Source organism: Anas acuta, chromosome 2, assembly GCF_963932015.1.
Source record: "Anas acuta chromosome 2, bAnaAcu1.1, whole genome shotgun sequence".
Lineage (NCBI taxonomy): Eukaryota > Metazoa > Chordata > Aves > Anseriformes > Anatidae > Anas > Anas acuta.
Genome location: NC_088980.1, coordinates 26,319,459 through 26,463,637, shown reverse-complemented (window position 1 = coordinate 26,463,637; position 144,179 = coordinate 26,319,459). Strand labels below are relative to the sequence as shown.

The 144,179-nt window shown below is 40.6% G+C and overlaps 1 protein-coding gene and 1 long non-coding RNA gene across 7 annotated transcripts; both read left to right on the top strand.

Annotated features, from left to right (window-relative positions):
- Positions 1-43,787: 43,787 nt before the first annotated feature.
- Positions 43,788-142,478, top strand: SLC25A13 (solute carrier family 25 member 13). 6 transcript variants are annotated; one of them, XM_068673992.1, is made up of 20 exons: positions 44,563-44,589; positions 46,370-46,384; positions 50,134-50,148; positions 67,300-67,353; positions 71,190-71,332; positions 78,098-78,213; positions 92,498-92,637; positions 99,253-99,399; positions 101,189-101,327; positions 102,157-102,250; positions 102,426-102,510; positions 104,732-104,816; positions 105,300-105,458; positions 111,885-111,937; positions 112,847-112,927; positions 125,240-125,380; positions 136,555-136,693; positions 140,122-140,280; positions 140,364-140,454; positions 141,261-142,478. In XM_068673992.1, exons 1-20 carry the CDS (start codon positions 44,578-44,580, stop codon positions 141,448-141,450), a joined length of 2,058 nt encoding a protein of 685 aa, XP_068530093.1. In that variant the 5' UTR covers positions 44,563-44,577; the 3' UTR covers positions 141,451-142,478. The 6 variants fall into 6 exon arrangements, with proteins under 6 accessions (XP_068530095.1, XP_068530097.1, XP_068530093.1 ...); XM_068673993.1 differs by lacking the exon at positions 50,134-50,148; XM_068673994.1 differs by lacking the exons at positions 44,563-44,589; positions 46,370-46,384; positions 50,134-50,148 and adding an exon at positions 43,788-43,820.
- On the top strand, positions 50,159-57,769 carry LOC137852352 (uncharacterized). Its single transcript, XR_011093779.1, has 2 exons — positions 50,159-55,528; positions 55,569-57,769. It is a non-coding gene; the product is annotated as an uncharacterized lncRNA (long non-coding RNA).
- Positions 142,479-144,179: the final 1,701 nt, after the last annotated feature.

The window sequence follows — 144,179 nt, the reverse complement described above, 5'->3', positions numbered from 1 at the left end:
GCCAGCCATCTGGGTTCGTTTAGAGCCCCGGCCTGCCTCCGCCTGCGAGCGTGTGTGTGCTCGGGGTGGAAGCGGCGGCGGGGGCACAACGTCTCAGGTTGCAGGCTTCAGTGTGGGCTGCGCTGGGGGCTAAACCCTCCTGCCTGGACCTTCTCAAAGCGGGCAGCATCATCTGCGAGTCCCTCCAGAGGAGCAATTTCAGCAGGACCAGCTGCAGGGGGGATGTTTAGCGTATTCTTTATTCAAAGTGAAAGATGTTAAGCAGGAAATTTCAGAAGCCCTCTTGTTCGGAGAAAGGGAAAGGAGGATCAGGGGAGAAAATAGAAACTGGAAAACATCCATGAAATTAGTCCCAAATCATTGCCTATCCTGATCATTTCCTGACAAGCTGTCTGTCACATATTTGCGGCAGGTTATGCAGAAGTCTCCTTTACCGGTAGCCATCTACATGACTAATGCAAAAACTCAGCTACCAGCAGCTCGGAAATGACATCCGACGATTTGTTTTAGTTGGAATTAATTTTTAAAAAGGAATGTAATATTTTTTGAAGGGAGAACTCACATAGGATATGGCCAGCAGACAGCTCCAAGCAATACATTCCCTCACCTTATTGCCTTGGGAGCTAAGAAATTTTAAAAGGCAAGTGTATGAAGCCGAAGACGCTGCCCTGTCCCCTGCCCTGCAGGCAGCTCTGTTGGGACCGGCAAGCCTTGGCGTGACTGGGAGAGGCCACCGAGAGCTGCCCAATGGGTAGGGATCATACCCTGCTTTCTCTGGGGATGGAAAATAGGCAGAAATTCAGAAATCTGATGTCGATTCTGGAGAAGTGAAGCCAGAAAAGTTCCTGAGGGGGGAAAAAATAAAAATAAGAATAAAATGGATTTGCATCCTGTCAAATGGAATGGTTGCAGGGCTAAAGAAGGAAGAATCCAGTAGATCATAGACAAACATGCAGGACTGAATATATAACAGAAAAATCAATTGTTTCTTTTTTTTTTTTTTTTTAATGTGTTGAATTGTAATGGAAATTAAACAAATGAAAAAATTTTGACTGTGATTTTTTTTAATTAAAGCAAACAAACAAAAAATATTTTTAGAGCTGTTAGGCTATTCTAATGACATTCAGTGGGTTTGCTCAATGTTCTTCACCCAGTTGCACTCTAAGGACCTAAATTCAAAAATAACAATGCCATACAGGCAGCAGGCCATGCTGTGACTCTAGGATTAGCCACAGAGCACGCAGCACAAAGTGGTGACCCAAATTCATACAACTACAGCTCAGCTGGAACTTTTTTTATCGCAATAGACAGAAGCAGGAAGAAGCACCCAGAGAGAAAGGATGGTGCTGCAACTCTTCCCAGAAAAGGAGGGTGTTTCTCAGCTGTAATCTTGATGTCTATCTGGTTGTGCTGATTACATCAATAGGTACCAGATTTTCCAGTTTCAGGTGGGATCTTGATGGTGATGATTTCACTAGCAGGTCTACGCTTCTGGCTGGGTCACCATGGTATCTCCTTCACGTGTTCTGTGGGACAGGTGGATAAGAAAAAACATCGAACTCCTGCCACCCTGTTGCAGTCCAGCTGCTGGCGAAATCCCCATCCAGGAATCCCCCTGTGCGGCCTCTCTGCTGATGGCTTGGGTCTTGGTTGCCATCCCCTGAGTGAGTCTCAGCTCTCCAAATTGCCCACTGCTCACAAGCAGCTGCATCACCCACTAGCTCTTAGCAGAGTATGATCAAAGAAAGTGGAAGCACGTAGGTGAATGTCCTTCTGGGGCTTTACAGTAAGGTTATATTTGTGTGTTCAGGTTTATATGTGTATGTTTCCTGTCAGAGCCTAAAGAAAATATGAATGTAGGTGGATTAAACCAGATGGGACTGTGCCATGCCTGCCAAGAGGTGTCAAACTTTTTAAACTAAGAAAGCAAAACCAGAAAAGAGTCACAAGCGTGGAACCACCTAGCTGTTTCATTTGTGTCCTCACACGCCACGTGGCAACACGTGCAGAGAAGAGCCAGCTACCACAGCGATGGGCTCACGCCACCTCAGGGGCACAATCCCGCCCAGGAGAGCAAGCCGAAATAATCCTGCTGGCCGTTCCTCAGGTTGTCTTGTTTTTCTTCTGATAAAAAGGCACTGTTAGTGCCCTGCTCTCTTTTATATGATCAGTTTTACATGTTTTTAATGAAGCAAAATCCTACTTTCTTGAGCAGTATTGAAAAAAACACAGTAACAAACAATACCTGCTCCCCACGAAGAATGTGGAACAAATAACTACACACCTGAAATAGCTGCTGAGGCAGATGGGAGGAACCAGAAACAACATACAGGTCTTTGCAGTTCCATTTCTGCGTCGTACCAGCTGGTGCATATTGAATAGCACGTGGAAAAAAAAAATAAAAATGATTGGAATGAAGCTGCCTTAAGAGAAAAATTGCAAATTCGTTCCTTAAGTAGCTCCTCTGAAGCTTGTGGAGTTACCCTAGGGATGGATTTGGTCCGGTATATGTCAACTGGCCCTGAGACATAATTTGAACTTCTACTTTTGCCAAATGAGCAAATATACACACACCATTTATTGCCAGTTCTGTTGGTTTAAGAGGTGCTCTGTATTTCAAAGCTAACATTTGTACCACTTGTTGCTGTGGTTGTCTCTTATTAACACAGCAAATAGCTAATGAAAATCTATGGCCTTGGAAAAACCCAGCTCATAAGTTTGGACTTTAAATTAGTCTGCCTGTCATATATACGCAGCACGGTACCCCACCACTTTTTGTCTCATTCAGTCAGCCCATTTATAAGGACACGAAATCACTGGGTACAAAGGTTGCAAGGAAAATTTTTTCCAAGAGGAAACAAGCCTGGCTCAACGGCAAACAACTCATGCTCTATTTAAAGTCAGGCAGCACTCATTTTTCATGCCAAAGAACCCGATTCATCCAGGGTGTAACTCCACAAACACCAGCGGAGTTCCACCAGAGACTAATTTAGTCCAAAGTGCTTAAAAATCATGCTTAATTTATACACATTTCAGTTAGGTCTTAATGCTGGCAGCTTCACACGGCCTTCCCCATGCTTCACCTGTGCTACGGCCGCCATCTCCTGCAGCTTATGGTGCCACGCTGCTGGCTCCCTCCCCTTTGCCCAGCAGGGCTCATCACTGCAGTCTTTCACCAGTGCACTGAGGAGATGGTGGAAAGCCATCTCCTTTCAAACCCATCCTCCTCCACAGCATCACAGAACGGCTGAGGTTGGCAGAGCCCTCTGGAGGCCACCTGGTCCCACCCCTGCTCCGGCAGGGCCACCCAGAGCAGGGTGCCCAGGCCCACGTCCAGGCAGCTTCTGAAGGTCTCCAAGGAGGAGACCCCACAGCCTCTCTGGGCAGCCTGTGCCAGTGCTTGGTCACCCACACAGCACAGACGTGCTTCCTGATGCTCAGGGGAACCTCCTGTGTTTCAGGTTGTGCCCATTGACTCTGTGTCACTAGGCACCGTGAAAAGAGCCTGGCTCCATCTTCTTTGCACCTTCCCTTCAAGTGTTTATTCACATTGGTGTGTTCCCCCTGAGCCTTCTTTTCCAGGCTGAACAGTTCTGTCTCTCTGCTTTTTCTCACAGGAGAGATTCTCCAGCCCCTTCCTCATCTTCATGGCCCTTCATTGGACTCTTCTTAGTGTGTCCATGTCTTTTTTGTACTGGGGAGCCCAGAACTGGACCCAGCACTCCAGGTGTGGCCTCACCAGTGCTGAGTAAAGGGGAATTAAATTTCTTCCTTGAGTGTCCTCTTCTACAAAAGTGTGATGCTAGTCTGCCTATGATAAGCTGACCAGTCCAGCAGGAAAGTGTTTCCAGTTTCAGGTAGGCTTTTTCTGAGATGACACCTCTTTCAGGGATGCCAGGTTTACTTTGAATAACAACGTGATGGTTTGTAAAGCCCACTTAGTGCAGTTTTTCATAGCCCTACTTGCAAGGATGCATTTGTGGAAAGCAATAATAAACTGTGTCAGGTTCATCTGAGCCGTAACTCCCTGGACTGTACTTAACCTGTAACGCTTAAACAACATCAGAAGCTCAGTTTGTCTAAAATGTCTTGTAGTTCCATTTAATCTCAAATATAACACGTCCGTCACTTAACGGGACAACATTCGACTTGTGAATGTGCACTCTCAAGATGCCATTTACACACGTCATTAAGGTATGGCCCACTGGTGAGGGGATTGCATCCCAGCTGTAATCACCAGCCTATCCCTAACATGAGCTTTAGGCAGGTTGTGGGTTTGTAGGAGCTCCTCCCGGGATAATTAAAGCACTGAGCTGTTAGGATTTTTTAAACAAGGTTTCTGGCCCTTTACAAAACATGTGTGCTATATATCTTAAAACATGACATGTTTTCCTCAAGGAGTTCCTTGTCAAGAATCTTTGTATTTAATAGTGGGTGATGATGAGAATATGCCCTAAATGAAATGTAATTGAAAATGAGATTATGTAACTTTACTTCCTCTGTAAGTAGACTTTCCCTTGACATATTGTAGTCAGGTTTTGCATTGAAGTCTTTAATGTTAAACAAGCTGACAAATACAAGATTTCTTTGAGAAATTAAGCAAAAAAAAAAAAAAAAAAACACCACTGAAATCTGATTTACATCTGCTAGTCACCTGCAGCAAAGGGGAGCAGAGATGTGTTCCAAAGTCATATACTTGAATGAAAAAAAATCCAGTGGGTGACAAATTATAAAAAAGTTAGTTTAGAGAGAAAAAATCCTCATGTCACTCAAATAAATCAGACATCAAAACAAACAAGCTTTAATTTACTAATTACCCTATTGGTTGTCAAATAAAATTTTAGTCACTATTAGTGCAGCTGCATATTCTCTTTTGTAACAGCTCTTGAAGAAAATGGACTGAGTTTCTTTAATTGTAGACTGTTAAAGTGTATGATTTTTTTACATCCAGGCTTGAGAAGATGAGGAGGTATTTTGCTTGAAAGTTTTCCTACCATGTCAGCAGGCAAAGCAGAGTCTGGTTAACCATTCTCAGTGAGACGGTAATCTGAGTTTGTCCAGCAATTCACTTTCAGACCGAAAAAAATAAGCTTTAATTTACTAGTTTGAACAACGAAACAGCTTCTACACTTTAGATGTCCATACGACATCAGAACAATAATGGAATTTGTGGGTTACAAAATACCGATTTCCAAAACCACTGGAGAGAAAAAGATTTGGTGCACTGCTCTTTTGCAACGGACCTGGTTAAACTTTGTGATTCTGCAAGTGAGATTATTTCTTGGAAAACTGCATGTGGGGAGGTTCCTTTTTAATTTTCTTTTTTTAGCCCTTTAAGATTTGCTACTTACACTGCTTAGGCAGCAAAAGTATTCTTTTCTCCTTACAAAACCAATGGGAGCTTAATTACAGTCAATAGTTTTATTCACCATTTTCACCATAAGCACGCAGCAGTAGAAGGTACCAAAAATCCTGTGAAGGCTGCTGGCTTCCTGAGTTTCATTGAAACAAACTAGATTTTCCTCACGTGTCTTCTTCCCAGAAATGATGCTGATACTTGCTCCATCTTTCTTTTCTTTACTAGGGGAATAGTCCTTGAGCACAGTCCACGTGTGAATGACATGATCAGCAAAAGTAATTGCAGTATCAACAGGAGCTAAGCTTCTGTCAATACTGCTGTTTCTATCTCAGTTTTCAGTTAAACTGAAACACTTTAAAAAATGTCTGGGGATGAGATTTTGGCATCTAACATTCAGATTAGAAACATTTTTTTGCTGGGGGTGGTCCGCACTGGCCATGTATTTAACATCTGTATATCCAGGTGGAAGGAGATGCAACTTTGGGTAGGGTAATTGCTCCCACTGGGCTGTGGAAGTTACAGTAATGCACTCAGGGGAATTGCAGCAGCTGCATGGCCAAGGAGAGGAAAGAAAGAAAATAACTGCTGATCTCTGAGCAAAACAAATGAACAGCCCTAAAATTATGCTGCTGCAGCATGCTGGCTTGGGTTGTGCACCTGAGACCTGACACGCTGGTCAAGCCTGTGCAAGAGGGGACACGGTCTTGGCCTGAGCACTGTGTTCAACCACCCCACGCTACAGGCAGATGGGAGGCGACCCCGATGGAGGTCCCCTTGTTGCTGCCCTACTCTCCTGCCTGTGGGGCAGGCAAAGGTGGTACAAAAATTGTCTCCGATGCAGCTGCTTTGCACATCGGCACCTATGAACACTGCAAAAGATGATCAGAATGGTCTCTAAGTTCAGGGATGGTTTCTTATCGGTATGTTTGCATCTGCTTAGGCAGGCTTGCTGGTGTTTCATGACTTGGGACAGCCTACTGCCCACCTTTCCTTATGTGAGAACCAAAGAGGACTTCTACCAAATATTCCTTAGCAAACAGGCAATTCTATCTGTCTATACCCTTTTCTTACATTTTCCACATAAAATTGCCATTTTCTTTGTCTGCTGCAGATAAATGTCAATTTTTATTGATTTTTGATTTTATCGATTTTTGATTTCATTGATTGTTGCAGCTGAAAGCAGTCGAGTGCAGCCAGCCATTCAGCAGCCACAGCTCCTTGCCTGTGGAGGTAAAAGCCAAGAGCATCCTACTGGGACCCCCATGTGCAGAATGTGCATTTCAACCATGGGCAGTGTAAATATGAGTGCATGCAAACAGGACTGCAAGTGCTGTGATGCATTAACGTGCCAGGGAGCTGGTACCTGTTTCTAGGGCTGCTTGGGGCCTCTGAATAAATTTAATCTGGAAGCCAGCAACCTTCTTCCACCATCACCCAGCAAGCAAGGTCATTAGCTCAGACATGCCAAGCAGAGAAGCCTGCACTGGTTTTGACTTATTCTATCAGTGTTCCAGGTGGGGCAAGTAGGACACCACCACAATGGCTCACATAGCTCCAAACAGCAGGAGCTGAGGAGTCCCAGAGGTGCAGCTTGGCAGAGAAGGCCTGGGACAACTTCACTGCTCAGGCTTCACATCAGGACTACTTTGGCTTCAGCCTGTCCATAGAGGCAAGGGGCAGTGGCTGGGGACCTCCAGGAAATGTGCCCAGGGCTGTTCTGGCTCAGAGGCCGGCTGGCATGGGAGGGCTGTGTCCATGCTATTAAGCTGTCTGTCCCCCCAGACCATTGAAAAGGACGAATGATTGATTTCTAGTGCCTGGAAACATTCTCCAGTCCCATTTAATTTATTAGCACAGACAGAGTCGATCTGAACCAACTGACAACCAAGTCCAGACAAGGAGCTGCAGTCCAGCTGTGCAGAGGAGCACGGCCAGCCACCCACAGCCAGGAGGCAAGGACAGGGGGATAAGGAGTTTTGCTCCAACTTTGCTGCCTTTCTCTATCTGCTGTCCCCTATCCCAGACAAATTTCTTTCTTCTCCTTTTGGACTCACTGGCTTTAAGTGGAGAATTGTTCTACTTGTGAGCACTCTGCCATTTCATCAGTGTTCTGGGTTCATTACATGGGATGGAGGCTGAGCTTATAACTTATAACATTTAAATTGATACTTACACCCACCCTCCCCTACCTCCAGGCACTAGATTATTGTTGCTTATGTTTTGGAATAAACCCATGTAATATCAGAGCTAGATTTTCCATTTCATTAACTAAATTTGTTGAAAAATGTGGAAAAAACACTTGTCCCCAGCCTGATACTCATTTTACAGCATGCAGTTCTGACTGATGTATGTTTTAACCAACAGAAGGGAGAATTCATGATGATGGGAGTGCAGTTTACCAAGAAACTTTTGATGACAGTGCTGTCAGACCCTATCTTACAGCTTTCTCCATTAGGAAACCATTTTCCAGCAGCCCCAGTGGAGTACTCCAGCCTTTCCAGTGAAGCTAACACCCTAATTTTTCTTTTCTTTGGGCTGGTCTGTTTCTTGTACTGTCTTTGTGCACATATGGCATTTTCTAGCCTGATTCTCCCTTGCGGCACTCAGCTGGAAGCTCTTCCACCCGAGCTACCACCTACAGGCATGGTGAAAGTGGGCCACAAAGCAGCCAGGGTCAGACAAAACATAGGAAGAGTTTGAATAGAAACTGTGAAGAGGAGGGAATAATTATGGCTGAAACTGGAGTGGAAGCTTCCCTCCTTTTTCTCGCAGGGTGTTCCTGTCCGATGTTTGCTCCATTTTTTATCTTATCCTCCGCACTCTTTTGTCCTTGCATCCCCAGGATCCCTTCTTTTCTGTCAGTACCTGAGTGTCCTGGCCTGCTCTGCACGGTGCATTCTTTGCTTTTCTATTTCCCCTGTGCTTTCCTCATGTAGCCTTATAGCTTAGAGAAATGAATGTAAATTTTTTTCTTCCATTACATGTGGCTCATTTTCTTTCCATGCTGCATTTTCTACTTGTTATCTGTATTTGTATGTAAATATCATTTCAAGTTCCCTTTATATAAAAGAGGGGCAACGAGCACAAATGGCCAGCAGAGCTATTGAAAAGCCACCACAGGACATACATCTGTATGAAAGAATACACTGCCTTTTGATACCAGTAGTTGCAAGGTCATTAATGGCAGGGACAGGAGACAAACAGTGTTAATAACAGGCTAGTAGGGAGCTGAAGGGGCTTCACGCTTCTCATGAAAGCTTTTAGGATTTTATTCAAATCCTTCCCTGACAAGAAGGGGATGAGAGAACTGGGAGATTTCTTCCATCCTAGTCATTTCTTCAATACACCATAGCTAAAGCAGAACACTGTAAGAGTCAGTGTTTCCTAACCTGGCCAATTAATACGCTATGCCTTGACCACAGAGGTGGTGGAGCCACCTTTAGCTGCCCTCTTCTAAATGAAGCCCTCTGAACCCTTAGGGGATTTAGATTATAACTTTCAGGGCAATTGCAGAGATTCTGACTAGATGGGGAGAAGAAGGATTATGAAAGAGAAACAGAGAAAGATACGGTCTGTTTCCTCTGATGCTCTCAAATAGTAAGTAGACATACTTTCAAGACTCATCCACCTCGGTGGAGACATACGAGGTGAGGTAGCTCATTCCGATGTGATGGTGAACCAGAATTTGGCTCACCAATGTAATTGCTTTTACAAGTTGGGAACAGCATTTTCTTCAACAATAGTTCAATTAAGAATGTCAAGTAGTTGGGATCTGGCTTTCATTTCTGCTGTTTACTAATTAAATTTAGGCGGGATTAGACCTCTATGAACTTCAAAATGAGCAATTGTGATCAGCTGGTCAATGAACAGCTGATCAAGAAAGGTTTGCTTAATTAGGGAAGAAGAGTAATTAGCTTGTCAACGTTTAAGCTCCAGAAAGACTACATGGAAGGATTCCTATCACCGTATTTATTGACCTTTAAACCCTTCAGCTCTTCTGTCATTGATGTTTAATCGAGTCACTTAGGCTGTCAGGCTAATAACTAAGATAATGAAGTAGTCTAGGACCTTGCTTTACTACTTTGTTATTCTAACGCTAATTTTAGAATGCCAAAAATAGGTTCACTAAAAATAAGACGTTGTGGGTGGGTTTTTCTCCTAAAACAATTGAGCTTCTGTTACTTCCCTCCCAGAACTATTGGGACTTTATTAGTTTTCGAAGAAATTCTTTTGTAGTAAAAGTTAATTGTAATTTTCATAGTGGAGGGCTTCATAAACCAGCTTCACATGGCAATTATATTTGAGGAATAAAGAAGGGTAGGATTTGTTGTTTGTTTTCAAATCCGTATGCCTAAACATGAAGGGAGTATAATGTTTATGACATAGTAAAGGTAGCAGGAAGATGAATCATTTTATTGAAGGTCTATATCTTTAAAAATCAAAGTCATTGAAGCAGGAGCAAACACCAATAAAATGCTTTAATTGTGTGCATGAGGTCTTTGTAGGGTTCTCTGGGTGCCTACCTGAGCATTGTTTTTCAAACCTGAGTTGCCTGAATTTATTTTTAAATGTGATTTTGTTAAGTTGTTTTCTGTGTATGGAGTACTTGGGGCTCAGACAAAGTTGATGTATCTGTGATTTCTTTTTTTACTCTTAAGTTACTGGTATATATTCTTAATCTTATACCCATTTTAATATATCTGTATTTTAGTATAGACTGTGTTATGCATAGATTAAATCAGTGTGTGATTGTTAATTTTTTTCAGAAAAAAAAGCATGCTACTAGAATCAAATTCTGAGGAGAAACAGAAAGCATTTGAGTATGTTTTTAAAAATACTTGTTTGACACACATTTTTAGCAAATAGCTTTCTTAAAAAGTCTTATTTTCTTTTGGTTCTACTTCCAGGCTTTTTTTTTTCTATGCAAAAGCACCATCTCTGCTGATACTCTTCACGCCCAGAATGTTATATCTATTTATGAAATTCCGGTTGTCTTTTAAAATAAAGTACACTTTCTTTCCCAAAACTAGACAATAAAACACACTTAATACCTGTGAAGAATTCTATGAGATTTTAAGTATTAAACAACATTAAGGGAAGTGTTTTTTTAGGAAAATGTATTGGAAAATGTTTTATGTATCAGAAAATTGTTTCAATGGGATTTTGCTTAATGTGAGTGGAAGAAAATAAATTCCTTACATTTTGGACATTTTTTACAAAGTGTTAGCCCATTCTTCTTGTTTTGAAACTGTTCACTATGCCAGCTTGACCTGTCAGCTTTGTAGTAATAATGGTGCCTGGCCAACAGGTCAGCAATTGCTAACTTTACTTTTTCTTCCTGTCAAAGAAAAGTACTTTCCTGAGTTCCCATCTCTTCAGAAAACATTCACCAAAATGAAAGTTATGTGGATAGCCTCAGATGTCCTATAGCCTGACAGATTTCCCAGATTATTATTTTGAATGCCCTAGGTAGAGGGAATAAAGCTACTGCTACTCCCAGATCCTGCAGAAACCCTTATCATGGAATCATAAGCTGGCTTGGGTTGGAAGGGACCTTAAAGATCATCTAATGCCAACCCCCCTGCCATAGACAGGGAGGCCAGCCACTAGATCAGGTTGGCCAAGGCCCCATCCAGCCTGGCCTCAAACACCTCCAGGGATGGGGCATCCACAGCTTCTCTGGGCAGCCTGTGCCAGTGCCTCACCACCATTTGACACTGAAGAATTTCTTACTAATATCTAATCTAAATCTATCCTCTTTTAGTTTAAGACCATTCCCCCTTGTTCTATCATTATCTCCCCCAGTAAAGAGTCCTTCTCCATCCTTTTTATAAGATCCCTTTAATTACTGAAAGGCTGCGATACGTCCTCCCCAGAGCCTTCTCTTCTCCAGGCTGAACATCCCCATCTCTCTCAGCCTTTCTTCATAGGAGAGGTGCTCCACCCCCTGATCATCTTTGTGGCCATTGAGCCAAATCCTTGTCCAGTGGATGGTCCACCCTTCAAATCTATATCTTTCCAATTTAGAGATTAGCATATCGTGTGGGACCATGTCAAAAGCCTTACAGAAGTCCAAGCAGATAACATCGGTCGGTCTTCCCTTGTCGACTGATGCAGTCACTCCGTCACAGAAGGCCACCAGATTGGACAGGCGCAATTTGCTCTTGGTGAAGCCGTGCTGGCTGTCCCGGATCACCTCCTTGTCTTTCATGTGCCTTATCTATCCCAGCCCCACACTGACTTCTGATTTAATGCTGTGTGCTATGTCTAAAAAAAAATATAATAATAATAATAATTAAAAAAAAACACCTTTGGGCTGAAGCCATATCTGTTTTATTTGTCTGGTAGCCACTGTGCACGCATTAAGACACAATACAAATGACAGCAAGGTCTTTGAGACTGGTTCTGTTGTTTACTGCACTTTCATACAGGGCTTAAACCTGGTGGCAGCTTCAGCGTTAAATAAACCATAACACTACTATGATCTTGCACTGTAGTGACTTATGCAGTCTTCTGGGTCACATCCTTCTTCTTGTGGATCCCTGGTTTTGAATGAGATGAATTTTCCGCTTTAGGGAAAAATCTTTTCTGGAATTTCTTCACCATTACTCCAAGCCATGCAGGCTGTCAAAGGCTACGTTCAGCAACAGACTTTTATCTGACCACACTAATAGGGGCTGACCTCTCCCCAGCCTCCCGAAGATACAGCTTCCCTCAACCCTGTCACCTTCTGATGTGTTGATCCCTATACTTCCTTCTGGTATCGTCAGCTGCTGAAGCTGGAAGGCAGCATGAGCATCAACCCTGTGCATATTTTTTCTGTCTTCAGTCTACAGCAATGTTTTTGCCAACAGTCCCTGAGTTTCTCAGGTTGCAGTTTTAGGGAACAAGGTGGGTTTGGGTTAGAGATTGGTTGCTGTTGGACATAACCACATTTTGCAGGTGTACTGACCCATCCCACACTTGCCAGGATTGCTTCCTGAGCTTCGTGCCGTGAAGTGCAATGGGACTCAGGGCTGCATTTTGCAGCTGCTGATAGAAAGCAACGGGAACGTGCACGTCTTGGGGCGTGGTTCCTGCATGTCAATAGACTGAAGTCAGTGGCCATCACAGGGAGGCATAACCCTGGTAGAATATATAACAGGGCGTTATTCCCAGTATTTCCCATATGGAAAACAGGTCTTTTGCATGATCAAGTGTACATGCACAGATCACATACAGACAGTGGACTTGGGGTGGGGGGGCTATTTCAGAATAAAATATGCTCCTATAGAAATGCATATCCATTACTATGCCAAGAGAATAATTGTATTCTCATAATTGTAAAGGTGTTCTGGTATTCTACAAGTGGTGAATTTCATTTTATTTTATTTTATTTTTAATTTTGCTTCTACTGGAATGTTACGTGAAGCCCATAATTCATCTGCATCTCCAAGTTATTTCTCTGATGAACACTTTCTCTACTCTCTAATTACATTTCTGAATGTGTCTTTGACAAACACCTGCTAACATCTCTGTGCTCATTACTTTTGGAATGGCTGCTGCAGTTTGCTTTAGGTTTTAGTTTGTTCGCATCTTCTCTTAGCAGTTGTTGTCAGGGGATTCACCAGTTCCACCCAAACTTGCAGGCTTTCCCAGCTGCCATAGGCTACCCAGTACCTCATTATGCTGGGCTGACATGGAGCCCAGCCTGATGGCCGTGCAGCTGAGAGCTGCTTGCACCACAGATTACCAGGGAAGGAGGCTTGTGTCCATAGCTATGCTGCTTTGATGCCCTGGAGCAGAGTTAAGGCCATGTGCCCTGGCTACGCATCACCTCCACCTTACCAGAGCTCACAAAAACAGCCCCACACAGACAGAGGTACAGGACACAGACATTTTCCATACTTAGCACTGCTCCTTTGCGTCCTTGCCTGCATGCCAGGCAGCCTGCAGCACCTCCAGGTTCTCCCTGATCCTACAGCTGCAAGTATCCCTGCCTGGAGCCACCTCCACCCACCACCACACACCTCCTGCCACAACACATCTAAGCCCATGCTTCTGTGCACTTGGAGAGTCTTTGCTCATCTGGACTGGCCATGCAGATGTCCCACCAGCTCTGCCTTGGCCAGGAAGATGGATTTCTGGGACCATAGGGGCATTGATGCCACACTAGACTACCAGTGCACTGACTTTTTTATCCAAAAAAAAAAAAAGGGTTTAATTTTGGCTCTTACCAAGATTAAATTTGCCTCATCCCTGAAGAAGCCCAGCCCTCCAAAAATCCCAGAAAAGTCCTCCTTTCCCTTCCCTAAAGGCTGATGACATAATTCTAAAGCAACACTGGATTCTGATCTGGCCAAGCTGCTTGGATCCACCAGAGAGAAGCAATGAAGACCTTGGTCTGTGGGTCTCAGAGCAGATGGGGGACACCAGGGGATGCACCAGCATGCACTGGCTGCAGTGCTCTGCAGAGCGGGAGAGGAGATGCCTTGGTCCATGAAAGCATTGGGTGGGATGAGCTAGAGAGTAGTAGTGCAAAGTATAGGAACAAACTAGCAAAAAGCTAACCTCAAAGTCAGGCTCCTGTTTCCTCTTTCACAGCAAGGTGCTGGTGAATGATGTTGCTGGTCAGGCAGAGTGCCTTGCAAGGAGGAAAGCTTTAGTCTGAGATCAAGAGCTAGAAAAGCTTTATCAGATGTGCAGAAGATGTAGGACAGGAACAATGCTCAGAGATGCACGAGACACAGCGTGACAGCATGAGGGCAGCAAGGTGGGACAGACATGTCTGTGTGAACAGTGATGTGTCCTGAGTGGCACTGCATTCAGCAGCAGCAGGACAAAACTCAATAGACGTGGGCTCCCGTTTTCAGGCTACTATGAAGGATGAAGTGACTGGTAGGAAACTGCTGCAGATTTGCTGCTTGATTTTCCCAGTCCTACACAGATGTCCTGAGTACCTTAAAGCATCTCCCTGGCACTAGGTTTAGGCACCTGAATCCTGCCCTAGATGGCAGTAGTAGGACAATGAGAGGCACAGACCATTCTTCAGTGGGTGCCCTACCTTGGAAGTGACACAGCTGCGTGGATTAATTCTGTATTTCACACAAGTGCACATGAAAATGAAAACTCCAGGTTGCACTGCCAGCTGCAGCTTGTATGCACACCGAGATGAAAAGAATCAGTATTTTTACTCATAGTCAGCCAGCATCCATTTCTCAATGAAATTAGGATTTTTCTTGTCTGTTATCTTCTATAGAACATAACTATATGAGCTACTCCTTAAAGGATAGACTTCAATGTCCGATACTGCCCCACTCTGGGCTTCCTGGAGCCCAGGGTGCCAGCTACAAAGCTGCCTGACACTCGGTCACATTTACAAATAGCCCACGCCGGTAGGCTTGCGACTTCGGTTAGTGCTGGTTCAGCATCGCCCTGAGTAACACTGCAGCCACTCATTCACCCTCCTCTATTTGCATTCCTGGACATTTCAGGAATGCATTTGAGTTAGATTCTTCACCGCAGCTGTATTGACTCTGAAAGAGAAATGCTGGCCTTAAAAAAAAACACCTCTAGCTCTGTGAAGGGGTTTCCAATTGTGAACTGAACTTCTTTAATAGCAGAAATATTAAAATTCTCTTCTGCTATTCAAAATATGTAGGATTTGTGGTCTTACGAGCTTTGCAAATCTATTCTTTTTGTAAAGAAAACACATTAATTAGACTCTATCTGCCTGAAAAATATTATGGCATGAAAAAAAAAAAAAAAAAAAGTGACTAAGAAGAATTTAAAAGAAGCTAGAATCCTTGTTACAGATGCCTTTAATCTAAAAAAAAAAAAAAAAAAAAAGCTTTGCTTTTATTTATGCATTTATGTTGGAGGGTGTACGTGTGTGCATACATAATTAAGATATTTACTTTAAAAGGGTTTTAAATGTATTCACCAGTTTTACTTCAATATGGATTCTTTTCTTACAGTTGGACTCACCGTACTTTAAAAGTTAATAAATAAAATAGTACCCAAAATTACAATGCGTATTTTTAAATCTCACATATTTTGAAAGTAACTGCTTTTTTCCTTTGTGGGAATGCAGTGGCATTCTGCCACTGGTCATGCGCAGAACTGCCTGGCTGTGGGATTTGCTAAATAGGCTTAACTGACACACATTCTCAATGACTATACTATTTAATGAATTTGACTCACATAAGTGATAATACAAAGATGGTGTATATGCAACTGGCGTGTCTTAGGGGATAAAGGTTTTGCTAGCTCCTGAAGTTGCATCACTGTGTTTTCCTGACAACGGCATTGTGACTGCGTTTTTGGATATTTGAGTAAAGAAAGGGTTTGCATTTTCAGAGAGAGATTGGTTTTCCCTGGAATAGCAAAAAGTCCTCTAGGTGCTGAGCTCAGCTTACATAAGATTTTTCTCAGAAGGCAAGCTGGGAGCTGGCTTTATGTGCGCAAGTTAGTATTTGTTCCCTTTGCCAAATCCTTCCTACTTTTGTGTACCAAAGTGATCACTGCTTTGTTATTTTGAAAACAATAATTTCAGTCCATATTTCAGCCATCAGTTTCTGTTTTCTTCATTTTTTTATTTTTATTTTTTTTTCCCTTCTCTTGCTTTAATTTGCACTGTTTGCCTCTGTGCAGTGACTTACTGCACACATATACCCCTGGCCATAGCCCAAACTGGTTAATTATACTCTTCCTACCTCAGATGATTCACCCTCTGCTTCCAAAATGTGAAGCCGTTCCTTTTTCCTCTCTTAAGCAGTCTCATATAGTGCTGCCGAAGCAGTATCTGCTATATTTAAGTGGTATGTGTAGCTATATTTCGCTGATGTTTGAACAAGCCTTGTCAGGATTGTTCCAGATGAAAGTGCGTTAATTCCTGTTATTATCAGGCACAAATGCAACAGAAAAACTTTACTTCAAAGTGGATGCATACTTTGCTCCCTGAGCAAGTTGCTGGATGTGACAGCCAAAGGATTTTGGTGCCGCTTGTCTTCTTCAGTATGTTACTGGAATACAATGCCTGGCTGCAGCATCCCAGAAGAGATTAACTTCTGAACAGCCTTGACTTTCCAGCAGGCTCCTCTCAAACCAGGGCCATGGCACTGCCTGGTGGAGAAGGTGTCTTTGAGAAAGGACTTTGAGAAGTCCTCTTCTCACTTCCTAGTTCCCAGCAACTGAACATGAAAATAGAAGACAATGAGATCTTCCAAAGTAAGTAGGATTCTTCTAAAGTGATGTCTGAGGGTCACAAGATATTTTCAGAATAAAAATTCTGGTCAGTAGATATTGTGTCAGCAAAGGTTTTTAAAATCTGCTAATCTCAACACTAGGCTCTTGTGAATAGGCACTTCATTAAGCAAAACCATGGTGCCACAACTCCCAGCTGTGATTTAGCTACAAATGCTTCAGAAGTGTCTGTCACTGTAGTATCTAAACACTGTGCAGGGATTATAAAAACGCATAGAGAGCCACCCAGAAGGACAGCAGATCAATTCAGTGATGAGAAGTCATACAGTATTTCAGCAGATACAATTCTATTCATTTATTGTTGTACCCCACTGCCAGCCATTGTAGGAAACAATGACTGTGGTATTCAAAAGTTGCAAGGCTCCTCCTAAATATTAACGAATAGCACTGGATCAAACACCACTCTAAACTCCTGTCTCCCAAAGGACCCTCAAAAGACGACGGCCCCACACGTGCAAGCATAGAGGTTATGTACCCACACGGGACCTTCATGGGGGAAATGGTGCTCAGCTTGGGAAAACACAGCACAAAACATCTGAGGAAGGAGAAGTAAAATACTCCAGCGCTGGAGCTGCATGTCTGCACTTGTTACAGGAACATTCCTGTAACAATATTCCTTCTCCGGCCACCCTGAGCACAGGCCTTGCTCAAGGCCTGTGGTGCCCACCACAACACAGGACCTTTCCTGCTCTCTTTCTTTCATCTGTTCTTTACAGCTCTGTGTTGTGCAGTATTGTGGTTTTGTCTCTTCCCTGATGCTCCTTGTTTGGACCTTCCTCAGGCATCAAGCCATTGTGGTGCTAGCAGAGGGGTACTGCTAGCACGTGAAATTAGGATTTCGTCTGACCTACATCACCTAATGATTGTCTGCAGGTATTGAATGAAAACAAAGATAAATCAGCCTGTGTGGCTTTATGCAATCTTTTCGTGCTGCTACTACTGGCAGAAAATCTTATTGATCAATGAGCTACAAATTTAAACGATATTGAATGAAAACCATGTGCTTGTAGTATGCTTTAAAGTTCTGGGGCACTTGGGGGCTGGTGGAAGAGCAATGGGAGAAACACAGGGCTTGGACGTCTCCCTGGGAAATGTGCCATCTCACCTTCAAAGTGGACATATCAGAGGACTGTCAACAAAAAGCACTCACACAAGTCTCACTCATTGCACTGCAGCACTCAATGTCTCATCAGAAACGTCTCATCAGAACTCACTGCCAGTCCTCAGAAAATGTGGCAAGTGAAGCAAGGACAGGGGACTGCTGGATCATGACAATGAAATGCATTTGCTAAATGCCTCTTCTCTCAAGTCCCAACAAGGTATCCCAGCATATATGTAGAATGCCTATAAAGACTGAAAGTCATTTAGCTCAAGCTTGGTGGAACCTATTACAACAAGAAGGGCTGTAAAAGATAATGAGTTTAAACTTGTAAACTTGTAAAATTGGACATTAGGAAAACAAAATGCCTATCTTTTATGTAGTAGCTTATATATTCAGTATGTTAGCACAGAAGTCTTCACATTAAAAGAGGGCTAAATATGTTGCTAATTCTTTCAGTTTGATCATGGATTTTAAAAAGCATCAGACTCTGGAGTCAAATGATAACAAAAGACTTTGATTTTTTTAGAGAAGATTCTGAACCTCAAGCAAATAAAAAGCTTACACTCTTTGAGCACTTTTACTCAAAATCCTTGGGCATTCACTCCTGGTGGTAGTGGGTTAAAACAGGGTATGGCAGGCCTGTGCCTCCCTGGGAGAAATATCTACTTGTATTGTAAAAGAAATTGTGTGTCACTGTGGAGGTCAAACATTGCCTTCCATTCTGGAAATGAATCAAGATGTAAAGAGTTTTAGATTCTATATATCACATTGTTTTTTATTATTTAATGGTACAATAGAAATCATTTTGTTTGCTCTATCCTTAGCCTCCTTTCTTGAATGCAAAGAATGCTATCTCCTTCATCCACCAACACAAATTTGGGTAGTCTTCCCATAGAAACCAGACAGATGAGTGGGGAACAATGATCAGGCAGTTTCAGTAGAGGTGTTTGTTACTCTTCAGTGCTCAGTAACAATCTAAAGGGCATGGAACAATAGCACCTGAGATTTGCACATGTATTCACTCCTGATTTAGCAGTTCTCCCACAGAAGGAAAGGTGAGTCCTTCTTGTTGCAATGGCAAATCTCATTGCCATCAAAGGGAAAAGGATTAGCAAAAACTGAGTGCTTTTGAAAACCATAAGTACTATTTTCAACCTAGAGAAGAGTATTGGAAGGAGATGATTTGCTTTTTGTGTTGATAAAAGACATTTGTGGTGCAAGGCGGAGAGCTCTGCGCTGTTCCTTCCCTCTGCAAAAGCACCATTTACCGTTTTGCCCTGCTTTTTCCTGTTTCCTCTTCACACCATTACCAAGGCAAAGTTTGTGGTGTTTTTGTCATCGTTTGACAGAAATGCACCTAAATGACCCCTTGGAGCCTGCTGCCAAGGCCACGGTGCGGCTGGCTGGCAGGGCCGCTGAGGGAGGCCGGCAGCCAGGGCCTTCTCCCCGCCACCATGCACCTTGTCCCACAGCAGGCCTGTGTGCTCCTGGGCCAAGGCCTCCCACCCGGGCAGCCACTTCTGGCCTCCAGCAAAACAGGACAGTGGTGAAGAAGCCCGCTGGTTGATTGACCCCATCCGCAGACAGCTGCTGGATCCATCGAGGCATCAGCACCCACCGGAGGCTGTTTATTTTTTTCACGTCTTTTACTGGCTCTGTGGCAAAAGCTCTAAATACTGCCTTTTATCCCTCTTAAAGCTCAGAAGAAATGTGAATGTTGTCTCAGTGCATTCGAGACTGAACTCCTCTGAGAGAAAAACAAAACACATTTCGCATCCAGATATTAAGAGTTTTCTCCAGCATGTGTGAAGGGCTCTTTATTTTACAGAAATATGAAGTGGAAAAGGTCCATGACCCATAGCCCCACTGATGTGGGGTACTCGTACCCTCTGTTTGGCCGAGAGCGGCAGTAGGGATGTTTGTTAACCTCCCAGAGAGCGGAAATTTCTGCATCTACAGTATATTTAAATCACTTCCAGCAGGATGACTGAACATCCAGATACAGGGCTTGGGTTCAGCTACTGACAGCAGGAGAGACCAGGAGAAAATAGAGCAGAGGGTTATACCCACTGAGGGACCAGAGGGGTTGGGAGGAGAACTTGGTGACGCCCAGGTGTGAGGCCAGGACTGCAAAGCTCAGCCAGATGCTCAGTTCAAGCAGACAGTTATGGAAAAATAACAGAAAATAAGTGGGAGCTTAGGGAACACGGCAATTGTCCTTTGGGAATTTCTCCACTTTATGAGATAACCAGGGCATGGTTTGCATTAAAAGGCTATGAGTGCGTACATGTAGAGTATTTGCTTTCTCACACTGAATGTGTGCAGCAATGGCTTAGCAATGTGCATGCTGGAATTAAGAGAATATGTTTGTTCATTTACTCAAATGCAGGCTACTAACACCATCTCATAACACTACATCCTTCCAGTCTTGTGGCAGAAGAAGATCAGAAAATAGGAAGGGCACTAAAACATGCATCAGTCTTTTATTTTTCTGTTTTATCCACCACCACCCTTTATTACAGCTTTTCTTGCACTACACTGATTTCCGCTCCTCCTTCTTGTCTCCAAAACGTCACCTCCCAGCAGAACCACCTCTTCACAGCAACCATCAGGGTGCATCATGAAGAAGAGGTGGAGCTGGCAGGGATGCTGCTGAGAGCCCCCCACACACTGCACACACCACCAGTGCCCCTTCCTCTCCCACACCTTCCCTGCCCAAGCCACAGCTGCTCCTCCTCATTTTGGAGATGTCCCTTTTCTCCAAATGCTGGGATTCCTATCGTTTAACATGAGGTGAATGGAAACATTGATTTTGTGTTGACTTAGCCCCAGCTGCTCACCTCTGGGAGCCAGAGAGTGGCTCAGTGAGTACACACTGGGCTAAGGAAAATCTGTTTTGATATAGCAATTGTAAAAACTGACATGTAAATATGAATGATCGTACATGCTTGCAGTTACTAATTTGTGCTAGTAGGTAAACAGAAATGTCAGCGGTCAGGGAATAAACAGGTTTACACATCCTGTGTGGAAACATGGGGCTGTGAGCTTCTTCCATTGTTTGCTATTTACATTATGGAAATCAAATTGACAGTCAAGATGCCAGAGGTTAAAAATATTCTGTAAACTTAGCTGAAAAAAAAAAAAACTGTCAAGAGTTCAGGTAGCTTCTATTTTATTTTATGTGCTGTCAGTAATACATTCGCACTTCAAGAGCCTCTCATATAAATATTTGCTTGCAAATGCCAGCGGAATGGAAAACTACATAGTGACTCCTGATGCTTTGAATCAGGGTCCAAGGCTAAATTGACCAACTGTTTTAAATGGACTGCCTTGGTAAATCTTCTGTCTCTTTTTCAAACAATCTCATTTACTCTTTATCGGCCAAATATTTGTGTAAAAAGTGTTTATTTCTGATTTTGAATAAGTCTCTATATTTCCAAGTATCTGCAGTGGTGCATGGTGATCTATCCTAGGGCTGTATTTTCAAGCATCATAAATCAGAATTACTACACTAAACTTAAAGGAGAGACCTTTGTACAAATGAGTTGAAGCTCTGGCCAGCCTAATCTATGTGAAGGATTAAATATTTTATTTTTAAACTGTTTTGTAAATTCAGTTAAACTGTGATGTAGTGGTAGTACTGCAACTGGTAATTGGCTTCTAAGCTTTACCAGATTCTTATCGTAATAACTGTTAGGAGGCAAATCAGTGGCATTCAGTGATGACTTACAAATATGATCTATAATATCTTCTTCCTTTTGCTGTGGGTTTTTCCGAGGTTTGGGGTCTGAAAAATTAACTTTGTCTTCCCTGTGGACTTCTGACTGAAACCTCAACTGTCTAGAGATCAAAGAAGATCCCTTGTCTGTGTTGTCATTTTGAGTGACAGATCAGCAATGTGTAATTCAGTAGATCAACCCCTACTATGAAAATAATAATACCTCTTCCTTAGTTAGATCGGTAGAATCAAAGTGTTGGTCTAACACAACTTAATTTCATCCTTCAGAAAGAAGTCTTTCTTGAGCTCACTATAACTTCAGAGATCTTTCTTTGTAGCTGTTTCCTAATTAACCATTTCACTGCTCAACCCTGTGCTTTGATTGTCTTTTATCACCATACTGCATTTTATTTTTAATTTGCTTCCCTTTTCCCCTGTATTTTGATAGTTGTGATTTATTTTTGTTTTTAATGAAACAGTTCAGAGGGAAATCATCGTATGGAGGCCACCAGGAAGCAGTGAGTGTTTGTGGCAGCAGGGTCAGGAAACCCAAATTTATGCAAAATCTGCCAAAAATGTCAGTCAGGTCTCCCTGAACATCTGTGTGTGTCACAGACTTTTTCCTGGCATCACAAGAAGACATTTCTACATGCTGTGAGAGAAACATGCTTTGTTAAAACTCAAAACTTGTGAGGGCATAAAGTGCTGCTGAGACTTTGGGCTGTAAACGGAGGTGAGTTGTCTGTGCATTGGAGGGGGGAACCATATTTCCATTTTCAAGGAGAAAAAGAGGTAGACAGCCTCTCTCTTAAAAGTGTGGCCACAACCTTTCTTGCCAGGCTTGCCCTTAGATTTTTGCCAGACTCTCACCTGTAGACATACTCAGTTCTGAGCACACTGGAGGTGTGAACATCTGCATACACACATGGAACAATTCCAGCAGTTCGGAACATGCAGTGTAACATTTGCTGTCAGAAACAAACAAACAAACAAAAACGTGGTAGCTCAGCTTTGTAGCTGGAAATTGCAGAATGGCCATATGGGATCAGCTGGTCTGATCCGCATTAGTGACCAGTGCCAGCTGCCTCAAAGGGAGATGCACAAATCCTTACAATTAGCATTTACAGGATAGTTTGTCCCTGTGGCAGTTCACCTCTCCTTTTTGCTTGTTAAGGATGTCTCATGCAATGGCACATAAAGGGTCCGCACTTCTGAAGTTCTCACTCAGTTAAAAGATATTTTCATGCAACTAAAATTTTACATAGATCTGCTATTCATGTAAATGTCCAATCTTTGCTTTCTTTTTTGTTTTGTTTTGTTTTGTATTTGTTTAATCTTGTTAAATCTCTGGCATCAGGGTAACTTTAGCAAGAGCTTCATAGTTTCAGTAGCACTTGCAGGAAAAGGAGAAGTTCTGCCTTGTTGTCTGCTAGAAATGCAAATTCTCTTTCCAACTCTTGCTTTTCAGAAAGATCTGAAAATTGCTCAGGTTTAAGTCAACTATTCAGAAGAGATGGCTAGGCCTAACCACACCAGTCCCAGCACCTGGTTCATTGTTTCACAAGCACACTTGTAAGCTCATGGGGGACAAGAAAGCAGCAGCCAGTGTTGGAAGGAAGGGGGCTTTATGTTTGCAGAGTCCTTTGCATCACCTTGCAGGAACAACGGAGAGGCCCAAAGAAATATTAATAGTACATCAGCCAATGGGAACTAATTATTTCCATGTTTTTTCTTTTTTCTTTTTTTTTTTTTCTTAACTTCCATACTTTGGCCAACTTTTCAGTTGTTCTCAACAATGGCTTGTACTGTCCCTGACCCACAGTGTGAAAGGATTATCTCTATTGAGGTCACAGAGTAGATTCCATTTCTCTGATTGCTTGTATAGTTACTCTTGTCCAAGAAGGACCCAACATGTGACTCATTTGATGTTTACTTTGTTATTACTACATATTTGTGTTAATTGTAGTCCTAGTTAGAAACCTGGCTTGGTCCTAAAGTTAAGACTGTCTGGTGTTAAGCCCAGTACAAAGACAGTTCTTTTTTGCACTAACGCACTATATAGCAAGTACTTGTTTAAGGCCATCTAACATTGCCAGAGTGCAAGCTGTCCACATGAACCCCTTCTTTCATCAGTCTTCAAGCTTTCAGCTGTCTGTGCCTGCAGTTACTGAGAGGAGTGGAGGAGTGGCTGACACCGAGCTGTGGCACTTCCTCGGTCTCTTGGGGAAGTCTCTCCACATTTGCCTAATCAAGCCACGTACACGTTATGTCATGGTGACATGTCATGTCAGCCGGATAATAAGGTGCCACCACTGGATTTGAGGCAATGCAATGAGATATTCCCCATCATTCCTAAATGCCCTGGCTGGCTTTGCAGGTAGAAGCATGCACAATTTGGGATAAAGGATCTATGCATAGTCTATGAACTGCTGTATATCTGAAGACAAGGTGAAAATAAAACTGAGTGTATTAAGAAATCAGTCTACTGAATTTCTTTATTGGTGATATTTCCTCCTAATACCTTTCCACGTGCTTGAACTGCTCTGACATTTTCAAGCTCCTGCACCTAAAATGCTGGGATATTCATTTCCATCTGATGAGAACAAGAGATTGTTTCATGTCACAACATTGGATTTGCTCAATTTGCCCAACCAAATTAATATCAGGATTTTGTTTATGATAAAAGTTCAGGATGCTTATTAACTTCTGGGAGAAAACACAAAAGCTCTATTATATACTGTATTAAAACAAAAAATCTTTGATGTATTCAGCATGTAACTTTTTGAAGTTTCAAATGCAATACCAGGTGAACCGTGGCACGGAGAGCCTTTACTTTGGTCTCTGCATCTATTGACCTGTGATCTCATGCAATAAGCAACTAATAAAAACATAATTTAGATACTGGAACAGATTTCCTTATAAAATTAGACTTTTTTCCTCCTGTAGTATCACAAGTCAAAGTATGTTTGTAATTGTTTTAGCAGTCTCAGAGTCTCAGCAGACTCTGCATGCTTACAGAAGTTAAACTACTTTCAAAGGGAATGGCAAGCTGTACAGTCACAGAGAGAGAGTTTAAAACCCCTCACATTCATTAAAATGCATTTGAAGAATGATAAATCTTCCCTACATGTCAGACAGCCATCTTTTCTGTTTTATTTTAAAAGCTACTTTTCAGAGATCTGAGAGTAAACAGCAGGCAAAGGCTTCCTTAACTGCACCTTTTTTTACTTTTTTCCCTCTCTCTAATAAAAGAGTGTTTATGGCTTCATACACAGGACTCGAAAGAAAAGGATGTGAGTAAGAAAGATTAAAGGTATAAAATCCACAGGCTATATTTAAAAGTAACTTTAAGTAGCTTTATTCAATAAAGAGCATGAAAAACAATTCATTCTCCTTTTAGTTTAAATCAAACTATTGCAACTTCCTTTTTTTTTCTTGTTTATATAATGTTATTAGTTGGCATCAGCTTTTATCTGAACCTAATGAAAGTTTGGGAAAACCTAAATACAGTAATGGAATTTTCTGCATTAATTGAACACACAACATCTAATTACAAGTTTTAGAAACAATTTACCATTTGCCTAGAAGAATAACCAACTTTATGCAGACACAGCATTGTGATGAATTGATTCTAATTTCTTGGTTTCAGGCGGGGTAGCTAACTGTTTCTACTGTCAAATTCACGATGCTGAGATGTTTGTTTTCGTAAACACAGATTATTCAGAAAGAGAATGAAAGTCTTCAAGCATTGTAATTGTCACCATTCATTGACCTCGCTAAGCTAGGAAAAATTCATGCCAGCTCAGGGTTTTCTTTCCAACTTGCTTACCCATAAAATTATAAAGTGCCGTCTCTATATTGTCCTCAATGAAGAACCACATCATTTATATATTCTTACCACACAGTGCTGAGAATGCTACACTAATTTAGTTGAAAGCAGAGATAAAACACATCTAATATGTTTTGTAATTATGGCAAGTGACTTTGCTCATTCTCTGTGTTCAGCCATCCTTCATATTCAGGACAAGGGGAACAATGTTGCTCTATACTCCCTTTGCTATGTGCACCATGGAAGTCACTGCCCTTTTTAATATCGCCATCCAGCTCCAGATAGTCTTCTCACCTCCCTTTTCATTCACGGTCACAGCTAGGCTCTGTGAAAGTCACAGTGACTCTCTCATGCTGAACCACTCTAAATCCACTACTCCTGATGCCATCTGACCTTCTAACAGTGATTTCCATGAGAGGGAGATGTGCCCTAAGTGATCTGGAACTGGGCATTTTCCTGCTGTCTTTCTGCCTTTCCTACTTTCCTACACACAAACAAAAAGCCTTTGGGTGTAAATATGTACCCCTTTTTAGAAGGCATCTTGAGTCTGCTCTGAAAATAGGGAGCTTCCTAACAATTTAAACCCACCATTAGCTTCTTACAACACCAAGCAACTTCTATGGAGGATAGCCAGAGAGGCAGAGCATTACCTGAGGACATTACCTAATTTCAATTCTTTCTCTCATAAGTTTTCTGCATGACCTCAGGACATTCTCTTAGGATAAAATTTCCAAGAGGGATTTGGACATTAAGCCTAGATCTATAAAAGGGCTTATGTGATTAAAATGGAACTTAGGGAGGTTTTAAGTACCTATGACCAAGACTGCAATCTTGCCAATTCCTGCTCAACTACAGATTAACCTCAGAGGCACCTAAAGAACACACAGGTCTGAATTTTTATCTTTTCTTAAAATGCTTTAGAGGCAAAAGGTACTGCTCCGGGCATGCAAAAGACATAAGGACACCCATTCTGAAGCACACAAACTTCCTAAAGCAGCATTCATGGAAAATAAATGCCTAAGGAAAGGCCCAGTGGTTTGGCTACAGGAACTGGGCACCTCTGTTTTCTTCTTATTATGGGTTTGTAAGTGATAGGGACTTTCAATTAACAAGGAATTAGCAAGGTTATGATACTTAAATATTTCTAAGCCTAATATTTTTAAGTGTAGAACAGCCTCAGGAAATGATAGTGTTTTAAGTGCTACACTGTGATAAGAGCTGGAATTGCCACGAAACAACCACCTTAATATGCTGTTTCTTCTCTGAATTTCCAAGGAATTTGGAAATGAGTATTTCCTTTTTTCTTAAGCTATTAAATCAAATTTGTCAGAAAAAGTAGAGCAAACAAGTGTCAATGTCGAAAAAGAGTGAGTCTTCAAGAATCTTTTGTCATCTGAGTGGTATGTGTGTTGTGCTAATGTGACAGTTATTTGCTCAGTTATACGTTGGTCACAACAAATGATACATATCGTAGTTTTTAGGAAATTATTACATTTTGCAAAATGTTTCATTGGTACGCTGGTCTGCAGGCCATTCACCCAGGACAGAAATCTCAATGTTGCAAATATCCTACAGATGTAAAGTGTTATTGACCTCTGTCACCATAAATAAATAGATAAATAAAAAATCTTAAAATTGGAACATTTCTTTTCAAGCTCACATATTCAAAGATGGTGGGTTTTTTGTTTGTTTGTTTGTTTTGTTTTGTTTTTGTTTTCTAGGTAGCTGTTTTACTAGGAAAGAAACTATATTCATTATTTTATGGATTATTTCCTCCCTGTTTATAATTGTTTTGTCCAAAGGAGTTTATGTAACTCTTAACAAAGGATCTTTAGGAATAATTTTTCTTTGGGAGCTGTTTCACGGTCTCACAGACATTTCTGCTTGGAACTCACTCTTGTCATTCTCAAAAACATCATTTGTTTAAATAATCACATTAATTTTTAATCCTTGCAACCATTCCCTTCAGAGGCTTTTCAAGGTAACAGGCAATGCTTAATCCACTGCTTAATCCTCCTCTGTTAGGCCTCTTCTGCAGCCGCTCACACATGCTAGCTATCTTATTCTTTTGCTCCCCTGGCTTTCTAGTCCTAGGTGATCAATATGAGAATACCATGAGAGGATCCTAGTGCTGAGCTTCAGGCCAGGCAGCTCAAGAAGCTGGTAAACTTACCTGTTGGTGTGATTTGCTGGTACTATAAGCAAGAGGAGCAGTTTTCCTTGGGGGGACACCTCCACCTGAGACTTCTTGCTGTTCTTACACCAACTTCTTTGCAGGCTCCCTGCAGGATTTCTCCTCCAAGAACTCTGAGGAAAAAGAAGCAGCAGCTTGGTAACGTGCAACATTTTGCACTGCAAGTAATTCAGACTAAATCATTGCTAAGCCCTGTTTTATCTTAAATATCTTTGCCTACTTTTTGCTAGCTCAAGTAGCTCCTGCCTGCATGCCTTCCTGTTTAGCCACTCTCAGCTGGCTGCCTTGGCTCTGTCGGGGAGACTTTTCGGCTCTCTGTGTGTACTGAGTTGGTTGTTTGGTTTGCAGGGTTTTCCATATCTGAGCTCAGCTGTGTGGTTTGTTTAGCTCTTGGAGACTGGGGTTGGCCATTTGAATTCCTAGGTCTTGTGTGTCTGAAGTGAACCGGTTTGGTTTTGCAAAAATATTCTAGAGTATGACAGCCTCTTGAATAGTAAATCAGTGTTCAGCAGTGATGACAGACAGTATCCACAGGAATTGGGTAATCAATGGAGCCTCAAGTAATTGGCATGTTAATGGTAAAAAAATTAACTCATTCCAGGAACATGAATGACATGGATTCTTGAATGGTACTTTTTTTAATTTTTTTTTTTCAAAAAGGTTGTGATATCAGTATCAATAATCAGCCCATAGAATATTAGCATAATGGAAATACGAGCAATGGATGGGTCCCTCGGGGAAGAAAACAATCCATCACATGGAAACATAATGGCAAACTGGTTACAGGATAATAAAAACAACATATACTTAAAGACTAAAGGTTTATTTGTATGTTACAATTACTACTAAACCTCTTAATGTATAATTACTAATCACTTAATCAAGTGTTTGGATTTCCAGCCCTCTTGATGACAGCAAATTAAGACCTTTTAAAACTGGAAGCTCTTTGGGGCAGGTGCCTATTTTTGAGATTGGGCATGGACACTGTGCTGCACTAACACCCAGTTCTGTGCTTAGGCTGGCTCAGTAATGTGAATAGTCAGTAAACCCAGACTTCTGAAGCACTCAAGATGAAGAAGGACTTGCCTTCTAAAGGGTCTCATGGTATGTAACAGTTGGGTTATGTACCATGGTAAGCCATGTATAACACTCAGATACATTGCAAAGTGTGACATTTATACCTGTGTATCATTTTTCACTGACCAATCATAGCATTATTTTTCCCTTAAAAAAAGAAAAGTTATTTATCATAATATATATACATTTTTTAAGTGTCTGAAATGACCTACTTCTGAAACGACATGACTTTACACACCTTGCCAACAAGAAAGTATTGATAGAAACTAACAGTTAAATTCGGTTTTGTTGTTTTCCATAAACTAGGCTGACAAGAAAAGGCTAACTTCTCTTTCTAGCTTTCCATGGAAGAGGAGATGCTGGTTTAGTCAGGAGCTGCGCTTCCTTTACTGTAAGAGTCCTCTGTTACACATAAATTAGTCTGTATAAATATGAACTACACTTGAGAAAGTTACTCCAAAAATATTGGGCTGCTGATATCTGACAGTGGGAGGAAAGATGTATAGCACTGTCGTTTTTCACAGAGGGAACAAAGGGACATGCTAAGTTACCACGGCTCTTCTTTGTTGATGTTGGACACTTATTCTGGACAAAGTGATCCAGAGGAAGATAAATAAAAAGACTTTGATTTTTCAAAATAGTGACTTTGAAATGGCCGGAAAAGAAAAATAAAGAAAGCCAGTACCATGTTACCACATGCCAGGAGACAGTGGTAAGTTTTTATTTTTATAGCACATTCTGGAAAACATCAGGGAAGGAAAAATAATCATAGAATCACATAATTATAATCCTCTATATTAAGAAATAAAATACATTTTTATATCACTTCTCTTATGTCATATTTTAGACCCTTTTGTATATTTTTGATAATTAACAATACTAAAAATTAAAGAGATTAGGGAAAAAATAAATGTAAAATACATCTGCATTTTGATGGAAGGAAACTATAATAGTAAATCTGTCTCAGTTCCTGAGCTTATACCTTCCAAAGTGATCTGTGTTGTTTCTGTTGGCTGTAGTGGGCCTCTGGAAACACGGGAAGCTCTCGCCACGTGTTTGAGTGCAGGATTGAGACTTCATGTGGTAGGTCTTTGAATGTTCATCACTTTACACAGAAAAGGCTCTGGTCTACTGGTTACCACACTGTAACCAATGCAAGACTAAAAAAAGGGAAAATGGAATAACTGCATCATTTTCATCCTCACGTCCAAAATAGTAAGCCCACTAAAATGGCAGATATATTATATAGTTTCTCTTAGTTTACAGTGAAAGTTGCTTTTGGACTTTTGTGGAAACCTTAAGTCTTTATCCTGTGGTTTATAAAAAGCTCTACTAGCGATGCAATCCTGAATGACCTCTGGAGACCTCAGTGGACTACCTATTCAGGTTCTTCTGACCATGCTGGAGACCATTTTGTCATTGCCTTCAGGATCTTATATGAGAAAGGCTAACTGTCCCGTGCTGTAAAACCAGTCTGGTATTTCATGATGCTGAACACCTTTGAAAACTGAGTGCATCTTGTAAATAGAAAAAAGCAATAGCCAAGGTTTCTCAAGGCTGCGGAAAAAAACAAACCAAACTGGGGCTGCACAAGACTCATGGCAACAAAATGTCTCATCTGATGTGAAGACGTGACAGAAGGGCTAATGTGTGCCGATAGCAGATGTATCACACCAGTTCTTCATTACCGAACACAGATCATGATAATTACCTACTGACAATTCCACTGAAAGATATCACTTTTATATTAATGCAAAGGTTATTCTTACATAGCACAATGTACTGCAGGTTGAGAGATGCCTGCATGCTCTCATCAAGCTAACTTGGATGTCAAAAGCAATAGGATATTTTTCAGCATTGATGCTAGCATTACGACATCCCTGCCCCCTCAGAATGGCTCAAGCCCAACCAGGAAGGAACAAAAACTGTGACCAAAGGGACAAACGCTCCACAGAAGAGATTCTCAGAGCGATTTTTCAAAGACAAAGACAATGACAAGTAGATCTTGAACATTAATGTAAGTTTGCCATTTTGCCTTACACATAAATAAATAAACAAATAAATAAAGGTATTTGAAAAATCTTGCTAATTATATCACACCTATATAATGGATGTGATATAGGGCTCAGTCTCTACTGAGGGCCCAGTCTCTACTGGAGCCACTGCTATTAATATAGGATGAATGAACAATAAGACCAATAACTAAGAACAGCTGAAGTCCTAGACTGGTATATTCAAATATTAATAACCCATGGGCTTTAGGAAGAAGAAGAACCAGAGAGGTCATAAAGTTAAGGGCACTTTCAAAGTAATGCAGAAGTTTGAAATTGAATCCAAATCTAAACGAGGAGATAAACAAAGCATCCAAAAGAGGGAAAAATGGTGAAGTAATACAAAAAGAGAAGTTTTTATTTCAGAATGTATGCATAGCAGTACAGTCTTTCCATCTAAGGCAGTATGGCATTCTTATTACTCAAAAGTAGTCATTGTTTCAAATCATAATAAAAATACCCACACCACAGTTCTAATGAAAAAAAAAAAAAAATCAGACCAGAAAGGAAAAATCACTGAACAGAAGTTATCTTCTCTTGGCTCCAGCAGCATTTTCTAAAATTCAGGCACAAATTGTGGGCTCAACACAGTTTTATTCCAGTAAATGTAACAGGATCAGATCCTTAGTATTCATGACAAAAAAAAAAAAAAAAAAAAAATTCTTTTGGATTTTTACTGACTACCTTAATGCAGCAGCATTTTGTAGTAGTGTGTTCTAAAACGTAATTATGTGCAGTGGAAAAGGCCATCTCTTTTTGTAGTTTTACATTTATTGCCTTTCAATTTCTTTGAAAAGCAGTCTGTTCTTGCATTTTTGAGACTACCAAACTCATTTTTTGCTAGAACAATCCTTTTCTTACAACATAACTGGCATCTTCTTAGTGAAGGAAACACCTTCAGTTGTTTTCTGTGCCCCCTGAGACTCTTCTCCACCCTCTAACAACTGTTGACCTTCTCTTTTGTTTGGTTTCACTTGATCAGTGCTTTGAGATTAACGTGATGGAAATCGAATCTGATATCTACAGGCAGATACCCATGAATGCAACTGTATCAGAAATGTCACAATTGTTTACTGCTATCATTCCAATTATATTATAAGACCTATTATCTGCTTTCATTCTTAATAACCTACCCTGCTGTTTGCTTTTGCTTTGTTTTCTCCCTGATGGACTTTGATGTTTATAATAGGATGCTGAAAGCAGTCTAAGGAATCTAGGTGAGATGGAAAGGGGTAAAAGGAGCTCGTACCCTTTTGCAACAATTTTCTGCTTTTCCCTTAATCTCACAAAGTGTTGTACACCAGCCTGTATGGAGAGAGAGGAAGTAGACAGGCCAGTGCTTAAAATACATCCTTCCTACTCACCATCATTCCTTTTGTTTTGTTTTGTTTTGTTTTCATTTTTTCCTGTAGACCCAAAGGACTTAAGTTCACAAACTTTTGAAGGGATTTCCTCACTATTCCTTCCATGCATATTTCTTCCTTCCCCTTACCTCTAAAAGGAGTCCCTATAGATGCCAGGTTTCAGCTAGCCATAGCTGGAAACAGACAAAATAAATTCGCACATAAGCAAAAGAAAATTCAGGTGTAATATTATGAATATTCTCCTAATACAATAATTTCTTATTGGTTCCAAGAAAAATGCTGAAATCTGTATAACCTGCATCCATTCCAGCAAGACTGGACAAACCAGTAAGAAACACACTGAATGGTCTTGTCCACAGGATGAAAACGGCTTAAATACTCTGCTATCTTCAGTTTCTATGGTTTACAAAAGACAGTTTTTTGACAAGCAGACATAATCCTATATATGAATATGGATCTGTCACAAAGCTCATAGCAACTGCTCAGAGTTAGAGCTCACAGTTATCCAGCTGAAGAGACATTTCTGTAAGTTGCTCCCTGAATCAGATATGACTATGGGAACACCCGAGTGAAAAAGGAGAGTGATGATACCCCTGTGATTGCATTTTCATAGCCACTGGTTGACCACCATCAATGCCAGAACATAAAGTGTGGGTAAATTATCCACTTTACTAAGTGCTGTAGACTGTATACAGGGTTTGGATCAATGGCTTATTTCTCTTCAGAGTCTTCTCCACTCCAGCAAATGATCCGGTTGACTTCAGAAGGATTCTAACTCACATGAATCAAGGCCACCAGATCTGCTCCTGGAGAGCATGATTGGTTTCCTTAATGAAATCTTACCCCGAGCATCATTAATTTTAATTTGAATTCTAAGCAATTGCTTATGCTGTCACACATCTTTTGGCTGCTTGGGACCTTAAGGAAAATACATGTCACAAAACCATCCCATCGAGTAAACATGTTTGTGACCTGAATCTACTTTTGCTTTCTAAAGGCTAGTTTGAGAGAGACACAAAACCTCAGACTCCTCCTGGTTCATTCATTGCAATTGTTGTTCGTAGTTGTGGTTGTTTTCCTTTGGACACTCATTCTCCTTTTCCTGCTCTGTGGCCTGTTTTGCACAGTTCACTCACTCAGGCCACGGAAATAGCTTCCCTCAGAAAACAACACTGGAGATCTGCAGCTTAAAAATGTCACAGTGGTACAGAAAAGATTGCAGAAAAACATTCAGGGAAAGATGAATTTTCAGAAATGCTCTTCAGCTTAAAAAGTGGTCCTTTACAAAATGGAATACATTGAAGATTAACTGAATTTCTCAGAGCTACGTATACTGCCATGTAATGAATGTATTTTTTGTGTTTATTTGCTTTGCATTAATGAGTACTAGAATTTACAGTTGATGGCAAAGACTTCAGGTTAAAATTAGAGCACTGTATTGTTTTGTTCCTGGAAGAGTAGTGAATATTATACAACCAATAATTATTTATAATTAAATTTATTTATAATTTATTTATAATTAACCAATTAAATCTTTCTGTTCAGCCTTTGGCTAATTCTTGATTAAATGTGTTCTTCAACAGCAGTAACCTTAAACATTTTTTTTCTGTGTATCTATTCACAATCTTTTCCCTCAGCTTCCAGCTAATCCAGCATGACTGCCACAAACTGAACCAAGAATTTACCCCAGGGCATCAGAAGAAAGCAGTCACATATATGTGACTTTCACTCTTGAGAACTATAAGAATACACTGCAGAACATGAAAATTTCAGTTCCCACTTAAAATCAGTGGTGCATATTGCCATGCAATCTATTTTCTTGTGTTAGTAATAGGACGGTGCAAACCTAAAGGTGGGATCTGTGATCCTCATTAATACTGACTTCCAAATTCAGGAGCAGCATCATTAATGCCAATTAAATTATTTATCCTTTAGGGTAGTGCTCATCATGAATGGCACAGGTCGAATTCCCTGAAAAAAAAAAATAATAAAAAAATAATAATAATAAACAGTGTACCTCTACAGACCAATGCTATTTCAACCACGAATGTTGAAATAAGACCTGTAGTCTATTAGGCTTTGTTGTTCAATCTGGGACTGGAACTTCTGCATCAAAAGTTGTATTCAAAGTTTTTAATTTTCCCAGCAGTGTAGAATTCATATTTCTTTTGCATTTGCATATATAAGTTTGCAGCCCATTTGCACCCTACATCTACAATTAGTTCTAAATTAAAGAGTAGTTACAACAATAATACAGGATGCCCTCTGAAGCAAAAGGCAACGAAGAAATCAGTGATGTACTGTACAAATCCCATTTCTAGTCAGAATGCTTTTTAATGTTATACAATGACTTCCACAACTGTGTCAAAAACAATTTTGCTTCAGAGACTTTGGTTCTACCTTGCCAAAGTAAATATTTCGATCTGTTCTAATTTCTGTCATTCTCTACGGCCCAGTATACCTGTGTGAGGCTTTACAGTGTTTAATCAATGATTGTTTCAAGCAATGTCAAGGCTGTCTATACAGTCCATTCTGTGCAGTCTTTTACCTTTCTAGAAGAGTAAGCATATGAAGCATTTTAATTTGGAAAAAAATACTCTTTTTTCTCTGAGCTATTTTTTGTAACTTCTCTATTTCTTCCAAGCAGGTGGGATCTTCCATCTAGCATGTAGATACAACAAGCAATTATTTATTTTTTACACAAATAACTTAATTATCATAAAATTCAAGATAAAGTTTTATTTTTCTGACATTTTCAATTATAAAATCTTATTTTCAATTGCTTATATATTAACCCATCAATCTGGTCAAGGATCTTGCATGCTATCTGGCTAACTGATGGTGAAATTTTTAAGAAAGTTTTAGCAAAAATTACCCAATCATTTGGGAGAACAAGAAAATAAGAATGTTGTTTTCAATGCTAGAAAGTTTTCAGAAATTTAGCTGTGGCATCCACCATACTTTGGAGCAGATGAATGAAGACTAATAGACCGCTAATGCTTGTATCAGTTAGGCATGTGCTTTTCTGTGCTTTTCATTATCTCATGCCACTGAAATAAACTGCACAATATTAAAACTTTGGAAAATGTGAAATCTGCAAATTCTTAGCAATGTTTTGCTCAGGGTTGATACCTAAATTCTTCAGATACTTGCTCTAAATGGAGCCAGCAGCTGAGGGCTGCAGGCTCTCTGCACTCCCATGGAATGACTATTCTTTGCTACTGTTGGCTTACATAGAACTTAAGATCCAAACTAAAATTATGGAGTTTCTGTTATGCTTCCAGTGGACAAAAGAGGACAAAATGACTGTATTAGGGCTAAGGAGAAACAAGTAAGAACTGTTTTGTGAAACTAGCAGAGTATGCAGTAAGAAAACTGAGACTGAGGTATAGGAGCCATTGAAAAAATGTAAAGGAATTGTCCAATGAGTTCAAAAACTGGCATAAGAAGAAAACTAGAACTGAAGAGGGATGAGGTTGCAAACACGAGGATTAGAAATTAGTCAGAGCAAGGACTCTTTTCAATGAATGAGCACATTCACTGGTTGAGAGAATGCAGTGAGGACCAAGAAGAGAAAGGCAATCAGCCTGAGAAGGGGTTTCATGAGTAGCTGAGGCCATAGAACATCTGTTGGGGAAATACCAAGCCATGAAAAGGAGGAAGACTGGATGATGAGGTAGCAGATGAAAGGCCAGTGTGGATTTGTGTATGACTGGGGAAAAAAAAAAAAAAAAAAAAAAAGACCTAAAAATACATGCATTGGACTAGTGTACCTACAAGAACTGGAATACTTTAATGTGTCCAATGATCCCAAATTTTATTTTCTGCACCACAACAAAATGTGACAGAAATAATTACAAACAGTAGACACCAAATTAACTGGAGAGCACCATCATTCCCTTCCGCAGGTGTTTCTGAAAATTCCACTGGCTGTCCTATACCCTGCTGAAAACCACACTGAGAATCTGTTCAGTGTCTTATGTACCTCTCGGATCAAGGCCTTTGAGGCAAAGGAATGCCAATTTATGTCCTTAAAACCATGGCTGAGCTATGAAATAAGCTCCTCAGCTCTTACAGGAACAGGTCAGATGAGGACATAAGCTGTGACATTGCTCTGGGTGCCTGTATAGGAAGGCTTGTGCCACTATAATCTATTTAAGAAAATAAATTTTAAAATAAATAAATAAATAAATAAAAACACCACAGTTCTGCAGTCACATTCCCTACCATTTCACCATCCTTTCATGCATCTGATCCAGAGAATTTAGGACCTCTCTTTAGGCAGCACTAGAGGGGCTATGAAAAAGACCTGACTAGGCATTTTGGACACTTGAACAGAAGTTAGGTGCAGGTCGGTTATGTAAAGACAGCCGGAGGCACTGGGCTAGGCAGAGCTGGCAAGAGAGCTTGGGATCACCTTCTGATACATAGCAAGTAGCTGACAAGTAATGATTAACAGACTCCAAATATCAACTTTAGACCATGTAGCTGTGGTCAGAATAAATGGTTCGTGTTAATGATTTACATAAGCATTTCAATGTCGGTGGCACTGAGGTAAGTATCTTTCATTTTAGTAAGGAGACTGAACAGCCTGAAGGGAAACTGAAAGTTCAGCTGATGTGATACTTGACCTAAGTACCTAACATTTCTCCCTGAAGGATAGAGTGGTGTCTCAGTGGTATCTGTTATCTTAGAGTAGTATCTTAGAGTGGTATCTCCATGAAATATAGAGTGGTCCAGGCTTAGCTGCTTCTACATAACCACGCATGGATTATGTTTTATTTTCCACTGGAGAGAAGGCTCTGACTTGGACTAATAAGACTTCCATAAGATTTGATTAGTTAAGCTATTAAAATTCATCTATAATGCCTACAGCTTAACTTAAAATGCACCAATGCAAAATGAGATAGACAATCCCACAAAAATTGATCTGATCTCATTCTCTTGGTTCTTGTCCAAAAAGCACCAGGCAATGGGCTCTGCAACAGGCCCTGCAGATTCAGGCCCTGCAGAGAAAAGAGGAGAGCATGCCCTGGAAATTAAGGCTATTTCTGTCCACATCCAACTTTGGCAGCTTATAAGTCTTCTACTTCATATCCAGTACAACAAAGGAATAGAGAAAAGGCTGTCAATTTGCTTAGCTTTAAGGGCAAGTAAACAAAGGCCTTAATCCCCACTATATAACTAGGAACTCCTTCAGGAGATAAGTGTTGCATAAGAAGTGTCATTTTGCAACTTCCCAAAGCTAAGGAGTCTCAAAGATGTAACTATGAGACTTCCAGCTGCTATGTACTATACTATATGAGTTTCTGAACAATATAGCAATAATAGCATGCTCCTCCAGGAGTTCCTTAAAGCTAGCATTCCTGCCACAGGCCATCCTATTTAGCAGGCAGCGATATTTTCTTGAGTTCCAATGTTCCTCAGGTTCAGCTTCTGCAGAGATCTCATCAAATCCAATCTCAAAGTCAAAAATGGAAGTGAGTGGGTGCATGGCCAATGAAAATGCCAGCCCCTTATGGAAGAACAACCAGCTTGTAGCTCTTTGCTTGTGCACCTTAACTTCTGAGTTGTGGCCTAGCAATCAAGAAAGGTACTGCTTTCAAACAAAAGTTGCGCATTTTCCCTCAATCAATATACTCCACCTATTTGCATTAACTGGCTGAATCTAGGAATGACCCTCGTGGTGATTTCATGTACTCTGCACTGACAGGGAAATACCAGCAGAGTTAAGTACACAGGACGCAGGTGTGTTTTATGATTACATCTCCAATGCCCCTACAGAAGCCCAAGTTAATGGATTCCCTCACCATGGACACCTCGCAATGTACACTTTAAGTCACTGTATTAATATAAACAAGCAAAGCAGTACATGAAGAAGTTTTTCTCTCCACTGCAGCAGAGACAAGTTTATTTATGTTCTCCTTTTGCAGGTTTCTCTCTCTGTCCCCGGAAAAGGACTCTTTGCTGACTTCAGTCTGACTAGCCCTGTCACTGTAGTAGATGCTGTGGAGGAGATGAACTAGATTTCTTTCTGCTTCATACATCACTATTTGCCCACAAAATCCAATACTAGACAAATCATATTCTCAGATGGGAATTTACCCATTGATTTCAGTAAGCATAGCAATGGATTCTCTGTATTTATTGTTTAAATCTTGTTTCCGGCAGAAATAGTGGCTAAACACAAACAAGACATCTCTTGCAGTCCAACTGTCAGGAATTCAACTGAAGGTCCCTAAAATCTCCCTTCCATATGTAGAGAGTGAACATTCAGCTGGAAAAGCTCTGGGACATGGAACACAAAAGTTGCATGACACATTTTTCACCACTGATCACACAATTCATCCTGAAACATCATGCCTGCTCCTGAAGAATGAAACCATAGATCCAGATGGTTTCTTCCCACCTCCCCAAGGCTTATTCCAGCCACACCGAAAACAACAACAAACAAAGCTAAAAAAGAGGAAAGAAACAAGCAAAACAAACAGGCAGAGCCACTGAGAAAGTCTGGTTTCCTGTGGATGCTTCTGAAGTTTAAGAGATCACTAACTGGACTGACGTATTCCCCTGTGGTTAGACTTTTGTAGTCTGTTCTTGGATATGGATTCTTTGGAGTCTATTAAGGGATGAACTTACAATGTAGTCTATTCTTTGGTGGAAGCAATAAGACGCCTTTATTCTTTATCAGGCTGCTGCTTTTTACAAAATCTGGAGGAATTCAATACCTCTGAGACTGCTACTTTTCTCTCAATCCTGGTTGAAACTGGCTAAAAGCTGACTTTTGACCAGATACATAAAAAGCAATGTGATCATATTAACTGCTTTTCTTTGGTAATCAAACAAAAAACAAGAGCTCAAAATAATTAGAAGTTATCATCATCTCTAGGTAAACACACTTGCTATCAATGCTTCCAGTTCTGTACGTAATTAAGAACCTTTTGAACTTTTGTCTTTATCCAGCTCATTTTAACAAAACTAATACCAAAGCTGGGATACACTGATAATGGAGAGCTGTAAATACCTAAGTGGGGGATATTCCTGGAGTCTACGTAAACCATTGAAACTAATGGATAAGCTCCCACCCGCTTCAATGGACTTTGAGCTAGACCACCTTTCTCGAGCTGCGGAAAAAGACTAACTCATACTGGGTCCTCTGGAAATGTGTATTTATAATTAATAAATATTGCATCTCCATGGAAAATATTTTTTAAATTATTTTGGCTGGAAAACCAAAGAAAATTCTCAATTTCAAGATGATCAAATGTTTATATTTTCAGACACGTAAGTTAAAGCTAAAAGAAACTCAGTGCCTTGTACAAAACTTTGCAGAAGTTCCACTGCTTTCTGAAGAGTCTTGGCTAACAAAAAGCCAGCAGTCCTCCTGCACACAATGTATGTACAGTGTGTACATACAGTGCAGACATCAACACATATATTTCACAGCCATACACATGTATAAAGTGATGCCTAGTTTCATCTGTGAGGAAAGTCTGGTTAAAAGTAGAGTGGCTATTCCAATACAATCAAAATTTTGGTGAACTGACTTGTTAATGGATTTCAACTTATCTTTTTAGGAATAAAATAACAATGCTAGACGTTTTGTTGATTAGGTTAAATAGCAAATTAATCTATTGCATTGAAAATCTGATCTACTTTTGCTCACTATTTTTCAGTGATTGACAGATTTATTATAATTTTCTTCTCTTCATAAATGCTTCAGAATGGAGAAAATCTAATATATATATATATATATATATATATATATTTAACTTGGTGTTGCAACTTTCCTTACTTAATAATTAAAATTACAAATAAAAGAAGCTAGTTTACCCTTTGACAAACCTCACTCTTATTAACTTCCTTCTGTGAATAATGGCCAGTGAGCATGCACAGTGGCTGGTACAGATTGGATTTGGTGTAAAATGAAACAATTCTGCTGGCATTGTTAGAAGCTGGCATTTGCACTTATGCAAATTTTTTTTTTACTGGTTCAGAATAACAATGATTTAATGCAGCAGCACGGTTCAGCACTTGACATGCTGTTATTGTGTTTTAATCTGTTTTTAAAAAAATATTCCTTATGGAAAAAAAAAGACAGGAAAAACATAGGTAACTCCTGTATCTATAAGATAATTTACATTCTGTACTTCACTTTAAAAATGGGGTAGTATTAGTACACAGTATGATAAATATTCCAGGCATATACAACTTGTGCTAGGTGATAAAATATTCTGAGCATGTCCTAAAATGATTCTCTCATCAGAGATGGCTTGTTACCTCCACCATCAGCAGATACTGATAATTAATCAACTGAAATGAATCTTTACAGAATAAACAAATCTGTTATACATGAAGGATGATTATGTTCTTTTGGCTGTGAAGATTTTTCATAACTTATTCATGCCAATGGTGTGCCTGAGTTATGAAGTATTTCTCACTTATGAAATAAATATAGCATCCTTTGTTTGTCATATTATCTCCTCTATTTTCTGGGCTTTACCCATGTAAATCAGCACAAATCTATCAGCTATGCTGATTTACACCAACAAAATTAACCCCCTATTTGTAATATCGATGGTTCCATCTCCTGCGTTGTTTCAGATGCATTTCTAAAACATAGCATTGGCGAAGCATTTTCAAATGTTCCATTTTAACAATAATCTATGTGTAAATGCCATCATCAGCCTAAGTCAGAATCATAGCCATCTCTCCCCAGCTTTCTGAATTCCACCGTCTCCTGGTAGACACAAGGCACTCAGTGGGGGACAGCGTCATAGTTTGAGATGGGAAAGACATGAAAATATACTACCATTTGTATGGATTTTTAAATGAATCCATGCTTATGTGTGCTGCTTTTATACTCACTTTTCCTCGAACTATTTAAATGACCAGTTTGGTTTTTCACTCACAGGAACACTGATAAGACAATGAATTTTAAATAGGAACGTGAAAGTATTTGAAAATCTTATGTTCTAAGGGACGGGAAACAATATGTTTGGCTGGCCTACTCGGCAATCACAGATAAACAGCAGGGTTTAAATCACAAATACTTGCGTGTTAAAAAAAAAGAAAAAAAAAAAAACCATTGACAATCTTCAGACAGCGTTATAAAATAACCTGAAGAACAGCAAATATATGTGAAGAAATCATGATCCACTGTGAATATTCTGCAAAGAGAGAAAGGACTGTGAATGATTCATTCAGACTGAGTCATACTGGATTTTATTAGAAAATTCTCAGGGTTAGGCCTACTGTGTGAGCACAAATTCTTGGCTAAGATTCACTAGACCGAAGTGCTAACTCACACCAGCCAGACGTCCTTCATTCAAAACAAAACAAAACAAAACACAAAGAAACTAAAAACAGGGGGGAAGAGAACCCACAACCAAACAACTACAACAACAAAATCAAACCCTTAACCTAAGGAAGGAGATATGCTTCATGTCTTTCCTAGAGGCTTCACTGAAGGAAAGGAATCAATAAAGGATTTTTAGGAACTATTCAAGCAAAATCTGCTCAGGAAAACCTTGAATCAATTGTGCTCATTTCTTTTGGAAGTTTAGGTCTTTGCCACAAGGAATGAGGCCATTTGTTTATTTCTAGCAGAAGCTGTACTTACAGGAAGACATACTTGGTGCAAGTTTTGTGGTAAGTTAATATGCGCCATACTATTTGTGCTACTGTATGTATAATGTAACACAAAAGAAGCCATCTGGAAGAAAATTGCTATGTTGTGGGGCAGGCAGAAGGTATACTGAGGGAAACAGCTCAGTAATAGTCTTGAGGGTCTTGGGTCAGCCTTTGCTTTACCTTGGTCTTTCACTGAGGTATTTGGTGCACTCAGATTTTTCCAGATCAGATTTTCCCACATCCAGTTATTTCCAGATCTTTACAGAACCAATAAGAGACTTTCTTGCCTTCAGGCTACATACTGCAATGCCTCCATCAAGTTGCCATTGCAAAATCCAGAACGTTGCAAGAGACTTCATGGAAAGAATAATGAATGTCAGAGTAAGCTGCAAAACAGCTAGAAGTCTGAGCTCTGCTTTATAATCAATAAAAAAATGCTGATCGTATGGCATATACTTATATCAGTCCTTAATGAAGACTAAAAAAGCCTATGAGTACCAGGCTGTCAGCCTCCCCAGGGTGATTTTAATACACTCAGAAAAATCCTGTGTGTGAGATACAGTTGCCCTGTTACATAATAACCTACTACACACCAAGAAGTGAATCAGCTCTCATTCTCTTCTACAAATAAACAACCAAAGCCTCATTTTTCAGTTCAGGGACAGAGGCCAGATACTAGGTTGTGACTTACTTTGGAAACAAGCTACAGATCTTCCTGCAGAACCTGTGCCCATATGTATAAACAAACTCAAGATACCCTATATCAGAAGAGGGAACAAGCAGGACCATAACTCTAGGTTGTGTCCTGTTGAAGAGAAGAGCCTGGGTGTGACTGTGTACTGTGTCTTATGACTATTACAAGAACAGAAAAAGCCATTTATTCAGGAGACATGACCTCCTAACTTCTTCAAGAAATACTTATATATTTTGTGATGAAAACTGAGTCAGAATTCACATCTGCTCACATCACATCTTACCATACAGCATAATCATGCTTCTCTCTGATCCAGCTGATCTTGGATTCCCTTCCATACAATGATACAGCTTCGCTAAGAAGAATGATGAATGTCCCTCCCCTATTCCCCAGAGCAGTCCATGGTTTTGTGGTTAAAACATACTGAAAGGAATATGAAACATGGGCCTGAATCTAACCTAAGTCAACGGAGGACTTTGAAAACAAGTTGCTTGTGCAGCCAAAGAGAATGCTGTAATCTACCACAGCCATATCACATGCCATTTCAAAAGTGAACATTAGCCTTCACTGCCTTTTATAGGAAGATAAAGAACTTGGGCCTGTGCATGTGCACTAGACGTGGACAGATACCTGCTGAAACCTTTATGCTGATTGCACTCAGGTTTTCATACAAGGCAGGGAATGACCTTCCAGCCTTGTCACGACTGAGACACTCCTGAAGGCTTGCTCAGGACTTCAGGAACTTGGAGCTCTGAAAGGCTGGGAAATGAAGTGCTAGAAAAGCTTGGGTGCTGTCACATTTAGGGAACAGTTGAAAGAGGCTTTCCAGAGTCACTGCTTTTTATTTGCTTGACTATTACCGCCAGTCTACTTGAAACATATGCAGGTTGTTTGTTTGTGTTTTTCCTTGATAATGGGCTCAAGACCATGTGGCAGTATAACGTGAGAACTGTAGGAATTTTCTTAGCTGTCTCAGCTTTGAAAAAAACATCACATTGAGGCTTGTTTTCACAAAAATAAAGCTCAATAGGACAGACTTTCAGCCTTGCATCTAAATATCCTGGCTTCTGTATATTCACAAAATGTTATATTTGTATTCTAAGACGATTGTTATGCTATTTTCTCTCTGTAATTTTTCCTTCCTTAGTGGCATTATTAAAATAATCTGAGATTGTTTTTGTTGTTTATAAATGGACTGCTATTATCTATTCATTTGTGACAAGGTGACAGTATTTATTCATCCAGTTGTTTGCAGATAGAAACTACATAATTTTTATTTTGTGTTCACTTGAAAAGGTGTGGCTGGAGGAAGGCTCCAAGTCTGTTGTGCCCTAACTGCTGTTTTCTAGGTCAGAGAGAACTGGGAAGAAGGGAAAGGCTGGGCTTTCTCGGAGAGAGCTGTGCACACGCAGCAGGAACAAGGATGCAGGGCAGGCAGAAGAGGGAGAGAATCCAGCAAGTGGGAGGGTTTGACAACAAGCAGACACTGGAAGACTGTTGAGAAGTAAAGGAGGTACGCTGTCAGGTCTCACAGGTGATGGAAGGAACTTCTCAGGTACACAGAAGAATGTAGCATTTGCTGTAAACCAAAAAGTCATTATGAAGTAAAAGAGCCATCCTCCAAAGATATATAGAGGGGAAGTGCAGATGAGTTTATGAATCCCTTTCATTTCTCTGTTGTCTCACTATAAGACAATTGACGACAATCAATTGACGGGTTAATCGCTCTGGTTCATATTTTGTTAGTTTCATGCATGTTTCAAGCTCCTTGGCTACAGGACCAGCCTAAAACTTCCCCAGGAGCCGGAGGCCACGAAGCCAGTGCGAAGGGGCATCAGAAGGGCCAGCGATCACCCTCGTGGTGTGCAGGGCTGGCGTGCCAAGCGGTGTGCTGCCAAATGGCGTGCTGCTAGGCGCTGTGCTGCCAAACCTGCCTCGCCAGGCAGGCGGCAGGCAGCGTGCAGACCGCCTTCGAGGCCTGAGCATGGTGTGCTTGTGGTGGCTCTGGGCACGGCCACTGGTTCTCACTGGGGTGCTTGCACGCCACGTTCCGGCATCACCGAAATTCGGTCAACAAAATGCTGGCTCTCAGGGCATCTCTGAGTAAAGGCAGCCCCGGGCCGGGCCGGGCCGTGCCGGGCCGAGGCGTGCAGCCAATGGGCCGGGCCGAGCCGTGCCTGGCAGAGCGCTGAGGGCCGGCGCTGGCGGGCTGGTGCGCAGGCGGGGAAGCCGCCTGCCGCGGTCGGAAGGGAAGGAGGGAGGGGAGGGAAGGAAGGGAAGGGAAGGAAGGGGGTGGCTGCGCCGGGCACAGCATGGCTGCCAAGGTAAGGCACCGCGGGCGGGCGGGGACGGGGCTGCGCAGCGAGCCCGGCGCTGCTCGGCACCGAGATGCGAGGGCAGCGGGGAAGGGGAGCGGGGAGCCGGGGAGCGGGGGGAGGCCGCCGGGCGCCCGGCTGCGGCTCCGGGCCGGATGGCGGCGGGGGCGGCCCCGAGCGGCTCCGCAGCGCCCGGGGAGCGGCGGCGGGGCCCGGCCCGGGGCTGCCCAGGGGCTTCCCGGCCGCTCGCCTCCGGTGCCCTTCAGCTGCTCCCCGCGGCTCTGCCCCCGGTCCCGCCGCTCCCTCCCGCAGCAGGCGGCCGGGTGGCTCCGGGTTAGGCTCCCGCGCTGCTGCAGGAGGGGAAATTGGTGACATATTTTTTCATCGGGGCTTTAAGCACACGCCTCCACCACCCCAAAAAAAATAAAAAAGGCAGTGAGCTAGCAGCAGGGTGACGGCCACGCTGGGAGCCGGCAGGTTTAGCTGTGGCTGCAGCGCTAGGCCTGACTTACATAAAGTGCCGTGTGGCCAACACATCTGGTTTCGCATACAGAGGCGTGTTAAAACCCAGCAGCTCGCGTCCTGCCCCGGTTGAAGCCAGTGATGACACTTAAATTGCAGAAACATCAAAAAGTGAGGCTGTGAGCAGCAAAGCCAAGCACACACAGGCCTGCTCAGGCACTGGCCGGAGACCCACGTGCCCGGCCCCGCTCAGTAAGGCCATGACAGAGCTGCTCCAGGTGACATCCAACTCTCTAGGAACTTGGCTTGTCCGAAATACAGCCAGTTTGAGTGGTTGGACAGCACACGATTCCTCTTTGCCATGGTATATGAAATACTCACCCCCCCAACCTTACGTTTGTTATTAGTATTAAGCTTTTTATTATTATTATTAGTTGCCCGCTGGTCCATACGCACAGCGTATCACTTACGAAACTCTAGCTGTACAAACACTTGAGTCTTCACTTCACTCAATTTATGAAACATCTTTTTTTTTTTTCCTGCATCATCTTTCCCTCTCCCTCTTAATCTGCGATCCAACTGAACCTATATTACTCAAATATATTTTTAAAATGTTGTATGCATAGCTAGTGTTTGTCTAATCAGGTACCCCATGCCACACATTTGCATGGTGGCCTTTCACTTTGGTTTATCGTAGAGGTCAGATCACCAAAATCTTTCCAACAGCGTGTTGGAAAGGCTAAACGCTCAGGGAGAAACTGGGCTGAATGCGGTATGTTTCAGATTACGTCCAGCTTGGCAAAGAGGCACCTAATAAAACAAATACTCAGTTGTTACTAGCGTCATAAAGTTCCTTGGTGCATTGCAAGACAGAGATACAGCACTTCGTACTGCAGGTTTTACAGCCCTCAGGTAGCTTCGCAGGAAAGCTTCTACGTGTGGTCTTGAATGACCTATGTTAAAAAAAAAAAAAAAAAAGGCAGCAGCACATGGTAGAACTGGGAGCAGCTAGAATGGATTAATTATTAAGTTACCTTGGGAGACTTGAAGGGTTTTTATCTTTTTGAGGTGAAATGGTTGCTGTTAAACTGTTAAACACAGATGACTTTCTATTTTTATTGTAGTCAGCGACAAAATGTAAGTAGCGTTTTGCGCTCTAACGGTAACGTCTGAGCTCAGGTTCTGCAAGCACACACATGAATAACTTTGCCACACAAACAGCTTCTGGGCCTGAAGTTATTCACATGTGCTTGCAGGCACGGGCCTTGATTTGTGTTCTAACTTCCTCACTGATGCATCTCAGTAATGTTTGCCTTTTTCACCTCAGCCAAACAATGGACTGGTGAGTTGAATGATTTTTCTAAAATTCCTTCGGTACCTTTTCCTTGCCAGTATCCTGCATGACCGCTTCCTTTAATTTTTTAATTACACCATCTTAAGTGTACGAGGCTTTGAAACTGAATGTAATTGTTCTTCACTTGCAAAATTCCACTGTTGACGTTTTAAGTGGACTCCAGAAATTCGGTCTGTCAGGAGGAAAACCCAAGTGGGATACTGTTAAGCTGCATAGTTAAGCACTCAGGTATCAAGAAATGGGCAGAGCTTTTTGTGTGTAATCTTTAATGTGGATCACAGGGCCATGTAATTTTCACCACTGCTACTTAGTGTCATACAACTTATACAATGTTTATACAATGTATAAGTTTTTATACCTATTACACATAAATGGCTTTTGGGAGTCTTTGGAAGTATTTTCTGAAAGTGTTTTGCAAAAACTTTATTATAAATTTTATTGGCACAAATTTCTAGTGAAAACTATAGTTGAGATGTTTCAGTAGATTTTTACCCCATTGATAACTAAATTATCAAACTAAGTACTGGCTTCATTCCCTGAACTGCACAGAACATAGGCTATGTGGAAAGCCTTTATGGTAGCACATGTATAGAGCAGCAAGGAATGTGTACACAGTGTCTCGTGCTTTATTTCTTCATTTTTGAGTGTTTAACAATGCAGGCGCAATGTTTTGTCTGCCCTTTAGTCACATCTAAAGAGACAGGTTACATAATCTAGCTAATGCCACTTGCTATTCTCCCGGTGTGTGTCCTACAGCCAAGTTGGCCGTGCCTGCTGAGTGAATGTAAGCTGCCCGGGCTCGCACGCTGGTGCAGGGTGCTGGCCCTGGCAGCTGTATCAGGCATGTGCAAAGTGCGACCTGGTATCTTTTTAAAAGCCCTACTGCTTGTTAAAATATAAACGTATTTTCAGGGAGAGGTTCTGAGATAGTTCTTAATGAAACCTGTTCCCACACCTGATTTTCCCTTTGCTCCTTTGCAACTTTATCTGTTCAGCTTCAGGCCAGGGAGTGATATTTACAATGGGAGAAAGTATGCATGTATATATGCGTATATATATAAACTTTATATTTCATAACCAACAAGCTACATTAAAAAGCTAAAAATTGTATTAAAACAAACTCTGAACTTGATTAATTTCTGTAGACTCATTAAAGCTTAGAAACAGTAAAACACCATGGGCTTTGCATGAAAGCACTTGCTCACCATTAAACTTCACCTCTGCCATGGACAGCATGTGAATAAATTTCGGCATTTGTATTGAACCGCATAGTACTCATCTAGGATAAGATCTTTAAATACTGTGGTATCTCTCTCATTTTATAATGTAATTCATTTTTGTGCATGCGTGAACTTTTATCCATTGGGCGCAAGCCGGTTGCCTCAGTTGTCTAGGATGTATAAGTTGCTTGTTTAAAGATTACTGTCTTACCAACAAAGTGCAACGCAAATGTCACGTGCTAAAAAAAACTAGTTGTAAAATGACTGTTCGAGTACAGGCATGAACCTTACATCAGTATCGGGTGGGACTCCTTGCATGCCTAATTCTAAGTGCATGCATGAATCTGTTGAAGAGCTGAGTGCCTGACTGTCAAAAATACATCACTAAGGAGGTAACACAAAGAGATTTGTTGCTGACCTTACCGACATGACGATATTGGGGATGTCTCTAATGCTGGGGAAAGAAGCTTTGTTATGCAGTTTGGGTATATTTAACAACTTATTCTCTTTCTGCTTGTGTTGGTTTTCTTTTTGTTTGTTTGTTCTGAACTGTTCGCTATGGAAGCTGTGTCAGTGGAGTTACATGTTGTTTCTGGTTACTGTCATGTTTATTATGAAAGATCTTAAACCTTGTCATGTCAAAAGTAGTTAGTGCCCATTGCAAGCTCCCCGTGTGTCGTGGTGTTCACGTAGTCAGACGTTTATTTCCCCTGAGGACCCCAGTCACACGAGGTATGTCACCTTGACTGAGCTCACTGGAGCTCTGGGAAGGAGCGAAGCCACTGGCCCTGGCTCCTTAGGCCTTGGGGTCTGGATGAGCAGTGGCTGAAATACGAACACCATGGCAGTAAGATTCGAAAAGATTGCGATTCAAGACAACGCCAAAACTATTTGATGCTGTTGCAACCATGTCATAAGGGTTGTTTTGCTCTCATGGGTACCCAGATGTTCCTTTTGTGCATCATCCAGCTGCATCGTGCCTCTTCATTCAGCTCCTTCTCCCGTGCTCCTTTCCTCGTGCTAGCAGCAGGGTGGGATGTGTCTGGGAACGGGACGAATTCACTTTTCTTGCCCTAGATGATGCCATTCTTCCTCCAGCAAAATGGTAGCGAAGAAGGGCATTGTATTGCACGTGGATTCGGTGGGCCCTCAGAAGGGAATAGGGGAGGGATCCGAGCAGCATGATGGGTGCTGTGTCCATGAGGGGAGTGCAGCCCCTTACAGACAGATGCCAGCCACCCAGCACGGTCAACGAAATTGTGGGGGAAAGTGGCTGGTGAGTAAGGAGAGAAGCAGCTCTGTTTCCTGGAAGCATCACCGAGTCTGTGTACCGTAGGTTTAGTAGTGTCATGACACTTAATTGCATCGTGATCACTTTTTTGGGCATATTAGTGTAGTGTGAGGGCTAAGTGGAAGTTCCCACTGCTGGTCTGTACGGGCCCAGCAGTGCTTGCTGTGTAGGTTAACCTTTTGGAGCTGTACATAAGCGTGTACATTCTTAAATTCTGTACGTAGCATGCATGATTCTCCCCCCCCCTCAGAAAAAAAAAGTGTATTATTATGCTGCTTATGACTTTTTGCTGTGCCTTGACTTCTTAAGGCACCAGAATTGGCCTGGTAAAGGGACACTGAATTTATGTGGGAGTCCTGGTAACTTCATGCCTCTTCTGAGTGCGGAGTAGCACACGTGATGACTGTGACAGAAAGGAAGAAGGAAGCAGGCGGCTTACTCTCCTTCCCCCTCCTCTCCACCATTCTTACGCATTCGGTTTCATTCAGTTTCGTTTCGTTCACACAGTTCTTTGCTCATGCCATTTACCCTCCTGGGGACAGCTTGATCCCACAAGGTGAGTTATGAGACCCACTGGCAAGAATAATCCCAAGGAGGCAGCCACCCAGGGAGTGACTCTTCTGGAAAAAGTGCAGAGAGCTCCCTTCTGGGAGAGCAGTTACCCTGAAAAGGAGCTTTATTTATTTGTTCCTTTTTTTTGTCTTAGATGTTTGTCTGTTTTATGTACTCCTGTTTTTCCCCCTTTCCTTTACCAGAGCAAGGTGGGGGCCAGTTTGTGGATTTGTGTCTTTCATAAGTGAAATGGGAGCACATGTTGCACCTGCTGGGGGTTTTAACACGTTCTTGAAACCTGCTTTTTTCCTTTCTGGTGTCTCTCTAAGAGCAATTGCAGCGTAACCTCACTTCCAGGATAGCTCTGGGAAAGAGCTGCTGGACCCAGCAGTTACGCATACACCCTCACGTGCATCTCTTCCCTTGTGATAGCCACTGGAAAATATTTTAAGTTACCTGGATCCTGTCACACCAGGAAATGAACTCCTCTTTCTATGCAGCTTTGTGTCCCAGCAAGTTAGAGACGCTTTGCAAGGTGTGCTTCAAATGACACGTTAAAGGCATTCTCCCTGACCTTGTAATCTAGACACGCTTACGTCCCTGAATGATAACAATGTGTCTTCTGACCAGCTTGTTTAGGCCAATATCTATTTTATTTATCTATGTTGTCCAAGGACTATGACAAGGAGGTATGTGATACTGTGTTTCCTGGAAGATGGCATGAATGTGCTGCTTAATTTTAGCTTCAGTGTTGCTTTTGATCTGTGCAATTGCTGCTGCTTTGGCTGTAGAACGGCTCGACAGCGCTGAACAGACCCTGAATGTTTGTGTGGCACCAAACCTGAGCTTGTGTAAGGCTGCCGGGCACTTCTGTGATAACGCTGTTTTGCTTTGAGCTGCTGCACAGCCTTCAGAAACGTAGCAGCCGATGTTTTGTGGTGCTAGATAACTGTAGCTAGTAAGATGTAAGGTTGCATAATTTCTGGTGCATTCCCCTTCTGGAAAGTATCTGTATCTCAGGCATTTGTAGGGAGATAAAGAGGTCCTTATAAAAATACTCTATCTTCGATTGCTTTGGAATAAAGCAATTTCAACCGAAGCTTTGTTAAAACACTTAAAGGAACACTGCAAATGCATTTTTCATAACATTTTAAAATAATTTCATGCTATTTACCATACCTTAGAAACGTGCAATTGCAATTATATTCTTTACCAAAAATGTTACTCGGCCTGCACAAAACCCAGTGTGTTAAAGGATGAAATTGCTCATAGGGAGTGGGTTGTTGGCATTTTTCTTTCTCTTTAGAGAGAGGGGGAGAAAAAAAAGAAACATTTGAGAGAATGGAGGTGTGCACACATGTACAGCAAACTACATACATTTAGAGAAGAAAGAGGAGAAATAGAGCTTGTCACAAGGCTGACAACGACAAACTCCTCTTGCTGGATACTTGTGAGGTGCCTCAGCTCAGCTGCTGGAGCCGTGGTTTTGGTGTCCTGCAGCCTGAGGCGCCCCGTGAGGACTGCTCCCTTGCTGGCTCACTCTTGGGGTCTTCCTGCAGCTCTTTCTTGCTCACGGGCTCACCTCTAGGGCCTGTGAAAACCAGAGCCTGGAATTGAGGCACAGAATGCCTTTTGGCCTTCTCTAGATGAAGACCTCCACACCTCACTGTTAGCCATTTGGCTTTGGCAGGAGAATTAGGAAACCTATCGGAGGCGTGCAGGACCAGGTATCAGCAGCAGGCAGCGTGCTGAGCAGTGGGCATCTCAGCTAGTGGGGGGGAATAACAAGATAAGGACCTCGGAGGAAGATCTTCAAGCAGCAAGCCTTACATCTCCGTCTGAGGCAGGGCTGCTGCCTGGTTAGCCACACGAGGGCTGGGGGAGCGGGCCAGGACCCGCTCAGCTGCTGGTGGTGGGGGCACCCGGCTGGGAGGGGAGGTTTGGTTCTCCGGTGCCACCAAGCTTCTGCATTTTGCATGCCTGGTGCCTGGGCCTGCCACGCTTTCGGGGGGCTGCTGTGCGTGGTGCTTGGCTCGGTTTTGGCAGCGCCGGCGGGACGTGCCCCACACGCGGCTCCTGGCTGGCTCCTGACATGGCCGCCCCTGCGCTGTGGTGCTGCCGGCTCTGCACGCTCCTGGGGCTTTGGCAATCCTGAAGATCTTAAAACCGCATTTTGGCTCGTGGATGGACCGTGTTTTGCATCATGCTCTGACTGGTAGCGGAGTGTGCTAATGGGCCTGGCCCTCGGGGGCTGAGCACCGTGGATTTTGCAAATAGTCAACAAGCGTTTGATCTGGGGAGAGGGCACTGAGGTGGGCAGGCTTCTCTGGCCAGACAGCCAAACCTCTCAAAAACATTTTAAAAATCGTCTTAGTGTCATCACTGCCACACAGTTTAGGAGGTTGTCAGTTTGTTTTTGGAGACCTCAGCTAAGCTGGCCCAGGGCTCGGGGCCCAGTTCGTTGCCTGGCAGTGCCTCCACGCTGATGCCAGCACTGAACTTGCGGTGGCCCTTCTGCCGGTGGGGAGGTGCCCCTCGGCTCACTGAGGCACCTCTGTGCTTCCTGAGCCTCCAGGCCACGGTGTTTTATGAGCCAGCCTAACCCTGAAGCTGCTGTTCAACTAGGATGTTATTACTAAGCGCTTAGTAGCACAACGTGGGTAATGTCATGGTGCCGGGGTGAATAGCTGCCTTGGCACAAAGCAGGTACCTGTTTGGTTGGTGGTGGTTTTTGTTCAGCTTGCTTTAGGTCAGATCTGCTCCCTAATACAGCTTACAGTAAAGCAGCACATAAATGAGAAGGATTTATTTTTTATTTTTTATTTTTTTTAAACCAAAATTAGGTCTGTCCTGTTTTCTGTGGATCAGGCAATTCATTTGTTGACAGCCCTGATGAGGCAACTGTACAGGTGCCAGGGCTTTTTTCCCTTAACGTGCGATGCACAGGGCAAGAACGTAGCCCCGAGGATGTAATGGTAAGTTCTGCATGGACAAAGCTGAGGTTGTCACAGAACTAGTTGCTCAGCTCGTGTCCCTAACATTTAGCTGAATGCCTGTGGGCAACAATCAGACTAAATCTTTAGAAGAGCAAAAGTAAAAAAAATGGAACTGAAACACCAAGAAACTTTCCATTTAAACATTTATATTAGCTTCTTTGGAAGTCTTTTGTCCGTTTTTCTCTCTGTAGCCCAGTAACTGCACTCACAGGAACATGTTGAATAGGAAAATTTTGACGTGAATTTTCCACAGAAGCAAAAATAAAAAACAAGACTGCCCTTGTTGCGTTTTTTTGTTTTGTTTTTAAGGATGTCTCTCTGGTTGGCTTATTTATATATTCGAATGTGAAGTGACTTTGCTGTGTAAGGAATAACTACTGCCTTTTAGGCAAGTTTACAGCTGCATTTCCCTTGATTAGCCTAGCGGGTTCCTACACATTTTTCTGACAGTGCTGATCAGCTCTAGCTCAACACCAAGGGAAATACCACACAGAAGACGACTGCAGTCATAGCCAGTAGGTATGAGGAGTGGTGAAATCCTAGCTCTCTTTTTTTCTCCCTTTAGAAATGTGGGAGAATAAAGGGAAGGTAGCCCAGCAGTGAGGATGATGAAACAGTGAACGTGATAAAATAAACCTTTTTTTTTTTTTTTCCTTTAGCTTGGTAGTTGTTGAAGTACTGATACACCTTCAAATTGGTAGGCACTGTGACCTCTTCTGAATTATCCATAATAAAACGTATAAAGGTAAAAATTAAAAATCTAGTTACAATGAGACTGGGTTTTAGGTTACTGCTGCCTTTATGACAGTGCACTCCACATACCCTTGGTCCCACTCCCTGCCACCCCCGTGTTAGCATAACTATTTGCTTTGTTCATCCCTTCCACAGGAGCCCCAATCTCAAAAACTTTGGACCAGGGCTGAAGGGAGAGGAGGTGTGTGTCCCTCTGGGAGTTCGTGCTGGGAGTTGTTATGGGATGGGAGGCACAGCCCTGTCCATGGTGTTCAGGGCCCTGAATCATCAGGCTGGCAATATAAACCTTTTTGCTTGTACCAGCTGATATTTACATAGGCATTATTGCTAGCTGTCTCTTGGATTCTCTTTAGGTACTTCTATTTGCTTTCTGGTTTTGGTTGGTTTTATATCTCCAGGTTTTGTTATTGTAGCTTTTTTTTTATCATATCGTAGTTAGAAAGCTTCTGTCCCTGCAGCAGCCTTTCTAGTACCTCACAGCCTGCTCTCCTCGTCAAGCAGTTGAGTTTACTGAACTTAGATGTGTGTTTTTTTTTTTTTGTTGTTTGTTTGTTTTTTGGGGAGGGGGGGGCGGGATCTGTGACTTCTGATTGCTTTTGCACCAAAATGTTAGCTGTGGAAGCCGAGAAGGTGAGACAATTTTGGTTCTCACCCAAGCTCTCGACCAAGCAGTGCCGAAATAGCCTCTCGTTTTCAGTAGCTGTAGATTTTTGTATGAGCCTATCTCGTCTCCTAGGCCTTTCCAAATTTTCGACATTCTTGCTGCTAATGGTCCAGGTGGCTCTGGTGGCAATGAACAGGACAGATAACCACCCTTGAAAATGTTACTTCTTGCTCCACAAGCTGTCCTTATGACAGGCTTGAAGACTTCTCAGCCATTTGAGTACTGTTTGAATTACTACTCTGGTTAACACTAGGAGAAAATAGAAGAAAAAAAAAAAAAGCTGTTAACGCTGCATCTTACTGCATAGTTTAGTTAATTCTGCTGTATTGTGGAGGGAAGCACACAGAGGTATGCCTGTCTTCATTCAGGCATGTAGGATCATTGCTTTTTGAAGTGCAGTGCTTCACTGAGCGCAGATAAAGGCTGCGCTGCTCCAGCACCTCTGCTCTAAATGTTGGCTCTCTGAGAAGTACCAGCAAAGCCGGTATCAGGTAAGCAGGGAGGCAAGCAGTACAGTGTAAATTGAAGATGAGTCGCTGAAAAAGTGACCTTTTTGAAGCACATTAAATGCTTTTTAACCAGTGTATCTCATTGTCTCATTGGTGCCAGAGCACAGGTAAACCAACCTGCTGTGGGGTAGGTTTGGGTAAACCAGCAGCAATAATCCTAGAACCATAGTTACCTCTAGAACTATTGGTTGGTCTTCCATTCAAAACAAAAATATTAAGAAGATACCTCTTAATAAGAAATTTATTTAAATATATTTTTTCAATCTTTAGGTCCGACTGTAAATCAGTCCATGTGAAAATATTATACCCTCAAACTCTTAACATCTAGTTTAAATATATATATATCAATATAAAAACTTCAAGGTTTTTGAAGGCTATTTTTGCAGTTATGGGGACATACCAGAACAGTAATATATGCGCTTTGTACAACCATGATTTTGATGTCCTTTACGATTAGGGCAATCGAAGAATTGTAAGGAACAGCCATCAGTCCAAAGCTAGAGCACAGAAGAAGGTGCTGTGTGGCTGGATGACCATCGTTGTTTGCCAGCCTTATAAGTAGCTAGCTGATGTTTTTTCTTCCTCCTCCTTCGGAAGCATCTATATTAGTGTCCTGGTGTATTAAAGCATTGGCTGTTGAGATATACAGCCACTGAGGAAATGTAAAGCATGATATTGCAGAGCAGTTGTGAAGCTGTAGAGGGAGGGAATGGGGTATCAAAGGCCGAATTTTTCTGATACAGCTGAATGGATTTATCTTAAATTGAAAAGTCTAGAAGGATGAGAATAGCGATATGTTATATTTGAATTCAATTTATTTCCCCAATACAAATTATTCTTCCCCCCCATTTCTGACACTGTAATGATGTTGACACTTCATAAGTTAAAATCCATAAGAAACTGATTAGGTGGAGTTCAGATTTGTTGTGTAAAATTCTGTTGAACACTGATTTTTCCAGCTTTGTGCTCAATTTTATATTTATCTTTTCACATAATTCAGTTTCTGCAGCTGACTGTTACCTGATCTTTATTCACTGAAGATTTTAAAATGTTCTTTCCTGGAACCGAGCTTCATTTCCATCTGAGAGAATAAGTTTAAACTCCTCACAAAATAGAAGGTTCAAAGAAGGCTCCTTGGCAGGTTGGAGTCTTTTTTTAGTGCCGGCTTTGCAAGGAGACGAGGAGAGAACAACATCTAGCACGCTCTGTTCTTTTGTTTTTCTTTCTGGCATTGCACACTGGGAAAAAATATCTATAGATCTGAGAATATGGAGTCATGGAAGGGCACACATTTTTCTACCTTCTTCCTGATAGTGTTTGCATACTGCCTGAAAGTGCACTTAGTCAACAGCGGAGGATGCTTTCACGAGGATGATCCTGAGCCAAATGCCAATCATCCCGCCAGTAGGAGGAAGAAATTGTAATTGTCTTCGTATTTAAGTTGCTGGGTTTTATCCCAACTTCTCTGAACTCTCTCAGCCAATAGAACCGTCAGGGTTTTTTTTTTTTTCTTTTTTCTTTTTTTTTTTCCAGTCAATGGATATTTAATTCTGGGAAGTTAGCAAATGTGCCCATTTAATCTAAGTAAAGCAGTAAAGTAGAATAATTCTTGTAAGGAATAAATTAGAGCAAATTATTCAGTGTTGGAGTAGCTTGAGCTGCATCTGACTGCATCTTTCATCAAAGACTGAGAGCTTTGCAGTTAATCAAAATGCAGGTAACATCTCCAAAACAGCAAAAGCCATCAGCAGGATCACGACACACAAATTCCGTGTCTGTGCAAGCCACCCTGGCTGGGAGGCCTGCATTCAGACGTGTGCATGGTGCAACGTAGGCCTCCAAATCCGAGTGTGCATATAAATATGTACAATGTGCGTGTATGTGCATAGCGCAGCCCCCTCAGGCCTCCTGCACTGAAAAATGAGAATATGAGGTCTTCTGCCTTATTATTTCTTTCCATTTCTGTGTAGTTGTGCTGTGGCAGCTTCTTAGCTGAGTCTCTGGACGGGTGTGTGATGTTACAGAGCAGGAGTGAGGCTGGGATTTGCCTGCTCTCAGCAGCAGGGCAGGAGGCTCCCTCCCGAAGGAGCTGATTGAGAGGCAGGTTGTGCAGCAGCAGCTGAGCATTATCATCTGTCCCTTGCTCCGTGACTTTCCTGTCGCATCCATCCATCGCACGACCTGTTACCTAGGTCTAATTTGGGGACGGAAGAAAATAGGTCTGAAAATTAACATCACTGAGCAAACAGCGGGCCATTTGTTGGTGTAGTCATCTTTCTGTGCCTTGCAAACATGACCCGGGTCTACTCTTCCCCGAATCCCTGGCTACTAAAACCTCTTGGTCACGTGCTCTGTGCTTATAAGGCTTTATCATGTTTGACAACTCCTGCTTGGTGGAACATCACTGATTTAACAGATCTTTGGCAGAAGAAACCTTTAAGCAAGGCACCGAGTCTGAAAAGCCATTAGGAAAAAAAGCGGTATGTAAAAATACCGTGTCTGGCTGATTCCTGCTCCCAGCCCATTGTGCAGGCTGAATCTGACTAGAGAAATCTTCACGTGTTTAGGGGAAGAAATTTTTGAATAATTTCGCATTTCCATTAAAATAGTTTTTGTCACTGACATCAAGTCAGCCTTCCTCCTCCCTGTCACTTCACCTGTCTAACGCTGCTTGCCATTGTGTGTCAGTCTAACTGGAAGCTACTTTGTGAAGATCATGAATTAGTCCCATGTTGATGCTGTACAAAAGGAAGAAAAACATGGCAACAACAAACTTTCTGCAGTTGCTTTTAACTCCATTCACACACCTGAATCTCTTGATCTGCATCTTTTCTCTCAAGATTGACTGGTGGGAAGCAGTGGGTGCGGTCCTTCCTGCTTTCAGATGCTGTACTGCAGAAGTTTGGGACTTTTCCTTTCCTCTCACAGTAAAGAAAAAGAGAGTAACCCTAACCTCTTTTGATGCTCCTGTAGATTCAGTATTTTGGTGATGAGTAACCCAAACCAGAAGACATGATTCTGAAGTGTGTAACCATTCAACTCAAATACTGCATAATTAATGTAGCAATTAACGCTTCCTTATTTTATATGCCATTGACAAGGATGGTAAACCAGCTTTTTCCCTATTTTTTGTGGATGTGTGGGGAGGGAAGGAGGAGAAGAGGGAACTGAACTTCTGAAAAATGATGGAAACAGCATAGTATGGAGAACAAGACTTTCAAATGCATTATTTTCTGTTTTAGACAGTTTTATACACAATTGCTGTCTGCAGTTCTTGTATGGCTTAGAAAGAAAGGGGGTGCTTTGTGCTGTGTGTGACCCAGAGTTTGATTAAATAAAGTCATATCCTGACAAACAAATGAATCTACAATAAAAACTAGTGTAAGGTCTCCTGGCTATTCTGTTCACTGTTTGAAGGCTTCTTGGGCTGGCACAGTTTGTGAAAGCCATGAGGAGTAACCACGGTTTGATCATCCACTATTTTCATGAGGCAGAGCATCAGTTTTTGCTTTTCTAAGGCCTGGATCAACTGGCCAGAAAGGTTATTTGGGAGTTTTACCACGTTCACGTCAGTCAGTGGTAGAAGAGAACCGCATCATTGCATTCCCTTCCATGTTTCATCTTGTATTTTTAGATTTTAGTTTAACTGCAGTGTTAAAGAAAAAGGAAATCCTTTTCTCGACAAATCAAAATGATTTGATTTATTTTTTCTCTCTGCTAAAGATGCCTGTGTGAAAGTAATTTTAGGATTTTTTGTTTTGTTTTTATTTTGTTTCCTGTCTTTAAATCAGAGTACTCGGTTTGACATCATCATGATTTCCACAGCAACCAAATGATCTCATAAAAATACTGTGATGTGACTATGCAGCACAAGTAAATGTAATGTTTTAATGGAACAGCTGTTGCTTTATGCAAATATATGTAATAACAGAGACTCGCTGAGGAGAAGCCAAATCATGCAAGCTAAAATCAGAATTGATTCTAATTAAAATGGATTAAAATGCTGGAAATGTTTCCCCAGTTCCTTAAGGAGAAATGAGAAGTTGTGAGTTGTTGTCAGGTACCTTACAAGTATTACAGATTTCGTAAAGTTATTGTGAACTCTTTGATAATTTTGGCCAAGTTGCTGCAAGCCACCAGTGGATCAACCTTTGGTAATACAATATCTGCCTTACGTGACTGATTTAGATCATCTGATATTCACACGTGAACCTGAAAATTATTTCCAAGTACGCTTTTTGTTGGCTGGAGCCTCTGTGCAGGCCCGTATCAAGAAGGAAGGTCACATTCCCGCTGTTGCCTGTAGCAGCCGTGTAATCTGCCAATATTTAAGCAGCAACAGTTTGGTTATGGTTAATACTGAAGATTCTTGTTTTCTTTTTCCTTCTCATATTTCAGTAGCACGGTGTTATTATTTGCCCAAGTACCTGTTGGAAGGCTGCTGCTATTTTTCTTAGCTATGAGGAAAGGTTCCTGACTACAGGACTGAAGGTTTTCTTTGACTCCCATCCTTTATAGCCTTCCATAAGTTTGCTTTGTGCGTGTGATGCTGTCTGTTTCCATTACGCAGTTGTCTTTTGTTCTTTTACAGAGTGTAGAACTGGATCCATGCATACACAGGGATTCATGCCCACTCCCACACCCTTCCCAGCTCTCCGAGCTACTGAGGTGTAGCGTTTTGAATAGAGTTGAATAGATGGATGTGGTTATAAATAGGAGCTTGGAAAGTGAACTTCTGTGTTCAAAGAAGAAAACACAACACTGAAACAAAATACATTTACCTGTCAGTTATTCCTGCATAATTCCTGTCACACAATTATTAGTCAAGGCATGAAATGTATAGGAACTGTTCTCCAGCTCATCGCCTCTTGCAGGTACTCATGAGTGTGAAGTCACAAATAACAGCAGCTACTCTCACAATACCTTCAGCTTGGCCTCTCCAAAAGTTTATAGCCACATCCATATAATGCTTTCTTATTTCTTTATGATCACAGAATTACAAGATACCTAAAAGCAGAGCATTTTGTGTTGACACCCCTCTATGGCGCTGCTGTCCCTGTGGGTTTGTTTTCTTCAGAGAGCAGCAGGTTCTCGTTTGGTGCTGTAAAACAGTTCTGGCACCTCGCAGAGACCTGGTGTCACGGCATAACCTCCGCAACACTGACAGTTGGGAGAGAAAAGCCAGGAGAAACCTCTCGAAACACTGTTTGGGGTGTCTGTGGGTGCCCTTGTTCTCTGGCAAAACATAGAGGGCCGAGGGCTGGGTAAAATTCATGTTGCCATAATAGTCTGCCACTTCTCCTTGTTGATTATTGAGTGGTATTGGTGTCTGTTTTTCTGCTGCTTCCAAGAACTTGTTTTTGGTCTTGCTGTTACACTGGAGAATTTTGCTACCCTTTTTGTCTTTGGGTTAAATGCCTCTTTACCTGATCAACACAAGCCCATAAGCATGAGCTTTGCCTCTAGGAAATGGGATAGCTGCTGCTGGAAGCTGAAGGTGAGGGTGGTGTCGTCCTGAGCTTATGGTCAGTGCACTGGTTGTGCAATATCACTGTTGTAAGTCAACAAGCCCTGGGAGAACCAAAAGGTAAAGTCTATAAACTGGACTGAGGGAGCTGCCAAAGACGTGTTAGCAGGCTGATATTTGTGATGCTTGGATGTGCCTCCAGTTAGGAAGCGAAAGGGAAGCAGAGTCACGGTATTAGCATCCATCGTATATCATTCACATGTGGTGAGCAGGAGAGGGGGATTTTTGAAAAATGAACAGGAGTTGATGAAAAGGTCACTTGACCACTATCATTTGGAAACAAACGGATTGTTTTTGTTGAAGAACCTGCAATATATCTCATGTGCAATTACTGCATTTGTTCAAGTGAGCGGTGATCTCTAGTTTAAGAGTCAGTGAGATACGTTAATAGTACGTAATGCCATAAGAAAACAGCTTGCTTGTGGATCTTTGGATTGCAATACTGAAGATATCCCAGTAAAAACGTGTTGTAGAAGAGGTATGAGACAATTCGGGATACTGCTTTGAGGAAGAAGATGGACTGATGAGCACTTTATGGTAGGTGGCGAAAGTGATGGAAGAGCTGACCTTTCCCTCCTAGCAACATGAAAAGTTGAAGAGAGATTTCATTTATTCACAGAGTTGCTTTCAGCTTCAGTTTCTCGCCGTAGCATAGTGCTTCACCTTGTATCACCGGAATTACAGCGATTGCTTCTTTGTCCTAGTCCGAAGGCTGCCTACCAGCTTATAGTCCGGTTTGTTCCTAAGTGTGTCTTCTAGTATGTGCTTAAATTTTGAAGCGGATAGTACAGGTTGCAGTGTGATGCTTGTCCCTTTTGCTAAACGTTTTTGCTGAGCAGTGACTGTGCCTAGCTATTTTTACCTTAATATTGGGCCAGCTGTATGGTCCATCTGTTTTTCAGGCCTTTAATTAAGAAAGCTGTAGAAGTACACAGTCTAGATGCCTTTTAACAAAGAAATAATTACCTATTCTTTGAAATTCTTGTACTAATTTTCTGAAAGGTATTTACTACTCCCACCTTTGTTTCTGGGCCTATTTGGAAGCATTTGAGGAACTGGATGAGTTCTGTATTTGCAAGGTGACGAGCACTTTCCTGGGTGTATGTAATTGTATCTTGGTCCCCTGATCGGTTTGTATATAAAAACACTATCGTTTATTGGGAATGTCCTTGTGCAAGAACCAGCTTACAAACAAGCCAGCTGCAGTAGCTTTGGGACTTTGAAGGTAGGATCAAAGGTAGCAGGTAATTGCCCAATAAAGTAGATCTGCTAGCTTTGATGCACTTGGGGAAGTGAGGCTTCCACTTACCATGGTGCAGAAGCTGGACTGGGAATTGTCCAGAGATTCGTAATTGTGACAGGCTGAAGATGGATGAGAATAGTTTGAGCTTGAGATTTGCTGTCTCTATCAGCTAGCAAATTTCTTTTCTCCTTTAGCACGGTGGGAGGTAGGCTCAGCACAACTCTCTGGTTTCAGGAGCTTTATTCAGTAGCTCTGCATACCAGATCAGCCTGTAGAATCCAAGAAGACTTTGTTGATTAGTGTTAACAATTATTTTTCTTGGCTTCATGGTCCACCTTAGGTGTCACTAGACAAAGGAATACAGTAACTGCTACTTGCATTGGTAAGCCTATGCTTCTGCAGAATATTACTGTTAGCCCAGTATGTTCAACTCCGAGGACAAAAGCTGTTTTTAGAAAATATTTTTTTTGTCTCAAGGCTGACCATGTTCTCACCAATCAGGCTGAATGCAATAGGACTACCTGCTTAGTACTTATCAGCTTCTCTGACTTTCCTTCTTACCCTAACCCTTGAGTAGGTATGCCAAATGCTGATTGTATTTTCCTAGGAGAGAGATGCAGCGTGCTATGAAGGAGGTCTGGCAAGAGGGTCGCTTTGATCCGGCGTGCTGTGCCAGCTCTCTTTGCAGTTGTCTGGTTCCCTGCTCAGTGAGTTGGTCCACATCTTGCCTGCAGACTTCCCAGTCCTGCTGAGTTCTGCACAGATGGCTTTCCATTTCAGATCACAGACAAGTCCTTTTCCTTGGAGTCTGTGCAGAAAGAATGACAGTGCTTTTATTGAGGTGAGAATAGGCAGAAGCGTGTTGGGCTAATGGAAAAGGATGACTGGGGAAGCTGAAATAGGAAACAGTGCCCTGACAGATGTTGGTGCAGAACACTGCTTGTGATGCTCTGCGTGATGAGGGAGAGCGACCAAAGAGAGTTGCTAGGTTAGAAGAGTTTTTGTGTGTGTTTGCGTTAACATTAATGGAAATGTGGAAGCAGAATGTTTCTCATCTATGTAAGCAAGTCAGACGTGTCAAAATTAAAACTTGGGTGTTGTTTCAGCGTAATACTTACACAGTATTAATAGACTTCTAGTGTGAATTCAGACTTGGTGAGTAGCTGCATTTTACCTGGTTTCTGATATTCCAGTCACTCATTTAAACAAGAATGTAAGGTCAAACCCTGGCTTGATCTCCTCTGGAGCTGCACATTTTGAGTGTATATGTGCACTTTTAGCCAGAAGGAAAGGTTATGATGAGCTAATCTGACCTCTTACATCAACTGGGCCACATGTGTTTAAGTCTTACAGGTGGACTCAATAACTTGTGAGGAAACTGAAGAATATCTCGAGAAGACATGAGGTTTCAATCTTGGCTTGAGGACTTTTAGTGGTGCAGAGTACATCGTGTTCTGCAGTCGTGTTTAAGAATGGAAATACTTTAAAAAAAAATACCTCTAATTTCAACATGATGCTACCAGAGTCTGCGATCATTTCTTAGGCCTTTCAGCAAACATCTAACCAGTACGTGCTTGTAGATAGCGTGCTCCAGAATTAATTAGGCTGAGCGTGGCAGTGAGGCAGCCCTGCCACAACTCCAGTTCTGTGCTTGAAGAAGAGCTGCTCGCCAGCCTCCTATCTGCTTGGAGTCAGGAGCTTTTAAAGACAACGAGGTAGAGAGGAGCATCTTCACCTTCATCAACTTCCTCCTCACCCAAGCTGTACTGATGTTAAACTGTGAGGGAGAAAGCTGTTTCTCTCTTTATCTTTGACTGGGACTTGTTGTTGGGACTTGCTGTATTACTTTCTGTAATATTGTAGCAAATCCCAATTCTTGGATCCTTATCACTCACCTACACTTCTCTACATCCAAATGGTGTCTGCTAAAGTGATCTTTTTACTATGATGATGATAAATTCAGATGTTTTCATACTTACCGTTGGGATAATGCTATATTGGCATTATTAATTCTAATTTTGTGACCTTTTTTCTTGTTGCCCATGTTCTTCTTTGAGTGAAGCACAGTCCTTTTGTACTTTCGATACCACATACCATTTGACATCTTGTTCCTTAACTTGTTCCTTCTGTCTTATGTATGGCAAATATATATATCTATAGAGTCGACCGGAAACTTAATATAGTTTTAATTGATTTTGGATTCCGTTTCCTTGCATTGTTTTACGCTTACATATTCATGGAAAGAATCTGTGTTCATTTGTTGAGGGTGGAAGGGAGCCTGAAAAAGTATGTCAGTGTAAATTGGACATAAGTCAACAAGGAGAAAAAATCTCCACTGGAGATGATGACACCAGGCTGTGTGGTGTGGTCGACATGCTGGAGGGAAGGGATGCCATCCAGAGGGACCTGGACAGGCTGGAGAGGTGGGCCTGTGAGAACCTCATGAGGTTCAACAAGGCCAAGTGCAAGGTCCTGCACCTGAGCTAGAGTAATCCCAAGCACAAATACAGGCTGGGTGGACAATGGGTTGAGGGCAAATCTGAGAAGGACCTGGGGGTGTTGGTTGATAAGAAGCTCAATATGAGCCATCAACAGGTGCTTGCAGCCCTGAACGCCAACCGTATCCTGGGCTTCATCAAAAGCAGCGTGGCCAGCAGGGCGAGGGAGGGGATTCTGCCCCTCTGCTCTGCTCTCCTGAGACCCCACCTGGAGTGCTGCTTCAGCTCTGGGGCACCCAGCACTGGAAGAACGTGGGCCTGTTGGAGCAGGTTGAGAGGAGGACCACGAGGATGATCAGAGGCTGGAGCACCTCTTCTGTGAAGACAGGCTGAGGGAGCTGGGGTTGTTCAGCCTGGAGAAGAGAAGGCTCCAGGGAGACCTTACAGTGGCCTGCCAGTGCCTAAAGGGGACCTACAGGGGTGATCTTTAAGGTCCCTTCCAACCCAAACCACTCTATGGTTCTCTGAAAATGGGCTGAAATTAAGATCAGTGTGCAATGAGTCCAAGAATATGAACAGCTCCAGCATGTAAATCAACCTGGGCGTTGCTGTCCCTCACTTAAAGAGCTTTCCCTTTCTCTGTGCTCCCTCTGTCTCCCTTTGCTGAACAGTATTGCAAATGGAAGAGCTTAGGCATTTTCATTTCTGTTCTTACATTGTGTGTGGTGTACAGTGCTGGCTGGTTCTTCTTACCTTTCATGTATCCTTAGGAATGAAAATCCCTGTTGATGTTTTCTGTACATCAGCCCAGTCCCTTCTGTAGCATGTCCTGACTTTGCTATAATTCCTGTATGCTGTATTGTCTTTCTCTTTTTTTTTTTTTTTTTTAAATAAATGTCAGTTGTTGGAGAGCTTTCTTCACTAAACCTTACTTAATAAAAGGTAATTTTTTTTTCAAGTGTTAATGTCTGTTACAAAACATCTTTTTGTGAAGAGCAACAGCAAACCTTATTTCCCTCAGGCCTGTTCTGTCAAATGCCTCCTCACACAATTAAAGAGATGTCACGTCTATCAGCTCATAGCTGGATTTGGCTTTATGGTGAGAAAACAGAGTAAGATAGATACCTTGTTCCAGTAACAAAACATGTCATGTAAGACCAGCTGTGTGGATGTTGAAACATCACCTGAAGGAGCAGCAGCTTGTGCCTGCGGGGCAGTTCTGCTCAGCTGCTCGCAGAACCAGGAGCAGTTTTCAGAGTGGTCCTGAAAGCAGTGCTTTGACCTTGTCCAGAAGGGAAATCTGCTAGCAACGTGTGGCATCAGGATCAGTTCTTATGTCTGTGTGTGCAGCCTGAGCGTAGCCCACAGCAGATGTGGATGGAAAGCTGAATTCAGTATTTCTCTTAGCACCGGTAGAGCTGCATTTGCACCAGCCTTTCTGGGCTGGGACATCATGGAGGATCTTTTTCTTTTCACATAGACCTTTCAAAGCAGCAGCTGGTGGGTGATGCACTAACAACCCCGTTACGGAGAGGTAGCCATCCCTTTCCTCTCCTGTTTCCCTGGAAATAGGAAAATGTGGAAATGGGCTGCGGGAAGTGCAGGGAAGCCATGGTCTGCAGCCACTGCTTGGGCCTCTGTGCATTCACTGACCTGACCACCTTCAGCCTCTCTTTCAGTACATGCTTTCAAATAAACTTGCTGTTAGCAATATATATATATATATATATTTATATAACGAAAAGGGGGCTGAAGAATGGCAGATGGACCACAAGCATGTTTTTGTCTCGAGTTTCCCAAGGTTGTTGATTAAAGTGAAATCAAAACAAAAATGAGTGGAAGTATAAGTATCAGCATGTGCCCTTTTCCTTTGGTCTTCTCATCCTTGCTTTCTTTACGCTTAGATTTCTGGGACAGTGTAAAACTTTAAGGTGGATGAAAAGTGATCCTGATAGTATTTTTAATAGATACAGATGTTTCAGGTGTCTTCTGTTTACCCATGTAGAGGTAAGATTCAGTGCTGCAGCAGTATAGAAATGTTGTTGTTTCTTTTTTCCCTCCACAAAGCTCCCAATTGCTTTAGAGTGTTGGATTTTTGCAAATGGGGTTAAAGTAAATGTCTGCTTATTACACACTGAGTATATTTAGAACAGCTTGTACTGTAGCAAATACACATTTTTAGTTTCCCAGCTTCACAATTATACTTTGATTTTTTGCAACTGCCTCCACACAGATTTCTGTGCAAACGCAGAATCAGAACTCCAGCTACGGATTTTGTCAGTCAAGTCCTAGCATAACTTCAGGTGCAATTTTTTTTTCTTTCTTCCTTTTTTTTTTTTTAAAGTATATGTAAGAATCCCTTTTCATACAGTTTTCTTAAAATATTCCGTGTTATTTTGGTATATTTTCTGGCTTTTGTTTTTTAGTTTTTCAATGACCCATTTAGGCAGAGGAAAACCATAGTAAAGATCCCTCAATAAATCTATGGTTGAGGATATAATCCTGCTGTACAGACTTCTATTTTCCCCTTCTGTCGTTTGCATCAGTAGCCTAGTATGGAAGTGCACTTGCAGTCTAGCTTGTACATTCACATGTACAGTTTACTATTGCTTTGGAAAGCCAAGAAAATAGGTAGACGTGTTTTATTCATGTTTTATTGATAAATCTTTTGATGTTTAATTGTTAGGTGAGGATGAGATTTTGTGCCTTGCCCTTTGGCTCTTTGTTCACTGCTAAAGATGTTTTCATAAGTTTTTTGAAAATACAGGTATGCTTACACAGTAATTTTTTTGGCTTAGAAATAGATTGATGTGCTGAGTTGACTGTCAGATGATGGTTTTTATGTTGGCAAGCAAGGTTTTATCAAGTTATCTTGAAGAAAGAATGGGAAACTCTATAGCAGGCACAGACTGAAAGGATGAATCTACTTACTGCCAAAACCAGCAAATGGATGGCGTGGTATGTACACGAAGAAAATAAGCCTGGTAGGCTTACTCCATAGTGCATATACAATATTCTTTAATTGATTGTTTTGGGAAGACAAAAACAAAACACACACACGCCAGCAAAACCTTTCTAATTATTTTGTGTTTTAGTTGTAAATGACTGCTTGTCTGATCTGCAGAAAATCTAGACGCGGTGCTTTCTGACTTTACCGTGTCAAAAATGTCTACACTGTAAGTTTAAATACTTTAAAAGGTTGGAAGTAGGAGGTGGGTGTACTAATAAAACAAATAATTATGTTGGAATTCAGTCTTCTAGGGAGCTGCTTTCCTGGACAGGTTAGTAAGTCTGAGTATTTTATTGTTGCCATCTGTCAGCTGGGGGCTGCATGTGGTACTCTGAAGTTCTTAGATGAAGGACGCTGGAAGCATAAGAAGCTATATGGTAAAGATGGTGTAATGCTGAATTTCAGCAGAGAGAGATGTTGAAAAGATTTGATGCTTGGATTATCTATATGACTTATTAACATGTGTTTGTTTAAGAATTGCAGGGCTGCAGAAGGGAAGCAGCTACAACAAAAATTTTGAATAATTTAGCATAACTGAAATGAGTAAAATAAATATGACCAGCTAAAGCAGTGCCTAATTTATCTAAGGTGAACATTTATTTTCATCACTCATTCTGTTGTTTGAATTCTTTCTTTTAAATGACACTTTGACATCTTTTCTATAAATTATGGATATTAATATAATTGTATTTACTTGTAGGTGGCTCTAACCAAGAGAGCTGATCCAGCTGAGTTGAAAACAATATTTTTGAAGGTATGTATAAAGTAAATATTTTACTCTTTCTGCTTAAATTTTTCATATCTTTTGCTCCTTTATTGCCGCATACAACTCTTGATAGTTTTTCCAACCATTAATCATTCACTGTATTATTACCATGTTAGACTTAAATACCATTATCAGAATTGAACAATGCTCACCAAGAAGTCAGATACATTCCTGAGTGATTATTGTATTGACTCAGAAGAAGTATTACTATCTTAGAGAAAAAAAATGCATTGTTCAGAGAATGGGGTGGGAGTTTCAGTATTGTTCCTACACGTGGTAAAATGTTAGTGTAGACACCTTGCTGTTAGACCATTTGGTAAATGTTCTTCTCCCATCCCTGCTGTCTTCCCTCAGTCAGGGTTATTCCTGCTTCTGTAGTCTGTAGAAGTGTTGGGAATATCACCTTTTGAAGTGGTGGCCCTATTTATTTTTTAATTAAAATCCCTTCTGTGTTGACCTGCTATAGATGTATGCAAGTGATTAAATGTCATGTGCTCACTTTGTCTACTTGGAGAAGTGTGCTACAAGGTTTTGCTGGTATATGGCTTTCTTTGACCCATTTCCTAAATTTAAAGAAATATTCCTAACCCTATGAAGATTTATAAGTACAGTGCCTAGAATAGTTCGGTACTCTGATATGAAGAAAAATGCAGAAGTTGGGGTAAGAATACGTACGTGAGGTAAGTGCCGCAGTGCTGCAGGGAGCTCTTAAATCTGATTTTATTTTTTATTTTTTATGAAAGGGTTAAGTGCCTAAGAGAGCTGATACCTTTCTGAGTTCTACCCTCCTCCTTCCATCTCTCCAATGTCATATTTCAGTCTCCCTGTACTTCTTGGCTTGTTTTCCATTGGCCCTTGTGATCTATTATTAACAGTATGTGTAGGTGTCACTATGTATATTGTCAGTATTTATAGATTTATCATATACTATCCGTATTTATAGCTCTGAAATTAGATTTGCAGTTGGGAAAGCCAAGATTTAACTTATTAAGCCCTGGAACTGCTATCTGTCAGACTGAAAAGACTCTTGAAAAAGAATGGGATTTTCCTAGGTCAGTACTGGAAAAGCAAGACCAAGGCAACATAAAAGGCAGACAGGAGGTAGACTGCTGACTCAAGAAGATGGCAGCATTGAGGAAGGGGATAAACGTCTTTCTAGTTTTCTCTGAAAAGTAGGGGTCTCAGTGAGCACAGTAATAAAGTATACATTTTGTTCAGTGCAGTACAGAAATTGTCATGCCATTCACCAAGAAGGAAGGATGAATGAGTGAGGTATGTTGGATTGTGCTTTACGGGCAAGCTATGTCCAGAGCATTAATTAAACTGCTTCAGATGAATGGTGAAGCCAATACAGTTGCTTCTGCAGAGTGTGGGATCTTCACTTGTAAAATAACTTGACAGCCATTTTTCTACTTCAATTACGAGTTAGAAAGTAAGATTCCCTGATAGGAACGGTGCCCACTGTGTAGAAATAAAGATGAGGCTAGCAGTTTCAATGCAGTTGATTACAATAAGCTTCCAGTATTTTAAATATATCAAAATCCCAATAAAATGTTTGCAAATCTTACTTAAAATGGGGTTGAACTGGTTAATACTTGAGTATCTAAAATGTATGGAAATAAGTTACCAAAAAGCCATTAAGTACTATTGTATAATATCAAATTCTCTGTGGGTATAATTGCCAAAGTGAGGAAAAATACAATTGTAAAGAACCATTTTTTTTAATGTCTCTCCTCCAAAACCAATAGAATTGATGTTTTTTCTCTTTTTGTTATGATAATTTCCAAGAGTAAGCTTAGTTTTTCAAAGTCTTCTACCATAACCCCTAAGAGATTAGATTTTAGTGAAAGTGATCAAGCTGACATTTTCCAAGGTCATTTTCTATATGTAGTATAGAGAACGTGATTGGATTTCAAATACACTTGAGTAAATCACAATGACAAGAAACAGGGGGACACTGAAACCTTGTGCTGTTTTCTGTTATTGAGTGCCCTAGCAGGGGGTTAGCCTGGAAGAAAAAAATGAAATATAGAAGCAAAGACTGTCTGACTTATTTGATTTGTTTCTCAATAGCAGCTGTGTTAAAAGTTTTTGAAGCTGGGTTTCTGAAAGATTCTGTCTTCCTGCAGATGATTACATTGAAATCAATTGATCTGCTAGTTCTTGTAAAAGTATACAATTGAAAATTCCTTACAGTGTATCACCTAGAAAGCTTGTCTTATGAACAGCGCCTATTGAAACGTGTGTCCCTAAATGCTAACCAATATATAGATGCCAAAGCAAGTTACGTGTTGTTTGGGCTTGCTTCTCTGAAGCCTTGATCCTTGAAGATATTGCCGTACCTGAAGACTGTATTTATGTAGCACTGGAAGAAAATAATCTACTTACTGTTACACTTTGGCATCCCTCTGAGAGTTGTATGCCTACTGCAGGTCTCACGGCACTCGGCAGGCACCAGCGTGGCTCTGCGAAATGAAAACTGGCAGTTTCCTTCCCTTAGCAGAGGCACAGCAATGTAAAACAAAACACGTCTTTGAAGCACGCTACAAAATATCAATAGGCAACTAATTTATTTATTACTTCGGTGCGGATAATGCTCTGTGGGGAGCTTCAAAAATGGTTATTATCCTACCTTAAAAATGCTAGAGGAATTAACAAGTTACTTTCCTGTTTTCAGTGCTTGTTTGTTATCCTGGGATAGACCTTTCCCTTGAAGCTAACAAACAGTTCTGCTAACGTTTTTAGATTACCTTACCCTTCTTCTTTTGTTTTAGTTGTTGTCCTTATTTTTTTTCTCTTCTTTAAAAAATATTTAGGGTTGATTTCAAGTTTGCCCTTCTGCAGAAGGTGAGAGCTTTAAAGTTTGAGGGAAGGCTGAGGAATCAGGCTAAGAGTGGTACAAAAGGCAATTTTATTTATGCATTATCTTCAAAATATTTTAGTATCAAGGAAAATGAATATGTAACTTGTTACTGGAAGCCTCCCTTAGGAGCAAATACTCTTGGATATATTGAACACTGTATCTGGAGCAGTCTGCCAGTACCTGGCGTTGGATACTGTGTGCCAGCAGTGTTTGGTGAGGTCTCAGATCCCTCTGCTTATTTGTGCATTGTGCTAAACTGCCATTTCTTGCTGTATGTTTTTCTGCAAATCGCTGTTCTCTGACCTCCTTTCTTTCAGCAGCTCAACCAAGGAGGAGTAGCTGTAGGTTTTCCTTTACTTAGGGACTAGCTGCGGCTGAATTTGGTGTGCTGGAGTTGCTCCAAAACAGCACCCCCAGGTGGACGCTCTTGTGGGATCGTTTACTCCACTAGCATGGCAAAGTCATTTTGTCAGGTGTAACCTGACATTTTGGCGTCTTTTCATGCCAAAATGGAATGGCTGCACAAAGGAGTTGTTTCAGATGACTAAAATACAGTGGAATATCCCATAGTTGTTACAGTTTCAGTGGACCTAAAGTGCCATAGGCATGTCTGCAAATGCATGTGTGTTTCTTGTTCTACTTCAAAAAACCCACCACTAACAAGAAAACCAATCCATACTGGAGTGTGAACTGTTTCTAGACTAAACACGGTGAAATTGTTGAGACGATAAATAAATAATCACATAGCTGACACTCACCTGGCAGGGAAGCAGAGCCTTTGGCTGTTTTTTACAATGCCCCGCTTAGTCTGTCCTGCTTTGGTGCAGATTTTAGGTTCTTCGTAGCAGAACGGTCTTTATCTGCTGTAAGCCTGGGGCTGGTTGGGTGCTATGGATAGTGGCAATAAAAGTGCCTGGAGAAAGATGCATTTGAGTCACCAGATGTTGTATTCATTTAACAGTATGCAAGCGTGGAGAAGAATGGAGAATTCTTCATGTCTCCTAATGACTTTGTCACTCGGTACCTGAAGATAATTGGAGATGGTGTGCCTAATACAAACACGGTACAGCTCCTGGCGGGAGTGGTGGATCAGACAAAAGATGGGTAAGGTTTCTGTCTGTTTGTTTGTTTTCTTTCTCTTTGTCGTTCATTTATAAAATGTAAAACCATTCCTTCCAGAACAAGGCTGGTGGGTCTTGTTTTTGTTTGTTTTGTTTTGTTTATTTTGTTTTGATGTTTGTTTGCCTACAAATACATAAAGGGATACAGCATCTTTAAAGTGGAAGAAGTAGAAATAATGTTTTGGGCTGCCTGTAGCCTTTTGCTGAACAAACCATTTTCTGTCCACTGTGTATTTTTCATTCATTGAACCTTTCATGTTTGTTGGCTGGTTCCCATAACTTCTGCTTTCCTTTCTGTCCATGAGTCTTTCTGTCTCTGTTTATTTCATGTATTTGTCACAAACACTTTCAAATAGCAATCCAAAACAAGTTTAGATGATGCAGGAAGAGATCATAGGAAAAAAAAATGCTTCCACTTTGGTTTGACATAGCATTGTTAAAGGGTTTTGCCATTGCTTTTCCTCAAGAGGGAGGAGGAACAACAGCAATATTTAGTGAGCCACCTTGCAAACATGGGAAGACAGCAGTGAAGTTGGTTGCACGTGGCTTGCATTTGAAAGGCTGACTTCGCCAATAGGCAAGATTAGCTACCCCTCCATCTTCCTCCCCCCTTCTTTAATGAAACCCTAGCCTTTGCTTCTGGTACCTGCCCAGGCAAGCTGTCTCTTCGCTCATATGAATGCATTTTTTGAACCCTGTCTTTAAAGTATCTTTAGAGAAACTTTAGAATAATTAGCTATGGACTTAAAGTCTGTAGTTGTGGCGTTTTTAGAAACCAGAAAACTTCAGGCATGACTCATATCAGTGGTTGCAGAGAGTAAAATGGGAGATAAATAAAGCATGACTAGAGAATGCAGGCTTCCTAGGGAACAGATGCACGCGTAACTGAGAACTTTTAAAATAGTTCCTCTGTTCTCTTTTCTGCTCAGGCAGCCTCAGGTATTTGGCAGCTGCACACCTTAAACCTCGTAGAGAAGTCAATGTAATTATTGTTATCCATGGCAAAAGAATTCTGTAAAAGGTCATGTTGGTGATGTTGGCATAATGGCAGCAAGAAAGTGGTGGCTTCAGATAGTGTTTGACAGAAAATGTTAAGCCTTTTTTCAGATTTCTTCCTTTGGTTTGATGTCTGTAAAAACTGCATTTTCTGGATTGCACAGATTCAAAATCATCTTGTAGTAAGATGATTGTGAGTATGATACATGCCTTGTAATTTGGACCTCCACAAGCAGAAGATGGTGTCAGAATGAGCAAAATAGAAAGCTGTAACCTATGCGAACTTGTTGACACGTTGGGATTTTGTAATTTGGTGTGATCCTGCAAGAGTTTTGCATTTTTGTAGTGTAGTATTGAAGCTTCTAATTGCCACTTTCTGCCATGGGTAAGGGTTGTTTCTGCAGTCCAGCCTGCAGTGACAGGGGACTGCATGTTCCGACCACCATTTCGGAAGAGTCTCTTCTGGTATTCAGGCCATCTTCTTACTTAGCTGCTGCACTATTATGTAAAAGAATGGAGCAAGTTCAGAAAGTGATTAGCGTTCATCTTTCTAATCTGGCACTGTAGCATTATTTTTTTTTTTGCCATGTGGCCAGACGTTTGTACCTTGTGGTGATGGGGCATAAAGTACTTCTTAGAGTGATCATTGGAAGCTGGGACAACTTGCTTTCTGGTTGCTAGAATGAAATCCCCTAAGAATGTCAACAGGACCTATTGGTCTTCTCTTGAATTCTTTCCAACTTGGCAGTCCAGAGATCCTGGTTTCAAAGTGAAGTACAAAACTGCTTTTGTGAGGCTGGTCAGTGCTAAGGTCATTAGAGTCTGCTCAATACTTTGGCTTTATTTCTAGTAGAAAAAAGAAGTGGCTTGCAGTAGCAATGACAAGTTAATTTTGTTCTAGTGTTAATGGCTCAAAGTAGTGCAGTACTGAAAATACTGCTACAGTATTTCTGTAAATGTATTTGCACTGTAGGGGATCTCTGGTTTTGTTCTGAAGGAGCAGAGTCTGAGCCCAGAACCACCAGGGTTGTTCCTGGCTTTGTTAATATGGTTTTAATTCCTTTGGATTTTGCTGAGAAGTTGTGTATAGATACCAAGTGTAGTCAGTGAGAAATACTGAAGGCTGTAACTCAGGTGGGTGAAGGGCAGACAGACATCATGAGACCTACAGACTCATTAGGAGAGCGCACAGATTGGTGGAGGGTGGCTTACTCCAGAGCTGAAGAAGTCCTCAGGGTGAACGGTGGACATGGAAATGAACTTTATGCTTCATTTCATCTCTCATCCAGATAGGATTACTTAGCAAATGATCAGCATTTAACAGATTCTGTAAATTCTGTGTGGTGTAAGAGCGGTGTAGAGCAGACGAGGCAGATGAAATGGACACAATATTGGGAATTTGCTTCTTGCATATTTTTCTTCAGAGACCTGAACGAGAAAGAGAAAATCACAAGCAGAGAACGGTATCTTTTACACGTGATCTCTCCGTGGTTGCCATGGACAAAATCTCTTGTGTAGCTGTAGCACAGTTCCTGCACTGCCAGGAGTTAAGGATCTGACAGTGCCTACAGGATTTGCTGTCGGCGTGACAAAGACACGAGACCTCTCAAAGGCAGGCTCGGGTTCTGTGAGTATCTGTTGCCATGGGAGCAAGGCTTGTCTCCATCTCAAGTCAGGGCACAGGAATATTTGGAGGTGGGTTTATCTTCTTGCCTCTTACTGGGGCATCTTTTTAAGGTTTCCTTTAAGAAAAGGGAATACCTTTCTTGCTGATGTCCAGAGAAGCATTTCAAAGTAGTGGGACTGTAATCACACAGGTTCTGAAAGTCTTGTCACGTGGCTGTAGCTTGCATGAAGCAGATTTGAGAGCCTTGCTTAGTTCCAGATCTTAAGCTTCTCATTCCTAATTTTACTTTGTGTAAAAATTCGGATTTTTTAGGAAAATTTACTTTTAATGTAATGCTTCACTTGGCTTCAGCTGGACTAGAAACTTACCTGAAATGCTGTGGCTTTCTCAAGGCCTATCAGGAACAGGCCAGGCATTTTCCATCTCGCCTGCTGTAACATATTGCTTTTCAGCCTTTTGCTGTACTTTTAAATATCTGTCTAACAGAATAAGTATTTACTCCGCATCTCTGTTTGGACTGTAGTAACTAACACTTTACTGAGAAACATTATACGTTTTATTTTTAGAAAGGACAAACTGTTCAAGAATAACACTTGGAAGTGCCAGCATTTTCCATTATTATTGGATATAAATTTATTCTCTAATGTACCAATTTACACTATACTTAGTTTACCTAGGTTGCAGCATAAAATAATAGATGTAGCTTCAATTTGTGTCCTATTATGTTATCATGTTCAAATTGCTGATACAGTAGAAACATATGCATTGATTTCTGAAGAAACCTCTTCATCATTGCATTTGTATGTATTATTGCAGTGGGTAATGGCTTTTTTTTCTTTATATGGCTACGTGCAGACTTCCTCTGGTGGAAAAGGATTACACCTGCCTGGTGCCCAGGTACTGTGGGCACAAGTGCCAGTGAAGTTTGGAAGAAAGGAGAGAGTAATAAATAGCAGTTGTGTTGCCCCATACACAGTTGTTGTTTTTGGCTTGTAACTCCTGTGTGTGGATGTTTTTAAAATATCAGTCTTTCAGTCTTCCTGAATAAATTGTGCAATGTTGGCACTGTTAATGAGGTCATGAAGGTGAAGAAAGACTTAACCAGTTGGGTAGGATGTCTTTAACACCAAAGTAAATTTTTTGTAAACATTTCAGCTTCCTCTCTTTGCGCTGTTACAATCGCTAGGCTTTTCTCTGCTTTTGTAACATAAATGAGCACTTGTTTAGGTAGATAAAATAACTCTTAAGTAGTATATTGAAGTCCGTGTTAATATGTGCTGTTTAATGACACCTAATGATATTCAGCAAAGGGTTATGCTAAACCCAAAAGGGTGATGCTAAACCACAGAGAAAATGTGTTACCCAGGCAACTACCCTTGTGCAGTATAGAGAAGTGAGCATATGGCTATGTAGTACACATTATTTCAGCATCTTTAAGCATTAAGAATCACACGTGTAATTGACTGTGAAAAATTACTGCTCAGTTACTGTATTGTATGGTCATAATAGAAGTAAATGAATACGTCATTGTTGTTAGAATAGATCTGTTGGGAATCACTAGCAGGCTAGTCTACTTAGGGAGCAAAAATACAATAAGAAGAAAATAGCTGGTTTAATTAACATGTAAAAATTGGGTTAATTTGAATTCAGCTGGCACAGCAGATATTAATGTCTCTTCTTTAATAGTCTGGCAAGAACCACACAATTTGTACACTTTTAATCTTCCTAGGGCTATGAATAATTGTTTTTAAAAATGGATACGGGGTTATTTTCATCATCTCTCTCTGACTTATTAGGGGGGTTTATTACTTGCCAGGACTGACAAAGAATGCTTCTGCCAGTATCAAATATTGCAGCAGTGCTGGAGTCCTCATCGAATCCCGGCGTAGTGGCACAGGATGTGCTCGTAGCGTGGCGTTGGGATTCTGCTGGGAAGGGCGCTGTGTCACCACTGCTGCACGTGTTGGGATCCCTTGATAAGGACATAGGTTGGTTGTTGTTGCATACAAACAGCAGCTGTATCAAGTCGGTGTTGGCAGGTAGTTTCAATTGTAAACAATCCTATTCAAGAGTCTCGTTGCCTGCTATTTTGTTCCTTCTGTCTGGGCTTTATAATATTTGGGACAGAAGCATTCAGTGCTTTGTAGCTGTTTGCTGTTGTGGAAGTTGTCAGGTACGTAACAAATAATAATGGATCATAATGAGCTTTTATAACCTCAAAGTCACACAGTAACAACAAATACGTGTAAATGCAAAACTAAGCAGGTTGTGATGTGTAGGTTTAAAGTTAAATTGAGTATTGCCTTTTTTTTTTTTTTTTTTAAGACTTTTGGTTTGGGAGAGATGGAAATTTTCTGCCTTTTAAAGACTGAGTATCTGCAGCACGTTCTGGGTTTCACACTTGGTGGTACCGAGAGCTCCTCAGGAACTTGAAACAAATGACTTCGCAGCCTGCCCGTGTGATAACGTGCACTCATGTTGCAGGTCACTGGCTTCTTTGCCAGTAAAACTTAAGGCCTGCTCATATGTTTATTGGCATCATCAGTTGTGAGTTTAATATTAAGAGTACCTGAGGAGGTTTCTTTTTATTTATTTTTCTTGCTACATAATTACTTACGGTGGCAAGTTTCCAAAGCTAATTATTTGTTAGAGTATTTCTGACTCTACATACACTTTTATTTTCACTTTTATTTAGTGTGTGTGTATTAAGGGAGGTAAAGTAGAACAGCTTTTTTTCTATATCATGCTTTTTTTTTTTAATAGTACTCTTCTGTTCATCCTCTTATTTTCATGTTCTTCATGGAAATCAGCTCATGGTACTCTGTGGCTGTTTAGTTGCTGACAGCAAGCACGCTTCTCTGTGACTTAAAAAATAATTCCCTTGAGACAGGGTGACTGGGAATGGGTGTACAGTCCTGGGTCATCGTAACATGATGGGATGAAAAAAATGCCTTTTTTCTTCAAACACATCATTTTTTGCTGTTACTGCGTACCGAGTGGAAGTTTTTGTGGAACCAGCTGCAGTACCATTTTGGGTGAAAGTCCTGAGGATATTGCTAGTTTTTAAAGTATAATAATAATAATTTGTTTATTAACATTTGTTGCAATGAATTCTGTGCATCTTGGAAAGAAATCTTCATTCCCCAGGTATTTGCTGCCTTGTGGAGCTGCTAATGCCGTGTGCTTGCTGCCCTGGCACACAGCAGCCCAGAGAGAGCCAGTCCTAAAGCTCCCCGGCTGGCAGCAGGCCCTGCAGCCACACATTTGAAGATGATTTTGAGCTGTACAACCCAGTCATTAAAGAAGCAGCAAGCAGAAGAATGGTTAGCCTTTGTCCCTGTAAGAAAAGGAGTTTGATCTCCATTTAAACTCCTGGGCGTGACCCGGAGAAATTAAAACTGCTCAAGGCCTTTGCTGCAGCAAACCTACTGCTGGAAACGACGCCAAGTTGCCTCATTATGTATTTCTGCTTATTAGCTATCCTAAAGAAAGGCACCTCCGCTTTTATCTGTGCTCTGCTAATACACGGGTGTCTTGGGAAGCTGGCTACAATGATGAATTTGACTGAAGTGCTCTTTGGCGGAGGCAGGCTGTGCAGACTGCTGCTTGAAACCCGTGACTCCACACGCAGCACTCGAGGGCTGCCACGGGTGACTAACATGTGCTAGCAAACAGGTAGCACTCCCCAATCCTTTCCTTCAGGAGTGAGTGGTAGCATGTAGGTTTTGAATGGATTTGCTTCCCAGAAGCCCTAAATCCCGAGTCCCAGGGGAAGTTATTCATATCCTGGCTGCCTGGCTTGGCGCTGGAGGGAGGCAGGCTCCCCCAGAGGGCAGTTCAGGTAGGCATTAAAGCCGAGGTGAGTAGCCACACTGAGCGCCTGGCTGATTTTATGGCCTGTTGTGACTTGCTAAGCAGAACAGCTCCTCATTCAACTGAGTCATTTCCATCTAGCAGTGTAAAGGGCTGCTAACACTGATTGGGTGTTTTAGGATAAGGTTTAATCCCTGTCGATAACAACTTGTATACATTTTTGTCTTCTTTTGCATAATCTGTGTTATATTGTGTTTTTCTTTTCTGCAGGCAGGTGGTTTCATAGCTTTTGCTTTTTCCTTCCTCCTTCAGGTTGATATCCTTCCAAGAGTTTGTGGCATTTGAATCAGTCCTGTGCGCTCCAGATGCATTGTTCATAGTAGCCTTTCAGCTGTTTGACAAGACCGGCAAAGGAGAAGTTACTTTTGGTAAGAATGGTCTCCAATGCACGCTCTTAATTTAACTATCCCTACTTGTAGCAACCTATTTTACCTTTTGTTACCATAGCAAACATAGTGATTGGTAATAGAACTATACAAGTGCCACTTTCTGGATGATTTTTTTTAATCACTTCCACGTGTATATTATGAAGTCAAGGACACAGTTATCTTCGTAGCTTTCTCTGGAAAACTGGTCACTTCTTCTTCTCCCCAGCATGTTTGTGCAGGTCTTCAGAACAGCAGTGAAAGGTGGCAATAGGAAACGATTGTAAAACCACAAAAAAGTTGCCAGAGGACTTGGGCAAACGTTGAGTCTGAAATTACCCTGAATTATTTTTTGTTTATATTGGCTATGTTGCAAGCTGGCTTCCTTTTAAGGCTTAATACTTTTTTTCTGTGAGATTTTTCAGTCATAAATATATTGTAACCCCACAGAAAATCCAGCTGTGCATTGGAGGTGTGGTGTTTGCACAGACAGCGTGGCATACTTAGGAAAGTTTAAAACATGGTTGTGGGGACTATTTATTTCTAGACAGCACAGAGACAGTTTTTGGTATCTGCAGGACTATCTGCCATCTGCCTAGTGACAAAGACCATTACGTCTGGAAGAATCAGAAATTAGGAGGCTTCAAGAACTTCAGACATTGAACTGCACATGAAAAAGTGTGGGGCATTTTTTCACCCTAAGCACATGCATTGGATAAAAATGTTATTTCTAATCTGTTATATTTGAAGAGGTTTATCCATGTGTCTCAAGTTTCATTAATGGGTTATTAAACATCTTTAATAAAAGGAAATCTGGATGACAGTGGCCCTTTCTCTTTCCCACCTTCCCCTATATGGTTCATGTGTCCTTTGTCTTTTGCTAGTATTGCCTGCATATACTACATGCTTAGTTAAAAAAGCTCTTTTCCAGCCCATTTAAACTGACAAGATCTCCTGTTACGGTTGCTTGAAGCATCATTATCTTCCTTCTTCCATCTCCAAAAATCTGTATTTGAAGTTGCGGCTGGTGAGAAGACTTACTGTCTCTTCTTGTGTCTGTTTTGTTTTTTCATTATTTTGGTTGTCTGTTGAGTTTGTGAAAGACATGTCTTGTGTACAATACTACTTGTTAGAACAGCTTTAAAAAAATTACTATGGATTCTAAAGGATTTGAAAGAATTTCAGGATAAATTTCTGCTGATCCTAACCTTGCTGAAGGAAGTATTTTGTGCCTGACAGTCTTGTGCATGTTTATGGACAGAGAGACAACGAGAGGCGGCATGCTTTTAAATCAGGAAGGCTCAGATATTTTGCAATGGTTTTGTTCCAGCATAGGCAAACCAGGCTTCCTGGAATGCCTGTGATGTGCAGGTTCTTGTCTGCGTCAGAGCCCCCAGTTGCTTGGAGCACTTGTTAATAATCTAGGAAGAACTGTAGTTGTTTGATCTGAATGCTGAATCAGTCCAACTTAGCTTTTTAACTTTTGGCGTTCTCGTTCATATTTTTCCTGCTGGCAAATGCTTCCCTTGGGGTTCGACACAGTGAGTCAAGGGATTCGTTTGGCATTTGAAGCCCATTGAAGTCCTTTCAGCAATAAGAGAAACTCTTATGCCAGGCTGTATTTAAGGTATTTGAAAGAAGACGCATGCCAACATTGGCAGAACCTCAGATATCTTTTTTTTTTTTTTTTTTTTTAATTCTTCCTCCCCTACTCTAAAATCATAAAAGCATTTGTAACTTCTGCATAGTACCTTGTAGCTACTGCCCCAGAAAATGCCTGGAGTAGGAAGGATGTGAGAGGTGTCTCAGTGTTGTGAGTTCTCAGCAAAACCAAATGAACTTTAGATAAAGCTAGTGTACATTTTCTGTCATAAGGGAGAAGCTTTTTTTATTTTTTCCCTATTGTAAAAAATAACAAATATTTTCACAAATTAGTTACTACAGTGCTCTCCTGTAACTTTGCCACTCAGTGCCTCAGACATGCATCTGCGAGGTTAATTATGAGATCTTTTTCCATTGACTTGAATGAAAGTGGGATCAAGTCCTTATCAAGGTTAGGAGAGTTAAATAGGGGTTTTATGTACTGGGGAATTACAGTGTGAAAGAAAAAGGAGAAAAGGGAAAGGATCATTTTTCACTATGCTGCTGCTAAGTGTACTATCTCAAGGATCCCTTTATAAATGTGTATCTCATTTTACTGTTGTAAAGCATGGCTTATCTTTGCAGTCATTGTTTTTCTGTATAATGAGATAATGGTGTAAATATTTTAGCTTATACTGAATGAAGTATAGGGCTTCCTGGCTGTGAACTTCCCGTTTTCTACTAAGCAAGTCATCCAATTCATATTTTTCCACGTGTGCTTAGCTTGGCACCTTTGTAAAACAGATTAATAATGGGTTTTACATCAACGAGCTTTTACACTGAATGCCACATCCAGGCTGTGGATGTTCAGGGAAATGTTGTAGGTAAAAAGTTTTGGTATTCAATATTTTATTGCAAAACACTGCATCTTTAGCTTCTGGGTTGGCAAGTCCTTTGCATTTTAGCCAAACCTGGACATCTCTACAATTTTAAATGTTTCTATTCTTTCAAGTTACAAGTTAACCGTATGTAGTTCTTTTGGCAGAGGTGGCATCTATTTAAAAGAACCGATTTGCAAGCGGTGTGTGTGTGGAGGTGGGGGGGGGAATATTTCTAGTTTATTGCTTTTGGGAGATGAATGAAACGGGCAGCAGTAAATTAGTGGCCAGTGGCTGACTGAGACTACACCTGGCCGTTGCATCACCTTGTAGATTTATCTGCTGCTGAAGTGTCAAAGCTTTGACAGTTTGCAAGGAGTTAAAGCTCTCAGCAGGAAAGTGGGAGGAAGTTTAGCTGGCTTTTAAATTCGAGGCAAAGAGCAAACCATTGCTTCTTACTGTTGAGTGTTGACAGGCACATAAAAGCTGATAATGTAAGTCCAGGGGTTTAAGAGACTTAGTAGAGTTGCTTTTTTGTCGTATGACTGTATTTTAATGCCTCATTAAAGAAGCAGAGCCCTTTGAAATTCTTTACTAGATGGCATTAAAAAAAAAGGTGAGATGCTTGGGTAAAAATGTCAGTGTTTAAAAACTAAGTTGTCTTAACCTCTATCTTTAATTTTGGATGGATAAATGAAATGATGAGAGTTAACAATTCCGAGCTGTGAATAACACAGCAGTGATACCTGTGAACTGGAACTTTATTTCTCATATACAGGTTCTCACAGCCCTAATGAAGGGCAAAATGAACATTGTGGATGTAATTTTTTCTCATTAATAAAGGAAAGGCAGAAAAAGAAAAATGAATGCCCAAGTCTGTGCTGACGACCAGCATTGAACCTGGCTTTGAAGATTTTCATTGATTTCTTTTGAACTAGATTTACCCTACAAACAGAAGTTCTAACTCATAGTTATTGAAATGTAGCTGTGGTATAGTTTGTAGTTTTCTATTTATTTATTTATTTCTTCTAAAGTCTTCTAATTCGACCTGAAGCTGTTTCAAAATGGATGCTATGCTGTGCTGCCCTGAGAAATATGAATACGCCGGAAAACACGTTAGGCCTTTCATTAAAAAACGAAAAGAAAACAAAAACAAAAAATACCCTCCACTCCCTAGACAGCAAAAAAAAACAAAGGGAATGGGGAACCCAAACACTAAATTGTTGCTTGTTTGGCATAACAACTGCAGAGTCAAGCAATGCATCTGTTTTTGTCTCAAAACAGAACTCTATTTACATGCAGACAGCAGCTATTGTGGCTCTGTGCTCCTGTTATTAATTATAGCAGTACACATTTCTTAGAGGAACACATGAATTAATGATGCATCTTACTAAGCACTCCTGCTCGCTTATCTGATACTTGAATTGCCTGAACGCTTGTTTGTAAATTCATAAAAACATGTAGCTCTTCACTGAGGTTTGAATGTGTATATACAGCTACTGTGATGAGCTTCGGGGTTCTTGCTCTGTGATAACGCTCTGACTCTTTGTCAATGTGCTAAGAATTATTACAGGAGTACAACACTTGCTTTCCTAACCGAAGGGTTAGGTTCAGACTTTGTGAGCTAGCTTGTTTTTGTTGCAGAGGATTATTTTATGCTTTGCCCTATTTTATGCTTTGCTTGGTGTGACCTGGCTCTTCTTTTGGGATTTTTATTTTTGTACAACACTTAGCTTAGTGATGCCCAGCCTGGTACGCTCAAAACCATGGAAAGCAAGGAAAAGCTAAATCTGAACTACCAACCTTAAATTGCTGAGGCTGTGAGCTTTGATCATTTGCTAAATTGCAATATTCAGTAATTCTTAGCAAGTTTTCTGTTGCAGGTTGAAATTGGTTAGAAACCATTTGTAGCTAGTGATGTGTTAGCTTACACCTACACAGCGAGGCATTTGTTGGTTTATAACTGACAGTTGCCTAGATATGATGATCCCAACAGCAGCATTACAAGTGCAAAATGTGTTTAGTCTCTGATATTTTTTGTTGTTTCTACTGGATTTTGCACAAGTTACAGCTAGTTTTAATTAAAAGAGGATGTAAGGAAGACTTGTAAGTATATTTATTTTTCTTCAAAACAACTTTTGAAGTATACTTGATATTATTTTCATATAATTTCCTTTCTAAACTTACGTCAAACTGGCAAGCTTCTCTTATTTTTTCTTTTGCCTGAAATGTTACATAACTAGGCAGACTTTCATGAAGGCATCTGAAGTGCAACAAAGCGTGTTTAGTCACAAAGCCAATTTGTCCTTTTAAGTGTTAGGAGAGGTTCCATCCGTTCATGCAGATGTGTTTCATTGGGTCTAGAAAATACAACTGAGTTTCCTAAGTCATCCAGAACTGAAATTTGGTGTTTGATCTTTGTTGTTTTAGTTTTCTTCCTTTTTTTTTTTTTTTTTTAATTTGTTTTTTAAATTAAAGTCAGACCAAAGACTGAGCATCTCTCTTCTCTTCAGCAAAAAAACAAGGAATGATCACAGCATCACTGTACAGTTGAGGTTGGATGGGATGGTGGCAGCCAACTTCAGGGCCAGCAGGCCAGGCTGCTCTGAGGACTGCGCCCAGTGGAGGTTTTAAATATCTCTGAGGATGGAGACTCTGTAGCTTCTGTGAGCAAGTGACTTACAGAGCTTGCCTATCATGATGGCGAAAAAGAAGTTACTGATTCCTGGTTGGGATTGTCCGCTCTCTGGCTTGCATCCACTGCTTCTTTTGCTTCCTGTGTGCCTCTCCATCTTCACTACAACCTCCTGCTGGGTGGCTGTGGACAGCCACAAGGTTCTCCTTTAGCCCACCCCTCAGCAGGCTGAGAAAACCCCGTTCCCTCAGCCTGTTCTCACGTCACGTGCATCAACACCCAACTGTCTTTGTGACTGTGATGTATAGAGATGATAAAGTTATATTTTATTTTAGGTAGCATATTATGTTTGTCTTGGTAGAAGTGCGAAGTGCTCTGTTTTTTTTTTGTTTTTTTTTTTTTGTTTTTTTTTTTTAACTATTATTATTCTTCAGGGCAAAAGGGGCAAATTTAATTTTTATGCCCTCCTGGGGCCTAGTGCTTTCCAAACCTGTGGTCTTTGGGCTCTGGCAGTTTGTCACTCACTTCTAAGGATGCCAGGAAAGGTAACAAAGAAATGTAAGGTTGTTGCCAATAAGCTGAAATTATGTATATATTTCTCCAGCAGAAATATTTTAAAGGATTTACATCTTGAAAAAATGTTGAAAACCTTTTCTGTAAGCCAAATATGTAATGCTTTGTGTATAAATTTCATGTTATTTCCCCTGACATCCAAGGAGGGCAGAAGAAGCAGAGAAGTTTGGATGCAGGATCTTAAATGCTGAGAGCTATAGTACTCTAGAAAAATAAAACTCTTTTGGGGGGTATTTTCAATATTTAGCAGAGGTAATAGATGTGCTCATCTCAGTCAGAAATCACAGACAAGATGAATTGGACGACGTAAGGGTTTGTCACGAGGAAGCACTTTCGTAGTTTTTGAAGTGACCAGAGTACAAACAACCAGAGCAGGGGAAGGTGAAGAGGATGACAAAGTGAGCACATTTTCAGCAGAGGGGTGAAACGTGAAGATTATCATGGATCTTTTGTGATTGATGAAAAATCACAGAGACAGAAGCCTGTTCTCTGTGATGTTTTCATTGAAGTAAGATTAATCTGTAGTACTGCTCTGCCCTTGTTGAGAAGTTTGGATAGTGCAACAAACTTCTAACCACTGGATTTTGTTCAGTAGATAGCATGTTTCATCTAAAAGAGAAGGCACACTGAACTTTTTATTAGGATTTGTACCAGACTTCCTGGTTTTTCTTTGGGGGGATTTTTTGGTGATTGTCATTCTCATGACAGTCTTCTTAATAGATCTGAATGACGTTTGGTTCGTGATAGTTTTCTTAATCTCACCCTTGTGTAGAGTATGTGCTATAAAGCCTTTGTTGCTTCTTCAAACCACAAAATGGATATATTTCACGTCCTAGTGAAAGCAGACACTCTTAGCAAAGGAAGACTCCATCCTCCTGCTTCTCTTCCCTGCTATGAATGCCTGTAAGGGAGCTGACGCTCCAGTTGGTGCTGTTGCAGTACTGCCTGGAGATGTGCTGAGTCAACCCGTTCATTTTATGCAGGCGTCTCCGGATCCATTGTAAACTTTTGCTTTCCCCTGATTTGCTCCAGATGTTAATAGGTTACCTGGAGGTAATAAAAGGTGATAAACCATTGTGAAGGCAGCCACTTTTTGATAAAAGTGGAGCTTTATTGCACTTCTTTAAATGATCAGTTTGCATTCCAAAAAAAAATCCCAAAGCCAACACCATGATTTTTTGGGAACTTTTAACCTTTTTTAATCACTCATGAGCAATGTCTTCTGAACAACTGACTGCAGGTGCACACCAATATCGGACTGACGTGCGTGGATTGTGTGGTATCTTCTCAGAGACGGAAGAACGACTCAGAAAGCTATTCCAGTTCAGTGGGTCAAAAATCCACTTTTTATGAAAGGCTAACTGTAGATTTGCACGATTGACTATAATGGCTTCAATTTTAAAAGATAGAGGTAACAGAGAGCACTTCCAGTTGGTGGGATAATTCAAGAATACTACATGCTCAAATGGCTAAAATATTGTGCTTTCTGCTGCTACTTCGTGCTACTTAAAAAGAAAAAAATAGGTGTGGAAAAGGTGGGAAAAAGCCAATCTGAGAGTAAATCTCAACTATATGAGGTCACTCTTTGGTTAACAGTAAGCCCAGGGTTAGCCATCTTTCATGCAGCTGTATATGCTGTTGGGGAAAAAAATACAACATGATTACTTGGCAGCATTTGGAGAGGAACCAGAAGCTTCCACACCAGAATATATTTAAACTGTAGCAGCAGAAGTATACTATTTTAAGCTTGATTTTATTTATTTATTTTCCATCCCCTTTTCAAATTGTCCTAGAATTACGAACTAGAAGGCAAAAAAAACTTCAGCAGGCCCTGAAAGCTAGCAAGGTATTTTGTTATTACAAATTTTAATATGAAATTTCAGATGGCAAAATACACATACTTTCAGAGTGTGTGTACTTCAGTTTTCTAAATTGGAAAATCTGCTGTTACCTAGCAGTTAATAACTATTTTTTCCAACATTTGGAATGCAGGACCTGATTTGATAAGCTGATAAAAGAAAACAAAACTGAGAACATGTTGGAAATGCTCAAAGTGAAAATTACAGTTTAGGTAGGTTTGGGGGTAGATAGTTAGACATTTTAATTGAACTAAAATAGTTTTATACTAATACAGTACTGTTGTGGGAGTACATTTTGTGGTGCATTTGAAATTGAAGTATTTAAGTGGGGGAAAATGTATGTTAATGCTTTGCAAGAAAGTGATTTTTTTTTTAATACCATCTATCTAAGCAAAATAGCTGTTAAAGAAATAGAGCTCTCAAGTCTGTATTTGGAGAGTAAAGTGTAATAACTTTTATGCTCTTTTAGAATAATTTCTCTGAGCCAAGAGTTTGCTTTTATCACTTTGGTTGGTGTATTAAACTGCTGTAGGAAACAATCAGGTGAACTCTGAAGGAAATTTGTTTTCCTGGACAGCTACAGCAAAGTCAACCCCTGCCAGTGTCAAGAAAGCTGTTGAGTCAGTCTGGATTCTGAAAGTCCTGGGATTTTAACATCTCCATGATAGGGATAACAGAAGTGAGTCCAGATGATGATTTCACTTACCATGTGGAAATTGGGACATTGAATTTGATACAACAGCTTTGCTTACACATGAACAGCACTGGCTTATGTTAGGCAGCAAAACCTCTGCTTGTCCACTACAATTCAGCACTAGTCCACAGCTGGACTAGCTCAACACGGCTAAATTAGTTTAAAATTACCATTTTTATTATTTGTGTTTAATTGCATCTTTGGGGACTTTCTCTGAATTTGGAGTAACTAGTCCTATTAAAAAACCCATAAGCTACCACTTACACGTATATGCATGCACAAAAATTTAACAAAAGCAAAATCAGGCTTTGTTTTTTTTTATTAAGGTGTTTATACCAAAATGTCTACGTACAGCCACACGTTTTAGGTGCAGGTGAAACTGATCTTAGTCTAAATATACAGGGTGCACTAATGGAAGGTTTTGCACTCCTTTGAATGAATGTTTTAAAACAGAAGCATACCGCATGATGGAGTGCAGATGAATTGCACTGACCTGAGCTGCTACCTTTTTTCAGATCAACCCCCCCCTTCTCGAGTCGTGAAATACAATCCCATTATCTTCAAATTACGTACTCGGTTTCTACTGTGCCAGCTTCAGCGTGAGAGTTCTAACAGATATCTTCCTAATAGTATTTTTCAGAAGGAAAGAACCTAACGTAATTTTTTTTTTTTGATTCCGAATTGTGGAATTGCTTGTAGCCCATGTTTTGCAAGGAATTAAGAGGTAGAAAAATACAGCATTAGTGTACTGTGTCAGGACTTCTCACCCATGGAAAGAGGTGGCTGTGACAGCTATTCCTGCTCTTCTTTGCTAAGGGATGTTGGAGGGATGAGTACTTTTCCTTTGCAATCCATAGTAATCAAGGTGTTCCGAGATATTATTAATTCACAGCATGCCAGGTATAAAACTATTTTAACCCACTTCCTTTACAAAGCATCAGGGAGATCAAGAAGGTGATTGTAATGCTAGTACTTCCAGAGTGCTCTAGCTTTTCTGGGTAAATGTGGATGACTGGACAACCCAGTCAAGTACTTGGACTACCCATAAGGAAAACATCCGTTCACATCTTAGCTGAGCAGATGTGATGTGAGCATATGTTTTCCAAAATAAAAAGGCATAATTATAGAACAGTCTTAGTGCCAGACCGTGGAAGGATGGAAATAAACTCTGTGCTGCATATTTGAAGTTCACAACAGTAAATAGGAAAGGGAAACGGAGGAGAAAAAAAAAAGACAAAAAAGGGACAAAGAACCCTTGGATAAAACCAAACAATTTCAGTAAAAGAAGATAATACAAAATATTATTGCTTGAGTGTTTTTGACATACATATGTACTTGTCTCTAGACATACACGTTTTTGCACAGGTCCGTCATACTTTATTTTTGCTGCCAGCAGCAGCGAGGGCGGCAGCTCCACAGGGCGGGTGAGCCTGCAGCCAGCAGAGGTGACAAGAGGACAGGCAGGCACAGGCAGAGACCTCACCAAGGAGGGGCACAGCCCCATGCTGCCTAAACAAGGAGACCAAAGCAGGTCTAGTGACAGTGACCAAGGTCAGCCAAGAGTCCAGCAATTGCCAGACAAGCCAGTGGTGATGAGGCAGGTTCAAGGACAGGCCTCAGTCAGAGTCAGCAGGTTTGGGATCACTGAGGCAAAAGTGTCCATATGGACTAGTTCAGGCAAAAACCAAGGACCTGAGATACGCGGCTTCTCATAGCTCTTTGCCCAGACCCTGATCTAAGTGCTCATAGATGGGGCAGGGGGAAGAGGTTGCAGAATCTGGTGGTGCTCACAGGGTCAGGAGCCTCATGGAAGAACGTAGTTCCATGTGGTCAACGAGGACTTGGTAGAAAGCCTGTAGAAGTCATTCTGCTCTCATCTCCACTGGCCTTTAGGTCAAGTCTTACTTACTGGTTGGCAAGGTGGTAGGGTTTCCAGTCATGATGGTGAAACAGCTACTCACAAATAGGTTAATTTGACCCACTGGACTTGCCTCTTGAATTTTTTCTTTAATATAAGATTTTATCTAAATGACTTTGTAATTGAAAACATTGAACTTTTTTTCAACCATTTAAAGGAAGCTTTTTCCAAATGCTAGATCACAGTAGTGCAACATTAACAAAACACATTTTATAAAGATTGTCTGAGCAGAATGATGGGGGGTTGCATATTCTGTTTTTTAAAAATCCATATCTCTGTATAAAAAGGATCTGTCTGACACTCTTTGTATTCATTTTACTTTGTTGGAGCGAAGCTGTAGCTGTAATGCTCATATGTTCCTCTTCAGGCCCTTGAGTATGATGAATATAGAAGCAGCTACTGCTATAAGGGTTTGAAAAGTTTATTGGTACATGTGGAACTCTTGTTAGTTTATGATAGCTCATGTATTTTCAAATTTGTCTTTTGCTTTCCTCTTTGCAGAAGGTAGCCTGTATTCTTTGCAGGAGCTGCTACTACCAATATCATCAGGATAATCTAATTTTTCTCAAGGCTCAACTTCTTAGCACAGGTTTTCTATACCAAGCAAAGTAATAATAATAATTGCATAAAGATGTAACAACTGTACAAAGCAAATCCCATTTTGACAGCCTATTTGCAAAAATTTTGCGGCTATTTTCTAAGTGGGATTTTTGTAGATCGTGATTTTTTTTTGTAGCTATCAATCATGTAGGTACTTGTGCATATATATAGTTTGAAAGCATCTCCATCCCTAGAGATAATCAGCCCTCAGCTGGACACGGTCCTGAGCAACCTGACCTGACTGGATTGTTTTTGACAGGAGGCTGGACCAAATGAGGTCCAGGTGTCCTTTCCATCACAAACTATTCAGCTGTGACTCTGAAAAAAGTTCCTTAAAACAAAACAAAAAAACACCTGGCTACTGAGAAACTTTTCTGCTACTCTATGTTTTAAAGTGTATAGTTCAGCTAGTTGGTGGAACTTCACAGCTCCAGGTTTGAGGTCCAAACTACATTTTTAAATTGTACATTTTTTATTTTAATTCTGTACTTAGATGATTAGTAGATTATATTTAGAAGTGAGTAATAATTTGGAGTGAGTTCCAGTACACAATTGGATGTCTTCTGATGGTTAGCAGGCTTGATCAGGTTTTATGTTCCTTTGCTTAAGGTTCCTTTTCCTATTTGTAGTGCAAATATTAAGAGGTGAGTTTTTTTGTTTGTTTGTTTTTGTCCTTTTGTCAGAAGTTAGCTTTTTTTTCACTTTTTGTTTTTTGATTTTCTTGAGTGGTAATTTTTCTTGTATGCCACAACCAAGGAGTGTTTACAAGGCAGCTCGGGGGAGCAAGACACATTGTACTTGCAACATATCTCATGTGTGATAACTAATCAAAATAAAATCACAGTGGCATAATCACAGGACACTGTAATTTTCATATGTAAACATAAGTAAAGATTGTGAGGAGCCTGCTGTCATCAAAAGAGGTTTGAGACTGCTTTTATATTAACTACGGTTTTCCTATCTCTTATTTCACATCAAGTAAGAAAGCACTTTTTTTTGTCTTTGACAATGACAAGTCTGGAGTCCAACCAAACCTAGTTGTTGTAAATGTCAATGTTTCTAAACTCATCCAAACAGAATCAGCGTCTTGTTCTGTGTAAATCTGGGAGATGGGTTGAGAGGGACAAAGAAAACTGATGAGCATCTGAATGCTGTGTGGGAGACAGGCATCTAAATAGGTACTGTAGCTGTCCTGGGAATATCTTCACTCCTCTGGAAAAGCGGAGTGGTTGCTAGCAGGAGGAGACAGCTTTACAGTCCTTTTGTTGGTGGACAAAACTGTCTGCCTTCTTCTTGCAGGTTACTTTCTTTGAGGTCTAGGGGAGGAAGTCTGGCAGAAATCAGGAAGATAATCTCCAACATGTGACTTCTGCCCTAAGCTGCGTCGGTAGGAAGCATCCTAAATAACAGGCATTCGGTGGTGGGACAGTCAGTCTGAACCGATTGACTTTTCCTCCCAGTTGCCTTGAGAGCAGAATTTTGCCGCTGGAGAATGCTGGCTGACGAGACCCAAGCCAGTTGTGATGGAGCTTGAAGACACGAATGAACAATGCTGCCCTGGGGGCAGTGTCTCAAGTTGCTTGGAGAAAATTCTCATAGGACGTTAGGGCCTGAAGATCTGAATTTTAAGAATTTGAGGTTAACTAGGGTCAGTTTTTCTGTTTGTAAGTTAAAACCAACTTGTTCTTTCACAACTGATCCCAGGGATCGGTGGGTGGTGCATTTTTAAAGATGAAACTACTGACTTTGTTGAGATGTGAAGAGGTCTTCGATATCATCTCTACTGTCTCCACAAATCCCAGACTATGACCTCCCCCCTTGCTTTAGAACAAGCTGTCCTTCTCCTGCAGGTAGTACCAGCTGCAGTGAGTTTGGGTCTGTGTGAAGCAGGACACTTGCCTCTTTCACCACCTCACAACCATTTTATGTATGTCGTAGTCCTTCATTAACTTAGGTGCTTCCTGACAGCTTCCAGGCTCTCAGCTGTTCCATCCTGGCTCTCACCCATTTCCTGCTTCTTTGTCTGACTGTGAATTTCATCCTGGCTGGGTTTCCCCAGGTCAGCAGAGCCGCTGTGCCTATCTGGCTCGGACTGAACCAGAAAACAGAGCTCAACCTGTGCAGGAGATGAGGCCTCATGGCCCCAAAGCGGCGTCTCCCACTTCACTTGTGGCGCTGGGGTGAGCAGGAAATGGCTCCCAGGCCTTGCCTGTAGGTAGAGGCTGGCTCCAAGGAGGTGGCTTCCAGCTTCTTCTGCAGGCAGGGAGACAGACAGCTGTGCTGCTTTCCTTCCCCCCAGCCTCTGGTCACACTTGGGAACTGGCTTCCAGCTCTGTGGCTCACAGAGACAGACAGGAGCTGAGAGGTTGGGTTCCTGCGCTTCTGCGAAGTGTGAAGGGAGCAGGAAGCCTCCTCCTGGCCCTACCTGTGGGTAGGGAGCGTCTCCTGGGAACAGCTCTCCGTGCCCACAGGTGATAGCAGGAGACAAGAACTGGCTCCTGGCTGGCATTGCTGGAGGCTTGTGCAGACGTGAGGGAGGAATACAGCAGCTGGGAACCTCTGGCTGTGAGCTTGTCTTTGGAAGATGTGCTTGCCATTTATTTTTGGCTGAGACAACAACTGCTCTTGCCCTGAAGTGGGCTTCATCATATGAGAGACCTGTCTGAAAGACAAGTACTTCCTCAGGTCTTCTTATGTTTCTGTGAGTTAAAATACATATAGTCCAATTCCAGGAACATACTGCCCTTATTACTGATGATACAGGTTGGTGTGTTTCAAACAGTATTCATTTGCCAAAAATGTCATGTACTATCAAAACATCTGCCAAGCCCATAATAAACTGAGGGCCAGTTAGGACAACTAAACTAATCTGAACTAAACTATCAGCCTTGCATTTAGGTGTGATTAACAAAACTTGCTCGCCCTGCATCCCATAGCAAAAATGAGACTGTAAAGTCTGCTTTATGTTGGAGGTGGTGATAAGTTTGTATTCTGTCTGCCATGTCCCTCCACCCCCTGCCTCACATATACTGTTCCTGTAAGGTAACTACAGAAAAGTGGATCTTGAAATACTGGTATTTTTATAGTTGATTTGTTTGAATGTGGAGAACTCTTGGAATAATACAAAAGCCTGAATTATAGTGACACAAAACTTTCATTGTTAGCAGTTTGAAAAGATTATGCTGAAAATTGGTTAGCTTTAGTCATCTTTTCATAAATTGTCTTTTAATTTTTTATCCTTTCTCGCTTGATTTTGAAACTTGAAATATCTAGTTGAGTCTCTTCCAATCAAATGCTGCGAATGTAGAACTTCACAAATAAGATTATTCAAGAGATTGTATTAGTGAGGGTGTGCAAAACTTTTCATTTATTATGATTATGTTTAACAAAAAGGCTAGGTTAGCTTTACAATATGTTACTGCTTTATATGAACAATATTGCTTTCCTGTTAGAATATGCTGTATTTGTTTTGCTTATATAAATATATGCTCGTCTCTATTGTTATTTTATTTTATTATTAGACTAACATTTTTCTTTTTTTTTTTCCAGAGGATGCTAAGCAAGTTTTTGGCCAGACCACAATTCATCAGCACATTCCATTTAACTGGAATTCAGAGTTCGTACAGCTGCATTTTGGAAAGGATAGAAAAAGACACCTAACATATGCAGAGTTCACCCAGTTTTTACTGGTGGGTATAGTACAGGTTATCAAGATTAATAAGATTCAAAGTACTTGCAAAATACCGTGCTAGTAGGAAAGTTGTGAGAAAGACTGCGTGGGCTTTTACAGTTAGACAGCTGAACTTTGATAGTGGTGATAAATAGGATAAGCTAGTGGTAAAGTTGCTGATTCTGGGTAGCTCTTTTTTTCTTCTTTTTTTCTTTTGTTTTTGGCACCTGTGTGCAGAAAGTCAGGTAGTTTTTGAAAGTTTCCTATATTGCATGAGTCAAAGAATATTAAATAACAGTATTGAGCAGTATTAAGAAATAATTTTGTCCATAAATAGAATGTTTACCAAATTGGTATTTAATTCTGTGCTGATATCCAGTAAGATGATATTTTGCATGATAATTGCTGTAGGCCATTTCCACACAATTCTTTCCTTTTCCTCATTTTTTGTGTTTACAATAAGGAAATACTACTTAGTTTTGCTTTTAGTATACGAAGAATAAAATACTGTATTTCTTTTACAAGGAATTCTTGCCTATATACACTTTGGGGTACTTTGTTACAGAAAGCAAAATATTGTGCTAATAAAAAAATAAACAGATTATCTGCATTTCAGCACTACTATTAAAAATACTCTGTAGTAGGAAAAGTGATCCTTGAAGTGGTGAACATGTGAGATTCTTATTTGTATTCTGTCTGAATACTTAATGCCTGTATTAGTATTTACACTAGAGAGTTTTAAAATGGGAAACTGCTTGAAGACTGCAAGGTTTCTTTTTTTCTTGTTTACACAAGTATGTTAGTTCACAGTAGGGGGTGGTATCATTTTGATGAGGAATAATTAAGATAATGCTATTGAGACAAATGTTTCAAATTGACTTTGTAGAACAGAGCCTAATTAACTTTGTATGAAGAGGACGTCAGGTATCACATGATTAAATTGTATTCCCTTAGGTTTTGTATTGACTGTTGCAACTCCTAAGTAGCTTGGATATGCACCGATTTTGTGAAACAATGCTGAGCTAGAACCTCTTCTGGATAAAAGAACCAAAATTTTACTTTATCTGAAAAAAGGCCTGTGGCCACATGTGTTCCTTGGTTGTTCCAGTACCTCCTTCCATACAGAATAAGCCCTGGATGTGTATCCTGATTTTGTTGGATTACAATCACAGGCTTAACAGACTACCAGTCCTGTTTGCCTCATGTATCTGTCTGTTCAGAGATCAGAGGAAAGCCTGAAGAAAAACACAGAATGAAAGGAAGACATGTAGAATCCTAGAATTGGATTTGAGTTGGAAGGGATCCTAAAGATCATCAAATCCCAACCTCTCTGCCACAGGCAGAGACACCTTCCACAAGGTGTCCACTTGCATGCACATACGCGCATACGAAAGAGTTTCAGAGCCACCAGCCTAAAATACCATATAACCTCATGGCTGGGTATTTGGAAGATTTAATTTTTTTTTATTTTTTTTTTTTTCATTTTTGGGTTCTTTCATGTTCTTTCTTTGAATTAGGACAAGCAGGAGCTGAGGCATGACTCGTCTAGCTTTGGATTTAAGTCCTAACTACTAGGCTTTTTCATCCTAGCAAAGGGGTGATCCTCTTTTGTTGACTAAAAGGACTTCCTTCTATGTGATAATTTTCTGGGGAGAATTGTGTTTGGTTTTGGTGTGTCTTTTTTGTTGTTTTGTGGTGTTTGTTTTTTTTTTTAACATTTTTATACTGCAAAAGCATGTCTTAGCTATGTAGCGGTGCAGAGTAAAAGGTTGTATTGGAACACATCAGTGATCCTCTCATGAACCAGACGGTCCTTTCAGTCATGATCTTCATATGACAGAAAGAGGGAGGATGAGTGTAAACATGGAGAATAAGATCAACAATTTTAAGTGTCCTTTAGAGGGGTGAGATGCATTCAGGAAAAGTTGTAAGGCTGCAAATAAAGTTGCTCTCAGCATTGGCACAGACAGCAGAAACTTTTAAGCAAATTAATTGTTTTAAGACTGCTGAAACAGTTGTCTGCTATCAGTACAGTTCGTTAGGATGCTCAGTCAGTCACAGTAATTAGGTACACCTATTTACTTATTTTCTGTAGCTGTAAATCCTGGGAACATGAGTTTCCTTACTGACTTGCTTTGCGGCTTTATATTATAGATAGTGAATTTGGGGCACAGGCATAGAAATCTTCCTTTAAGTTCTGTAACCTTTGGTACTCAGCCTTTCCTTCTGACATTCTGCCTTCGCATGAGTCAGTCTCCTTGTTCTGATGTCTAGACCTTGGACCTTAGACAGCAGGAGACCACAGTGGATACCAGATTACCTCTCTGCATTCCAGATGTGTGAATGCTCTTTATATTGCACTTAACATGGACCAGATGGTTCTGTAAGGCGCTTCAGGTACTGCTTTGTAAGTACAATGTAATTTGCCACTTCTAATGGAATAATCCAGCTAGAGTCAAATTCATTCATATTGGCTCCTATTATACCACATAAAGTTGTTACATATTCATTATCTGTTGCAGCATTTGGGCTAATCATCACTTCTGGCAAAGCTGAAGCTAGGCGGAAAATAACATTAGTATATTTTATCCATGCACAAGACAGATCTCTTCTAGCTTTAAATAAGAAGAGTTTTTTTGGTATTCTGAATATTTATATCCAGCCACCCCCTTTTTTGTCTACAGTAACAGAGAAGTCCAAAAGTATAGCCTCCAAACTACTTAGCTCAAGTATGCTTAACAGTCTATCTGCATGAATGCAGCGCTCAAGGTGTGTTGTTTTACCCCACTTCTCATTTTTGCTAGCTTAAAATTAGCTCAGATGTCTCTGCTACGTATCAGTCACATCTATATCTGTTTGGATATAGCCCTGTTCTATTATCACTTAAACGACAAGTCTGCTTCATGAAGCGCGATGCTGGCCCCTTTCCCAGCATGTGAAATCTATTCTGCAGAATGGATTTTAATATATGCTTATATGTGGACTTGCTAAATCCATTTCCGCGTTATCTGGGGATTTATTCATGCCCAGCATATTAGTTGATGAAGTAGTACTCTTTATAATTGACACCCCAGGTTTTGCTCTGGTAGAAAGGATTGTGCTGCATATGATGGCTTGTAGATCCATTGGGATGGAACCCAAGCATAAGTTTCTATCTACCTGGAAAGTAATGAAGTTCGTAATGAGCTGTAAGTGAAAGCTGAGGTAAAATCTGTAGATGGGAAATAATTTCATGAACATTTTGGTGCCAGCATGCCTGCCATGATGTGCAAATTAATTTTTCACAACGTCTTATACTAGCTGGGGGAATTTTGGACTTGCAGCATCAAGGGAGAAGCTTATTTTCTAAAGTATATCCATGTTTACAAAAAGTCTAGTCAGAGAAGGTTCTTTAACATGTGTAATTTGTATTGCAAAGCAATGAGGATTGTATTCCTTTTAAACATAATCTGTCTCAGTAAGCAATACTGGACAGAAATAGGTAAAACAAATGTTTCTGCAGATCAGATAGCGTCTGTAAATGCTACTACAGCTTTGCTTTTTTCAGTTTATTTTAAAGTCGTATTTTTTATATTACTGCATGTACACGGCATAGGACATGTTATGAATGTCTCATCAGATTTCCCTGATAAATTGCTCATAGCTGCTGAGCCTCGTTTTGAAACACAGTCAAGCTGTGAGGTGCCTTAACGTTGAGACTCACCAGGGACTGCTGGAATCGGTAGCTTTTCTTTGGAGCTAAGGAGTTTAAGGCGTTTATTGCATTGTTGTGCAATGTACAGTGATTAGAGAAGTGACATCTGTCTGTTTTGTGATGGATTTTATATCAGAAATTTGGTTTTGAGGCTAAATCTCCTTTGCATATAATGTCTGAATGTTCTCATATGCCCTATCACTGTCTTGTTCGCATTTTGGGACTGCCCTGTGACAGAAGGTCCATGTGCTTCCTTCTGTTTGATGCAACCAGAACAAAGCAGTGCTGATCACAGCTCAGAACAGCTGCAGCCTGGAAAGACCCAACCTTGCTGAGAAAGTGGGATGTCTTCACTAACTATTTGCAGTCTGCTTAAACTCTTTCATTTCTGATCTAAGGGTGTGAATAGGGAGCTCCAGAAGATGGAGATCACCCTATTCAGAGCTTTGACTTGCTGTCTTTTTACAGCTAAGCAGTTATTTACTAGCTGACGAGAGTATGGGCAAGTGGCAGCGCTGAGGCCTTGACCACGTGTTTAACCAAGTGGGATAATTAATTCTCTCTAGTTAATTCCATGGGTACCAAGAAAGGAATCATGTAAGCAAGGAGAAGATGGGGTGGTTTGGCTTGTACTTGATTGTGGTACTAAAGCCATTTTGTAATTAGCCAAGTGATGACAAGAAACATGCCCTTAACATATGTCTCTGGATCATGAGCGCTGCTTTGCTTCCGTGGCTGTGACACTGCTCTCAGCCAAGGGCCCACCAACACCTGCTGTGCAGAGGTGGTAGCAAACTGGACTTATGTTCTGCAAGTGGTCCTCCAGGTTGTGTTTTGTTTTTTTTTAACTGCATTTAAATGCTGGTTTCTGCCACCACAGGACTGTCAGCAGTTTTGGTGGTTAAAACAAATGGAATGAGAGAGAGAAGAAAGCAACATTCACTGTTTCCCATGTTATTCTTCTGCTAAATATAGGCGTTTTTTTAATGATGCTGCCACTTAATGACAATTGTTTTTGTTGATGTGTTCATATTTTTGTTCATTTGCTCCTGTGTTCCCATCTGCCAGGAGGTGAGCATTTAGGGAGACAGGGGTTGTTACACCTAACTCCTCTTCAGAGCTGCGTGCCTCCTGAGTAGCTGCCTGCCTCAAGCTGACAAGTTTTTTTTGTGTGTTCCTGTGCTCCTCCCACTGTAAACCTCCCAGTGTTGCCTGCTTCCAAATTCTGTTGAAATTATAGGCACAACCGGAATGAAGCAGAAGCTTGCATGGCCGCATCCAGCCGGATTGCTCAATTGTAACACCTCCACACAGGGGGCTGTAATGTAAAGGAAACGTGACAGAACTGAAATTGTAACGCTGCAAATTATACCTCACAAGCATTTCTCATTAAAAGCAGAAATTTCTGAATAATTCTGGGAGTGAAGTGCCCTGTTGAAACACCAATCGGGCCTTTCCTCTCCACCCGCCTTTACCTTCTTCTGCCTAATATATGGGCTGCTTTTCATCATACCTTTCAGTTCAGGGTATAGCGTTTTAATTAGGACTTAAGAATAAAATTAGAAAGGCTGGGAGACTGAAGTGAAAAGGCAAAAATAGTTTGAATGGCAGCGTGCACCGGTGGGTGAGTGGAAGGATGGATGGTGGCTGCAGGCCTTCTGTGGACCTGGTCCTGCACCCGTTGAGTTTGCCTTTCACCATTCACTCTCTGCCCCTTTGAATATTGCTGAGAGATAAACAGCGACTTACAGAGGATCGTGTTCACCGAGAGTACATCATGCTTGTGATTCCTGACTAGCGTGAGTCTTGGATTAATGTGACTTTTAAGGCATATTTGCAACTGGAATTAAAGTAATAGGATAATGTCGTTGTCCACTGCAAGACTTGGTGTAGTGTAACTGACATACTTTTGCTGTGATTCCATTTTCTGAGTAATTGATTATGAATTTGTATTCAGACGAGGCACTGTATTTCCAGTGAAGTATTTTTAAGCCTTGAAATTGGAAGGAAGGAGATGGTAATGATTTGTTTTCTTCCAGTCAGTAGAGGAACACTGATTGGTAAGTCAAACTATGTCACCAAAATGTAATTCTGCTTTAAGGAAATCTGTAGAACTAGATAAAACTTCGATACATATTGTCAAGTTACCATCTGTGCAGGATTGTTCTTTTTAATTAAAAAATAAGAAAGTATTCTAACAGTAATTTATGAAGAAATGGAGAAGGTCATGGTAGAAAAAGACAAATTTTTGAGTGGTCTAATGCTTTTTTTATCTTCTCTCAGTGAATCACAAACTGAGTTTATCAGGTGGTTGTGTCAGATAGTACTTGTGATAGGTTTCTGCCTGTTACTGCAGCTGACATATCAAGAGGTGATCTTTAACCAGTCACGATACAATGAGTTTTAAATTAAACTGCTGCTGTCCTTTATAGATAAATATATTTTAAAAGAGGATGCTTTTTGAGGGAATGCTTTCAGTACTAGTGGATGTCTGTGTGGAAATCTCTGATCATTGCATTGTCTTCGTTCAAGTGGTAGCAAAGAATTTCATGGAATATTTTTTGACCTGCAGCAACACGTGCAATAAACTGGATAACGCACATCATGGAACACTTTAATGTTCGTGCATGGGAGGTTGCCTCCACTTGTGGCATATCAACATGCCCTTCATTTCTCAGTTAAATTAATTGCATGACCTAATGCCCCCAGGGCAGAAAAATCATAGCTGTTGTTTTAGGTGCTCAGATCAGTGACAGAGGCCATATATGCAACAGTTGGAAAAGGCTGAAAATTATACATACAGTATCAATTAAAATCGGGTTATATGTAACTGTGTTTTGTTAAGTATGAGACATTCTATGGGATTCCATTAAATAAATCTGACTGTTAAGGTAACAATTCTGAACCTTTTGCTTTGTTTTGTTTTTCATATATTTTCAGGAGATACAGTTAGAACATGCAAAACAAGCTTTTGTGCAACGGGACAATGCTCAGGCTGGAAGAGTCACAGCTATGGACTTCAGGGACATTATGGTCACCATCCGACCACATATGCTGACGCCATTTGTTGAAGAATGTCTAGTAGCTGTGAGTAGCTCTGGTAGCACCATTGGGAAAGACATGGGAGACAAGGCTGAGGTTCCTTTTTTATGTAACTTGACTGCTCTGTGTGGCACATAGTCCACATTACAAATGAATGTTTGTAAGCTTAGCAGTCATTCTACACATAGGAAAGTTAACCCTCATTACATTATGTGTTCTCAATGTTCCTGGTCTCCTGAGACAAAAGACAAAGCGAGTAGGTGGATCTTAGTAATGACCTACAAATGTGGAGTTCTGTGGCTATTTCTGGTCATTCCTTTGTTTTTTTTTTTCCTCAAAGTAAAAATGGACAACACTATTGCATCCTATTTAGGAAGTCATCCTCAAAGGACTTGCTTTGTAATGTCAGTTCTGGTCTTTGAAGGGTAATTTCCAGACACCTGAGAGAGTGTATGAACTGCAACACCACCCAAGTGCATTCACTGATAGTAGTTACACATCAGTGTACACATTTTTTGGCTTGAAATGCATTTTATTATTTAGTGGACGTTTTCCTGATTTCTAGACCCTATTGTTATATTTCTGTTATCCATTAAGCAGAATCTATAATTTTAATTTTTAGTAATGTATTAATTTTCTGCTGTATCTCATGAGGAAAGTCTCTAGTTTTCCAGGAAGAATGGCCTTTCAGAACATATGAGATTCGTCTTTTGTGAACTGTGTTTCTCACAAAGCAGAACTTCTATTACAGCATGATAGGCCAAATTAAATATTATTCATATTTAGATAAATATGAAGAGGGAAAAAAAAAGGTACATTTGGTTTTGACCACAGTTTCTAATCTTGGAAATTTGTAGCAGCTCTTTCCAAATAATATGAATTTTGGCTATATCCAGGTTTAAAGAAATTTGTTCTTCTTTGATTTGTAATGGAGAATTCCAGGGAGATGTATGAAGTGATGAGAACTGCAAACTGGGTGCAGAATATTGGAAGCATAGAGTGAAAAGCATAGCCAGAAGACTCATGGACAATGATTTCTGATACCTTCTTCCTCTGTTCTCTCCCCAGTCTTGTTAGCAGCTTTCCTGGGTCATATACTCTCTCAGAAAATATCAGATGAGATTTTTGATTCTCCCTCAAGGTCAATTAAATTTTGGCAAGCTTACACATTGTTTTCAGAAATTTTGTAGATCACCAGTCTTATACTTTAAATTAGTGAATTGGCCCAATATTTTTTTTCTGTGTGCAGACCCAACACCACTTCACAATAAAGGCTTGGGTTCAGTACTCATTTGAGAACGAATAACTGTTTGAACCTCATTGTTCCCATTTGGTTTGACTGCCTGATATAAGCCTGAGAGCTTACTGCTGGTTTTCCACAACTTGAAATGCCTGTGAATTTAAATGTTTGAATTGACCTTTTTCAGAATATGTTTTGATTTTGTTGAAATTTTCTGTATAGTAATATACTTTACATGTAGAAGTAGATTTCCTCATTACTAGAAATAAGCCAACTTATAAAACATTTCCAACTGAAACAGTACTGAAACTTGAACTTTGTAAATTACTACTGGTTATGTTGTTATAATCCTGCATATGTATTTGTTTAGGTTTGTAGGGTGGGGAGAGTTTTACATTCTGGTCATGATTAGTTTCAGTAACATAAGAATCTTTCATAGTTTTCTTTATTTTGCATTATTTTTTTTTTTAAAAAAGCAACTCTGTGCTACTGTCACTCTTACAAAGATTTTGAAACATTAATTTTATGTCAAGATTTTTCTAAATCTTTTAACACTCTCCCTTCTCTTTTCTTCTTTTACTGTCTCTACTCTAGGCTGCTGGAGGTACCACTTCCCATCAGGTCAGCTTTTCCTATTTTAATGGATTTAATTCTCTCCTTAACAACATGGAGCTCATTAGAAAGATCTACAGTACTCTGGCTGGAAATAGAAAAGATGTGGAAGTCACTAAGGGTTGGTATAAATGTTTGCAGTCTGGAAGTTTCCTTGGGCATTTGGCTGGGGCAGGGTGGAGGGGAAGGCCTCATCTGTATGCTTTTAAATCCATGGGAGGGGGAGACAGCCTGCTTTGTTCCCGTTTCTTGGTACATCCGTAGTTTTGTACATTCCTGCTGGAGTCCACCTTCCAGGTTTTTCATTTTGTTTCCATCAGAAAAAGGTCCTGGTAAAACTGGCAGTGGGGGCAGGGTGAGGAAAGTATGTATAGATATTTAAAAGTTTAAAAAACTTCCTAGGACTCCTGCCAAATTGGCAGCCTATTAAAGTGACCTTCAAGGGTAGTTGAAGAATTCCATAAACTTGTATTGGCGGCACAGTAAGCTGATCTACAAGCTTGGAACAAGATGTTATCTGCTATATCTAACCACTTTTATAGAGAATTCCCTGTGCAACGCCAAAGTTTCATTAATGTGGCCTACCCTGACTATGCATGAAAAGTTCCACATCTCTTGACTCCTGATTTTTTTTGCCTTTTTTTTTTCCCCCTGACCCGCAACTGATTGATACCGTATGTCAAATATCCTAAATCCTGCTGATAGCACTAAGCTTTAAGACCAGAGAGTAGTGCTCGTTTGCATGATGGATATACCATTTCAAACATACATTTATGTAGCGGCAGGAACGCTTTAGTGGTGGGTCACTTTTATTTCTCTCTCTCCCTTCCTCTCCACACCAGCATCTTCTCCTTAATACTAAAATATAAAGTAACTCCAAAGTGCTTTGGATTACATGTATCTGGTTTGATTAGTTTTTCTTTCTCTTCTGTATTTCTGTTCTGTTGCAGAGGAGTTTGTTCTGGCAGCTCAGAAATTTGGTCAGGTTACACCCATGGAAGTTGACATCTTGTTTCAGTTAGCAGATTTATATGAGCCGCGGGGGTAAGTGAAGAATTATCTATCCTTCCCTTTTTTCTTTCCTCCTCTCTCATACTCTGAAAGAGAGGGAGGTGGCGGTGGGAAGCAGAAGGGTGTAATGTAGTGGTCAAGTGTGGGCAACTCCTTGTGATCCAAAACCTATCTGTAAGCAATCACTAAGCTGAATTAATTTCCTCAGGCGAATGACATTAGCTGATATAGAAAGAATTGCTCCTCTGGAGGAAGGGACGTTGCCCTACAACCTGGCTGAGGCCCAGAGGCAGGTAAGAACAGGAGCCAGCAAGATGCTGTTATGTATTGTGTTCTGTACTCAGTGTTAGATAAATAGATATCCTACCTCTCTATGTAGTCATAAAGCTGAGTTGCTTTTCTCTTGTGTTTTGTAATATCTGTGAGGAATATCTTCTTGTTAGAATTTATTTTTAACCTGCATCATGTCATTTCAATCTCTTCTCTGTGCCCCTTTCTCTTGGGTTGCATTTTGACAGGTTAAATGTAATTTACTTTGGAAAGATAAAACAAGATGTATGAGTGTTATCCAGCCATTTAGTAAATATTAGGTGTATACCTAATTAAGTTGTTTATGTTTCATGATTCTGTTGCTCTCTGTTCTTTTTAATGAGGAAAGACTTCCTGCTCTAAGTATGGATGGTAAATTCAGCATCTAGTCTATTAAATGACAGCCCTTGTTCTGAAAATGCACGCATGTTCAAGGCTTCAGAGTATTCTCTGCTTTGCTTTATACTCTGCTGAATATCAAAATAGGAGAAATAATGTTTGGTCTACCATCACAATTTCCCTATAAGCAATAATATTTAGTCTGTGTATGTACAAAAACTAAAGGTCTTCTCTTGATGGTATAACAGAAGATGAACTTCTGTTGTGTTAGAGGAAAAAAGAAGTCAAACTTACTGATTTAAATGTCAAATTTACTGTTTTTTTAGTTTTTATATTTTTGTAGCATATGTTAGATTTTTCATGATACAAGTTACTAAACAGATAGATTTAAAACTAAGTCTCTGTTTCTGTTTTTCTCTTTCTCTCTGTCTATTTTAAGGCAGTCTTAACTTTGTGTCTTGTGAGACTAACTTTTTTTTGTTTTGTTTTGTTTTCCTACTCTGGGTCTGTGCAGAGACGCCAGTTTGACCACAATGATTTGATGCAGGCTACATTTTTAGGGCTACCAGGCCATAAGCCAAGCCTGTGTGTGTATGTGTACACACATGCGTCTCTTTCACTTCTCTTTCTTTTTCTCCTCCCTCCCCTACACTTGAACACCACCACCACAACTCCAAGACAGTATCTAGGATGGTGGTTTTCTGTTTGTTTGAGCAGTGACTAAATGTTGACTCTGCTGGGGTGAATTCAAATGAGTAGGCTCCCAAAAGCTGGCTGTCTATTCCTAGAAGACTCCTAAAGGAGTTAAAAGCTTGGACCTAAGATCAAGTAACATAAGTTACAATAGGTGGCAGTAAAATGTAGCCAAAAATGCAGAGTTATGAAAGGAGCAACATCTTCAATTTTTGCTTTGGGGCCACTGTCTTTGCCAATATAATTTATGCCATTTTAAGAGGCTAGGACATATGAACCTGCTTAAAATCTCACCATTTCTCCGTATCTGCCTCTACCTTTTGGTTTTCCCATCCAGTTCCTTTTTAATGTCATCTGCTTGATGCTCAAACTGAAATGATTTTCAGCTACATTGATGCCTTCATCTTGTTTTTTGGCCAATTCCAGATAGATTGGAGTATTAGCTGAAACCTAAACTTATTTTCAGAGAAAAATAAAAAAGTATATAAAATCTATATATATTTCAGAAAAAAATCTATATGTATAATCTATTTTTCAAAAAAATATATATAAGAAGAACTAAGGACCCTGCATAATTTTTGTTATACAGATATATTTTCTGATATATTTTTACTGATATATATATATATGTTCTCTCATTGGATAGCAATTTTTAATCTGGAGCAGTTCTGAAATTTATTTTTCATTCAGGTGAATCTAATGCTCATGGCATGTAAGAAAACTAAAATTGTAGGGGTATTTTATGAAACCCTATTGTCCTTGAGCAAATGTATATGAATAATGCTCACGTACATGCTTTGACAGCCTGAGAGGTAATAGGCACACCTATTTTTGGCCAAACTGGAGTTGCTTTTAGCTGTAGAAAATTAATAACCTAAGGTGTAATATGTGTGCCCTTTTACATGCATATTTGGATCGTTGATTTTAGAGTTGTATAATTTCTTGTAGCATCAGTCTTTCTTGTATTTTCTGTCCCAAACTGAAGAGGCTGTACTATATGATGCTTAGAAATGTATTGAAAAGAAATAATAATTAAAAACAAAATCTCCAATGTATTCTGGGATTTTCTCCAGGTATCTGTATACTGTCTAATCATGAAATGTTCCCTTGTGAAATACAATTGTCTGATTATTTTTCTTGTTCTTTCTTTTATTTTAAATCCTGTCTCAACAGAAAGCTCCGGGTGATGTGTCTCGACCTGTTCTCATCCAGATTGCAGAATCAGCGTACAGGTTTGCCCTTGGTTCAGTAGCTGGAGGTTAGTCATGGCTGAGCAAAATAGAATTCATCTTCACTGGTTTTTGCTTGTATTTTTTTTTTCTTCTGCACTTCTTCCCCTTCTCCACTTCTGCCTTTCAATTGAGTGTGGAAGGCTTCCCCATCTTTCCCTTGAATCCACATGTGAGGACTGGGATGACTATAAGATAGAAGAGGAAGAGGTGGTCTGGTCTACAAGAATTTATGGAATTTATGGAAAATTGTTGGAGCTTGGGGGTGGTATTTCTACTTAATTTTGTCACCAAACCAGTTTCAGAAGAATCAGATTAATAATGAAGTAGGGTCAAGAAACGCTTTTGGTTAAAATTGTGGGTGGTAGTTTTATATATCCAGAACATAATAAGGAGAAAAACAAAAAAAAAAGATAAAACCAAGTGCAGAGAGAGAGAGAAATGTGGAAGATGACAGTTGCAGTCAAACACCACAAATCATTATTTTCTTACAGCTTGATTTTTATTTGCAGCTGTTGGAGCCACGGCAGTCTACCCAATTGATTTGGTAAAAACTCGTATGCAAAACCAGCGCTCTACAGGCTCTTTTGTGGGAGAACTTATGTATAAAAACAGCTTTGATTGCTTCAAGAAAGTGCTACGTTATGAAGGTTTCTTTGGGCTTTATAGAGGTAAGTTTGAAAGGTGGCATATACTAATAAGATACAATGAAGAGTTCAGGGGAACAAAGGGTTTTTAAGACCATTTTGTAAAGACTTCAATTTTGTCTGGCTTGTACTTTTGCTTCATTTAAAATCTCATATTGATTTGCATTCCTATTCTAGCTGAACTGTCTGTGAACTTATTGATAATTAAAACATTGTAATGAGAATGTCTTTGTGGGACCTTTCTGTCCTTGCCTTCCTCATCTGCAATAGGGTAGCAGCAGCAATTTCCTGTAGCAAAACTATACTATTAGTCAAGTTTTCATTCCCTTAGCAGTCCTCAGTACCAAGAATGTTTTGTCCTGTTTAGTAAGAAGTTAGACAAATCATCCTTTCTGGTTTTGTTTTGTTCTGTTCTGTTGTTTTTTTCAGTGTTCTTTCTCATCTGTTTTCTTACTATTAAAAGCATACAACTGTATTGAAAATATGGCACCTTGTTATTAACCAGATCTCCTTTTGTGATATCTCTTGTGACAAATCAAATCTCTTTGAACCAGTTCCATGTGCTTCACTGATCACTGGGAATTGTCATCTTTATCAAGTTTTATGTATACCTCTTCTGAGCTTGTCAGTGTTGAGTCAGCCAGAGAGATTAGCTGGGATCAACCCACTTAGCTTAATATATGTAACCATTATTCCCAAGTTATGAAATTAGTTGTTCCAAGCTCCCTTTATAGTCAATGGAGAAAGCTCCAAAAGCTCATCTACTTGGTCCAGGAACTAAATCATCCTCACTTTGGACATCTTAGGTAATTGCCCACAGTCAAGTGATGGATTTTTTATTTTGTCCTTGTCACCATTACAGTGTCAGTGATGTAAGTTCAGGTAAGTCAGAAGTAGCTATAAAGAAACATAAACTACTGAATTCTGTGCATTTGTCTGTAGTTCTTTTCTGTCGAAGAGATAAAGCAAATTATATAATAATAGTCTACAACTTCCTCGTAAGGGGGTGTCGAGAGGCAGGAGACCTTTTCTCCATTAACACCAGCGACAGGACCCGCGGGAACGGGGTTAAGATGAGGCAGGGGAAGTTTAGGCTTGACATCAGGAGAGGGTTCTTCACAGAGAGAGTGGTTGCACACTGGAACAGGCTCCCCAGGGAAGTGGTCACTGCACTGAACCTGTCTGAATTTAAGAAGAGATTGGACTGTGCACTTAGTCACATGGTCTGAACTTGGGTAGACCTGTGCGGTGTCAAGAGTTGGACTTGATGATCCTTAAGGGTCCCTTCCAACTCAGGATATTCTATGATTCTATATTTCCAGTATCTGCATTACTGAGATATCTTTCCCCTATCTGCCATGTTTATTGGGGTGGATTTGAAATTTGCATTATTTATTTTTAGTGATCTTGCTTAGGAACTTTTTTAATTTTTGAAAATGAGAATATTGTAATGACTGAACTGAATTTCTAAAAACAGTTGAGTCAGGAAAGAGGAATAAATTCAGTAGAACAAGTTATGGTGTGGCAAAGCTGTATGCACCTGAAAGGGGAAAACAAACAAACAAAATGGAAAAACAAAACACACTAACAGTTGCATAAGACAAAGTGTGAAACAACTCTAAAAGTGTTGTGATACATGGGCACTCTGTAATATATGATCTGAGTTGCTGGAAGTTGGCTAAAGAGCTTCTCCACAAAATACAGACTTTGTCATTCTTTCAGCACAATTGGAGAAGGGAAGACTCTTGTTATCGATTGTGACTGAGACCATTTTTTGAGTAGGCCTAGTAATTTAATAAAGGGTATTGACATGGTTTCCATTTTATAAGGGTTTATAGCAATCGGGATCATAAAAAGTCTCAGTTATTGGCTAAAGAACAAAATATATTCCCTGCAAATGTATGCTTGCTTTTTCCATGATCCTGAAAGAATAAATATGCAGAACTCCACAACCATCCATCCACTCCTGTCTTATGTAAGTTCTGAACTATGGTGATTTTTCACCCAGAAAAAAAAAACACTCAGAAATGTAAAAAATGTGGATTCTTAATTCAATTTGTTTGTTGTGGTTTTGGAGTGATCTTTCATTGCCAAATTCAGGAAAATATTGAAGCCTCCATCAGTATAGCTTGGTTTTCCATTCTGCATCCCCTTTGCTACTTTTCAGTCTTCCTAGGCATACAGAATAGTAAAATCCCAGACAGTTTGGTGGTGCTGGTCTTCTAAACCCAAGACAATAATCTCATTTCTGGATTATATAGGAGAAATTGTGCAATGGCAAAGAACACCATCATTCAGAGGCAAATTGAGACCTGCACTTGTACAGATTCTCTACTTAAAAGGCAGCCTGATTTAACTTCTCTCATTAAGAAGAGTCAAATGCTGAAAGCTTCCTAAGAATTTGGAGCTTCCTCTGCACATTTCCATAAATTCAGACTCGTGCCTAATTTCTAAGTAGATCATGTCGGAGAAAGCTGAGCAACCACGTGCAGAATAAAGGTTTCCAGTTAAGCTTGAGAGAGGATGGGAAAATTTGCAAGGAGCATTTTAAACATTAGTATGTTTACACAATGTAGCGCAGTAAAGTTATAGCATGAATCATGTAATTCTAATTTTAGTTACCAGGCTAGCTAAGACAAACTGAAGTACATCACCTTTTGCTCCTTGTCAGTAACTGCTGTTCTTTCTTATACTGTGTGGCATTCAGAGTTAAGCACGTTTTTTTTCTTCTACTGGAGAAGGGAGCAGTAATTGGTAGTTTTCTCCTACTTAGCTGAATAGTGATGCAAAACCTTTAAGGAAAAAAAAAAAAAAAGAACAACAAAAAAAACTTGTAGAAACATTTGGAGCAGTGGTCTGTTTGTCATACCACACTGCAAGATAGCCAGCAGGAATTACAAACCCTACTCTGAACCCAGCCATTTCAGAGGATATTTTTAATACAAGGCACATAGTTACATCCAGTGAAGTGAACTGATTTTTTTTTCTTCATCATTATTTTATTCCAAACTGGAAAAGGGCAAAACCACCATGTTGTAAACCACCATCTCAGATAAGGATAAATTACACCATCTTGTGGATGTACAGAGAGCGCTAAATTCTGTTTAATGCAAATTTGGTTCTAAGGATAATCAGCATTTCTACTGAGAAGATGCTTTGATTTTTTTAAAAAACCAAATGTGATATCGACTGCTTTAGAATCGTTAACTTTATGATATCCATTATTTGAATGCTGCATTGTTACATTAATTTTTGTTAAGACTGTGCATCTGAGATAGAATTTTCATCTCTCTTTCTCTGCATGGCTTAAAAGAAAATTCATCTGAGGTACCTATAATTTACTGTTGTGGCTACATTTATACCTGAAATATGTATTTAGAAACTTGCAGGTATTTATATATATGCAAATACAAGGAAATTTTGGAAGCTGTAATCTGTCAACATCTCTTCCAACTGATGAGGTCACCTATATTTCTTAATATTATTTTAATTTTGTGTCTACCTAATGAGTCACAGAATGCTTCACAGTCTTAAGCAGTGAGATTTAGAGATTATTTCATCTATACCTGATAGAATTTTTATGGAAAATAAAAATACCAGAGATAAAATGCAGCTCATTAAAATGTTCAGTAGCGATTTTCATTTTGGTTAATACCACTTCACCAAGAGGATGAGAAAGACAGGAAATGCTGTGGAAGACTGTTACCTGTGATCATTAACTGTTAAGGAACCTGTTAGTTTTATTTCTTAAGATGGCGCTTCTAACACTGCAGTGACCCCTGATGCCTTCTGATCTTAGATCTTAACATCCATTCATTCATTCATGATCCAACTTCATTATTCTCGATGGACTCCCATGCAAATGATACAAGACCATGGCAGAAGCTTTCCTCTAGCTTTCCTTCATCTTCATGAAATAAATACCCTGTTTGCAGTCTGATCGAGCCGTGCTTAAATGGCAGCTGGAAATTAATTGCCCAATTTCTCATATGAATCCTGTAATAGAAAAATGTTGCAGTATTCTGTTCCCACCTTAACATCATATGTCCAAATGGTTTCAACTATTTAACCTACACTGAGCAACAGCTCCTCCACTCTGTAGGTTTTTCTAATACCACGGGAAGATGATGTTCATTACACGATGTGAAGCTGAAGTTTCACTGTTAAGTCTGAAAAATTCTTTGACCAAATAAGACTTGCTCAATACCATCACCACAACTGAGCTGGATGAGCTCTTGCATGTATATTGTTCGGTTATATTTAGGCTGCTTTCAGTAAGTAACTCTGAATGTAGCTTTCAGTAATCTTTCTCACGTAAAGAACTATGAAAGAGCACTGGATATATAAAAATGGGTTGTATAATGTGTTTGCTATATTCTATACTAGCAGGCTGCCGTTGTGCAAAATGTTATTCTGGAATGTTACAAGAGCATACAGTTTTTTAAGACAATTCTGAGCCTGTCCTACATCTGTGCATGTGACACATTGCTGATCTGCTAATGCACAGTGATATTGAAAAATGCTCAGCATGTCAGGATAACCCCAACAGAAAAATAGCATTTTCTTACGTGTCCCTAGATGTGCTATCTTTCTTCTCAAGCCTAGCATCTCTATTCTGCTCAGAACTCTTTCAACAGTGTTTCAGGGCTTCCATCAAAAGGATAAATAATAAAGAGAATTGAGTTGTGATAATCATAATGTATAGAATGCACAGGTACCACTTGGAAATAGCTTTATTACATAGGTATGAGAGCAAATGAAGAGTTCTTCTACCTCTCTTAGCTGGAGACAGTGTCTTTTTAATCACCGCAGATACAAATTCAATAGCAAAAATGTCTGTACAAAGCCACATCTGTCCCATAGATGTAAATTTAGGTTAATATTGTAACAGATACAAAGAGAATTTGGTCTTTATAAGATTAAAGCTGTAAAAATTATATTCAGTGTATATCCTTGCTTTTATTCTTAGTGTGACAGATGTACAATATTCAGTCATACAGTTGTGATGGTTTTAATGTTTTTTCACTGAGGTTTGAATTCAAGTCAACTATGCAACTAAAATTGATTCCGAAACTCAAATTTTGAAATTATACTTAGCAAAATCTCTTCTTCTGAGCAACCGTATGTGAACTTAGTATTACTGCACTCTTTTGTTTGAATATTCAGCCATGTGATCATATTTCAACGTGGTTTTCTCAGATAACTGTTAGGTGTGTATGTGTATCAGCTGTATGTGCAATTAATTACTCTTTTTGACGCTTTAAAAACAAAAATACTAATACAGGGGCAAAATTTTAAAGGCGATAGTTTATAAATATGGCTGACTTTTTGGCTCCCGCAAGCCAAATGGTGCTATTCTCTGCCATCTTTTCCTTGTTAAGGAAACTAACCAGTAACTGGTAGTAACCAGTAAATTGATAGATGGTAGCAGAATGGAAGAATAGGCTAGTCCAGTGCATGTTCATTTTTCTTTGTTATTCTGATGTTTAGCTTTTTGGGAAAATGCTTTTCAGCAAGTGAGCTCTTAGAGGTGGAACCTTAATTGTTGTCTCTTTTTCTCCAAAAAGAAAACCATGGAGACCTGCAAATATCAGACTTAGTAGAAAGTACCCAGAGGTGCTGCCTGAGCTGCTAAAACAAAGGGGTCTGCACCAGCAGCCTATTCTAGCCTGTGTCATTTGAATGGTGCCTTAATTTCATTATCCTTGTGAACGCTTACAACACCATTCTAGCCCCAGGCTTACTTGGTAAGCTCTGCATGTTTTTAGGTTGTGTTGCCCAAACGAGATACAGTCTATTCACTTCAGGCAAGTGAAACCAGTAGTCAGATTCCCACTTCCAGTTTATACTGCATCACTTCTAACAAAATAAAACAGGAAATTCCATACCCGGGAAGAAAGTAGCATAATTTAAGAACTGGTGAGTTAACTGGGCAAAGTGCTCAAGAATGCAGTCATACATGCTTGAATGTTTTGCATTATTTTGATTCTTTTCCCCTTGGATCCTACCATCTAGTGCTACTGTTTTTGCCAGAAAAAGGTAATGCACACATGACTTTTAATATAAATACATCTTATATCGTAAGAATTCATTAGAAGGTCTTCAAACATTTTTCTGTGAAGATGCAAAAAATAAATGTTAGTGTAGCACAAAGTACTGAAACATAGTTGGCAAAATCTGTATTGGTGTTTAAGTGTAAAGCAAGCTAATATCACAGATTTAAAAAAGCTAAAGTAGCTATGGTGTATGTAGGAAGTTAATCTGACTTGAAGTGGTAGCACAAAGTTTGTTCTCAAAATGGAATGTTTAAGTACTCTCATTAAATCTAATAACACAAAATCGCTGCAAAAATTGCTCGTTTCTAGGTGGTGATCTCTACATACATTTGTTGATTTGTTTAGTTAATACCAAGTTACTTGATGCATTGAATTCTCCTTTTCCACGTTGCAGGTCTGTTACCACAGCTATTAGGAGTAGCACCAGAGAAGGCCATAAAACTTACCGTAAGTTTGCAAATGGATTATTTTCACATTTCTCCACATTTTAAAATCTGTCTAATTACAATTAGCGTGTTAAAGATTTTTTTTTAATGTGTCAGCTACATGGTACACTGCATTCCATCATTTTTGCTTGATAGAAACTTAATTACAAACGCACAAACCAACTATTTATATCTCACTTGCAAACGTTACAGGTGGCACACAAGTCACATACTTACATGTATATTTTAAGAATTTTACTGAAAACTTATTGTTTGGATTTGCTCCAAAATATAACAAGCTTACTTAATTTCTTCATCTTATCATCCTATTTGTAAATAGCTCAGGCCTGAGCAAAAATTTAGTAACTATTTATTGGGTTTTGTGGGCTTTAGTTGTTGTTTCTCCATGTAGTTTAATGTTTGATTTTTGCACTACTGGAAATTATTTGAACATGTAGTGAAGTGTTGGTAAAAATTGCATTATATCCCAATTTCAATGACTGGTTATTCATAAAAACTAGTAGAATGCATTTTAAAAACAGAAAGGTACTTATTGTTGTTAATGGAATTACTATTGCATTAAAAATTATTAAACATTCTGATACTAATTTGGATTTATGCTTAAATTTCCAAATGTAGTGAATATTTAAAAAATCTTAAGTGAGTTTATCATTAATTTTTAGACAGCAATTATATTATTTCATTACTGACTTCCCATTTTTTCCCAGTCATTCATTACTGAATGCTGAAAATCTTTGTTGGAAAGAAAATCATAGCTAACTTTGCAATATGTCATTTGGTTTATCTAACATCTGTTAGCTTGGTAGCTTCATGGTTGTATTTGCATTTTCAGTTGCACAAAATTTGCAGCTCATGAGTGTTTTCTCCAACCTTTTAATTTATCAACTTTCATAAATGTTTGTTTTTTAAGGTTAATGATTTTGTGAGAGATAAGTTTATGAGTAAAGATGGCTCTGTCCCGCTGGCTGCAGAAATTCTTGCTGGTGGCTGTGTAAGTATCTTTAATTTCCTTCCTATGAGATACATGAAAGAACAGTGTGTAAGGCTAACTATGTGGACTAAGGCTTCTGTTTAACCACAGATCCGGTTCAAGAGCAGACTCTGCTAGAGCATCTCAGTTCTTTCCTAGATAGGCCAGCCGCTCTTGATGAAAGGGTAAATGTTTCTGTGCATCGTGTCTTTTAACTGCGCTGTATAATTCTCACAGCTTAGAGTTTGTTTCCTTAATAAAGAATGTGTCTTTATGAATGCTGGCTGTAGCTTATGGCCTAAAGAGGATTCATGCTAACCTTTCCAGAAGTTAATAATTAGTTACTACTTCGTGGCACCCACTCTGCCACGTCACTTCTTTCCTGATGTGTTATTGTGCCCACTAATTTTCACTTTTTGCAGTGATACTGGCTTTTTGAAATGGCAAAAACTACTCATGCTTCTTTTGAGTTCGTAGCAGACGTAGGCTGTGTAATGTTAACTCAGTGCATAATGCATTCCTGAATGTAGGCTGTACTTAAAACCCACTACGTTTTTAAGATTGTTTTCCTTGCACGGAGTAGTATCTTAATGAACAACTGGTATATTACTGGGTAAATGATAATACTTCACATTTTGGTCTAGTTCTGTCTGTTCACATTACAGCTTACTTTATCTGGCATATTGATTTTGTTCTAGCAAATGCAAATACTTGAAGTAACATGAATAGTTGTTCAAAGACCAGTGCACTTTACAGATAAAGAACACTGTTTATTTAAACTGGCTTTGATCACTGGGGCAGAGCGATGTTGGTATATTTTCAATCTATCTTTGTTTCTGTTGTCATAAGACAGATGAGGTCACATTTTCAAGCAGCTTCTACCTGTGTTGAAAATGTAGACTGAGCAGCAACTTAAAAACAACTGCTTGTGTCTTAGCCTCAGTAGGTGCAGACATCTGTTGTGTGTGTGCTTGCGGAGAGCATGCTGCGATTATCTAAGCCTCAGGGTGCAGTGGCTTGATTACGTTGCAGGCTGAGAAGCCCCGGCTTTCTGTAATTCTCAGGAGATGGGGCAGGATTTGGCTGCTGTCTCACTGCTCCCTCTGTTTGATCACTGACCTGTTGTAGACTGCCAGGTAGGATCCCTTGTTCTGTAACTTTAGGAGCATTCAGGGGAGAAGAAGGGGGGCGGGGGGAGTGAAGAAGAATGTGGGTCTCTAAAGCCCTAAATAAAACGCATGCTGTAAATGAAGGAAAAATGCAATAAAGTACTTGCAGAGGAAAAAGTATTTGCCCCTTACACTAATAAAACATCTTATGAACATAGCAGCCATAGAAACTCAGCAAAATTTTCATTTAAAATGCCATTTGATCTAGAGTTTTTATTTTTACAGACTGCTGTGAATTTTTTTAATGCGGTAGAAAAAGCACTCTTTACAGAGACCTGTCATTCACGAGTACTGCAGCAAGCTTTTTGCCAGTAGTTCCCTGCAAACTGGGGATCTGCTTGAAGAGATAGGTGGCTCGAGATGTGTCTTAAACATTCTGTAAGCGTTGGCTTGTCATATTTGGTATTTGAAATACACGTTAGGCATGGGATGCTGCATAAGGTTCTGGCAGTAGACGTGCGGTGGCAGAGTGCCCCGGGTTTCCTTTTAACCCAAGTGCTCTGCTTAAGGGCATAGGCTGGTGCCAGGCCAGGTAGGCTGCGACTCGTCTCTTCTGCAGGTGGTCTTTGTGGGTTTATTTTATTTATTTATTTGTTTGTAATTTTAAACTGAATTCAGACTGGCAACAGAGGCTGTCATTACAAGTGGTGCCTGGTGTTTTGGGGAAAGGAGATGAATTTTTCTCTCGTGGTGTAAATATATGCATAAAATGTGAGATGCCAAAGGCAGGCGTTCTCCTCAAGCTTTCAGTGAAGGACTGGCCTAACTTTTTGTCCCAGTTTAAGTTAGTGTGAAGCTTGTGATTCCGATGGAAACAGTAAGGACACTGTTGAATGCTTTTGAAAATTTTCAGCCTTGGATTTTACCTCATTCCAAAATGTAGTAATCGTGTATGTGGGAGGCAAGAAGACAGAAGAGAGCATGATGTGTTAGTCTAAGAAGGGGCAGCCAAGTAGGATGAATTTTTTTAAAAGAAACCTGCCCTATCAACTTTCCAGGCTCCACATCCAGTTCTCAGCTGTGATTGTGTTACAAACACAGATGTTAAATTTTCCTTTTTCTCTGCTTATATTTCCCCAGAGTGCACTCATCGCTTAAGCAAGGATTTTGTGGGGGGATTCGTGCTAGGTTTTAAGGGTTTAAATTCCAGTCCTGTAAGTGCATTACAGCATTGTTACTTAAGAAAAGGAGCACCAGGCAGATACTTGGATGGTTTTGGCTGTTTAGTAACATAAAGGGCTTTGAAGGGGTCAGTATCACCTGAGCAGCTCCACTCTGCTGGTCGCCCAACCATTGCCAGTCGTTGACTTTTAAGTCCCTAAGGAGCGCTCTTTGCATCATAATTACTGAGAATTAGTACACATGGCTGACTTTTGCACTTGCAACTAAAGCTGATTGTTTCACTGAACAAGTCTTTTTCTGTTTTGTAAACTGTTTTCTCTCCTGAAAAAAAAAAAAAGAAGAAAAGAAGAAAATAGAAAGATCCTTTACTCCCTGACCTCGTGGCACTTAGTTCAGTTAACAGCCTGTTTCATAGCTTTTTATTATGTGAAGATGAAAGTGATAGGTTGAGGCTTTTTTTTTTTTTTTTTTTTTTTTTTTTTTTTTTGAGACCCTCAAGAATACAATTAAAAGTACGGCTTGGATATTTTTATACAGAATCTTAAGGAGGGTTGTTATGTTAATCGCTGACTCAAAATTTCCATCTCCTCTGTAAGATTTTTTCCTAGTGCCTATAGGACTTGTTACCTATGTAAATATATAGGAAAAGATTTGTACGATGACTGACACCCACCAAGAACACTGGTCTCTCCTGTGTATTTAGGACTCTTATCACTCATGCGAATCCTATATAGCCCTTACCATTATTAGACCAGTAAAAAGCTCTGGTTCCAAGATGTAGTGTAATGATACTGTAGGGCTATGATCTGCTAAGCCTCTAAATGACAAATCTGACTTAACCTCCTCGAATGAAAAAGTGCAAAAAATGTTAGGCTTGATTTCTGCTGATGCTGTAACTTACCTTCAGGGATTTTTAGATAAAAGGATGAATTTGGGTAAGCTCTAAGTGCAGCCTAAAGTCTCTTTATTTACAGTGGCAATAATCTTGTACTCTTTTTTTAATGGTCTTTAATTTATATTAAAAAAAAAAAAAAAAAAACAACAACAAACAACAACTACTCCAACTGATTTTATTGCTTTAGTTGCTCTCTTCAACCTAATTACTGAAAAGCTTCATTTAAAAATAATCTGATATTTTTTGATACAGCACTGGTTATTATTCCTATTGTCAGGTTATATTAAACAACTAAAACTATCTGTAAAAGTGTCATAAAGGTTATTTTGGGGGTTTTGAAATGCTAGCTACTTAGTTACCACTACGGTTTTAGATGAGACAATCATTTTGCTTATTTCCTTAAATATATGAAGCAGTTTCACGTTTAATTGAAAAATACACACCGTGTTTCTGGAATTAACAGTGGAAGAAATGCAAAGATTGAAAATAAAGAGCGATCAGAAAATACACACATTAAGAAAAACAGGAGAAGTATTATAGCATGGCTGAAAAGAAACAGCTATATAATATACATGGACTTGTCTGCTTATAGCAATACAATTATATAGGTAAATTGGAGGCCTAATGTTGTGCAAGAAAAGGGAGAAACATTTTGCTTTGTAACCTTTCCTTCTGCTCTCCCTCCTCTTTCCAAGTGCACGCAGTCTTTTCCTTCCCAGCTGCTCAGTGTGTGCTCACTATTAGCTAGTTTAAATCATGTAGCACAGTACAATTACAGACCCCGTACAGATCTGCTTTTATTTAAGCTGTCAAGACAATTTTAGGCATATTTCTAGAGACTTTATAGTAATCATCATAAAGTTGAAACATATTGGACCTGCTTGGACAACCTCAACTCTGCCATGGAACATAAAAATTAGATATGGTTAAGACGGAGTTCATCTAGAAAGTGCAAAATCCTGTCCAGAATTAATTTTTATGAGGGAATACGATGTGAAATTCCAGGTGAATTGTGCCAAATAACCAGTCCAGTGCAAATAGTTTTATTAAGCTACTTACAACGTTTATTTTATGTTTGAGAGAGCAGTAAAGATAAGTCCACATCTGAGCTGCATTTTCTCTTTTGCATTGTATTTGAGGTAGAGAGATGGACTACAACTGCTACACTTCCTAGATCTCTAACTTAGAAAAATTCAGACATTTCTAAGTTGGAGGCTAAACGATATTGAAGGTGTTATTCTTGTTTTCATTTTTCAGAAACCTAAATCTGATAAAATTCGGATTTATTTGGTAAGGAATTGTGAGCTATGGATAAAAATGAAACTGAGCACTAAGAAGGCAGGGACGGAATCCCTGAGTGTATATCTGAAAAAAAAATCTGAGCAACTCTTACCACAGTAAAGTCTTGGTACGGTTTATTGAGATACTTAAGTAATAATGGTCTTCTTTACAATTACTCACAGTACCTTTGAAAGCAAATGGCATACATTTCTTTTCTTGTACTCTTAACCGATTTGTTGTAAGATGTCTATTCTCCCTGTAGCCAGGGACTGTAACTTCCATTGCTTTAAAGAGCAGTTCTACATACACGTATAAAAGCCCAGCAGTCACATTTCTTGTTTAAAAAAAGGTTCAAAAGGCTCCTAATGCTTTTTTTTCTTGATGAAAATAAAAGTATTTACTGCAAATAATTGATTTTGTTAAATAAATCAGATTTAAAGTATATGTAATATAATTAATATAATGTAACAGAGCATACTGTAATTAATTAGATATTTTAAAGTATAGTTTTCTTCTCTGAACCACTAATTGTAGTTATTTTCAGCATGCTGGTTCTAAGTAATTTTAAACTGATACAAAAAAGAGCAGCTCGATATGGACTTAAATTTAACTTCACGTTTGCAAACCCATTGTGTTTCAGTGCTGCTTTGTTTTAATTGTCTGGGATAAATTTTCAACTAATCTTATTTTAAAGCCTTACAGTAAAGTTTGGGAAGGCAACATAGGGTAACATGATAGCCCTTCCCAGAGGTTGTACCAAAGGGTGGGGAAGTTCCTGGTGTAGGGTTCCTGCTTTTCTTTGACCTCACCCCACATTTCCTTGCAGGTTTGGATGTTTTAAAAAATAGTTCGCTGCATCTTTCACCCGGTCATACCTGTTTAAACTGGACTTTCCTGAATAAATTCAGAAGTTATGCAGAACATGATATCGCTCTATTTTGAATTTTCCTTTTAGATGAGTTCATTCAGTTTTAAATTTTTCTAAATGTATTTTCCCATAACAACTAACATTTACTTTCCCCCTTTCCTTCCCCTCTCTTATTCCTTTTCACATCTCTTCTTCCTAAGGGAAAAGAAAAAAAGTGAGACACAGATTAGGGGTGGAATTTTTACAAACTGTAAAACAAAAAAGGGTGCACAGATGTAGGCTGATATATTTCTTATTATTGAGCAGTTCAGAACTATTAAAAAGCGCATTTTTGCCAGCAAACATACCTCATATTCTTTCCATTATTTTTTTTACTATTTTATTAGAAATATTGACTGAAAAAGTTTATATGAAGATGCATTATAGCTTAAAACATAATTGTTTTGACAATTATATTTTATTACCCATCTCTTTCTCCTGTTACTACTTCTTTTACAGGCAGTAAAATATTGTAGTGTTTACCAGTGCAAGTTCAAAAATAGTAATAAAATTTAAAAAAAAGGAAAACAAAACCTCAAGTTCAAATCAGGAATTAAAATCTAGCTTTCTAAGAGAAAAAGGAAGATATTTATTGATGTCACAGTAATTTATGATGTGACCAAGAAATAATGGGTCGCAGTTTTAATACAGCTACCATGCCTTAAGACTTGAAAGGTCTGTAAATCATTAAACGATTCCACAACTAGTCAAAATAGACAAGTAGAGCAGACAGAGCCAAATGTTAACATATTTGACAGGTCTGTAGCTTAATTGCTTTTATAATGCCAATCAAGAAGGCTCCACTTTGATTTTTTTTGGCTGGGCTTCTGAGAACTGAATTACCTATAACACAGAAAATATCAAATCCACAATTTTAAATTATTTTCCCATCGCGGAGCTGGTCAGTGCTTATAAACAAACCTTACTCCTGTTTGTTTCTGTTTAGCCCGGTTATTAATAAACTACTGTAGGGAAGTTGTCACAACTTGTATCTGAGTCTTGCAAATCTGTACGAAGCAGTAGCAGGAATGTTCTTCTTTTCAGGCTAATTACAATTCTATTTATGAGCACATTTACGGGAACGTTTGAAGAGGCTTGCTTTACGTTTTATGTACATGTGGACATTAACAAGAGTGCATGATTATAGCAGCGTTCGCTGTTTGTGCTGCTCCAGACTAAAACCTCTGCCAGACCAAGAGAAGTCTGTCCTCGGAAGACAAGAAAGATTAGCTGGGGAAAAACACAGTTCTGCCTGAGCAGCATGAAAGCTGTTTCTGTGCTAGCCTGGTCGGGGTAGTGAAAAGCAGATGATTGAGGGCTCAGGAAATCTCCTCGTGGTCTGAAGAAAAGGTATTTACTATATGAACTCCCATTGCTAAAGAGCATTATCAGAATCCTGTATAGATAGGACCGCAGATGAGAGCACACAAAATAGCACAAGATGGCTTGTCTGGATTTTTGAAGCCTGGCGTTATCTGAAAAAAGGTAACACAGAACCAACCTTTTGAGAACCCAGTGTGATTTACCTTTGACACGGAGTGCCACATAATTAAGGTTTCCACCTTTGAAATATATAAGAAAAACAGTCACTTTGGACAGATGTCTGTTACTCAGTACCTTTTCTAGTAACAGGCAAGTCCACAGTGAACTCACCTGTGCAGCAGCTCGACACAATTCATCTGATGATATCTTTTGGTATCTTTTGATACATAAACACCAAGACTTTTACAGGTAGTTTGGAGCACTGCAATGGCACTCTGTAAATCTCCCTTCTAAGCCTTACAGTTAATGATTCTGTGTTAAATTATTTATTTTTAGTAATGTTGCCTTTTGTTGAGCAATGAGGATGGTGATTCTTGAATCTCTTGAGTGCCTTTTTAATTTAGATTTATTTATTTTTTATGATGGAACAATCTTAATTTTGTGTCTGTACAATGCTCAGTACTTTAGGAACCTTGACTTCAATTAGGATTAATGTATGCTAGCAACTGCACAAGAAAACAAGTTGCATCTGGCAAGCAGCAAGGAATAAAGGCTTGGAACCGAGTGTGATATCCCATATGACGATATGATAAATAGTTGTCTAGAAATTTAGGAACTTGCACCAGTCTGTCGTCTTGTAAATCCACTGAGTAAGCAAGACATTTCAGACAATTTCTTTTCAAGAGGTTAATTGTATAATATGTTGCTTATGTGTTTTAATGGTTGGCATTAATTGCTATAATTGCCATCCTTGGGTGATATTGTTGGAAATATTAACACTCTCGTAGCAGTAGTAATCCTTTCTTCATCCATAAACGCTAAAAGATGGTATGTGACAAGTTGGATAAAGAAGAAAGATCCAGGCTGACCCTAAATGCTCTTAGCTGAAAACAAGAAAAAGGCTAGGGCTCAAAGTAGTAAATAAGGTTAATTAGATCTGCTAGAAGAGTTAATGAGCAATAGTAATGAAAGGCAAAGAACTTAGTACTTTCTTCTGGGATGGAAAACAGAATTTCCTTCCTGAATTGCAAGTTGGGTTATTTTCAGAACCTACAATGAAACTTTCAGATGGATATTTGAAAGCTTCAGGAGGGTTAGATCTGGTGTATTGATTTCTTATCTAGACTCAGAGAGACACAAAATGTGGTTATATGAAAAAGAATGGAAATTTCTTGTCTTAGTGTAATGAAGCAGGTGAAAACCTGTTTATTTACCAATAAAATTTATTACAAGGTGATTTAGACATGTGAAGGAGAAGAAAACATTCTGACTTCTTAAAACAGGGGTGTTGTTAATCTGGTCATTATTAAACTTTTTAAAAATTATTATTTCAGTATAGGGTGGGCTGTATTTCCCCATGGACAAAAAAATAAAGCAACAGAACACCTCAACTATTCCTCCTTCTCCTTTCTGTTCTGTGGGGTAGGAAAGTAGAAGGAGGAATGTGATAGATAGTAGTGTTACTGTACAAGGCTATACTGCCATCGAGAGGTGTTGGGTGATATCATACCAAGTACACAGTTAAAGAACTGCAGAAGTGACAAAAAATATATTTATAAACATTCACATACATATGGATGCATGCTAGCTGTCCACATGTTAAAACACGCTGAACATTTTATAGGCATGCAGATTTCTGCTAACGCGTGTATCAGGTCTAGGATGATGGAGGGGTGTATCTCTTTCGTTTTCTTGCTTTACATCAAACAAGACCGTAAGTGCTTGTGATCAGGTCAAATGTTAAATTCTTTCTAAATAATATGGGCCCTTTGTGGGCCCCTTCAGATAATTATGCACCAGCTCTAGGTATTCGCTCCTGTAAATAAGCCAAAATTGTAGTTTTTATTTAATCACATGATAATAAAAGCAATGGATTTGCTGTTCCAATTAGATCGTTTGTTTCTTTAAAAAGCTGGAAACAAAACAAAACAAAACAATAACACATTGGAAGAGGTGATAAGGAATTCAGAGTTGGGGGTATTCAAGCTTGTAACTTCAGTCTAGAAAAATTGGTGTTACTGGGAGCTACCTACATCAAACATTTGATAAAAGTTATCCCAGAATGATTTTTGTGATGTTTAATGGAGAAATCATTAAGCTTGAGCTTGCCCGAGCTTTAAACTGTTTATTCTGGCCAAGAAAATAGTATCCCAGTTCTTACCTTTGGGAGTGTGCTTTAAAAGTTTAAAATGAGGACATAAACTTTTAACTGCAGAAGTTACCAAATAAAAAGTTAAACTTTTTGCCAAATAAAATGAGCAGTATGATATGACGTGTTGGTTGTGTTTTGTCTGTTTTCTCCACAACAGTTTATACCAGTACCTTGAAGAGACTGGAAAAAAAAAATAGATGAATGAGATTTCTTTCATTGCATTCACTAAGTAAAAACTCAGACGGAAGAGAGAAACAATGCTATTGTGATTCAAGCTACTGATCTGGAGATCAGGGTATCTGGAGACTGTTACTAGTCAACCTAGGGGGACACACACACTGGGCATACAATTAACCTCCTTACCTTAAATCCCCTGCTTGTAAAACTGGAGTCATTGTACTTTCCTCACAGGAGCACCAGGAGGAAATGGCCATTAATATTTATGAGAGAGACACTTGCATGCTATGATGATGAATAACACAATAGGAGTTACCAGTACCAGACAAGCAAGAAATCATTTCATTAGAGAGTATAGTAGCCATCTCCAGTTTGCTTCCCCTCCCTTTTGAGAGTAAGGATCTGCAGTTACCAGCATAGACGGTAAAATAACAGGGTGATAACAGCTCCCCACCAGGCAACTGTCCCTGTTACCATTGGAACTGCCCATGCAGTTTGCTGATGGCAAACCAGCCTTCGTCTCCATCGCAAAGTAGGCAGGTGGCAGAAACCCTCCTCTCCAGACCTTCTGTCAGGTATCGTCTGCCTCATCGCATTCAATTACTCATCATTTGATTTTTGGGGTAAAACTTTGGTCAAATTCAGGGGATGACAAAGGTTGTGCAGTGCGCTGGGCTAGTACCAAGACGGATTTGTAGAAAGACTCCATTGGAAATTTCCAGTCTCTTTCGTTAGATGTCCTCTGTGGGCAACGAAACCAGGAGTCCTCACATCAGTTGTTCCAGTGTTTTTGGTAATGGCTGGTGCGTACGGCTCTCAGTGCTTTACAAATTTGAATACAGCGAGCCCGCTTGTGTGAGGAGGGTCAGTAATAGCATCCCCATCTTTCAAACGGCAAGCTGAAACAGAGAAAGGCTTGTGTGATGTAGCCAGAGCCACAAGCATGGGACGCTCCAAGTATCACCGCAGCCAGGTTGGACATGCAAACACAAACACTGGTGTGTGCCAGCACTTTAAACACTTCCCATTCGTTAAAATTCAGAAATTATTTGCCTTTATTCTCCTTTAAAATCAGGTACGTTTCTATTTCCTTTCTCTAAATATGGAATTCACTTATAAACATCTTATAGATTTTTAAATTACTCAACATTTTGGTGCATTAATAATCATAAATTAAACTCAATTTTGCTGTCATCTTTTGAGTTTTGATATGGTTTTCCCATAGTGAGTATTAAAGAACCACTTCATGTGGAGTCATGCACAATGAACTGCAAGAATCATACTGAGAGAAAGCAGTTTGTTTGTGCTAACCTAGATCAGTTGATACGAATCATTAAATAGTGTATTTTAGGGGATGGCTGTGGTGTAGCAAATTCGCAAATGAATATTAGCACCTTGCAATTGGGATATTATCCTTTTAGGAATAAAAAAGAAAAGGGTGATGGCATGTGGGAACACTTAATATTTGTAATACATAGACCGTACTGTTTATTACATAGGAATTTAAAATTCACCAGAAAAACCTTTCCAAGATTTTTTTTTTGCTTTTGAGACTTTGCAAGATGAGTAGACAAGTAAAAGAAACTGTCTCGTTTTTTGTTTTGAGTGCTTACTTAATATGTTTTAAGTGCAAAACTGAAGTCAGTGCATGTGCCAAATAATTTATCATTCTAATTTCTGATGGCAATAAGAATAGCAATTTTATATGTACCAGGATTCTGGTTTGGTAAATGCAGTTAAATTAAATTATGCCAATTTGAAAGTCAAAACCAGTTGAGTTACACAAGAGCATGCTTTTTCTGGTCAAAATAGGAAACATTTGGGATATTTTGGGGGTTATGTAAAGACTTTAATTTGTAACCACACCGTGTATGCTCAGTCTAAGTGGTAGACAAGAATAGTTGTTCGTGCGATTTGCCATTTTTTCAGCACATTATTTAAACCATATTACTGTGCCTATTTTTTATTTTGAATGATAGTTAATCTGAGCTGTGATTAATTCTTTTAACATTTGGATAATTTAAAAAAGATGTGCACATACCGTGCGCATACTAGACATGGCTGGATGGAAGTGTTTTTAAGGGGAATTTATTTTATTTTAGTCGTTTTTGTTGTGGGGAGTGTGGGGGTTGCCCTTTGGATAGTCTGTGACATCTGAACCTAGAAAGAGCATAGATGCTAGGCCTTATAATTAAGAAATTAACAGAAATTAGAAGGACACTGATGAATTTGGCCAGATAGAGCTTGAAGGTTTGAATACACCTAGGCTATATTATGTAACCTTTTTTTTATTTTTTCTAATTTTTAACTGGGGATCTGTCGGTGTAGCAAAAAGGTTATGTTTTATGCTGTACACTGTGAATGAAATGAGATGTGCTAGGACTAGTTCAGAGTCTAAAATGCATCCCACCATTGTGTTTTAAATCCGACTAACTTTCAAGATCTGTTGAACGATACCTTACCAACAAATGGAGGCTGACACTCTAAAAACATTGAACAGTTCGTGATTAATGGCATCTTTCAGTATTGTAGACCTTCTCTCTTACTTGCTGCACAAATAACGATGTGGAGCTCGGATTCTTGAATCAAACGGCACTTAATGACACCAAAAGTGGTGTTTCACTGGGATTTTAAAAAATGAAAAGTTATCTGCAGTTCTGGTCTTTGGAATCCCTGGGTGCTTTGTTGTATGAATTCTTGCCAAAATTGAAAAAGCTTCTGCCAGAGTTTTACTCTTCAATAGTGTTTTCACTTTCTAAGTACTGACAGGTTCATCTCAATTTCTTTCCTTAGTTACTAATTCTTTCTTTTGCTTCATTACTCGCTTTACAATGTTCTTGGCTTGTCAGTATTGCCCAAATTGGCGTTTGTGAATATATCCTTGCAGCAAGAATTGAGCTAGCGTTTGTTTGATGTGCTGCAGTGTCCTGCAGTGGCTGGCCTGCTTCCTCTCTGTTTTCTGACCATTCATCTCCTGTGGGGTAGGTTTCTTGCCTTGTGAGATGCAGTTCGTTAGCTAATATTAAAACTCACATCTGCTAATAACTCAACTGATTGCAGCAGGATTAAAAATATCTTCTCTCGAATGTATCGGGACGTTATGTTGGAAATAATGAGTTAACATGCTGCCTTCTATTTTTAATTTCAGGCTGGAGGTTCTCAAGTGATCTTTACCAATCCACTAGAAATTGTCAAGATTCGATTACAGGTAGCTGGAGAAATTACTACTGGACCACGAGTTAGTGCCCTTACTGTGCTACGGGACTTGGGCTTCTTCGGTCTCTACAAGGTACCTTTTAATTTATACATAAGTTAAAAGCCAATTATGAATATTTCAAACCAGAAGATCATCTCAATACTCCCTCAAACTTTAATGAATGAACATAATTGTACTTCTTTTTAATTCTGTTTTTTTTTTTTTTTTTTGTGTGTGTGTGTGTGATATTGTATCTTCATTTTTCATTTCTAATTAAGGGAAGGAACTGTCTTGTGTTTTTAAGTGTGTGGTTCTTTTGAATTTCACTAAAAATTCCTTTTATCATTTCAGCAGATCTGGCTGTAAGTATTGTTCATTGAGGATTAGTTTATGATTCCTGATGTTCTGCCTGGTGTAAAAATAGACTTATTTTCATCTGCTTTCATGATATAGAGCTTACAGTTGTGGAGCAATGCTTTTGCTTTTCTGTGTTTGATTCAGCAGCTTTCCCAGATGTCATTGTTAATCTGGTGATGGGAATTAATTACAGCACAATGAGGAGTGAGGAAATACAGACAGTGGGAGCCCAGCGTAAAAGTAAACTCCTAAAGCAAGCTTCCTCTTACTAGTTTAGAAGAACTTCGTACCAAATAATCCTGGGAAAAGCTGCTTTAATGAATGTGCTCTATGCTTGTGCTTTCTCCATTATCCTCCATACATATATATATAAATACACTCATAAATATATGAAATAAAGTTAGGTTTAATGTTAGACCAATAAACACACATGCACACACACAGACTACAGCAGGATTAAAAACATCTTTTGTAGATTCTAACAGGATGTATGCTTGGGTGTATAATTTAAAGGGCAAACATACTGCCTTCCACTTTCTGATGAAGTAGACAAGATACGGAGGGGTATGAAAGGTCCTGGAATACTTTGAGATAGCCACTACGCTAGGTAATGAAACAAAAATTGTAATGAATGCTGTACACTGCAGAGCATCATGTGGTGTTTCTTACAATTTCACAGTTTACTTTACAGGAGAAAGCTTTCACACTGGCTGTTTGTCCCAGTGTTTCTAGTGCAATGTGTAGGATTCCTCTGTTTCTTATTTACAGCAGTGCAACTGTAAACTGAAGATGCTTCAAAAAAACAAATGAGCCCCATCCCCCTCCTCCATAATATTTAAATTTCATCCACATTTTAAAGCTCACAATCCTTTTAAATTGTTCTTTTAACATTACAAAGAGGAAGCCTGCCCGGGGAGTAGATGTATGTATGTTTTGGCCTGGAGAGAAGTAGCAGGTCTGAATAGGATTTAATGGGGAGTTGTTTTTCCCTTTAAATCGACTTGCTAATTTTTTAGGTGTTTTACTGAAGCTGATGCCATTGTGTAAACTCCTAGTAAATGACATTATGGTGTCGATCAGGTCAACATTTACAACTGAAAACATGGATATGGTAAACAGTCTGCATCCCTGAGGCTGCGTAGGAATGGAGGGCAGCTCCTGACTTTTACATGAACTAGTAAAAATAAAACACAAAATGAGAAAGAATGACAAACTAGTTGACTCAAGGTAGCATTTCTACGTTTTTTTTCCTGAATACTTGCTATCAGTTGTCCAACAGTGTTTGCTGTGTTTTTTTCCATTTTTAAATAATACAACCTGAGATGATATGGCTTATTTGTGTTTTCTAGTGTATATGCTATGAGAATATTTTTAAGGAATACACCTGAACATGAGCCGTCACATCACTACTTTGCATTAAGACAGGCAGTGTTGTTTAATCACAAGCTATGTGGTTTCGTTGGTTCATTCATTAAGTCCATTTATCTGTACAAAAAAAAAAAAAAAAAAAAGCTACAGAAGGGGTTTTGATTTGTTTTTACTTTTCTGCTGTCTTTGTTTCTCTCTCCCTCTCTGCCCCTTCCTCTTTTCTCTCCCTGACCCTGTTCCTTGTGTTTGTGTCCTTTTGCAAGTCCAATTTGAATTTGTTGCCTGCAAACACTGGACAAATTTGGCAAAACTAGAAAATGACCTGGAAGTCAGTCATCCACCCAACAGAGCACAGCCCACATCAGAAAGCTCATGTCCTAGTGCACCCTTAGTCACTGCTAGCTCTGCCATTGGGCACGCTCGTGCTGTTATTCACCAAATATTTTAGTGCTGGAGCCAAAAAAAAAAAAAAAAAGAGCAGTCCTATCTGCTGTCCTTTCCTTACACCACTGTGAATATTGGTGCAGCCACATAATAATCAGGAATGGGAAATGGGAAATTAATTAAAACTGAAAAAAAAAAGCTTAGTTTCTTGAACACAATAAACTTGCTATGTAGTCCCTCACAATGGTCTGTCCACACAGAGGGAGGAGAGTGGCCTCACAGCATGGGGAACTCATCGTTCTGCATCAGAGGAGCTTCACGGTGCCTTGAGGTGCTTCTGGAAGCAGCAGTGCTAGATGCATCAGCATCATTTATCTGAAGGCCTGTGCTGAAGCTGGCAGCGTTGGCGAGGTCAGGCAGGGATTAATACCTCATTGCATCGCGTGTAAGTCGCCAGCCCCTGAAAGCACTGCCCAGAGGCACCAGTGGTTGAAACTGAATTTCAGCCTAAACCAGATTTGGAAGGTGCTATCTGTGTGGCTGGTGCTGCTCGTAAATTAATTCAGTGGCTGTATTGAGCAGTTGAATATCAGATAATAAATACTGTACTGAAGAGAACTGATCTTGATAAATTCGGAATGGTTGTACTCTTAACTAGTCAAATTAGCTATAGAACTATAAAATAGAAATGAGGATTTTGTGTCTATCTCAGTACTTGTTGTGCTGGTCTCTCTTAACATGGACAGGGCTTTCATTTGCATCTTAACACTTTGGTTTAGCTTTGTTTTTCATATCCTCGTAAAGATATATCTGATGCCCCAAATGTATTTATTTTAGTAGAACTAAATAATGATGTGTACACGCTACTGCAGAAGAACAAAAACAGGTACTTATTTTAGAAAATATTTTTGTTTATGAATCTTGAAGTTATAGGCTTAATGGGCCTTCATGCAAATATTCCAGATGTTTGAACACTGTTGTGTGCTAGTGATGATTAAGGACAAACTGATTCACTTAATTTTGCAAGTGAAAGCATAATTCTAGACTTTTCAGGATTTTTTTCTGTTGTTTGTTTGTTTGAAATGGATTTTCTTAATTCTTTCTTTTTAAAAAAATTGTTTAACAATCCAAAATTTAAATGTAATATTTCATTTTGTAGTCAATACTTTTTTCATATTTTTTTTTCTGTTTGCTATGAAGTATTTTCTGAATAATTGTGATTTTTTTTTCTTTCTTTTGTGGCCCAGAGAAAGCAAACCCAACAAAAATTGCCTGTTCTATCAGCTTTGGTTTGAGAGCATAATGTTCCCTCTTTTCCATTTGACCTGTTAGAAACTCTTGTAAAACTGCTCTGAGAAGGGTTGACCGCAGTTTTCTGCAGTGGTTTCCACCACTGCTCAGTATCTGAACATGAGAAGGCGACCAGCCAAATAACTCACTTCTGATGACTGGATTAATAGAAAGGCTTTCGTAGGAAGGGATCTTAAAGATTCCAACCCCCAAGTGGCCATTAACCAGTGCCCGTAGTGCTGCGTCCTACACTACAGCAGGTGAAGTTTCTATTCTAGCATCAGGTCTGATGGCACTACAGGAAAAAGTGAAGATGGCCACTGTCTGGAGGAGGCCATGGGATGGTACAAGAAGCTGTAAGGAAAGGGATTTCAGAAGGAAAGGGATTCCCTCAGCCTAGCAGGTGGCTGGTGAAATCCACAGAGAGCAAACATCACTGATTTTCTGTACTGCTACCAGTGGAGAAAATAGACTTGCTAGAGAGATGAAATAAATGGGGATATATCACATACTTAATAGAAAGATGGACTCCAGAAATTGTGATGTTATGTTGAAACTAATATTACCATAATGATATTTTTTCAAAACAGAAGCACAGGTATCTTCAAGCAGCTGTATTTCTGTGATGAACGAGCACATTACCAGTCAGTCCGTCAGCTCATAGTAGAGCAGAAGTGTTTCCACTGCTTGTCAAGTTTACTTCGGTGTTGATAAGTTACAAAGCTCTTAAATCAGGAATGGTCATCCAGTCTGTGGCACGCTGGCTCTTCTGGTTGTGTCTGTGCTTTGGTGCTGTTTCACTTACCACACTGCAGGGAGACTGCATGACGGTTCTGTGTTCCCAGTTCAGAAATAAATCAACTTGAAAGCTGTTCTGACCACAACAGATCAATCCAGCATGCTCTGCTTACTTCCTAAGAAACGTTTCTGCTAAAATTTGGGTGAAAATCTGTGAGTCCGGTATAGCAGTCAGCGGGGAAGAATGCACTGCCATTAATTATACCCGCAGCCAGAAGGACTGAGGGTACGTCAGTCCTAGCTTCACAAGGCAAATGCCTGCGTGTCTTAACAAGATCTACTGCTTGTTGTTTGAATTAGTTCATTTTGCATTAATTTCTAACCGTGAAACGCTTTTTGTAGATTTTCAAATAAAAAACTTCCACGCACCCCGATACGGGTAATTTCAGTGCTCCCGTTGTCCATTAACGGAGAAAACTAATGCACAGGCAAATAAATCTTGTGTCACATGTCAACAAATTAACAAAGGAAATGTTATGTCAACCTTTTTTGCATCCAACTGAGCGAATCTTGTATTGATTATGGTCGCAATTATCCCAGTTTTCTAGTCCAAGTGCAGAGCCAGCTGGTGATCAGTGGGAAGCTGGGTCACACGGTTTTGATGCCCCCCCTGTTTTAGGGAAATTAATATTCTTTGGGGCCATTCACTGGTGTGTTAACATCGTGCTCTGCTGTGCTCATGTCAGAACAACTCATGGGAGTGCTCTGCTGTAATCTCAGCTCTGTGCGCTGCTGGACTTACAATGTTAGAGTAATTTGTGTTGAAAGCTGGTCTGGAGTTCATCTGGGCACCCTGACTCGGTGCTTGACCACATTCATGTTTCTAAACAACAACAACAACAAAAAACTTCCCAACAGGAGGAATCTTCCCTGCACCCTTCTTTTAGGTGGCTGAAGAAAGCAGTAAGGTGTCAGAGCTGGGCAGAGTTCCCTCAGCCTCTCCTTATGTGCCACGGGCTACCTGACCGCCTTGGTGGCAGCATGGCAATGTCTTTGGTGTACTGGGGAGCCCAGAACTGGCTACTGGACTCCCGTCTCACCAGTGCTGAGTGGAAGGGTCACATCACTTCCCTTGCACCCTTGCTAATGCAGCCCAGGGTGTGGCTGTCTTTACTGCACGGAGGCATTGCTTACTCATGCTCAACTTGTCCACCAGCACCCCCAGGACTTCTGCTGCAAATTTGCTTTCTGGCTACTCAGCCCCAGCCTGTCCTGCTGCCTGGGGCTTTTCCAGTTCAGATGCAGGACTTTGCATTTGCTGTTTGGAACTTGATCATGTTCTTGTCAGCCCATCTCTCCACGCTGTGAGGGTCCCTCTGCACAGCAGCCTTGCCCACTAGCTACTCCTCCAAATTCAGTATCATCCAGTAATCTGCTGAGAGTGCAGCTGTGTTATCCACAAGTCTGGAGGTCAGGTTGTTCAGTCACGGTTTGGTACACCCGTACTGGGTGTTCCCAACATCTCCCTCACCCTTCATGTGCTTGGGAACAGCTTCCAGGAGGATTTGCTTTGTAAATCTCCCAGGGACCGAGCTGTGTCCAAACAGCTTGTAGTTTCCCAGATCTTCCTTCTTGCTCCTCTTCAAGGTGGGTGTGATGTTTGTCTTTTTTTTTCCAGTCATCTGAACCCCTTTGACTGACTCGACCTTTTGGCAGTAATAGCAGGCTCCCTGTGGCACCAGCCAGCTATCACAGCACCACCAGAGGTGTCTCAGCTGGCCTCACAGACTGTGCATGTACAGGTGGCTTAAGTGCTCTGCCTACTGGAGGTAATGCCATGCTCCTGCAGGCTTTTCTAGCAGGCTCATGTAGATGAGAAGCCTGAGTGCGGATTTTACTAGTAAAAAGCAAGGCAAAGAAGTAATTTCACCCTCTTTCATGTTCTTTGTCTCTGTGTTTCTCGCCCCGTTGAGCAACAGCCTCATAATTTCCTTCGTTGTCCTTTTGCTGATGTGCTTCCAGGAGCCCCTTTTACTCTCCCTCGGCATCTCACTAGATCCAGCTCCAGCTGACTGCATTGCTGCGCACCCAAGCAGTGTTTCTGCCTTTCTCCTGGGTAGCTTGTCCCAGCCTCTGCTTCCTTTTTCCTTTCAGCACTGGAGCTCACTCATGAGCTCCCTGTCCATCCGTGCTGGCCTGACACGCCTGCTCAGCTTTCTGCACAGCAGAGCCGACCATCCTTGTGCTTTCAGGAGGCTATCCTTGAAGACCAGTATTATCTTTACGTACCCTTGTAACCTTCAATGTTTTTATTTGGAGGGAAAACACTATCACGGTGCATAGAGGTCCAGGTCAGATCACAGATCTCCTCTTATCTTCCTTCCCCACCAAAGAACTAAAGACAAGTATTTTTTTTTCCTGTCATTTAATTGTGCATCATCACAAATACAATTTAAAATGGAAGTTTCCTCCAGATTCACTCTACCTTAGATGTTAAGATACTAGCACTTCTGTAATGATATGCAGCTTTGAAATAAAATTAACTCCAGCAGAAAGAAGACTTGATACATACAGCTCATTAGGCCCACTGCTGGCTTGAAGCCCTGTAGTTCTTTAAAGCTAGAAAGCAAATATTGTTTTTTCTACCTTTGTCTAAAATTCAGAACTGCTTGTGTAAATACAATTTTAGGCCATTGTGCTTCTCAAAACCCAGCTGCTCCTTTGGGGAGCACATTGCAGCACTTTTGCAGAAGGAATTTGTTGCCTCTATTTGTCTTATTTCTGCCAGTAATTGTTGCTGTGAAAGCACCAGGGCATGGAAGCGTATGGGTGGTAAATCCTTCTTCAGCTGCAGATGTTCCGTAGATGACAGCTATTCTTAAAAATATAAAGACAGAATATCCCAGTCAGGGAAAATATCATTTAACCTAACGCAAAATACCATTTATGTTGGCAGAAGTGAGAAAGGATACGTTTCAGGTTTTCACTGTTTTTAATAGATTTCATGTAATTTCTGATTACAATAGAACATTGAAGTGATTGTACAAGATCAGGTAATCTGTTTTTTGCCTATCTTTTACAGCAATATGCATAATGTCCTATTAAAGTCAGTTGAATTTATAGCGCAGTGGTTTCCAAAGACATCTTTAAAATGTTCACGTACTGTTCAATGCTGGCATTGTGAGTATACCTACTTATTTTGTACATCATATGAACATATATAAAAAAAATAACATTAATTTTACAATAAAATATTTCTCCTTTTACACATAATCACTCTGGATAATGCTTTGCAGCATAACACACAGTAATGCTTCCTAATTTTGTGCAACAAAGTTATTCCGTGATTCCCAAGAAGATGGGAAATAATATGGTAGTGAAACATCCTGTGAGGAAAGGATACATTGGTTGTGGTAATGTTCATGATTACAATTCCTAGAAGGTATTTAGCTCAGGTTCGTGCCTGGGCTGATACTGCCAACAGAGCTTGCGTTTCCAGAAAGAGTGAGAAAAGCTCCCAATAGTCTGTTCTTCAATGATTTTTTGACAACTGCATAAACGGGCTTCTGGTGTGTTGACCTGGAAAGTGTAATCTCAGTTGACAGGATGTGTACCGAGCTCCCACCTGGCAGCTTTTGATAAGAGCCGAGGTATTTCGCCTCTTCAAGTTGTGGGTTTGCAGCAAGATGATAAACATATGAAACGGAGCAGAAAAAGTTTTGAATTATATTAATTTGCATCCAGCACGCTCGTTTGTGACTGTGTTCTCATACGTGAGAACCTGCTGTTTGGAAAGTTTATTTCCAAGAAAAGCCCTTCCGCCCAAGTGTTAGAATTTTTGTCTGCAAAGTGAATGTGAATTGCTGGCACAGCGTTAGAAACCAGTGCTTTATTCCCCGACTCGATGTGCTAAATCAGTTTTGTGTGCTGGTTGGGGTAAACACGTGTGAATAAAAACCTACAGCGGCTTTTAAGGCAATGTCATTTTACAGTAGCAAAAAATTACAGCCCTTGAAAGCAAATGCCAGTAATATTTGTCTGACTGCTACAAAACCTCTTAGGTGCTGTCACGGCTCCGGTTCCAAAGGGTTAACTGGGTAGTAAAACCCAAGAAGAATGCAAAATGATCAAGAAATGACATGCTGCCTATTGTTTGTAGCTATAGGATCAAAATAACAATTATACATGCCAAATAAATTCTAAACCTGTAAAGGAGAAAAAGAGGGGGTGGCTGTAAGTACAGGTGCCAGAAGCATTAAATAACCCTCGCAGACAAGGTGCACCACTGTTGTCTTGAATGCTGCTGGGTCCCCCCAGTCTGGCATTTTTCCCCCTGCACTAGACAATGTGCATTCACTGCAGGAGACTCGGTTAAGCCTGCGTCTCCCAGACCTGCCGGCTCCTTGTGCCCAACCCGACACAGAGGTGCCTTTGTCAGTATAATTACCCTCCCCTTGTAGTAGAAATAGTTTGTTTAGGGCCTTCTTTGCAGGTAGAGCTGGTATAAGCAGGAATTAGCATGCTAAAGAACCTGCCCCGGCACTGATTTGGGTTTATTTATCAGAATCTTTGACTATCCGTTGTGTTTTTTTTTTTTCTTTTTTTTTTTTTTTCCCCTCCATTGGTGTATTCAGTGAGATAGTATCCCAGATTAGGAGCTTTAGGGTTATTAAAGGGATGGAAGGTGGGAGCCAAGAGGCGTGTAGGATCTCCCACCCATGTCATGCCTGGCAGGGCTGCGCCTCGGCCGCCAGAGCAACCCCGGGCAGGCCATCCTTACGGCTAGCTGGGGACTGATTAAAACTCCGTATGGCTTTCAGCACGTTGTCCACATCAAAAAGGCGCGAGAGGCAAAATAAATGTCGCTTTTGCTTTTCAAGATACTGCGGCCAACTTCCCTAAGCCGTCCTAATTGGCCTAGGCCGGTTGCGGATGATTAACTTGAAGTTAAACGAGGCCTGCTTTTAAACACACTTTCCCAGACTTTAAACGGGGCGATGGGGGGAAACTCTAGACTGTTGTGATACTGGAACGGAGCCAATCGGGGTTATTATTCAAGTGGATCCAAGTTTTGATCCGGGTTTTGTTTACACTCGGCCAACTGAGTTGATGGACATCCTCTCTCTCGGTGTCCCCGAACGCGTGTTGTTGGTGATATCAGCAATGTGCTCTTTCTGTCCTCTGAAGAAGAGCCTGTTAACGAAGGGGGAGGAATATTAGCAGCCCAGGTTTGGCTAAGAGTTGCTTGCAGTTGGAGTTTATTGATTTCCATAAGTTATTTTAGCTCTGTAGAGATATTTGGGAGTATGAAAGAAATTCAGGGGGAAAAGTGTGCACGGTGCTTAATGGCAACACTGCAAGGAAAATAAAAGTAATGTGCCCCGAGGGCAAAGGCAGCGAGGAGATTTGCTCCGAGGAAAAGTAGGCTCTAAAAATAAACCTTGGAAGAAACCGTGTTGGGCTGGGAATGTTTCATTAGTGAATTTCATAATTTTTCTGTGAGGTAAGTACAGTGCAGACATTTGATCGTTAAAAAGTTGTTTTTTCATACAGAGCTTGGTAAAACCCCAGTGGTTTGGGTTTTCTTTTTTTTTTGGAATGGACTGTCAGGGGACACGGACAGCTCCCAGTCTGTGAAGGACAAGAAGAAAGCTGAGGAAGCTTCCCGGTGGCTTCCTAGTGACTAGCAGAGATCTAGTGGCTGCTCTTAGATCAAATCTCTATTTTCTCAGAGGTGTTCTCAATCCACACATACTGGCATCTCCTGTGGACGGGCTTACAGGACCTGATTTTACCATAATGCCCTCTCTGGAAGGCACTGCAGGCTTTGCAGTATTCCTGACACCTTGCAACCCTTGCGTGTTTGCTGGATAACCAGCATCCAGCTTGCATCAGCAGTCTGTTTTCACTGCTGTTACAGTACAAGCTAAGCTCCCAGATAGGAGCAGGCATATCATTAGGTTTAATTAAATTCTGGGCGTATTAGCATGTCACCTGCGAAATGCCTGGCAGCGAGCCATGCCCTGGCGGAACTGTACAGCCAAGTGCAGGAACGAGGGCATCCCAGGAGGGCTGGAGGATGAACCTCAAGTAGTTTCACCACAACTCCACCCTGGCTTCAAAGAGAGGAGGCTTAGCCTCGTCCGCCAAGCGTGTCTTTCTGAAGCTTGAGCTTACCCGTTTCCTAAATCCACCTCCTGTTTGTGTCTGCCCGCCTGTCTCAGCCCTGGTGTGTCCAGGCTCAGGTGTCTTCTGGATCTCCGTGTTGGGCAAAAGCAGGCTGCAAGTCCCTTTTGCTGTTGGAGCAGGGATATTATTTGGTATTACATGTTGGTTGACCTCCTGTAGAGGCTTTTTTTTCCTCCTCTTGGTAGAAAACTTACCAAGCTTTGCTTGCTTGCTGCTACCCCAAAGTTTTCCTTGCCTATTTACTGCCCTCTTTATTTGAAACCCTCTGCACTGCTACTAACTACGTTGGCTGTTTGTACCACTTACACAAACGGGTATCAGGAGCTGAAGCTTGAAAACAAGCTGTATCCCAGGTCACTCGTACTCCAAAAATCACGAATAAATCACCCCGTTACTGTTGTGTGAAAGGGCTGGTGTTCTGGCCCTCTTCCTCTCCCTTGATACATGTTGCAATATCAATTGCAGTGTCTGCACAGATGCATGGACCAGGCTCTGTTTTCTCTGAGGTATTTATTGTAAGTGGGAACGATAAGGGATGGACCTGGCCTGTGACTTTTCTTTGGACATACCCTGAACTTCCTTTGCAGGCACATGGCTAAAGCATCAACTATTTACTACTTCTCAAAGGTACTCTCAGAGTTTATGCCAGCACACAACATTTTCTGTATTACCAATAAATAACTACACTACTAGGGAGTAAGGGAGAAGAAGCAGACAAGATAAATATAACAATAATAATCACTGAATCAAGAAACAATGCACAGACGCTACTCAGCAGAGTGAAACACGTGTATCCCACAAAATTTTGAGAGGAGGAATTGCTTTTCCTATAAGCCCTTTGTGATAAGACAAAAATTGTGATGTTGCTCCGTTTTCTGGTGTTCACAGTTCATCGTGTTAAATTTGTTCATTCTCAAAACCTGTTCTCTTTTTCCACACAGGGTGCTAAGGCGTGTTTTTTGCGTGACATTCCCTTCTCTGCTATTTACTTCCCCTGCTATGCTCATTTGAAATCTTCATTCGCAAATGAGGATGGGAGGGTCAGCCCTGGAAATCTGCTCTTGGCTGGATCTATAGCTGGTAAGTGCCCCAACTTCTTTCTGCGTGCCATTATGTCACACCTGCAGAGCAGTAGTTACAGCAATGGGAACTCTGAAAAGCTCAGAACTTGCAGCCTTGTGCCCAATGACATTTCTACCATGCTGTAGAAATGAGTTGGGGTTAAAAATAAAGATCCTATAAGTTCATGGTTTATTCGTAATGATCAGGAGGTAAAAGGAAGGGAAAGGTTTATGTTCTGATGTTTTGTCATCATCTCTAATCGTTGCTTGTGAAGTTACTGTGCTGTTGGCTTCGGCTGGTTGGCCGACTGGTAAAGTCCTGTTCATAATGGTTCAAATGGTTCATAAATGAAATCACTGAAACTAAAATCATGGCAGTTGTGAAATTCCTTGTGATCAAAGGAATCTTGAATTTTGTTGTATGAATCCAACAGCCATGCTGGCAGTACAGCTGTATGAACACAGACAGAACGTGATAAAATGATGAAACTCACTTGCTATCCAGAGTATTTGATGCACTTACTTGGCTTTGTGAGGACTTCATCCTTATCAGAACAGGAAAGCTTGAAAATAGTTCTGACGGTTTAGAAGAAGACTTTCACTTGAGAGTAGAACGTATAAGATAAGGTAGAAGAGGGAATGTAAAAATAAAGCTGAAACCATGACTATGACAAAAGGTAAAAACGTAGAGGGCTTGGGAAAGGTTCTGCCTGCACTACGAAGCTGCATGATGGATGGGTGCTTTTTTTTGTCTGGCTGTGTTGTGCTGGAAAACAGTTTCAGAAAGGGTCATCAGCTTGGATCCTGCTCTCTTTCCCACTGCAACAGAGACTTGGCACAGAAGAAGGCAAAAGGTGTAGCTTGTTGTCTTGTGTGCCACAAGCTGCTGCTTCCTAGTCTATCCAAATACGAAAGAGGTGCTGAGTATTAACCTTGAGCACTTGCTTGTTTCAGTCTGCTGCGTAGTTGATTTATAAGGTTTGTTGTTTGATCTGTAAGGTTTCTTCTCCCTGGGGAAGCTGTTCTCAGTCAGGATTACACACGGGGCTGTCCCTCCTGAAGAGCAAAGACCTTTTACAGCCAGTAACTGGATGTTGGCCGTGGTCGAGGCCAGTGCAGATCAGTCGGTGTGCCTTGCAGAAGCGCATGGCCTCGGCTCTGTGTGCTGGCTCTGCATTCAGAAGCTCGTAGGCCAGAGGAATCAACCCGGCACCAGGAAAAACAGCGGTGTTCAAATGGCTGCTGCTTAAAAACCCTTGTCCTCTACCCTCCCCCAGCCCAAAACAGAGCCAGCCTCCAAGCCCCTCATGGACGGAGCTTACATCCAGCTTATTTCTCACCCATTTTAGTGGAACAAAACAATTTTTGAACTTTAGATCATATTTACAGACTTGAAACATAAGCTGGCATTTTTAAGCCAAGTCATTTCTTAGATTTTCCTATTTTTCTCTTTCTAGCCATTGTCAGGTGATTGCAGACTGAGATAACTGCCCCTTTGAAGTTCAGGCACAGAAGCAGCCTTTATTGTTGCTGATATGGCTTCCCAAACTGGCTATAACGCCAATTTTATTCAGGGCTTCCTGTGAAATCCACTGTAAGTTAACTCTCATGAGCAGTAAAGATGGAGCACTCATCATGCTGCGCACAAAAACAAGAAACATCTTGACTGGATGCAGGAAAAGCGTGGTGGGGGGCGCACACATCAGCTCCCTTTTGCCAAGGGGAGGACACAACCAAAGCCCCGCCACCTCCCAGCTACTGGCTGGGGCTCTAAAGGACACTAGCTCTCCACAGCCCTCCGTACTGGGACGTTCAAGCTGGGGTTTAGCTGCTCACCTGCCTCTCTGGCCAGCAGGCGTTGCTGTGTGTGTTTTCCTCCCTTTTGTTCTTGCTGGGGACACGCAACGCGGCTGTCACCCGGCTGGGTCCGCCGCTGCTTCGTGCTGTTCGCCAGATGTCTCAACCTGTTGGGCCACGGCGCGTTCTGAAGAGATGCTGCTAATATCAGCTACAGGATATCTCCCTAATTTGCTCCATCTGCTTATTGCTTCCCCGAACTTCCTCCTCCTCCCAGCGCTCCTCTTTTTTTATTGTCGGCTCCCGCTGTGTAATTTGTCTCGTTGCAATTGTGAGCTCCTCGGGGCAGCGACCTGTAAAGTTTTATTTGTCTGTGAAGTCTTTTGTGCTGTATAAATAGCTCTGAAAACAGGATTTAAAAAAAATACCAACAGCTTTAAATGCAAACTATCCTCAGGAATAAGGAATGAGGAATAAGGAGAGGGAAGTCAATGTGTAGTAAGCAAAATTGTTTCTAAGTACGTCCTTTGGTTTTCCTTGAAAACACTGGTTGGCTTTTGAAGGACAAAAGTCCAAATTTAAATTGAAGACTCAGCCAATATCCTGGTGTGGGTAAGGATAAGCACAGAGGAATTTCAATCTTTCTAGAGCTGAGAAACCTACGCTGGGTTTTAGCGCTTGCCTGCCAGGCTGATCACTGTGCAAGTTCAGCATGTGTGTGATCCGGGGGGGGACCAGGAGGGGAGGGGGAGTTCTGATTTTGGTGGCACTCGCACATTTACATCTCTCAGAAGCAGTTTGCAAGAAGGGTGCTTTGGTGCCTGAAGCCAGACCATGCTGGTTTGGACAAAACTTGTTACAGAATTATTAAGCCTAAAAAAAAAAAAGGAGAGGAGATTTATGCATCTACATCTGACCAAGTTGGTTTGGAACAGACACAGGATGGAAAAGTAATAAAACCATAAGAGACAGTGTCTTCTGGGTGCAGTCTTGGTGCCTTTTTTTTTTTTTTTCTCCTTAATTCTAAACATGGGCAGCCCCAGTTTGGACAGGAATGAGTTTAGAAGTCCTGCCCGTTGGTAATTTGGTAGCTTTTGCCTTCGGCTGATGATCTGCCAGGGTAAATTTAAATCTTCCTCCGAGTGTTCTTCTGAGGATGTCAGCTGCAGCTTTGCAGCTGAGCAATCTGCCACCCCTAACGAGGAAAATGAACCTTTTTTTCGAGCCCTAGCCCTCGCGCCTTGCTGAGCATTATCTGGCTGTGGTGGCAGTGCTGTGTGAGGCTGAGGGGGACGTGTGTGTGCAGGCTATTCCAGCACAGCGTGCGGCCAGAGCGCCAGGAACCGCAGAGAGGCGTGAAAAGGAAAAGGAAAGACCGACCTCACCTCCCAAAACTTTGTGCTCATTAGCTATGCAAGTTTCTGGTTAGCGCCGAAAAATGCAGCCCGTGCCTCCCAGCTCGACAGGAAGCGTGTGAGAGGGGTGTTCCTCCAGGAGAGGCTTTCTCAGAGGGGAGCCGTGGCCGCCACGGCTGCCTCTTGCTGCTTGTTTGCCTTCCCAGCTTCTGTTGAAGGATGACATCTGCCCTTGGGGTTTGTGGCACTTGTGAGAAGGCAGCAGTGCCCCCCTAATGGTTTTTTCTCTTCCTAGGTATGCCCGCAGCCTCTCTGGTGACCCCTGCGGATGTCATCAAAACCAGGCTCCAGGTGGCAGCGCGGGCAGGGCAGACCACCTACAGCGGCGTGGTGGATTGTTTTGTGAAGATCCTTCGAGAGGAAGGTCCAAAGGCTCTGTGGAAAGGAGCGGGAGGTGTGTGAAATAGCTCTGATCACTGAGGGAGCTTTAGTTGTGTGTTACTTTGTCACTTAGAGACTGTTTGCTCTTCTTTCAAGCTCGTGTGTTCCGATCGTCTCCTCAATTCGGTGTAACTCTGGTGACTTACGAGCTCCTGCAGAGATGGTTCTACGTGGACTTCGGGGGAGTGTAAGTATGTGGTGTCCGAATCTGCCCGGGGCCCCACAGCTGCTCTGGGTTCTGTGTGTCCTGGATATGTCAGGGGCAGGACCTTACCATCACGTAGGGCGCATCTCAAAGGTTTTGTCCATGTTATTTAAGCCACACCACACCTGGATATTCCAGGACCTGCATCACAGCAAGACATTACCACATTTTATGTCACCATTTTGAGCTGGGGACCTGGGTTACGGAGACAGCAAGAGGCTAAATAATGGGGTGGGGATAAAGCTGCCAGGGATGTGTGACACCTACCAGGTCAGGACACACTCTGCATTAATCCTCGTTAGTGTGGTAAAGGGCATTTCGACACCCAAAAAAAGTCTCTAGGTGTCAGCAGGCCCGAATACTGTTTGATGGAGCCTCAGCTGTGCCTCCTCTGCGGGCAGTTCATGTGGGTGCACACGTTGCTATTTTAACATACCAGGAGCAGCTGCAGAACATTTAGGAAGCTTTGGGGACAATAGATAGAAAGCCACCACAAAAGTTATTTAAACTCTGCTAAGTTCCCAGATTGACTGTGTGTTGTAGCAGAGGCTGCTGGAGCACAGCTTCCCCACGCTGCAGTTTTGATTAGCAGACTACGAGCTTTATCTGGATTTGACCATCCCCTGTCTCAATGAAGGTGAAGGCCCATGACTGCTATTTGTCAGTACATTGCAGCTTTTAATTTAGTCACTCACTGGGAGGTGTGCTGAGGTTGATTTTTGGAGGAGATTTTTGTGAATGCTCGTTTTGCGCTATGGAAATTAATTCTTCTTATTATTATTTTGCAGAAAACCAGCCGGATCAGAGCCAGTTCCAAAATCTAGGATCACGCTCCCTGCTCCTAACCCTGACCATGTTGGTGGTTACAAATTGGCAGTTGCCACTTTTGCAGGGATTGAAAACAAGTTTGGACTTTACCTACCTCGGTTTAAGCCATCACCACCTACCTCAAAGGCTGCTGCAGCAGTAGGACCCTAAGTTTATTGCTGTAGATTTTTTGTTATTAGTTGGGAAAGAGCCACTTTTCTAATTGGTTAATACTTTTGTTCCTTTAGCTTCTCATCATATAAAACAATTTAGCTTCATTTGAGTTTTAAAGCAATTTTCATCTTAAACGTAATCATTTGTCTTTGTGCTTCCTTAACCAGATCACTGTGAAATTCTTACCAGTTGTTTTAAGTTTGGGACCATGAATGTATTTGTCCACATCTGACATGTGCTTGTGTTGGGAAGACACTAATTTTAGGTTCCATTTATTGGGGAGGGTTGGGTGAGAGCTGTGAACCAGATCATCTTACAGGCAATGCTCGGTTGCAGATTACCAGGGCGGATGTCACACATCGTCACTCAAATGGAAAAACTCAGTGGATATCACGGTGCTCGAAGCGGAATGATTCTGACTGTACGTGTAAATTGGTTATAAACTTAGTGCGTGGCTGTAGAGGTCAGCGAATAGAGACCCGGTACCTGAGTCTGCCAGGACAGCTTCAACTTTTTAAATATGTACACGCACAAGTTCTGTTTCTGGATTGTATTATGAAGCTTTTATGTGGAACATGTTTTTGTAATGGAAACCACATTTATAAATGTTTAGCCGTTGTATTATGTTACTGGTATCAAAATGCTCAAAAGAAAGTGTTATTGTCCATAGTCTTTGCACTTTATGGCAGTACTTTGGCATTCTACTACACATACAAGGAAATTTCATAACTAGGTGCCTATCTTGGGTTGCTGATGTTTGGAATTCAGTTTGTATATGCACTTCTAGTAAAACGCTGCTTGTTTAAATAACTGCAATAGAAAATTCATGCACTGTATCAATGGTACCTGCCTTAACTGCTGGCTTGTAATTGGCAAATAGGTGGTTTCAGATTCTTATTTACTTCATTGAGTCAACAGAGATTAAAATACTCTAAAAGAAAAGATTTTACTTAATTTTTTGGTGCCTTGCACAGTGTTTAGAAAATGATGTATTTATGAAGATAGAAATAAACCTTTCAAACAGATGCACACATGGTATTCTGTTACACAAATGGCATCGTACATCCAAAGGCTCGCTCGGCTTCATTTATGAAGTTAGCTTCAAGTTAAAGCTAATACTGGGACAAGGAGGCTATAGGAACACCTGCAGCTCGAGAACAAAGTTACCTGTATCCCCCTGTGTATAAAAGAAATGCATTGGTATGGTTGTTGCACAAAAAAAGAGATTTTTCTTCAGTCAGAAAACAGGATTGAAGCAATCAATGTTTTTTTGACCTTTCCCCTTTTTTATTTTGTTTGTTTGTTAATATGTTATAATCAATCTGACTATGTAGTCAGTCGAAGATAATGTTGGGTGTCTTCTGTGATCCCTCTGAAGACCAGGATTGGGCCTTTATAGAAGGATGCTGTTTTCTTCAGAGGGGTCAGGGGGTGTTGGTGCCTGCAATATTGATTGTAAACTGCGAGAATACCTAGATGCAGTATCCTTGCAGAAAAATAAGGGGCATGATATCACACTGTATTGCAATATGTTGAAACACTGACGTGGAAAGTGCTATATTGCTGTGTTTGTCTTCGAGTCATCATAAAAATATTTTCTTGGATGAAGTTATATTCCGAAGCTACTGGTGAGATGGAGCCGTGGCAGGAGCAGCCCGTGGTACCGGCACACCTGGAGGTGCGGGGAGAAGGCCTCAGCCCCATCTGTCCACCTCCGCCCAGCTGACAGCTCCCTTGTGTCAAAAATGGGTTAAAAAAAAAGTTGCCCCTTGTACCTCTCCAACATTAACTATCAGGGTTTTTTGGTTGAATCTTGTCATAAAAGTTAAACGTTCTGCCTGGGTGCTGCCCCTCATGCCCCGGCCTGGCAGGTCCTGTACCCTGTGTGCCTGCCAGCCCAGGAACAAGGCCTGGGAGCAGCTCTCCCCTCACAGCTCTGTCCCGCCAGGCCCCAGCCTCCCCCATTTGCTGTCCCCTGGGGGTGGGTCTGTCCTGCACCTCTCCTCAGGGCCAGCTGAGGGGATGGAGGGGCTGAAGAGCCCCTGAAGGCTCCAGCGAGGAGCCTGTGGTGGCTCCAGTGGTGCGTGACCCAGTTCAAAGTGCTCTGAGCTCTGCCCGGAGATCTCGGGGAAGATCTTTCGAGCACAGTCGGCTTCCCCCAGACACAAAAGGACGCATTCCTGCTCTGAAAAGTTTACAGGCCAAGAAATTGCAGGATTGCCTTGCAAACAAACAAAAGGCCCCGAGGCCAGTGTTTAGATGTTTGTCTTCTTGGGGCTTCTGGGCGAGTTATGCAAAGCCTTGGGAGGAACTGGATAAAATGTGACCTCGCTGGCTGCCTGCGAGTCCTGCCACCTCCCTGTGAGGGGGCTTGCCAAAAAAAAAAAACAAAAAGGATGGGCTATTGGTGATACCCATTGGTGTGACAGCAGGCTGGGGGGGCTCTCAAGCAGTCCCCTCTTGTGTTTCTCAGCCACGCAGCACCCGAAGGATGCTTTTCTGCCTGGTCCCCGAGGAATGGGTTGGGTCTAAGCTGCCCTAACAGCGGCAGCTCGCAGGGATGCCTTCACGAGCAAACATACCACAGGCTTCAAAAATAACTTGGACAGGTTTTTCTAAACCTGCTAAATACAGGAAACCTGACAAACCGCTCCGCATCGTGCTTCAGCAGGGACGGGCTGCTTGGGGATGCCCCTGCTGCGTGCCCCGTGGCATGCCAGCGCCAT

Bases quoted from the DNA above. Each gene is read 5' to 3' on its own strand.
- SLC25A13 (XM_068673992.1), top strand. The intron at 101,328-102,156 runs GTTGGTATAAAT...GTTCTGTTGCAG, and splicing joins AGATGTGGAAGTCACTAAGG to AGGAGTTTGTTCTGGCAGCT. The intron at 140,281-140,363 runs GTGTGTGAAATA...TCTTCTTTCAAG, and splicing joins TCTGTGGAAAGGAGCGGGAG to CTCGTGTGTTCCGATCGTCT.